This window comes from Trifolium pratense, linkage group LG5, assembly GCF_020283565.1.
Source record: "Trifolium pratense cultivar HEN17-A07 linkage group LG5, ARS_RC_1.1, whole genome shotgun sequence".
NCBI lineage: Eukaryota > Viridiplantae > Streptophyta > Magnoliopsida > Fabales > Fabaceae > Trifolium > Trifolium pratense.
In genome coordinates, this window is record NC_060063.1 from 3827868 (window position 1) to 3943895 (window position 116028).

At 34.8% G+C, this 116028-nt stretch overlaps 7 protein-coding genes across 10 annotated transcripts in view; 5 read left to right on the forward strand and 2 right to left on the reverse strand.

Moving 5' to 3' along the window:
* The window catches only part of LOC123887353 (LEAF RUST 10 DISEASE-RESISTANCE LOCUS RECEPTOR-LIKE PROTEIN KINASE-like 2.3), a 5155-nt gene extending 2364 nt beyond the window's left edge, over positions 1 to 2791 (forward strand). The window contains exons 1-3 of the mRNA XM_045936660.1: positions 1 to 365; positions 1329 to 1370; positions 1570 to 2791. The exon at positions 1 to 365 is cut by the window's left edge and continues 2364 nt beyond it. Of these exons, the coding sequence (XP_045792616.1) occupies positions 1 to 365; positions 1329 to 1370; positions 1570 to 2642 (1480 nt within the window). The 3' untranslated portion in view covers positions 2643 to 2791. The remainder of the gene's footprint in view (positions 366 to 1328; positions 1371 to 1569) is intronic.
* A 2425-nt stretch (positions 2792 to 5216) lies between these two features.
* On the reverse strand, positions 5217 to 8843 carry LOC123887355 (probable flavin-containing monooxygenase 1). Its single transcript, XM_045936662.1, has 5 exons — positions 8200 to 8843; positions 7800 to 8037; positions 7080 to 7255; positions 6309 to 6667; positions 5217 to 5770 (listed from the first exon to the last, which is right to left on the reverse strand). The coding sequence occupies exons 1-5, from the start codon at positions 8635 to 8637 to the stop codon at positions 5404 to 5406; spliced, it is 1578 nt and encodes a 525-aa protein (XP_045792618.1). The 5' UTR covers positions 8638 to 8843; the 3' UTR covers positions 5217 to 5403.
* Positions 8844 to 9514: 671 nt separating this feature from the next.
* LOC123887356 (VIN3-like protein 2) lies at positions 9515 to 20452 on the reverse strand. Of its 3 annotated transcripts, none has more exons than XM_045936663.1 (5): positions 20390 to 20452; positions 16409 to 16522; positions 12525 to 13212; positions 11493 to 11812; positions 9515 to 10970 (listed from the first exon to the last, which is right to left on the reverse strand). In XM_045936663.1, the coding sequence occupies exons 2-5, from the start codon at positions 16431 to 16433 to the stop codon at positions 9802 to 9804; spliced, it is 2202 nt and encodes a 733-aa protein (XP_045792619.1). In that variant the 5' UTR covers positions 16434 to 16522; positions 20390 to 20452; the 3' UTR covers positions 9515 to 9801. The 3 variants fall into 3 exon arrangements, with proteins under 3 accessions (XP_045792619.1, XP_045792620.1, XP_045792621.1); XM_045936664.1 differs by lacking the exon at positions 20390 to 20452 and adding an exon at positions 16604 to 16756; XM_045936665.1 differs by lacking the exons at positions 16409 to 16522; positions 20390 to 20452 and adding an exon at positions 16604 to 16726.
* Positions 20453 to 31291: 10839 nt separating this feature from the next.
* Positions 31292 to 40692, forward strand: LOC123887357 (uncharacterized protein At5g08430). The gene is made up of 8 exons (XM_045936667.1): positions 31292 to 31561; positions 32719 to 33480; positions 35661 to 35764; positions 37099 to 37158; positions 37311 to 37361; positions 37967 to 38037; positions 38471 to 39333; positions 39726 to 40692. The coding sequence occupies exons 2-8, from the start codon at positions 32799 to 32801 to the stop codon at positions 40169 to 40171; spliced, it is 2277 nt and encodes a 758-aa protein (XP_045792623.1). The 5' UTR covers positions 31292 to 31561; positions 32719 to 32798; the 3' UTR covers positions 40172 to 40692.
* A 537-nt stretch (positions 40693 to 41229) lies between these two features.
* Positions 41230 to 89379, forward strand: LOC123887358 (PR5-like receptor kinase). Of its 2 annotated transcripts, XM_045936669.1 has the most exons (8): positions 41244 to 41669; positions 42201 to 42369; positions 51633 to 51752; positions 59522 to 59525; positions 79594 to 79727; positions 80430 to 80543; positions 81533 to 81568; positions 88075 to 89379. In XM_045936669.1, exons 1-8 carry the CDS (start codon positions 41400 to 41402, stop codon positions 89151 to 89153), a joined length of 1926 nt encoding a protein of 641 aa, XP_045792625.1. In that variant the 5' UTR covers positions 41244 to 41399; the 3' UTR covers positions 89154 to 89379. The 2 variants fall into 2 exon arrangements, with proteins under 2 accessions (XP_045792624.1, XP_045792625.1); XM_045936668.1 differs by lacking the exon at positions 59522 to 59525 and having other exon boundaries at positions 41230 to 41669; positions 79587 to 79727.
* Positions 89380 to 106871: 17492 nt separating this feature from the next.
* On the forward strand, positions 106872 to 107841 carry LOC123884436 (pathogenesis-related protein PR-4-like). The gene is made up of 2 exons (XM_045933532.1): positions 106872 to 107135; positions 107602 to 107841. Exons 1-2 carry the CDS (start codon positions 106872 to 106874, stop codon positions 107839 to 107841), a joined length of 504 nt encoding a protein of 167 aa, XP_045789488.1.
* A 3841-nt stretch (positions 107842 to 111682) lies between these two features.
* Positions 111683 to 112984, forward strand: LOC123884437 (PR5-like receptor kinase). The gene is made up of 2 exons (XM_045933533.1): positions 111683 to 111740; positions 111885 to 112984. Exons 1-2 carry the CDS (start codon positions 111683 to 111685, stop codon positions 112982 to 112984), a joined length of 1158 nt encoding a protein of 385 aa, XP_045789489.1.
* The last annotated feature ends 3044 nt before the right edge of the window (positions 112985 to 116028 follow it).

The following is a 116028-nucleotide window of genomic DNA, read 5'->3' on the forward strand; positions in this document are numbered from 1 at the left end:
TGGATCTCTCAACCCTTCTTTCTGTTATACCGGCGGCGATGGTGATGAGCAAGATGGATTGTTAAGGAATTGCAAGAAACATATTCAAGTGCCAGTGGGACTAGATTTTCCTATAAAGGAAGATTATTATGGTTATTTTAAGCGTGATGTTCTTGAAAGTGGTTTGAACAAAGGATTTGAGTTGAAGTATAGTGTGAATCAGGAATGTTTAAGTTGTTTGGGAAATAGTGAAATACTAGTAGAAAATTGTACATTGAAAAACAATAATGATATAGAGAAACTTGCAGTGTCTTCTTGCTATTATGATAATTGTCTATCTGGATCCAATGTTTTTCCCACAAACTGTTCTCCTCTTCACAAAAATAGTATGTTTTCTTATCTCTTTATTGGCTTTTATCTAACATGCACCGCTTAATCAAGTGGTGCACGGTGCACAAGTCTTCGATATTTTTATAACGAATATGAATTTTACAAAATCCACCGTTGGATGGAAAGTTCATAACGTTTAGATCATCCATAAATTTTTTAATTTTTTTTTGAAAATCATTTGATATGTTATTGAGACTCATCAAAATTAACGGTTTATGAATTTTTATTGAATACCGTTAATCTTGATGGGTCTCAATAACATATCAAATGATTTTCAATTTTTTTAAAAAAAAGTATAGATGATCTGTACGATATAAACTTTCAATCCAACGGTGGATTTTGTAAAATTCGTATTTGTTATAGTGTTTTCGATGACTTGTGCGCATGGTGCACAATTCGGTAGACTTATGCACATTAGACTTTGCCCTCTTTATTTATCTAATAAATATTACTCTTGTTGACTTTAAATATAAGAAAAAATTAGATTAATAAAACATGATGTATCGATTTTCTTAGAATATGGGTTAGACTTAGACCTGATTCAACTCAACAAAACGGACTTGTAATGTGAGCATTATTCCCACTTATAAACATATTTTCAAGTTATTTTTCAATAAATGTGGGCCTCTTAAACAATTTTTCAAATCATCTTCCAACTAATGCAAGACTCATAATCCCTCACGCCCACCCAATACTATTAAGCTTGGTGGGTGGTCCGATAACGAAAATTTGATAGTAGGTGGCCTAACGAAAATTTTAGAGTATAATCGATGATATAACAGATTGCTCTATTAAACACAAAATTTTAGGACACACAATTGACACACCTTTTTACCACTGACATTCACGGAAATCAATGCATGTAAATAATATTAAAAAAATGAAAAATGTATATTTATTGTATTTTTGTTTGAAAATTGTGTTGGAATAACATTTTCCTTTGTCTATGACTATCGCAGGTAAGCCGTTAAGCTGGCAAAGGAAAATGAAAGCTATCGCAGGTGATAAGATATATCTAATTTCATATTTTATTTTGTCTTTTTAACTATATTGTGGTATATTTTTGAATGGTCGATTTATATTTTTGTGTGTGTAAATCCTGGTTCAACTTATTTAAATATAGATGTGAATATTTTTTTTCTTACATGTACAAATCAAATTATTTAAATAAAAATGTGTAAATTTACTTAATCATAACAGGAAGTGCAAGTGGAACATTTGTTGGATTATCGATATGTATCATTATCATTTATTTCATATACAAGTTCATAAAGAATAATCAAGAGATCACAAATTCTGATAAAGGCATTGAAGCATTCTTAAAAACTCATGAAGGATTTACCATAAGAAGATACAAATTCTCAGATATAAAGAAAATGACCAACAACTTTGAAGTCAAACTAGGACAAGGTGGCTATGGTACTGTATACAAAGGAAAGCTAATCAACGACCGCCTTGTGGCCGTAAAGATATTGAATGCATCCAAAGGAAATGGTGAAGATTTTATGAATGAGGTTTCTAGCATTACTAAGACCTCTCACATTAATGTTGTTGCCCTTCTTGGATTTTGTTTTGACCGTCGCAAAAAAGTTTTGATATATGAATTAATGTCCAATGGTTCGCTTGATAAATTTATTTACAACAACCAACCTGGAGCCATTCAATCTCTGAGTTGGGAGATTCTTTATCAAATTGCTAAAGGGATAGCTCGAGGTCTAGAATACTTGCATAGGGGATGTAGCACACGAATTTTACATTTTGATATCAAACCACATAACATTCTTTTAGATGAGAATTTTTGTCCAAAGATATCGGATTTTGGGCTAGCAAGACTTTGTCCCAAGAAAGAGAGCATTATTTCAATGTCGGATGCTAGAGGGACAATGGGATATGTAGCTCCTGAATTGTGGAATAGAAATTTTGGAGGTGTTTCACATAAGTCTGATGTTTATAGTTTCGGAATGATGCTGATGGAAATGGTTGGAGGGAGGAAAAATATTATTGCTGATGCAAGTCAAACAAGTGAGATTTACTTTCCTCATTGGGTATACAATAGGCTTGATCTAGGCACTGATTTGATACCGGGCGAAATGATTGCCACAGAAGATGAGATCGCAAAGAGAATGAGCATTGTAGGATTATGGTGCATTCAACCATTTCCAAATGATAGACCTACAATGAGTAAAGTAATTGAAATGTTAGAAGGCAACATGAATTCATTGGAAATACCACCAAAACCTCTCCTTTCTTCTCCTACTAGATCAGTACCATAATCTTTAGTTTCATTTTTGGGGTAAGTTTTCCACGCTGCACTATTTATGATAATTGTTGTATAGTATTTTACTATATGCTAAACTGTTGTAAATTCTAATACACTATTTATGATAATACTGTATGATAATTGTTGTATAGTATTTTACTATATTATTCTTACTAAATTAAAACATTATTAAGATGATTTTGCTGCTGCAATGGAGGTTGAAATGAATATATGTACGTATATAAAAGTGAGGATCCGTTGACATTAGGTGTAAGTCAAATAACATGCACTAAATCTCAGTTGTTACGAAACTAGTCCTACGATTTGAAATATGTCACAAACAAGAAAAAAATAAATGAAAGAGTCTCATGTGATCTTGTTTTTTTCCCCTGCTAGAATCCTAACACACCGTTCTCTCCATTGCTCCTCATCGTCATGAAACATCTTCTCAAGTGCCATCTAAATCTTTATAGGCTTATGATTAGCTATATGGCATGATCTTCTATATGCATTCCAAGTCCTTAGAAATATTATCAACTATGTTAAGATCTTTAATGTTTGTAGTGCAATAATCACACTAGTGGAAAAAAAGGGATACAAATAAGCCATATATGTTTATAAAACAAAATATAGAAAGCAAAATTATGCAGATAGTCATAGAACCATAGACGTTTCAACATGATGATGGAAACTTTGAGACAAAGAGAAGATTGTAGAAAAGAAAGAAGCTGCAGATTGTAGATTTTGCCTGGCATTATTTTAACCACATGGAGAAGATTGATGAAGAAGAAAAACAAAAGAAAAGACATGATTCACGCATTTTGACCGTCTATTGAAAAGGTAAGATTGAAGACTCAATGTGAACTTGTATTGAAAAAAAAATCTTGAACCCAAAGAAAATAAATTCATCTTTAAAGAGATACATCCGGCGTTGAGTCTTGAAATTGAGTATTTGGCCTAACTCAACCTTACAAAACCGGCTTGTAAGGTAAGGATTACCTTAGTATATAAAGACTTAGTCGGGCCATCTCTCAACCGATGTGGGACTCTTAACACACCCCCTCATGCCCAGCATTATTGGGCTTGGTGCGTGGATATAAACGGTGGGTGGCCCGATAGCGGAAACCTGATAACAGGTGGCCCAGCGGATCGTGGAGAGGCTCTGATACCATATTGGAATTGAGTATTTGGCCTAACTCAATCTTACAATACCGGCTTGTAAGGTAAGGATTGCCTCTAGTATATAAACACTTAGTCAGACCATCTCTTAACCGACGTGGGACTCTTAACACACCTCCTCACGCCCAGCACAATTGGGCTTGGTGCGTGGATATAAACGTGGGTGGCCCGATAGCGAAAACCTGATAATTACTACTCTTTAGTCTCTTTCCTATTTATTTTAATCTCTAGTATATGGTTGCTACATCATAAAAATTTTGGCAGCTACGGACCAAAGAAAACGGAATCCAAAACAAGGTCAACACATTTTATGTAGTGTATAATTTTCTTTTCTTTAGTTGATTTGTCTACTAGTTTGTAAAGAAAATAAAGAAGTGTATAATTGTATTTTCTTTGGTTGATTTGTCTACAAGTTTTTAAAGCATTGTTAAGAAATAAAATAGTGTTTTTTCTTTTTTGAAGGAAAGAAATAAAATAGTGTTGTCATGTTGCACATCATGTACTTGTATTTATTCGCCGGATGAACTATGAAGACCAGTTCTAAGATCCGATAGTTAAAAATTGAAATTCAATAAGTTATTTTTTACAGGTTACAATGTTGATTTATAGTTAAAAGTTAAAAATAGACACAGCATCAATCTCGTGAACATTGTTCAGTTGACAAATAAAAATTCTTTTGATAAGGTTTAGGGTTCACTAATCAATTACCACAAATTTACTTTTTAAACTTTTTACTATAATTAATTTTCTCTTGCTCTTCAATCAAAATTTCCACATGTTGTCTCTTAATATTATTATTATTATTATTCTCTCTTTATAGGACAATTGTAAATTTATACAAGTTTGTTTTTGTATTTTGAAATATTTTTTTCTAAAAATATTTTGAAATATTTTTTTATCATTTTAGTTATGTATTTTGTAAAAATTCATAATATATTTTCATTGGTCAAAATTCAACATACATTAACGATTGTTATATAAAAATACTTCCAGTTTTTGAAAATTTATTACTGCAACTATTTTTTTTACATGTAAATTTTGTTGCAGGTACTTATAATAAAATACGGAAGGAAAGTTTTATAGCCCCACCAAATAAAATTTATGAATTCGCCACTGACCCCAACGCCATACCTGATCGGACTTGGGTATCCCCACCAAGTTCCATATCCTCGTGAACTAGCACTTCATTTTGTATTTTTTATATTAAAAAAATAAATTAAAAAAGCTCAAAACTACGCAATTTCAACAACCAATTTTTTCTTAAACATAAAAATTGAGAAAATAGTTTGGTTAAGGCTCACTTTTTTTTTACCGGACTAAGACTCATCTTAAAAATAAAAATAAAAAAATGTGATTTAAGAGATTTTTAATTAAGAGAAATAAAAATATAATTTTGATATAAGTGAAATGGACAAAAATAAGAGCAATTTATTAATTTATTAATAAAGACAATGAGACAAGAGAAAGGTAAAATTTGAATGATGAACAAAAGTGAACTCTCCTCCCATCAATTTTGATCTCTATTTTCTTTCTATGCTAAACCAATCAAGGTGAAATGACTCTTTCTCCTCTTTTTCTCTCTCTTTTATTTCTCTCTATGCATTATTACCAAACAAACCATTAGGGACAAGACCCTGATAATCAGTGGGTCCATATGGTTCAAATAACTCAGCAAAAGGACCTTTCTTCCTTCTTGGGTTACATTTCATGTCTTTGCATAATTGATCATTATACCATATGCCACAAGTAACAATGCATGATCTCAAATTTCTAGCATTTTGCTTAATGTTATCTTCCCAAATTTTGGTATCCTTTTCCATCTCTTTAATACTTGGTAACTCAATGTTTCCATCCAAAAGATGAGCTAACCATTGACATCTCATTTCATTACAAAAAATATTTGATAAGCTCTCTGCATATCCTATTATTGCCAGTTGTGGAATTTGAGGGTGAATTATTTGCCTGAAGTTGTACAATATATACACATATATATTAACTTTGAATTATGTTTAAAATTTAGATATAAAATTAACTATATATGATAAAATGAGTCATTCTGAAAATGTCAGAGATCAATAAAAGTGTTTCGTCTTAAAATATTTGACCTACTCAATTTTAAATACAATATTTTGCAACTATACTCTCTAATAATTACTAAGTAAATCATCAATACTTTCTAAATGTGATATTACACTTTTCTTAAACTCTGTGAAATAGTCAAACATATCATTTAAAATGGGATGGGATGAAGGGAGTAAGAGATTTATAGGATTAAAAATAAAAATTTTGATACTCGGTTCTTTTTATAAGAGACACTTCACTTTTTTAGATTCACCAAATAACCAATGTATATAATCTATAATATAGACCAAATATATCAATTATTAATACATCTAAAAAGGTGAAATATTTCTTATAAAAAAAATCGGAGGAAGTATTAACACGACTAAAATCTATTTGTGTCGATAATATGAAAAAGTGACAAAATTTCCTAACTGACCTGTAAAGGGGAACTGTTGAGTCTCCTGATCCATTGATATAATTTTGGAATATAGGAGATTTGAATATGCTTCTAAGTTTTTGGTCACCTTTATATCCTGTGGCAAAAATAACTAAATCTGTTTCAAGGGGCTTAGGTTCTTCATTAACGATCAAACCTTGCTTGCAGAAGCTAAAACTTTGTGATTTCTTTATCAAGATGGATCCTTCTTTTACTTTCTCAAAAAAGAATTCAGGAAGCACTGCAGCTTGACATGAGGATATATCTTGAAGAAAGCTGTGATTAGGTACTAGTCCATACTTCTTCAGTGGAAACTTCAGCTTCAGATATGTTTCGACATATTTCGAAATTCCCCATCTCTAAAAGTTTACGAGTTAAGTGAGTTACACACGAGCAGTTCAATTTTGCATAACTGATAAGAATTTAATTTTTATACACTGACAACGTAAAACTATTTTATACATATGCATTCAATGAAATCATTTTAGGATGTCACTTTTTATGTTAGGTCCAAAAATATGACTAACAAGTATCTCTTTATCATGAGTTAATTGGACGCATGTGTAAAAATATTTTACACGTGTATAGCAATTAATCTCAAATAACAAAAGGATTATGAAACATATGTGATGAGAGAATTACTAGTAACACATTCTATCAAACTTTTTCGAACACTTTTCTATTATTGGTAAAATTGTTGAGTATTCGAAGAAATGTATCTGAGTGTGTTGCTAAAACTCCTCGTCGGAACAATACAAGGATAAACATTACCAATGGTGAAAGTAAAGTGGCAACAAGACTAAGTAGAAATGATTCACCAGGCTTGTGAACTAAAAGCTCTGCAAAACGGTTCAAATACAAAAGTCCTAGATTAATGCCCCCAATGTTGAAATCTTGGAAAATCCAGTGTGCAGTTCTTTGGATAATTGTGCAAGGATGAGTAACTCCTATTGAAGTGATAAATATAATTAGTTATTTAGAAAAGAGAAAAAAAAAATTAATAATAAATTTTTGACTAAACGGCATTTTTGTTCCTAACTTTTACAAACTTGCAATTTTGATTCCTAACTTTAATAATAGCACTTTTAACCCCTTAATTTTAGTCTTTTTTGACCAAGTTGACCAAGAAGAATCACGTTGACTTTGAAGCAGCTGCATTGTACTGGCATTTTGTAAGCGTGACAACGCACACGTGACAAGTGACTCACATGCCACATTAACATGTCTTGGCATGTCATGTGAACAATGAATCACGTGTCACATCAGCTTACATACCAATGTGGCATGTGAATCACTTGTCACGTGTACGTTGACTTGGTCAAAATCAATGGGGGACATCATTTTGCAAAATGGACAAAGGTTAGGGGGCCAAAATTGCTTTTATGAAAGTTAGGGAGACAAAATCTCAAGTTTGTGAAAGTTAAGGTGCCAAAATTGCAATTTAGACTAAATTTTTTCTTTGTATAAAATTCTGAATAAATATATACTAACCATTTGCATTTGCACATTCAGTAGCTATGTCAAGAGCAGATTTTTCTGAGCCTACCACTGCAACTCTCTTGTTTCTTATCAGTTCTGCAGCAACCTCGTTGTCCAAGGCAGAGTAATCCATAGAATGCATAACTTTACCTGTAAAAACCTCTGAGCCTTTTCCAGGAGGAAACTCAGGAATGTTTGGAAAACCACTATATTTTCCGATGCAGAGAATAACAAACTCAGCCTTATAAACCTGGTAGTATAAATATTCAATCTAGTTTATCATATTGTCTTTAAGCAATAGCAAACATTATACATGAATAAAGCATCATCACTGCCTATATTTCATTATCTACAAGAATTAAATTGATACAAAAATTGCACAAATTAATTAGAATCCATCATATGTACATACCTCAGTTGATAATTTCTTCGTATCTTCAACAGTAATATGCCATGTTCCTTTGGAGCCAAAAGGACTGCTATTACCACTCCATAATTCCCATGACTTCATTTCTTCATTAGATCCTCCAACATAATCTATATCAATGACTTTGGAATTAAATCTTATGTTAGGAATGATGGAAAAATGTTGAGCATAGGAGTTTAGATAATCTAGTAGTTGTTGACTACTTGGACAATCTTCTTTTAATGAAGAATCCCATGGAAAATCAGAAAACTGAAAGGTTTCTTTAGGGTTTTGGAGTTTGGTAGTCTCAATTGTATGTCTCCATAGTCCTCCAATGCCATCATCAGCTTCAAAGACAATTGGATTAAAACCAATCTGTAGAACATACTTGCAAGCAAGTAAGCCACTTATTCCTGCTCCAACAATTGCAACCCTTTTTTCCATTTTGGATGAGACTAATTGTTGTAGCTCTTTGATCTGATTAACTAAGGAAAGGCCAAAAATGTTTTGAAATCTTGAAAATTGAATGATAGTAGAAATCTTGAATGTTAGAATTTTTTATAATTTGTTTGTGGTCACATGGTAGATTTGTTTTGTTTAAAATATAGAAAATGATACGTATCAAACAAGCTGTCACATATTTTACAATGCATACCGTGAGAAAACAACCAAACTTAAATGAGATAACCAATCAGTGGACAAAACAACAGAACGGATAGCGTGTGGATGATATCTTTGACCTTGGAGAATAGAGATATAATGGTAAATAAGCAATATCTCTATCAACTAAAATTTCATTGAATAAGCAAAATATCAGAAGTTCGAATTCTGATTTCTGTATATAAAATACCATATCTCTGTCAACTGAATCACAGGAAAAATAAGGAATAGTTATATGGGCGGCAGGCAAATGATTTTAAATTCAATTGTTTCCAAAGCATAGACTAACGACATAGTGATGGAACATGTTCAACCTTGATTTCATTAGTCAAAAATGTTGGGTGGATCCCTCCGAGGCCACACACAAAATAAAATAAAAAAAGGAAGGTTTGTATGTATGATGTGTTTGCCCCCATTGTTTATCTCTTTAAATCTAAGCATAGATTTCAATCATCTTTAAATCTAACAATCCATACAATTGTATGTAGAGGATCCAATTTCATATCGGATTCGGATCCAATTTCCAAAGATCGCAACATTCCATGTATTAGCATATCTGCATTTTGCATAGATTTCAATCGAAGTCATACCAAAATAAAAAGTTCACGCTCGAACCATTTTTCATCAACATACAACTGAAATTCAAGATTTGAAATCGATATTTGACTTATGGAATTCTGAATTTATGGACAAATCCATTAACATTAAAAGAACATTATTGTCTACTTTGGCCAAAACTACATGTTCAGCATAAACCCTTCAATGTCATCCAATGATAATTTATCAATTTGAAATAGTAAATCTAAAAAATATGAATGACAATGTTGAAATTAATATAATTGATGACTTATCTAAATGAAGAATGTTTTAAATATAAAGAATTACTTCATCACAACCCAGGAGAGAGCTTCAAGCTTCAAGGCTAGTAGCTGGACCTACAAAATCAGGTCAATGCCAAAGCTTCAAGCAGAACCCTGCAGGAACTGATGATCTCTTGTTTGATACACAATCTGAGAAGGTGTCCACAAGTTGCTCAGCAAGAGAAGCCGGATCTTCGTGAAATGTATCTACATATATTTTCACAATCCTTCTTTCTTCAGGGGTTGCTCTTAAGCTGTACCAAGTCAGAAATTTCTGTCTGAAGTTCTTTTCAATGTGTCCTTCACACTCTAACCATCTAATCACCTTCACATAATACTCAAAACCCCGATCTGGAAAACCATTGCCCTCACAGCCCTCGTCTTGCCTTTCACCACTTCTCTTCTTGGATTTGCTTCCATCTCGAGGGCCACTCCTTTTCCCAGATCCATTTTCTACATCTTTTCCACCGACTTTGGATCTACCTTTTCTTCTGGGACCATCTTTAAGTAATTCCAACCTGCCGGGAGTATTAGGAAATCCCCTTTTTGAGCTACCTGTTAACGGAACACATTCCCTTCCCGTTGGAATTGACCCATCATCAGTGCTCGTGTCCTTGGTTACTTGTTCCTCTGCCGAATGCTTGTTTTCAAGCTTGAATGCATCAGAACTAGGTATAGTGTCAGTCATTCCTACAGCAACCTGTTTGTCTGACAAGGAATCTGCATCAGTGGGACATCCCACTCCGCCCAAATGGGAACAGTTAATAGCATCATTAGATAGATTTCTAGAAGCAAGCTGGTTGCTATCCTTGTGATAAATAGGATAATTATCTGATCGATTATCAGTTTGGTCGCTATGATTAGTTTCATCTTCCACTGATGATGGATTGGAAAGACTGCTACAGTTGGTTACTGGGCTCTGACTTCTTTCCGTTGCTGAACAATTTGGGACTTCATCCTCACCATGCTCTGTTGTGACTTGAACTTCGCACATACCCGACTTCCTCAAATCATTGGAAACAACTTTGAAACTGTATTCTGTAGCTGGAAGTAAATCCCTGATGTCGAGTCTTCTATTTGGTAGGAGATTCGTGCAAGTTGGGTTCAATGGATAGTTCACATCATCAGCTTTGTGATGCCACACGGCGTAACCAGCATTATTTTCTCCAGAAGGATCTTCCAAACACAAAATAACAGTGAGGGATGTTGCAGTGACATCTTCAAACCTCACCATATTTGGCACTAGTAAACTTGCATCTGAAAATGTAGACACAGACTGATCAATTATTTACCTTATTTGAGAGAGTAAACACAATGGCAAAAAATCAATCTGCTAACAATCTTTTGCAATATTATAATTAATATATTCAAAACAAAATCAAATATAAGTACATATACATAAATATAATCTTATAGGTCAAAAAGTTGAGTTTTCCTGTCAATCCCAGATGTCACTGTATGTCCCAAAAGTTTATTAACACTGTCACATGTGGTTAAATGTTTTTATTTTTGAACCTCCACCAATTACCAGAAGTTACATGTGAATTACTCAAAATTACTTATGGGCAAACATTCTTAAATATAAAATCCAATAATACAAAATTAATTTCTCCTTATTACACTAATAAATCTTTACCATTATATCAATTACCATAATTGAAAGAAGTGGAGTAGTTGGTTCCATAGAACACATTTGCAATGCTAGTCACATTAATTATCATCTAATTTTGAAAACCAGTGAAAAAGGCATGATATTTTGTAAAAAGAGTGAATGAACACCTTGAATAGTTGGATTGGGCGTCAGAGGCAAGATCCTTTTAGAAAGCATTGAATCAAGTGATTCAAGAGCAACACCACAAAGTTTCTGAACCTCAGGTCCTGAAGAAAGCCTGTTCACAACCCCCCTACCAATCTTCAGTGGTGAGCCAGTCAGTGGACCCACCTCCTGTTCAAGTTTCTTCACTGCTTGATCAACAATTTCATAAAGTTCTCCATACACTTCAGTCCCTTGTAAAAGTTTTTGGCTTAAGGAAACACGATAACATAGTATGTCCACTCGTCTGGCATCCTTTGCTACCATCAGTTGTTTTCTCCAGCATCTAATACATTTAAGAAACAAGGTTAGATGAGATTGTAGATACCCTACAAATTTTTCAAAAATCGTTCTAAAATGATTATAGTGCAACCCTCACATACTGAAGTAACAAATTTACAATCTTTTGATTGAATAACAGCAATCTCTTCCTCACTGTGTTGAGTAGAGTTCAGTAATCACTATAGCAAAGCAAATCAAAAGAACATTCAACAGTTTACAAATCTTTCTCTTCGACAATGCTGATCATACATGATAGTATTAATCTTGATATGGCAGTCCTATGAATGTTTAACGCAAATTATGAGTTAAAAAATGCTATGATTATATTTCCTTCTAAATAGTACCTGAAAGCCCGAGAAAAGGGGGGAAGGATTAAAAACGGGGAGATAAATTTTCAATTGGTCCATTAAGAAACTTTTGCATGAAGAAGGAGAAGACAGACTTTAGCATGTAAAGATTTCTAAGACTCTGAACTTATTTGTTTAGTCACTGTTTATTTTGAAAGTATTTTGATGTATCTTGTAAACAACAAATTACTAAATATAATCATCTTTAATCCCAATAATATCAATGATTTGCATGAACACAAAGCTTCAAATGTAGAAAAGACTCGAAGACCAAAAAAAAGATAAACAGGGAAAAAGAATAAAAGAGAAGCTTATAAATGGATAAACAATTTCATCTAAGAAAATGTAAAACATCAGTTTAGAATTTACCCAAGTAAATCATTTACTTTCCCACATGAGACACAGTAGAAGCCTCCATCAAGCTTCCGATGTTCACCGTCTTTGCCAATTCCAGAACCAGCATGTTTTAAAGCACACTCAAGGTGGCATGACAAGCCACAGGAAACACCGGGAAATGGAGCTTCAGAGCTGCATATTAACCACAGGCTAGGGTCTTTGTTGTCATCATATTGATGACAAATACAACATGAACATCTTTTGCAAAATGCATCTGCTTGATTTAGGGTAGCCTTGCATGCTGAGTTTTTGCAGTATATGGTATTATTACTCACGGTGTCACCATTATTGACTAAAACATTGTTTGCAGGAATAGCTAACTGAGATGAATTCTCAGTTTTTCTCTGCCTTTTAGCAGGTTTCTGACCGTTTGCAGGAAACGAATGTGGTTCAGAGTCGGTGGCAATATCATGTCCGCTTGAATTCTTTTCGGAAACAATTTTTAGAAGATTTTCGATAATTTTCACCTTTGTCAGCCCAGTATACTTCCTTTCTTTTCCCATCTCGGCACACAATATTTGCAAAATCTCTTGACGGCTACATGACTGCAGCATCTCGGATGCACCATCATGAGACACTTTAGATATTTCATATACAAGCTCTCTTTTTCTCTCCATACTCAATTTACTAAATTTTGAAGGATCAAGATCAAGAGCAACACCTAGGATCAAGGAAAAAGAAAACAAATATTAGTACATTATTATATATATGAGAGGATTCCAACTTAAAAACTTCCAGGTGGTGAAGGAAACAAGACTTTTTCAGCAAAGATGTCGGCTGCAACTTGTATTCATGATAGACATGTCAACATCAAGAAATTGAAAAGTTTACACACCTATAATATAAGCATAAATAATGGATTTTATACATGAAACTATAATGCATTTATCTATCTACAAGCACATTTGAAGAGTTAAGGGCCCAATTTTTATTTTTATATTTGTTTAAAATATTGGTTACATAAAATACAACCAAGAAATATTGCAAAGCTCGGTGTAATGGAGACTAATCAAGTCAACCAATTAGGCAACTGGACTTAACCTCCTTTGACTTTTATAGTCACCTCCATAGACCTCTAATTTAGTTGTTAGCACATTGCATATAAAATTATAAGCCTACATCAATCAAGACTCTTTTTTTCTTCAAAATGCATCAATAAAACATTAACTGTATGGCCCCCAAATGCAGCTTGTTAAATATGCTTGGATCTCAACCCCAAAAGCTAGCTTGAGAGTTGAGGTTTGCACTACACTTATAAAGGCTATCTTTACCATATCTCTAGCCAATGTGGGACTTCTAACACACTCTCTCACGTCCAGAACTGAATAAGCTGGAACGTGAAATAAACAACAACGGGTGGCCCAAATATGGGAGGTCTCCACAACAAACAACAAATGGATCTAGGACAGACTCTGATACCATATTAGAATTTGGGAGGCCTATACTCAACCACAAAAGCTTATATTGGGCCTAACTCATCCTCACAAAACCAGCTTGTAAGGTGAGGATTGCCTCTAGTATATAAACACTACACAGGCCATATCTCTTAGCAATGTGGGACTAAATCCACCCCTTCACACCCAACACAATGAAGGTGTTGGAGGCTGCAATGAAGGCAACCCAAATGCCGCAATTAGGCGGACGGGGGCGGACCGCAATGAAGGCGGAATATCCAACACAGCTCATACTAACAGCTCGGCAACAAAAGGATATATATATAGCACAGATTCTAAACCAAAAAAAGCCAGAATTACAAGAGATAAATAAAATTATAATTAAATCAAATAAAAAAGGGAAACACCATCTCAAGAAAGTTGTTCTTTTTCTCTAAAAATTAAAATCAAAGGTAAACCAGTAACCAACATTCAGAAGAAAAAAAAAGCGTGCAGAACAACATTTTACACCGCTGTTGTGTTGCGATCCCTGATATTGCTGACATTGCGGTTAAATACAACTTATGCAACCATAATTAAAACAATTGCAGACACGCAGACATAAAAAACCTTAGGCATCATGCCTCATAAAACCTCGGGGAAGATACCACAGCAAATAAATCAATCCACAGAAAAATCATATATGTCACAAATCAAAATTCTAAAACACCATATCATATTTATCCAAAAAAAGAATAAAATATAAGAGATTAATAATCAAAAGGTGGATCATTAAATTAGGTGGTATAACGTAAAATCACGTGAGATAATAAAGCATAACGCGGATAACGAATCCAATCCTTGTCGTGTTGCGATCCTTTTTATTGCAGAAAATTGCTTAAATACGACTGAAGCAACTTCAATTAATGCAACTGTGGACACATAGATATAAAAACCTTGCCCGTGACAGGCCACAGAAAACTTTGAGGAAGAGACCATAGTAAATAAATCAATCCATAGAGAAATTCAGATACATCACAGTATGACAATGCTAAAACATCATATTATAGAGACTAATCAACAAGCGGATCATTAAATTAGGCAGTACAAATTTAAAGCACGCGAGATAATAAAGCATAATGGAGATGAAGTATCCAATACTTGCCATGTTGCGATATTTTTTATTGCGGAAAATTGCAGTTAAATGTAATTGCTTCAACTACAAGTTAATTGCGGACACATGGGCATTAAAAAAACCTTGACATGTAAGGCCTCAGAAAACCTTGAGGAAGATACCTAAGTGAAAAAATCAATCCACAGAAGAATCAAATACGTCAAAAATCACTATGCTAAAACATCATATCATAGAGATTAATCAACACATTGATCATTAAATTAGGTGGTACAACTTTAAATCATATTAGATAATAAAGCATAACACAGAAAATGGATCCAATCCTTGTCGTGTTGCAATCCTTTTTATTATGGAAACATGCAGTTAAATACAACTTATTTGACCACAATTAAAGCAATTGCGGACATGTAGACATAAAAAACCTTGACATGTCACGCCAAAAAAACTTTGAGAAAGATGCCACAACAAAAAAAATCAATCCACAGAAAAACCAGATAAATCACAAATCACAGTGCTAGAACATCATATCATAGAGATTAATCTTCACGTTGATCATTAAATTAGGTGGTACAACTTTAAATCATGTTAGATAATAAAGCATAACGCAGACAACGGATCCAATCCTTGTTGTGTTGCAATACTTTTTATTACGGAAACATGCAATTAAATACAACTTATGCGAGCACAATTAAAGCAATTGCGGACACATAGACATCGAAAACCTTAACGTGTCACTCCAAAAACTTTGAGATAGATATCACAACAAAAAAAATCAATGCACATAAATATGGTAGTAAAAGTTAAAAATCAGATATGTCAAAAATCAGTAAGCTAAAACATCATATCAAAGAGATTAATCAACAGGTTGATCATTATATTAAGTGGTGTAACATTAAATCACACTAGATTAAGTGGATAATAAAGCATAACACAGATAACAAATCCAATATTGAGATTCTTTTTAATGCAGAAAATTACAATTAAACACAATAATTAACGCAATTATGGACATAAAAAACCATGACATGCCATGCCTCAGAAAACCTTGATGAATAAACAAAGCAAATACATGAATCCACAGAAAAATGATATACGTCAGAAACCACAATGCTAAAACATGAAATCATAGAGATTAATCAACAGCTGTATCATTAAAATTAAGTGTAAAACATTAAATCACGTAAAATAATAAAATATAACACCGATTATAAGTTCATAACGAATCGAATCCTTGAGAGAATTCAATCAGCTAGCTCAGTTTCAACATAACAAGAAAATAACATATAATCCATGAAAATTGGAAGAAATTGAGATGAACGCAGAGAATAATCAAGTGATGGAGGCGTTACCTTCAGAAGAGGAATCGGAAGCCATAACTATGCAACAAGGAGGAGAAGGAATTACTCACTCACTCAATCGTCACATCACATTATCAACAAACATCAGCGAAAAATTCATGGAACCTAAAGAAACGTTAAATTCAATCAACGTCATGATTTGGCGAAGAGAGAAAAGAGATGGAGAAAGATTGAAGTGACAATTACCGAGAAAAAGATGCTTTGAATTGTTGAAGAAAGAAAGAAGGAATCAATCATCCAGTAACTGAAAACCGGTGTGGTGACGCGCGCACACACTCTCTCTTTTGTATGTATGTGAAATCGGTCCATCTTTGCTCATTTTTTAAGCTTTCATTTATTTAGTATGTTTTTGGTAACACAAATTAAGCTAACTTGTTTCAAAAATTAGAAGTGTTTGGTAACAAATTTTTTTTAGTAGCTTATAGTTTATTTTTCAGATGTTATATCACTTTATTCTATTTTTACCCTTTAGTTTAATAACTACTCACTATCAATTTACAATCCTTCAAGGATGTATGAATACTGAATTCATCTAGAATTCATTGAAGAGAAAAAGAAGTTGTTTTATTAGTTCTTCAGGAACTATATAACACATAAAAATATTTTTGATGTGCAATCCATTAGGGATGCATGATGATAAATGGTGATATTTCGTAAGTTCTTCAGGAACAAAATTAATTTTTTCTAAGTTCTTCGGGAACTAAGATTATGAATTCTTCGGGAATTCATGTATTAAATGTCTAAGTTCTTCAGGAACTAAGAATAGGTTTTTTAGGAACCAAAATTATGAATTCTTCGGGAATTCATGTATTAACTTTCTAGGTTCTTCAGGAACCAAGATTATGAATTTTTAAATATGTTTATGTTCTTTTGGATGATCGAAGTGTCGATGTTTCACCATACTGGTGTCGGTCACGAAGCATAATGATGCTTCACCAGACTATTGTCGGTCACGAAACTCAAACAATATCAAACATTCAAGATACATATTATAAATAAATAAATAAATAAATAATTGATCAACATTTTATGTAATATTAATGATCAAAGTGTTATACTTCACCATACAAATGTCGGATATCACGAAGCGTAAACAACATTGAATCAATTAAATACATAAAGGAATGATGCTTATTTATTTATTTATTTAATTTTAATTATTATTATTTGATCTTTATAAGTATACAAGGTTCAAACGATTCATAATCATATAATAATCAAAAATAAAAACTACTTGTGATTTCATAAAAATAGAATAAGAATTGTGTACCTCAGTTGGTAAGCTCGTGCTGATAACGTGTTATGAAATATAAGTAATAGTAATAATATATAAGTATAGAGGAGAGAAGAAGAGAAGAGAGAAAGAATAGAGATTGTATTATTCTCATCAAGGTGTATCTTTACATGACAATACAAGTCCTATTTATAGGACAATATAATGGGACAGTGGAATGGGTCAATGCTTAATGGACATCCACCAAATTATTCATAACAATTTTATATTTATTAACCACTTTAAAAGTTAATTTTACCAAACACTTTAATTTCAATTAACTAGTTTTTTAGCTATCAGCTAGTTTATAGCTTATTTTTACCAAACAGACCCTTATTCTACTATTTTTTTTTTTACGTTCCGTTTTTTTTGGGAAAAAAAATTAACCTTTTTTTTAGTTAAAATTTAACCTTCTATTTTCATTAAAAAATTAATATATCTAATATTTATTTTATTTTTTCTTCAAAAAAAAATATATTCCTCTTTTAAGGGTTAGTACATGTTTTATCCGCTGCAATGTGGACAAGCTTTGATTTACACTATAATATATATTTTTTCGATCACTCATTGTAACGTGAAGATTTCGTCAGTTACCCCTCATTAAATATGTGGGCTTAAAATTCCGTCTTTTTGCCCTTTTGTAATGCTAACAAATTATTTTACTCTCAATGGTCATGCCGCATCATCAATTATAAGGAATCTTAAGTGAACATATTCCATGAAGAGGTAAACGACGTTGGAACAAAATTGAGATTTAAATGTCCCCCCCCCCCCGAGATTATTAAAGTTTTGATAATAACAAAGTATTAAATGTACAATTGGAGATACTAAAAATTTATTTTAAGTGTGCAGAATTAACTTAAAGATAAGTTCTGAAAAAGGCCAGAAGATGAACGCTCAGAGGTTCATAACAATTCAAAGGATATCAACGTCAAAAGTTATGTCTCTCAGAGGTTGAGAACCTCAGGACTTGATAACTCAGAAGTTAACAAAACTCTGAATTGATCTTGGTTTCTGTGAAGACTTGGTCATGAAGGTCAACACTTTTACCAATGAAGAAAATGACCTCTCAAGTAGATCAGAACAACATCTTACATTATTCCTAGTCTCTAGGAGAGAACGTGACTTGTCTAGTCTCTTAGCTTAAAATGGAAAGTCTTCTCTGTACCAGGTCAAAGTTGTTGAAACTCTTACTCAGTTTTGGATTTCATCCAAACTGTATCAAGACAAATGCAAGAAGACAATCCTATATTTATCAACGGTCATTTGCAACGTCTATTTCTCTTAGTGATATAAATACTAGATGGAGTGGATTGCAAATTATAATAACGCACGTACAAGCTATCATTTGAAAATCCTAGAATACAAACACTCATCCTCTGAACCGAGAATTTCATTCTTATTCAAAATACTTTGAAGTCTTTGTGTGCTCATTGTATTTTATCATTAAGGTTCTTTAAGTGTATTGTATTTATTTCAACAAACTTTATTTACATTCTTAAGTTTGAGAAGTCTTTTGTTGAGTGCTTAAGCATTGTGTAGAAGTCTCTTGCTGTGTGATTGAGCATTTTTAATCTTGTGTGATTATAGTGAAATCCCTTGGAAGTGCAAGAGGACTGGACTACTCTCGTTTTGTGAAAGGAACCGGTATAAATCTGCTGTGTACTTTCTCTCCCTCTGATCTCCTTATTGTGTTTGCTTGTTTTATCCGGTGCTAATTTATTTGAGTTGAAACTTAGAAAAAGTTTTAACTTATCTAAAACACAATTCACCCCCCCCCCCCCCTTCTTGTGTTTTCACACCTTCAATTGGTATCTAGAGCTCTGGTCTGTTACTTTTACTTAACAGTGAGACAGTAAGGATCGTGAAAATACATGTCTGGATATGGAGATCAAACACGACCACTAGCAAGTGCAAGTGGAGGAAGTGGTGGTAAAGCTGCTTTTGGCCATGATTACTTAAGTACTGAATCATATGAACACAGTTGCAATAGAAAGCCCCTGTATTCAATGGTGATGCATCTTTGTTTGAATGGTGGAAAGAAAGACTCTATAGCAACATCACTGTTATTGATCATGAGCTATGAGATCTAGTTGAGCTGTGAGTAACTTTTGAAAATCTGAATGAGCATGGAAGGTTAACTATTGAGCAAAGAAATTTACTCACACCAGCTAACTTGAAGATCTATACGAAACATCACAGGGTTAAGGATATTGTTGATGGTGCTATCAGACATGAAGACTGTGTCAGACACAGAAAACAAGATCTATACGAAACATCACAGGGTTAAGGATATTGTTGATGGTGCTATCAGACATGAAGACTGTGTCGGAATAGAGAACAAGTTTTCTGCTAAATCTATCTTTGACTCTATGTGTGCTACGTATGATGGAAATGAGAAGGTTCAAGAAGCTAAAGCAAGTCTTCTAATCAGACAGTATGAACTCTTTACCATGAAAAAAGATGAAGATGTTGAAACTATGTTCACAAGATTTCAAACTCTTGTATCTGATCTTAAGGTGTTGAAGATAAGCCATAACTAACAAGGAGAGGAATTACTCACTCACTCAATCGTCACATCACATTATCAACAAACATCAGCGAAAAATTCATGGAACCTAAAGAAACGTTAAATTCAATCAACGTCGTGATTTGGCGAAGAGAGAAAAGAGATGGAGAAAGATTGAAGTGACAATTACCGAGAAAAAAGATGCTTTGAATTGTTGAAGAAAGAAGGAATCAATCATCCAGTAACTGAAAAACCGGTGTGGTGACGCGCACACACACTCTCTCTTTTGTATGTATGTGAAATCAGTCCACCTTTGCTCATTTATTTAAGTTTTCATTTATGTAGGGTGAGTTTGGTAACACAGATTAAGCTAGCTTATAGTTTATTACATGAGTTTATAATCTTGTTTCAACAAATTAAAGGTGTTTGGTAACAATTTACTAGTCTATATTTTATTTTTCAGATGTTATTTCAAGTAGTGTCTGAACTTATAACTTTTTACACTTTATTCCATTTTTACCCATTAATTTAATAATTACTCACTCTAAAAAAGAAACTACCCACTATCAATTATGTCATTTTATATTTATTAACTACTTTAAAAGCTATTTTTACCAAACACTTTAATTTCAATTAGGTTTTTTAGCTATCAACTAGTTTATAGCTTATTTTTACCAAACATGCCCTTCTTCTACTATTTTTTTTTTTTACGTTCCATTTTTTTTTTGGTAAAAAAATTAACCTTTTTTTTTTAGTTAAAATTTAACCTTTTATTTTCATTAAAAAATTAATATATCTAATATTTATTTTATTTTTTCTTCAAAAAAAATATATTCCTTTTTTAAGGGTTAATACATGTTTATCCGCTGCAATGTGGACAAGCTTTGATTTACACTATAATATATATTTTTTCAATCACTCATTGTAACGTGAAGATTTCCTCATTTACCCCTCATTAAATATGTGGGCTTAAAATTCCGTCTTTTTGCCCTTTTGTAATGCTAACAAATTGATTTACTCTCAATGGCCATGCCGCATCATCAATTATAAGGAATCTTAAGTGAACATATTCCATGAAGAGGTAAACGATAAAATCTTCATATTATAGGGGGTGATTAAAAAAAATATTACAGGAGATAAATCAAACTCGTCCACATCTTTTATATTATAAGCTTGTATACACAAGCAAACTCTAAACCCTAATTTGTTTTCCCAGTTTTCCCTCCATTTTATCTTGCAATTTTGTCTTGACTAGGATTCGAACCCGCAACCCTTCAATGCAAGACAATATTTCCAACCATTATGGCAAGTATATATACCAATTGTGATTAAAATTATGTGCAATAATTGATAAGCACCATCAATTTTAAAAGTATATCATATCAAAATTATTGTTGACTATATTATTCATCACGAAATATTTTTATGTCTTTCCTGATCAATGATTTTTTTCTACCGGATCATAAATTTAGAGAATAATTATCATGTGAGATTTGGAAAGTTATTATCACGTGTAATTTGGAAAGTTATTATCAAACTCAATTCTACTAAATCAATTTTTTTTGCAATACAACCAAACACAACCATAGTCATGTCACTAATCACATTCATTATTTTGTTTTTAATATTGCAGATTTAATATTAACCGATGATCAATTGATATAATATGCACTAGCAGACCAATTGTGATTTAAATTATGTCCACAAAGTGTTAAACTCCATCAACTTTCATAGGAAAGATTTCATACGACAATTAAGCACCATCAATTTTCATTGCACAATTTAAACAATTAAAAACTGATAATCTCTTATATTATAAGCTTGCTAACATAAGCTAACCCTAAACCAAATTTTTTTCCCCTCATTTTCTCTTTCTTTTTATTGCAGCTTTATATTAAAAATATACAGATTTGTCATCAAACCTGCATCTCTTACTTACAATAAAACCTTTCAACCGCTAAAACATGTGCTTCAATTATGAAAGAATTTAGGAATCCTAATATGTTAACCCTGTTTTCAATAAATTTGAACGGCGGAATTAATCACAATTTTTATTTATTTATGGATGTCTACTTAAGTTTATGTTCTTGATTACGTCTTTAATTTGTTTTTTTTAACCTTTAATTATCATCAATTTTTTAACCTTTAGTTATCAGCAATTTTTTTTTAATAAGTAAACAAAACGATGGGGTTCAAAAATTATTTAAAAAATATATAAAATATAAAATAAGCACATAAACAAATATAGAATAATTAGTCCATGAAATTCCCTATACTACTCTTATTGAAAATGCTCTTAGAATTTTTGTATTTTATTTTTTATTGTTACATATTACACCTAATTAGACCCGTGCACCGCATGGGTCAAAGTTCTAGTATTGTTAATATTAAATAGCTTCTTGTATGGGCAAAAGACCAACTTAAATGGTCATGCATGAATAATGACATATATAATTGATTGAACATAATTCTGAAGTAGCAAAGTTTTTCACAAGAAATGGAGGTTTGAATTGTGAACCTTTAAAAATTGTCCTTTTAAAATTAGATATCAAAACATATGTTATAATGATCTCAGAATGAATAATATAAGTTAGGAGAATGATCTTAAAACGATCTCTGAACTGCAAACAAAACAATTAGAGGTGCTTTGGTCATTTATTTAAGCTTTCATTTATTTAGGGTGCTTTGGTAACACAGATTAAGCTAGCTTATAGTTTATTACATGAGTTTATAATCTTGTTTCAAAAAATTAGAGGTGTTTGGTAAAAATTTACTAGTTTATAATTTATTTTTCAGATGTTATTTCAAGTAGTGTCTGAACTTATAGCTTTTTACACTTTATTCCATTTTTACCCTTTAATTTAATAATTACTCACTCTAAAGAAGAAACTACCCACTATCAATTATGTCATTTTATATTTATTAACCACTTTAAAAGCTAATTTTACCAAACACTTTAATTTCAATTAGCTAGTTTTTTAGTTCAAATTTAACCTTTTATTTTCATTAAAAAATTAATATATCTAATATTTATTTTATTTTTTCTTCAAAAAAAATATATTCCTTTTTTAAGGGTTATACATGTTTTATCCGGAGCAATGTGGACAAGCTTTGATTTACACTATAATATATATTTTTTCAATCTCTCATTGTAATGTGAAGATTTCGTCATTTACCCCTCATTAAATATGTGGGCTTAAAATTCCGTCTTTTTGCCCTTTTGTAATGCTAACAAATTGTTTTACTCTCAATGGCCATGCCGCATCATCAATTATAAGGAATCTTAAGTGAACATATTCCATGAAGAGGTAAACGATAAAATCTTCATATATTATAGGGGGTGATTGAAAATATATATATATATATATATATATATATATATATATATATATATATATATATATATATATATATATATATATATATTTCTTTCCTCTCATTTTATTTTCGACACTTAATATATATATATATATATCTTTCTTTCCTCTCATTTTATTTTCGCTTTCACTCAAACTAAACAACTAAACAAGCATCTCACTTTCTGCTTACTTTCTATTCACTTTCGATCCTTCAACATTCTTTCATTTTATTTTCTCTTTCTATCAACTTTCTCTTCTCATCCAAACACAACCTAACTTTTTTGTTCTAATACATTTAGATTCAGATTTAAATATTTATCTCTTACTCCCCCGTTTGTTGTTATAAAAAAATTAAAATCAAGAGTAAGAAAAGATACTGATAAAAATAGCCATGGGTGAAATTCAAGTCAAGAGTGCAAAATATTATCAACAAAAATACAAATGTGCAAAAACAAAAGAAATTCTAGGGTATGTTCTTCAAAACTTCCAAAATGGCGTTGATGTCTGATCCCATTTCTTCCTGTTTTTCAACACACTCTGAAGTTGAATTTCCATGGCATTCTGCCTAGCAATCATATCTTCATGTTTCTTCCTCTCAACCTCTCTTTTTTCAATAGTGTTCTTTCTCATGCTCATATTTTCAAAGGTGGTTTTTTCAATATAGTGTTCTTACTTCTTTCTTATGCTCGTATTTTCAACGGTTTGCAAGTTCATTTTTGAAAATTAGAGATAGTTTTAAAGCTATATTCGGTTAGCAACAATTTGGATGATTTAAAAAGTTAGAAATAATCGAATTTTTAATCAAAAAGATTTTGATGTAATTTCCGTGAATTTTAATATACAATGCAGGTGTTGTGATGGTTTAAAGTTAAATTCAAGATATTTGATTGTAGTTTTTACAGACACAAATCCTTTAATTTATTTAGGGATACATGAAGTGCGAAGCAGATTTGCAGCTGTAATAATTTGTCAAAGTTTCACGCAGTTTTCATGTAGGACCGTTTGATCTAATACGTACGGTTGAAATCATTTATCTGATTTGATAACTTTATCAACTTTAACCGTCTGATCAGTAATTAACGGTCGAGATTAAACACTGCGTGAAAACTGTGTACTTACTGACTGCAGTAAATCTCAATCCAATGAAGTGTTTGTCTTTAGACACTGTAGCATGTGTTTTTGGAGTTTCTCTTTGCAATTTAACTTTTGTTTGACCTTTTTATTGTGCATAATGCATATATACCTTATGCCTTATGCTAATGGCTGAGTAGTTTTTATTTTAATATATTTGGCTCTTTCGTTGTTAAAAAAATAATACACTATTTTCAACACCATGTTTTAAAAATTGATAATGCTGGTCTCTAAGATAACGTGTTAGATTCCAATTGAATAAGAGAGTATCATACTTTTTTTTTTCAAAAAAAAAAGAGTATCATACTACTATATGACAATTATTTTTATTGACAAAGAGCTTTCAATGGTCTATAGGAAATGAAAGGAAAAGATAAAAGGTGCATTATAGTTGAAATGAAAACGACATTAGCCCAAACTATTAGGTAAACTACTAGGTTTGATCTAGTGATAAAAGATTCAGGTAGTACGCTATAGATCTTGGGTTCGATTCCCGACTCATTATAAAAATAAATAAAAAAACGACAATAGCCCAAAATTTGGATGGATATGATATTATGGAAGATGCTTAAAAAAAATGATATTAGTTGGAACACTTGTTTGCATGTGGTAACATTATGTAACATCTTAGGCTACGTAACATTATGTATTGATAATGGAGTTGTTGTGTTATCTACAATTTTTGTTTTATAAATAGAGATAAACTTTAGTTGGTTCTATGGTGATTGACGCTGAACTTGGTAGGAATGACCACGATTCGATCCTCCACAACTGCATTTAGGAGGAGACTGGAACCACTTGATGCAAGAATTCACCCCCGGACTCTAGACTACTAGGGCCCCCTTCCTCTACAAACCAGAAGGTTAAAACAAAAAAAAAAAGGTTCGATTTTTTTTTTCATTAGATAAAAGTTAGATATTTAGGTGCTCATTTATCACTTTTTAATTTTTATATTAAATATAAATGAATTATTATTTTGAATTTGATTTTGTATATTTTGAAGAAAGACATTTTTGCAAGAGAAAAATTATGTACTTTTTTTTTAAGCAAAAAATTATCTACTTTTTTTTTTAAGCAAAAAATTATGGATAAGGGCTTTTGTAGTTGTAAAAATTTAGATTTAAAGAAAAAGAAATAGAGGGAGAAATTAAGAAAATTGACAAACATCACATGTCAATTTACATTATTTTTTTCTTTTTTGAGTTTTCACCACCAGTATCTGGCCATTGGTTCGTTTGATCTGGTTTGAAGGTCAGTTCTAGCATCAAGTGATTTTAGTCCCCACCTCATCGCAGTTGTGAGATTGAATCGTTGTCCTCCTTACCAAGTTCAGCGCCACAATTGGACCAACTAACGATTAGTAATTTACATTCATTTTGTTCATACTTTTTTTATTAATACTATAGTTTTATAAACTGATTTTAGTTAAGTTAAACACTTAAACCGATTTTAAAGATTGAATTCTATCATAAAATAAAGATAGATCTTTTGAAATGAATTTATAAAGAATAATAAGTTAAGATCAAGCTTACCAAAAAAAAAAAACGTTAAGTTCATTTAATTTTTTTTGGAGAATGCCAGAATCACCTCATATAGTATTAGTACGTGTGATGAGATGTAATGAAAAAAAATATTGTTCCTTCTAAGTGAGCTATGCTCACGGGAACTTCTATCTACAATAAATAATTAAAGATCTTGTAAAAAAAAATTAAAAGAAAATTATATAAAAAATAATAAAGTATGCATTTAAATGCTTACCAAAAAAAAGATGCATTTAAACCACGAATAAATATGAACATAGATTAAGCCACTAGGTTTGGTCTAGTGGTGGTGAGGGGTTTGGGTAGTATGCCGTAGGTCATAGGTTCGATCCTCTCTGACTCCATTATAACCAAAAAAAAAATATGAACCTACATTTTTTTCTTCTAAAAGAATGATAAATTATTACTAATAATATTATGAGAATTTTATTTTCTTGTTTAGAAATACTGAGAATTGAATAATATATATACAGCTTCTTAAGTAACAAAATGAAAAAAAATATGTAAATTAGAATTGAAAAAAATATACAATAAAATTGAAAATTTTGAATTATCAACATGAATGTTGGTATTTCAAATGTGAGTTGAGCCTCACATTTGGTAGAAAAGTAGATGGTGAATACTTTATAAGTGAGAGGATCAATAAATCTAATGCGGTAAAATTTTGAGTTAAGATGTGGTATTTGTACTCATTTATGTAGTTGTTCAAGATTTAATGTGATGATCTTTGGACTCCGTCATTACCCAACAATAAAGTAGAATTGAAAAAAAAATATTGTTTCTCTAATTTTTGGATTTCAACTATTTAACAATACATTTGATGGCTAATGCTACGGTGGACCACCTTCCCAAGTGGTCCACCGTAGACAAGTGATCTACCGAATATGAATTTTACGAAATTCACTGTGGGGATTGAAAGTTTATATATATTGTATAGATCATCCATAAATTTTTTAAATTTTTTTGAAAATCATTTGATATGTTATTGAGACCCATCAAGATTTACGTTATTTAATAAACCGTTAATTTTGATGTGTCTCAATAACATATCAAATGATTTTCAATTTTTCTAAATTTTTCTATGGATGATCTATATGATATAAACTTTCAATCCAACGGTGAATTTTGTAAAATTCGTATTCGTTATAATGTTATTCATGACTGATCCACCATGGACCACTTGATGAAGTGGTCCATATTAGAATCTACCTACAAGATGGAATTTCTATTTTTATGTCTCTAACTTTTTTTTGTTTACTCAATTTTTCCGTTAGTTATAATTAACCTATGATTAAGTTTTTTTCTTCTTTATAAGCAGTGACTGATACTCTGATGGGTTATGTACTATTTACATTTTATATTATTATTATTATTATTATTAGAGATTTTGTACGTGCGGCAAAGAGAGTAAGGATACTTCTTCCAGCAAAGGGGAACTCATGGAAAGGGACAACAAGTACAAGAGATACATAAGCTTGCTGTACCACATCAAAACCTGAAAGCTAGATGCACGGTTAATCATAATAATTTTGTGGAGTTGCTCAACAACATATCCTAGGATTAGGATCTTTTATTTTATTTTATCCCCTTTATTGCTTGTATTTTTTTTAAATGCTATTGATCCTTGCATGATGTAAACTGTTTTGATATATTTTATAACATCATCTTTTCATCATATTTTTTTCTGTCTCTCTTTATATTTCACTATTTTTGATAATGACAAAAGAGGAAGAAGAGAAAAGTATTTAATAATGAATAAGTTTGAAGCTAATGCTAGTAATTGAACAAATCATTCCTATCTGTGACTTATGTGTGATTTCTATGCTCTTATGTTTTAAAAGAAGTTTAATTAACTTGGATAGGACTTAGAGGGGCTTACAAACGTCACCTCTTTGGAAATATAGGATTTAGAGAGAGCTTACAAACCTTTGATTGAGCTTACAAAGCTCAGAATCCTATAGTCAACTAGTTAATTAAATTAACAACAATTTTTTTTTACCACGATTATGCGATTCACTGGTCACTTAATCTGATTCGGGGTATGTTTTGACATCAAATGATTCTAACCTCTCTCAATCGACAAATATTCAATTTTCATTAGAGGTAAAATTGATTTACCTATATTACTAGGTATTATGATCTTAGTTTACTTAAATTTTTTACATTTACTAGGATTATTTTCTCTATAAATTTAGAGATCAAATTTAGATATTAAAATTTTTAGCAACCAAATAAAATAAAATAAATAATTAACATTTTGTCCTCTTCAAATCCATTATGTCCAATTTTTTTTTCACACCAATCCAAAATAAAATAAGTGGTTTAATTTTTGTCAAAAACATATGAGTAGTTTATATATTGAAAAATATTAATGAATGCCCCAAACATTAATTAAAAAATAAAATGTAGTAAAATTACATTAAAATTTGTATAGATAATATCTATAAAATATAAAAATAGTATTTTTAATAAATTTTTATTTTTTGACATAATTTTTTTTAGTCAAACAAACTTAATGCATTTTATTAATTATCAAAAGTTCAATACATGAAGGAATAATCTCAAATCTATGGAAACTAGTCAAAGCCGCCCTAGCTAAAGTTTGAGCAACGGAATTCACTTGTTTCATAATAAATTTAACATCAAAGTTCACACATGATAAAATAAGAAGAATAATTTCATTAACGATTGAAAGAAAGTCTGAATTGTCTCGCCGCTTAGGGTCTGTTTGGTTCAATCGATGGGAGGGGAGGGGAGGGATTTTAATGAATGGGAGGGGAGAGAAGGGGAGGTGAGGGGAGGGATTCTAATTCTCTTTATGTTTGGTTCAAAAGAGGAAAGGGGAGGGGAGGTGTGAGATTTTAATTACATACATGTTTGGTTCAGGAAGGGAGGGGAGAGATTTTAAAACAAAATTACCTTTTTATCCTTATAAATCAAATCATCAGTTAATATAATTTTCCGATCCAACGAATCCAGCAAAATATGAATTTATGTTATACATATCAATAGTGTAAAACTTTTTTGGCTTAAATGCAGTTTTGCCCCCCTGTTTTGATTAAATCAGAATTTTACCTCCCCTGTTTTAAAACGCGGACTTTTACCCCCTGTATTATAATTTTTTGGATTTTGCCCCCCTTAAAATTCTGCTTTCAAGTCACAACTTCAAAGCTTCGCACACAACCCAATTTGGATCAATAATTCACCAAACGGATATCGAAATGACCGTAATCGAGTTATCTTTCCACATAATCAAATACCACTAAATTTGGAGTTACAATGAGAGATTAATTACCGTTTTAGTGAAGGTATGTCCCTCAAAATTTTGCGCAAAATCTGCTTTCGAGTTAAAACTTCAAAGCTTCGCACACAACTCAATTTGGATCAATAATTCACCAAATGGATACCGAAATGACCATAATCGAGTTAGATTTCCACAGGATTAAACCCCACTAAATTTGGAGTTACAAAGAGAGATTAATTACAGTTTTAGTGAAGGTCTGTCCAATTACTAATTTTGCAGAAATCTACTTATGACCTTTAAATTCAACATCGTCTACCAAACACATCGTAACTCCAAATTTGACGAAATTTAAATGACAACAAGGCTAATTTCGTTAGCTTTCCGGAAATGTAAATACTATTGAAAAATGAGCTACAAGGTGAGAGACATGACAAAAATACCAGTAGTAGTTCCATGCATTAATTGATTTGGACAGACCTTCACTAAAATGATAATTAATCTCTTTCTGTAACTCCAAATTTTGTGGAGTTTGATTCTGTGGAAAACTAACTCGATTTCGGTCATTTTGGTACCAGTTTGGTGAATTATGGATCCAAATGGAATTCTGTGCGAAGTTTTGAAGTTGTGACTCGAAAGCAGATTTTGTGCAAAATATTTGGGGGACATACCTTCACTAAAATGGTAATTAATCTCTCTTTGTAACTCCAAATTTAGTGGGGTTTGATTCTGTGGAAAGATACCTCGATTACAGTCATTTTGATATCTGTTTGGTGAATTATTGATTCAAATTGAGTTGTGTGCGAAGCTTTAAAGTTGTGACTCGAAAGCAGATTTTGTGCAGAATTTTGGGGGACATACTTTCATTAAAACTGTAATTAATCTCTCTTTGTAACTCCAAATTTAGTGGGGTTTGATTCTGTGGAAAGATAACTCGATTACGGTCATTTCGATATCCGTTTGGTGAATTATTGATTCAAATTGAGTTGTGTGCGAAACTTTGAAGTTGTGACTCGAAAGCAGAATTTTAGGGAGGGCAAAATCCAAAAAATTATAAAACAGGGGGTAAAAGTCCGCGTTTTAAAACAGGGGGGATAAAATTCCGATTTAATCAAAACAGGGGGACAAAACTGCATTTAAGCCAACTTTTTTACATATCCATCTAATTAAATTATTTTATGATATTGATAAATATTAATTTTATTATATATGCACATAAAACTAATTTTCGTGGCAATGATATATACAAGAGAGATATGCAGATTTCTATACTACTTTATATATATGACCAACTTGAACAAGCCTTATATATATAACCAACATGAACAAGAAGAGATTGTGTAAAATAAACAGTATAAATAAGAAGATATTGTGTAAAATAAATTGAGAATGATAAGGATAATGTTGGAATTAAGGCAAATAATAGAGGATAATTATGATAATTTAATAGAATGTTAATGAGCTCCCCTCCCCTCCAAATTCCCCCAATTTGGGGGAAGCAAAAATGACTCTATATTCCCTCCTTTCCCCTTCCCTCCCCTCATAAAAAATTGAACTAAACATAAAAAAATATAAAATATCACCTCACCTCCCCTCACCTCCAAAACCCACGAACCAAACAGACTCTTAGTACGAATAGCATCAATCAACAGAAAATCACTTTCAAGAATAATTTTTTGACACAATTTTAATTAGTATTTTTTTTTGACAAAACAATTTTAATTAGTATGGAGAAACACTACCAAAAAAACTAGTTAACCAACCTAACTTATTATTTTTTGTAAAAAAAAAATAAAACATATCTTATCATTTTCTCAATTAAAAAAAAATGATCTTATTTATTTACCGAAAAAGAAAAATGAACTAAAATGAACTAAAATTGTGGTAGATAGTGTTCCGGGGTTTTCCAGTTCTACCATTAACATTTCATTTTGGCGGAAAACCTGAGAGTACCTTCTGCTCTTGTCACGCCTAGTTCTACTACACTCACTCAAATTATTACGAAACAAACTCAAAAATTTTCTGCCACCTCCTCCGGTAACCGCCGCCTCCTCCGCCGTTAACCGCCGGATATTCTCTATCAACTTCAGGTAACCTCCGTTCTTCTCTCCGATCTGGTTTCATTTTCTCCATTCGTTACCTTTTTATTCTGATTTAGGGTTTTATTTTCGGTATCTCTCTCTCTTCAAATTTCTCTATTACCGTACCCGAATTGCATGTTTTTCTTCTTCTAATTGTTCTTACTGTTAGTGTCATTGATGATGCGTGATGGTGATGACGTGTGTCCTTTATTTTTGTTTTTTTATCCAATTTGTTTATTTTATTTTATATTTTTTTTGGTTTCGATTCTGAAATTATCCTTTTATAGGTTACACATGCAATTTTGAATGCATGTCCAGATTATTTTACTGTTTTCTTCTGGCAATTTGTGTATTTTTTTTTTAATTTTAATTTGGAATTTCTCAGTGCATTTTTCTTTTGGTCAATTCTCATATTCTCATATGTTTTACTATTAAATTAAAATTCTCTGAATTTTGGTTTGACTTTTTAAATTCTGTTAATGTGTAATTTGTTTTGTATTTCTCACTGCATTTTTGTGTTGAGTTATGTTTTGGGGTTAGGAGGAAAAGAATAGTGGGGAGGGGTTTCAGAGGCGATTTTCCTACCTTTTTTGGGAAATTATTTTGGTAGATAGGAGCAGTGTTATTAAATAGCATTTGTAGTGTAGTTATAGCGCAGCGGATTTTAACCAAACTGCTATTGTTCTGCGGTCTGGGATTGACAACATTCAAAAAGGACTGATTGACAACATTGAATAGGGGCCGAGAAGACTTAATAACTAATATTTTTGTGATCAAAGTTGGCCTACTTTCAGATTTCATTTTACAACATTGAATAAGAGCCGATTGATAACACTGAAATAGGGCCGAGAAGACTTGTTTGTCCTCAAAATAGTGGATTGACAATGTAGTCAATTGCAAATAGTGGATTGTTAAAATTTGAGGGATTAAATTGCCCAATCCTTACAATTCCAGTGACCAACATGTTGATTTACTCTATTTTTCTTTGTTTTGAGAGTATTATAAAAAGAGCCCAATCCTTCAAACTCCTGTGTTTTCTTTGACTAATTTCTGTTTAGAATTCAACTGCAACACAAAATGCATTTCCAGGGTGCTTTTTATTTTCTTTTTTACCAATTTTTGCTGCTAATTGATGTCTTTCTTTTTAAAAATGAAACGTGACAAAGGTGAAAACGTGGGGATTGATTGATTAATTTGGTTGGTAGTAGAAGGGGTATCAGCGGAGGAGACGGTTGAGTTTAGGATAATGATAGAAAGGGCGGATGATGGAGCGCCATTTGGTAATTTCTGGATAGAGGAAATTAATGGGGAGGTTCAGACCTCTGCGAGGAAGAAAAGGAAATATAAACCAAAGAAAAAGGAGTACAATGGATGGGGATCAACTTCTCTTATTCAGTTTCTTGAATCCATTGGTATAGATACAACAAACAAGATAACTCAAAGTGATGTAACTCAAATTATAAATGATTATGTTAAGCAGAATAACCTTCTTCATCCTACCAAAAAGAAAAGAATTGAGTGTGATGCGAGGCTTCATTTGTTGTTCGGAAGGAAGAGCATTAGCCGGTTGAAGATTAGTGACTTGCTTGAGTCACACTTTGAGGAGAACTGCGGACAATCTGATGATGATTTTCTGTTTGACTCAGAAGATGATGAATATGTGCCAGGGACATGTGAAATCCCAAAACCGGTGTCTTCGGAGAGGAAGAATCACCCAAAGAAACATGTTGTTGAGAAACCAAGGAGCTGTTTTGCTGCCGTCATTCCATTCAACATCAAGCTTGTTTATTTAAAGAAAAGTCTAGTTGATGAACTTTTGAAGGACCCTGAAACTTTTGAGACCAAAGTAGTTGGAAGCTTCATAAGAATCAAGTGTGACCCAAATGACTACCTTCAGAAGAACTCACACCAGCTTCTGCAAATCACAGGTAACTTGTCTGCTTTAGGTTGATTATGCCATTGTATTTTAACAATGGCTTCTTTATTTTCATAACTTTAAATGTACAAGTTAGTTTGGAAGGAGGCTTTGTCTGCATCGTGCAAGATAATCTACAAGATAAATAACATGGTGCCGTCAGTATTATATTAATTAGTTTTGTTTTATTTACTCAATTTTATATCATTTAGTTAAACAATTAATTTTCGGATCTCTTTCCTCTACCACTCTTTGTTACTCCTGTACTAAAAAAAAAGTTCTTGCTATCCCCAGAGATGGAGCCACGTAGTGGCCAGGGTGTTCAAATGCACCCCCCCCAAACTTAATACCAATTTTTTTTTTTTATTCTTGAGCCCCCTCAAATTTAAGCATTGCACCTCACCATAGCAGCGCACAACACACTCATTTAACACTGGGTATGCAGTCCAAACTGTAAAGCTTGACTCAAAGTACATGATTTTATTTATAATATTAATTGGTTAAAAATCAAACCCAAAATATATCCTAATAAAATGGGTTTAGTAGGATTCGAACCTGGTTATAGTGATGTATAAAATGAAAACTTTTACCATTAAGCCAAATTGATGAACGTGAAATATGTTGTTTCATAGAAATATATATAGCATATAAAGTGTATTAGGTTATTTAGTATGATATTTACAAATTGTGATTGATAAAAAATATTTATAATTTTACTATTTCAAATATAGGACTCTTAAGAAATGTGTTTGACAATATTGATAGTGAGTTTATTATTCAACGATTTCAGAACATGAAACCGCATAGAGAATATATATTACTGAAATCGTTGAATATATATTACTACAGTTATTGATTAATGTTCAAAATTTTGAACCCCCCTGATCCAGGGTCGTGGCAACGCCACTAGCTATCCCTGTTCATCCTTATCGCTTCAGAAAATTACTTTTCACAAATTGGAAAGACATCACCCAAATTATGACAATATTGAAACAAATTATTATGTAGCTAGGAAAATACAGAAAATTATCTTTGACATATCAAAACTTTCAAATAAAACAGATAAGTCTTAAAATTATGTATCATTATTTTTGTTAATTTAAACAATTATAAATATTCTAGATCTAGAGAGATCAATTCATGGTTGTGAAAAACAGCTCAAAGGATAGTTTGAAATGGGCGCTTTTTGTCCTTCCATGAAAATTCTAGATCTTGGGTGAGGCGCTATTTGGCAGGTGAGTGAGCAAGAAACAGAGTTGGAGAAGACAATGGCAGCCATCATACAAATTGGTGAGAAGATAATGAGTTTAACCAGATGAGAGATGGGATTAATGGTCTTCTTCACCGGGGTCCGACGAGAGAGATGGGATTAATTGGAGAGAAAGATAAATACATGAGATGATATGGTGTTGAGACCGTAGGATATTATGATGGAACTGAATGCATCTATCGGATAAAATAAAGTCTTGCATAGTGCAAAGACTTGGGTAGATGTTGCATGGAAGGTATAATCATCAACTGCATAATTTTAATACCTGTGCTTGCCAAAAGGAGCAAAGACAAATAAAGTGCACTTTTTTTTTTGGGTACAAAAGTGCACTTATTTATTATGTACGCTTCTTTAGCATTCATTAGTGTAAGTCACATGCATTTTTTATGATTTGGAAAAGTAATCCAATCAACGATTTGGACCACTCTCAGTGACTGATAAAGAATACGAAACCTCATGCTGGGTGGGATTCACATAAATGAAGCAAACTTAAATGTATGTACTCTTTTTTGACATCATTAGTATAGGTGATTAGACTGAATTAGACATATGTTTCCATTGAAAATCAATAATAATGAACAAAGTAGTTGAATCCAATATACTCAAGCTCCCTGGTATTAAAAAGACTGAAGATGACCAAATTGTGTTTGGCTTGTATTATTTTCTCTTGATGTCATTAGTATATGTTATGTGGTGGGTGTGATTTCATCATAATTGAATGTAGACAATTCACATTTCACAATGAAGTCCAATGAACAAAATAATCTTGATCCATTTGATCTCCTTCCAGAATGCGCTAAGTTCAACTTAGTTACTTGTGAATTTGGTATGTCAATTGACAGTTATATGCGACAGATATAGAAAAATTAGATCACGAGATTTATCTTTAGCTGAAGTATATTTATTTCTTGGTTATATTCCAGGTATAAAGAAGAGCTCAGGAGTGGGTGGGGAAATTCGCTTGCAAGCTTCTGGTTTCATTAAAGACATCAGCATTAACATGCTTTCAGATGACAATTTCTCTGAGGTACAGCTGAATTATCTTACCACTTTAGCTTTATTTAGTAGCAATTACGGTCTCTGCCAATGAGGATTAGCTCAACTAGTAGGATCGAATTGTATCAACTATCAACTAATAGGTCTTTGGTTCAATTCATGTTAGTGATCCTTCATTGACAAGTCAATTGTAACTTAAGTACCATTTTCAATGGCTTGTGCCATGCCCCACACTTTTAATGGTGGCAACTTTTCACCTACTGAATTTTCATGTACCGCAAAATAGTTGTCAGCTCTGGTCTGAAGTGTTATGTTAACTGTGTTATAATTTCTTTTAATCAATACCTAAAAATTAGTGCTCGATTATCTTATTGGCTTTTAATAAATAAGCCCGTGCTAACTGGAAGTTGATTTTTTTGGTATTTCTGAATTCTGATTCTCTCCTCTCCAGTCCTGTCATTATTACCCTATCTAAATCATATATTTGTTTATAATGTGAAGCATTTCATGGATGTGGTGAGTTATAATATCTTGCAAGTGTAAATATCCATGCAAGATAAAGTTGTACCAAATGCTAATAAAAACATGGATGGTGGGGGAACCACATTCACCATAAGGGTTCATGTTGTCTTCTGACTATAATAATTATTATGATTTCACATGAGATGAGATAAGGCCTGAAATTGAGTTTGTTAATGGGAGCTATCCCTCTCCCTACGAGCCAGTTTTGTAAGACTTGAGCTGGGTCCAACCCAAATTTTAAGGTGATGTCAAAGTCTATCCAAATTTTAGTCATTTTCAGATGTTTAGTCACACTCCAGATGTTTAGTCTTGGGCGTGAGGGGTTTGTGTGTTAAAATAAAGTCTCAGTGAATAAGATAAAGCCTGAAAATAAGTTTATAAGTGGTAAGCATTTCTCACCTTACAAATTGGTTTTACTAAGGCTGAGTTAGGTCCATCCCAGATTTTAAGAATAATTATAGAAGAATACACAAAACCATTTTTTTATTAATCAAGTTCTAGCAAATTTTGCCAGTCTGATAACTTTTCTATGTGAATATAGAGGATCTAAAATGATAGGGTAGAGTGCTTCAAGGTTATATTCTAGTACCAATTAATGCAAGCCTAATATTTCAGAGAAGTAAAGTAGTGGTTAGGGCATGGAGTATAATAGAAGAAAAAATCCACATGAAGTTTCCTCTTAGTTTTTAATTAAGCCGGCACCTTGTCCTAAACTTTGTGGATCTGGGACTGTGCTTCTTTTTTCCGTTACAAAATCAAATCATCATTCTGACCGCAATAGGGCTTATTATGTAGCTTCCTTGTGTCATATATCAATGAGGTTTATTATGTCTTCGGTTTCAGGCAGAGTGTGAGGATTTGCATAGAAGAGTAAAAGACGGCTTACTCAAGAGACCTATGATTGTAAGTTCTTTTCAGTAATTTGAGATTGAATTATTCTGATTAATGGAATTCCTGAAGAACTAGAATAATCAGTTTTGTTGCGGTAAATCTATGTGTGGTGCTTTTATTCTAAATATTATGACAATGCCTTCTTTTTGTTTTATTCATCGTAGGTGGATTTGGAGGAAAAGGCTAGAGTATTGCATGAGGATATGACTAAGCATGTACGCAAGAACCCTTGCATTTTGATTTCTTCATTCATGTTTCATTTCAGTGATTTTCTCACAGTTTATTTCTTTGCACTTCTTATAAATGATATACAGCGGTTATTTGGCACAATAAGTATAATGATACATAAGAATAAGGGAAAAGATAAAGAAACAAATGTTCAAGAAAGGACATCCATATTAGTCACACACATTTTCATGAGAATTGTACTTTGCTAAATATTGTGTGGAGCACACCAATATTATTCTTATTAACTTGGCTGCATTATCAATGAGACAGGACACGTACACAATGAAACAATGTGAAATGTGATATTTAACTGTATAAGTAATTTTTATTTTGATAAAATATGTAGATGATAAACTGTTGTATCTTGTCTTGTGTGTCAAAAGATATATCAAGTAATATAAACATCTGTCTTCCGATTTATACTTTTAATATATACACACGTCATGTTTCTGTGTGTGTGTGTATGTAAATTAAAACTATTTATGCTGCTCATCCAGTTTCAAATGATAATTTATGTTTATTCTTTTGATATTTGGGTTTGATTCTTTACCTAACTTTTCTGCTTTCTTGTTATGTGGTGAATCTGCCATAGTGGCTTGCAAAAGAAATTGCTCTGCTAGAAAATCTTATTGACCGAGCAAATGAAAAGGGTTGGCGAAGAGAATATCCTTTTCTGATATTTATCTTACATTAGCTTTTTCTATATTGTGGTAATGTCTCCCTATTCATTTTTGCTTCAGAAGATTCATATGTGAATTTTGTTGCTGAACATTGTTAATCCATCACGCGATACATGTTACACAACTAAATTTGTTCTCTAGTAGATTTTCCATAGATTGTTAACTGGCAATGAACTGATTAAACTCAAAATTAGTAGGTAAATCTGATTACACATCACACTGATTACATTACAATCCCGTCTAATGCTTTGAATTTTATTCAACCCATACTCATGAATAATGTCAATTGAACTGATGAATATTTTGCATTAGGATTCCGTCTTTTCATCATGAGTATTTGGCTATAACCTTGTTTCGAAATTCTTTATAGTAAAAAATTTCTATAAGATAGATATTCCTTAATCTATTGGAAGCACATTGGACGGGTACCTACAAAAAAGGGCCAAGCTTAAGAGTCCGGAGGAACAGGAGCTATTATTGCGTGAAATTCCTCAAGTTATTGCAGAAGATCTAGAATCAGAGTCTACGACACTAGATGTTCCAGATAAAAAAGATGAAACAAATTTCCAAGAGTTGTCGCAGACTACCTCTACAAAAGCATCGTTACCGACTGAGGTCCCAAAGGCAGTTACAGATGATTTTGAAGATGATTTTGCAGATGAACAGGAATGGTTATTCCAAGACATTCCACAAGTTACTACAGGTTATCTAGACTTTTCAGAATCCAAAACACCAGAAGTTCCAGATAAAAAGGCAGAAAATAATATGCAAGGGTTTTGGGAAGCTACTTGTACAAAAGAATCTTTAGTGACCGAGGTGTCAAAAACGGTTGCTAATGGTTTTCTAGATTTTTCCGAATCCAAAGCACCAGAAGTTCAAGATAAAAAGGCAGAAAATAATATGCAAGGGTTTTGGGTAGCTAATTGTACAAAAGAATCTTTAGTGACCGAGGTCTCAAAAACGGTTGCTAATGGTTTTCTAGATTTTTCAGAATCCAAAGCACCAGAGGTTCAAGATAAAAAGGCAGAAAATAATATGCAAGGGTTTTGGGAACCTACTTGTGCAAAAGAATCTTTAGTGACCAAGATCTCAAAAACGGATGCTAATGGTTTTGCATGCAAGGCTACAAAACTGTATGCTGCCGATCGAACAAAACAAGAAAGTGAGTCACCAAAGTCGATTCTCAGTCTTAGCGGACCATCAGAAGTTCCTCTTTTCAATATGGCAATGAATAGCACTGCGTCGAATTGCATTTCGCGCGACACAATCACTTCTGCAGGTTTGTTATAATCGCCCCTCTTTTTCCATGATTCTATATTTTAATGTAAGCATATTGTTTGTCTGGGATTGCATTGGATGGTACTACCTTTGTTCCTTGTTAAAAGCTCCCTTTAATGTTAACATATATTAAGAAAAGTATGTAGTGTATTTAATGTGTTCATTTTGTTTTTAGATGTTTCTAAAATACTCTTTAAGTATACGAATGTGTTCAATTTTGACTTGTCATCTTCCAAGACACTTAGTAGTATTAGGGACAAAGTAGTATTGTGACTATTGGCACGTAATAGTTAATGGAAGTGTGCTACATTTATTTATTATGCCTGAGAAGCACTTAGGATAAGCCATGTCCCTGTCATTCCATTCATTGATGTTCTTTGCATGTTTTGGCAGTGCACCAATGGTCTAGTGTGCCGGTTCATCAGCAACCAGCTAAACAAACAGACTTTGCATATAAGAAGGATGGTTTATCTATACCAGGCAAATCAAATGAAGTTACGATCAGAGCTAATATTACTCAAGGACCGTCTGACAAGCAGATCCAGGTTATAGAATTGAGCGATGATGATGAGGAGGAGATTGAAAAGCCAAGCACCATAAAACCAAGCATCATAAAACCAGTTCCTGGTGAGGAGTTGCAATCCTCAATGTGGCATTACAAAGATCCTCAAGGACAGGTGCAAGGACCTTTCCCCATAATTTCTCTAAAATGTTGGAGTGATGCTCGCTACTTTTCTCCGGACTTCAAGGTTTGGAAAGCAGGGCAAAGCCAAGATCAAAGTGTACTATTGTTGGATATTCTACCCAAATATTTTCCCCTTGGATCAAATTTCGTATGAGGTGTCAACATAGCCGGGATGTTAGTCATCAGAGTATGCTTTAGCATATCAATTTTGATTTTTTAAAAATGTGATGCTTTCCAATCCTGGACAATTACTCAGTTTGATTCAAATCCAACCAACCACCTGCAACTTAAAATTGTAACTATGTTGTTTCAACCTGCGACTTTGTATTGTAACTAGGTACTCATACTCTCTATTTGATTGTTTTTTCCCTCTTTGCTTGTCTCCCTTTTTATCTTACCAAAGGGAACTGTCATTCATTTATGAATGAGAATGATGCATCATGCATCCAATTGGTTGTAGAATTCTGTGTTATGTTCCAATGTTCAGACAAAGGCTAAGGTTGTCCAAGTTAGTGATTATTGAGGCTGTCAAGAAAAGATATCAATTTGCTGTGAGGAGGTTGATGTAATAGATTTAGCTGAATCCCTAGCTTGGATTACAAATAAAATGGTTCAGTTTCAAATTGATCAAATAAATTGAAAATCAAACATAATGTTTACTGTTTCTTTTTTAGACTTCTTTTGGTGAAAATGAATTTCATTGGATTTGATTTTGAATTGACTTTTAATTTTTTTATTGATGAGACTACGGCTCTGATGTAAAGACTTGATTCTTACATTATAACAGTTTATTCATTTTCCCTCATTTCACATGATGTGTGGTAAATTATCTTGTATCCTATTGTATCGGACAATAAATTATGATGTAAATTTTAATGTATCCTGATTCAGTTATGTATACTTCTGTCGATATTCTTAACCATCAATATGGTATGTTATAATTACAGTTGACACAAATGATGAGACTTTCTCTTAAATACCCGCTACAACTTAAGTTTGAGCCTAAAATTCTCCAAATATCCTACACAAATTTCTTTATAAATCCTCCATAAAATTAGTGGTGTCCCTAATCTTTGCATGAGAGGGCATGTCTCTCCTAATCTAAATTTTATTCTTATAAAAAATAAACAATTTTTTTTTTTAAAAAAAAGGGACCGGGGTAGTAGTATATATTCTTTATAGTATCTTAGCAAATTTAATAATAGCCACTCATAAAAAATCATGAGAATATTTTATTGGCCATTTGACTTGGTCCACCTTGACTCACAAATCAAACCATTAAACATTCAAGTTCATATTTGCTTCTATTCTAGTTAAACACTACTATTGCAACACTTGGTGGTGCTTTCTTGCTTTACTTTCCTAACTAAGATAAAATTAAGATGTCAAAGCAGCTTTTCCTTTTGCATAAGGTGTTGATATTCTGTGTTCTAGCACTTGCCTCAGCTCAAAGTGCCAGCAATGTTAAGGCTACATATCAATTGTTCAATTCTGAAAAAAGTAATAATAAGTGGGACTTGAATACATCGAATGTATTCTGTGCAGCTCAAGATGGGAACAAACCGTTGTCATGGAGAAGCAAATATAATTGGGCTTCCTTCTGTGGACCTATTGGGCCTGTTGGCAAAGCTGCATGTGGCAAGTGCTTAAATGTAAGTCTTTATGTAGTGGTCTATTATTATTTATCATTGAACTAAATTTTTACCGCTATTTAGTAGTGATTAATTTGTAGATATATAAGGTGTGAGTTTTTTCTTTTCAACAGTATTTTTTTCGTTTTTAAAGAATTTGTGGGACATACAACATGTGATGTGTGCACCCTCTTTTCGATAGAAAATTTTCATACAGAAAAGTTAATTAAAGATCGAAACCATGAACACTTTATTTAAGAGTTCAAGTTCTTTGACAGTTGAACAAGTTTATTGTTGGTTAAGGAGTTTATTGTTGGATTTTTAAATAGAAGTATTAATTTATTTATTTTTGTTTATTATTTTTTAATTGTTTTTGTCCGTTTGGTTGAACTAAAGGTGTTTAATTAGTGTGATTAAAAATTTAAATTAGTCATTCACTCGGTGATGTTGGTCGATAGTGAAGATTCATATTTAACGACCCAGTTAAAATTCATCTAGTTTTTTTTTTTTTTTGGTCAGTAAAATTCATCTATTTTACAACCATAATTGCAGGTGACAAATAGAGAAAATAGAAATACGACCTCCCAAATAGTAAGAATTGTTGATAAGTGTAACAATGGAGGTCTTGATTTGGATATTACTGTATTTCAAAAGCTTGACACCTTTGGGAACGGTAAAGCTCAAGGTTACCTAATGGTGGATTATGAATTTGTGGATTGTGGTATTTATCTCTTTTACCCTGTTATAAGTTGATTATGTTTATTTCAAATGAAAAAATCCATCAATCTAATTTATGTTTAATATAATTAAGATAAGATGTTTGATTCTCATTGAGTTACCAATATTAAAATAATGAAAAAATAATGTTTAATATAATTTAGTTCTTGGATAAAAAGTGTTTTTTTATTTTTATTTTTATAAGCTTGGATAAAAAGTGCTAGTTCCACTGATAATTTATGTCTGGATTAGCCAAATGAATTCTTTTTCTTATAAGATAGGAAAACATTATAGTAAAATTTATGCAAGCTATTTTATATTGGAGGTTCTCACGTATAGTAACGGTCTAAAATGATCTCTATTATTATTATTATCGACTAAAGAGTTTAATTGTTGTGCACTGTCAGTGTAATGTTTTTTTACAGATACATTCAATGATGTGTTGTCACATCGTTTAATGAACGTGACACATTATGTAATTTTTAAAACAACTAGTTTAAAGTCTCTTGCATTCGCACGGGTCCATTGACTTTTATTCGATATTTGAGTTTGTCACTATATTAATGTAGAAAATTTATTTAAAATTAAATATTTAATTTTTTTATATAAAATATAAAATATAAGTGGAATTATTGTGTTAATTATTTCTTGTAAACTTATTTATTCAATTTGTTATGTTTCAGTGACAAATAATGGTCTCGTGTATATTTTTAATAAAAAATTAGAAATTTTATTAGGAATATTTAGGGTAATTTAGTTAATTTAATATTAATTAACTAATTTATTACTCCATCCGTTTCAAATTACTTGTCGTTTTGATAATTTAAGGTTATATTTTGTCAATTATACCCTCATGTAAATTCCAAATATTTAGGAGTAGTTGTTGAAACCGTAAAAGATTTAATATATATTTTCGAAAACTAAAGTTTTTTTTGGTACATAACATATTAATTTTTTTTGGTACATAATATTAAATTTATTGGAAAGAGAAAGTGTGTGAAAAAAAAATTATTGGTGAATTAAAATAAGGGTATAATAGGAAGATAAAGTGCAAAAATACATTTTCTTAATTTATTATTTTTTTCTAAAATGACAAGTAATTTGAAACGGAAGGAGTATATTATTATTAATGGTTAGTAGTAAACTTTGTAGTGATATTGTTTATGTTTCGTTTATAAAAAAAATTGTTTATTTATTCTTTTTTTTTTATGAAAAATATTGTATATGTTTCTTTTTTTTATAGAGTATTGTTTTTTATTTATTTTTATATTTCTATTTTTATGCGGTTTCTTTTTTCTTTTTTTTTGTATAATTTTTTTATTGACTAAATTTTCTATAATTTTTTTATTGTTTTGTTTTTCCTATTTTAATGTATAGATTGTTATGTTTTGTTCCTATCTATAATCTGTTTTGTTCTTATTTTTAAGCATATCATGTTTCAATATTATTATTTTTTTTAATATTTTTAGTGAAATTACAGTGAAGGATATAAAACTTGCAACGTGGTTAAAAAAAATAAGGATAAATTAGTAACTTTGGTGGTAATCGATTTGAATTATATGTGTTGATATATTATTGGACGCATGACAATGTATATAAATTAATATTAATTATTTTTTTTGCTTCATATTCTAGATCATATTATTTTGAGAACGAGTTTCATATAAAATGACATAACATAAATAATTTTTTATTGAATAAAATTAATATTGTTTGAGTAATTTCTTCCTAACAAATTTTATCAAAGAGCTAGTAAGAATAATAATCTATGGAACTAGAAACTTCCCTTCAATTCAACATGATGGAGGCGATGATTTTCCTTTTGATGAGCAACATATGCAAGTGGAAACAAATATAATAGTAGTAATCAGTAATTAAGTCACTAAAAATATGATTTAATTGTGACCAATTTAGAAGTATGCATTGGATTTTAAATTTGATTCTCATTGACAGCATACTTAAATAAAAATATAATAAACAGTGGTGCCCTCTATTTCCCGGATGCTTGTAAAGTTTGAAAATTGCTGGCTTTATTAGTAGTTAATTCTTGTCGACTTTTAATAAGTGCCCATTATATAATTCATCTTTTTTTAAAGAAAATTGGTACTTGTAGACAAACATTGAGCCGGACAATGATGACAAATACAAACTAACAACAGGAATATTATCAGAAATAACTAGTAAGTCATCCTATCGTACGGGTCGTAACGTTACGCCAATATTTTTTTAAGTTACAATTTGCTAACTAAAATTAAGAAAATAAAATATTACATTAAGACAGTCATTTGAAAAGAAAAAAAAAGACTTTCATTAGTATTTAATGATTTATTTAGTATATATAATAGCAATTTTGATATTTTTCTAAGTTATAATTTATCCGATATGTGAAAACATATTTTTTTACCAATGTAAATATTTTATACTTATAAAATAATTTTTTTTATTTGAATCAGTATCGTATTTTGTCCCGCGTATGATTTAATTAGTATATACGTTAATTATTTTGAATTTTTTTATCAATTATAATTAATTTGTCTCGTACCTCATAGCATATTTTATCCAGTTATTGATTTTTTTTGGTACAATAGTGTTTGATTTATTTAGTACATTAAATATTTAAGTATAGATTAATGTAAATTTCGATATTAAAGTTATCCCGTATATGGTAGTTAAATTTATGTCAGTTATAACTTATCCTGTGTAAAATATTTTTTTTTTGAAAAAAAAATAGTTAAAATTTGTCTCACATATAATTTGTTTGAAATTTTTATCAGTGATAATTTATCCCGTATATAATGGTTATATGGAAATTTATGTCAGTTATAAGTTATGCCGTGTAAAATAGTTTTTTTTTTGAAATTTTCATTAGTTATGACTTATCTCATATATGATAATTATTTTGAAATTTTTATCAGTGATAGTTTATACCGCATATGATAGTTAAAATTTATATCAGATATAACTTACCCCGTGTAAAAATTATATCAGTAAAATTTTTATCAGTGATAGTTTATATTGTACATGACTTAAAATTTTTTATCAGTGAAAAGTTATAAAGAATATAATTCATGAGATTTCTTATTCAAATTTCAAATTGTTTGGAAGGAAAATAAATAGTTGAATATGAGTATTACGCCTTGGATAAGAGTATTACCCATTGGATAAGTGTATGACAAAGTTGAAAAGATGACAATAACATGTGACAATTACATTTAATATTTGGCATGCAAAATGGTTTGGTTGGTTAGGTTTAGATTTGTTACCATGTAACCTGACTTGCCAAAATGCTACTTTTTCTCTCACAAGTTTACAAAATGGCTTGGTTGGCTCACAATATGGCTCGGTTTGCAGCAATGTTAGTTTAGTTACACAAATTTTGCACACCAAATACCCTTACTTTAGACACATGACAACATTTGAAGCAATATTATTTGTGAGTTTTCTAGAGCAATCAACTTTCTTATATAGATTAGATGGTTATATAAATTTGTAATGAGTCCCATATATACAATGATACATGTTTTTTTATTATTGAACGAAATTTAAGTATTTTTTTTTAAAGTTAATATTTACTCAAGAGTGTAAATTGGGTGAGAGTGTGTATACTTTGAGGATAGATGCATGGCAACATGTGTGCATATATGGTGGAAATGATGTGCATAACCATTTGGTGGATCCGCAATGTGATTGAAATGAGTCACAAATATATCTTGAGAGGGGTCACTTATCAATTGCTGATGTGGCTCTATTGAGGACGATGTGCCTTAGCGACTTGTTGGACTTTAAATAATCGGGCATTTGGCCAGTTCGAAACAAAAGGTGAAAAAAATGAAGAAAAGAAGTGTCCAACCAGACCAAAAAGATGTTGGCGCAGCTGAAGCTTTTGGCTTCGATCACTTTGGCCTGCACAGGCCTAGCAAGCAAGCAAGGATACACGCGCGCGCTGCACTGCACTCTGGCCACGCCAATGAGCACAGTTTCTGCAGGATCTACTATCCTTGTTGCTGCAACAATGGTGAATGAATGGGAAGAATGAAAAGCACTTGATTAACAGAGGAAGAAGAAGAAGATTAGAGAAAAATAGAATCAGTTTTATTCATCCTCAATGGGGAAAAGTAGTTGGATTACAATCACTAATCATGAGCCATTTATTTATACTACTAGATCATCACATTAGTTGATGATTCTCTTAGGCCCTAACCAACTAACAACTTCCTAACTGACTCTAACACACTCTAACAACCTAGGTGAATCAAACCCAACTGATTCTAACAAACTACACTTAACAAACTAACTAACTTGCTTCTCAAGCAATTAGTTACACTTTCACTTTTGCTTAACTTGCACACCAAGTCAGCTTGCACAATATGAATTAATCATTCTAGAAACTTCTTAGAATCAACACACCCCCTTAATTCATGTTGTCCACTGTCTCAATTCCCATTTCACTTCTCAACTTTTCAAATACCTGTACTGTCACAGCCTTGGTTAACAAGTCTGCAACTTGCTCATCACTTCTGCAGTGCATTAGGGCCAAGTTACCATTGCTTACCTGCTCTCTTAAGTAATGGAACCTTAGCTCTATATGCTTGCTTCTTCCATGAGCAATAGGGTTCTTTGCAAGATTGATAGCAGACACATTATCAATCTTCAAAGTAACTGTCTCACACTTGTCTTGACTGATCTCTTCGATTAGGTTTTTCAACCAAATAGCTTGACAAGTGCTGAGTGATGCTGCTATGTATTCAGCCTCACATGAGGATAAGGCCACTACAGGTTCCTTCTTTGAACACCATGATATTAGTGATCCACCATAGAAAAACATATAACCAGCAGTTGATTTTCTATCTTCATGATCACCACACCAATTTGAATCTGTATAGCCCACTAGCTTGCATTCTCTGTCTCTGTCACTTGCAGGGAACATAATACCATAGTTTATAGTCCCTTTCACATATCTAAGTATCCTTTTTACTGCAATCATGTGTGAACCTTTAGGCCTTTCCATAAACCTGCTAGCAATCCCTACACTGTAAGCCAAGTCTGGTCTTGTATTGCACAAATACCTCAGAGAACCAATCATCTTTCTATAGAATGTAGGGTCTACATCCTCTTCTTCTGCACACTTTGTTAGCTGTGACCTTGGCTCAGCAGGTGACAATGCAACATTGCATTTGTCCATCTCAAACTTCTTCAAAATCTCTGATGCATATCTAGTCTGGTGCATTAAGATTCCTTGCTCATTCCTCAGAAACTCAATGCCTAGAAAATATGTCATGAGGCCTAGATCTGTCATTTCAAACTCTTCCTTCAAGTCACCCTTGAACTCACTAATATAAGATTCATTGCTTCCTGTGATAAGCAAGTCATCTACATATAGACAGATTATAATGACTCCCTTTGCAGCATCTTTCTTGACATACACTCCATGTTCTGTGACACATTTCTTAAACCCTATTTCATTTAAGAACTTGTCAATCCTTTTGTTCCAAGCTCTTGGAGCTTGTTTCAGACCATAGAGTGCCTTCTTAAGCTTATACACCTTAAGCTCTTGACCTTTCACTTCATAACCAGGTGGCTGGGCAACATACACTTCCTCTTCTATAGGACCATTCAGAAAAGCTGACTTCACATCCATTTGATACATTGGCCAATCATTTAGGTTAGCAAGAGCAGTTACTAACCTAATTGTTTCCATTCTAGTAACAGGTGCAAACACTTCATCATAGTCAATACCTTCTTTCTGAAGAAATCCCTTTGCCACTAGCCTTGCTTTGTATCTGGTTATCTCACCCTTTGAGTTCACTTTCAGCTTGTAAACCCACTTCACATCTATTGCTTTCTTTCTCTGTGGAAGATCCACCAGCTCCCATGTTTGATTGCTTTCAATCGAATCCAATTCTTCTTTCATAGCACCTCTCCACTTTTCACTTTGTAGAGCACTATGCACATCAATTGGTTCAGATTCAGCCATGAATGCTAAATGGATCAACTCACCATCATTGTTCACTTGACCATCTGAGTTCATTTCACATTCTTGTAATCTTGCTGGTAGAGTTCTAGGCCTATTTGATCTTCTCACCTCAGGCACTGGCTGATTTACTTGTTCTTCACTAACTTCTTCAATCATCACACTAGTTGACTTCTTTCTGTCATTAGTGTTCCAGTCCCACTCCTTGAGTTCATCAATTATTACATCTCTATTGATCACCACATTGTTATTGATTGGATCATAGAGTTTGTAACCTCCAGTTGAGTGATAACCAACCAATATCATCATTGTTGACTTATCATCCAACTTCTTCCTCAATTGATCTGGTGTGTGTTTGAAAACTAGTGAACCAAACACTCTCATATGATTCACATTTGGCTTGTGTCCTGACCAACATTCTTCTGGTGTGATACCCTTCAATCTCTTTGTAGGGCACCTGTTCAATGTATAAGTAGCAGTAGAAACTACTTCACCCCATAACTCCTTAGGTAAATGCTTTCCCTTCAACATACACCTCACCATATCCATTATTATTCTATTTTTTCTTTCAGCAGTCCCATTTTGCTGTGGAGTATATGGTGGGACTATGTCATGCACAATGCCTTCATTGTCACAGAATTTTGCAAATTCATGTGATACATACTCTCCACCCCCATCTGTTCTTAGGGTTTTGAGCCTCTTACCACTTTGTCTTTCGACTGTAGCTTTAAATTTCTTAAAAATTTCAAACACATCACTTTTCTTACTTATCGAGTAAGTCCATAGTTTTCTGCTAAAGTCATCTATGAAACTTACAAAGTACCTGTTACCTCCAATTGAGTTCACTTGCATTGGACCACATACATCTGAATACACCACTTCGAGTACACTATTGGTTTTACTTGCTGCATGCTTGCTGAAGCTCCCTCTGTGCTGCTTCGACTGCACACACTCTTCACAAATCTCTTCAGGCACTTGCAGGCTTGGCAAACCTGTCACCATCTTTGATTTTTGCAGCAGGCTGAGGTCCTTGAAATTCAAGTGCCCCATTCTATAGTGCCATCTCCACTCTTCTCTGCTTGACGCAGTCATCAAGCACTTGTGATTCAGAACATTGAGCCCAATCTTGAATGTCCTATTCTTTGACATTTCAGTTTTCAACATCAAGTTACCTTTAGTGTTGTACACTTTCAGCAACCTATTCTCCATTACAATTCTGTAATCTTTCTCTAGCAATTGGCCTATACTGAGTAGATTACATTTCATACCTGGTATGTACAATACACCAGAGATCACTGAACACTTGCCATCCTTTCTTTTGATTGTTACATCACCAATGGCTTGTACTGCAAGACTGCTATTGTCTGCAAACTTGACATTGTGATTCTGAGTAGCCTTTAGGCTTGTGAACCAATCTTTCCTCCCTGTCATGTGTGTTGTACATCCAGTGTCAAGATACCATTTCTCTTGAAGATCACTTTCATCTTTTGTAGTTACAAGAAACATAACTGAGCCTTCATCATCATCATCATCATTTCTAGCAATTTTGGCCTCAGCATCACTTGATTCCTCTCTGAATTTACATTCATCTGCAAAATGTCCATAATTTTGGCAATTATAGCATTGTATGTGTTTCTTATCAAACTTGCCTCTTCCACCTCTGCCACCTCTTCCACCTCTTCCACCTCCATTGTAACCACCTCTACCACCATTGAACTGTTTCTTCTGATTTCCACCTCCTTTGGTATCTTGATTCTCTTTTCCATTTCCATTCTGATAACTATCTTTTCCCTTATTGCCTTGCCATTTTCCCTTTCCTTTCTTATTCTTGTTACCCTGCTGAACTTGTAATGCTACCTCACCATTGGATTTATCAGAATTTCTCTGATTCATCCTTTGCTCATGTGCTTCTGAAGACCCTTGCAGTTCCTCAACCTTGATAGTGTCAAGATCTTTAGACTCTTCTATTGCAGCTACCACATAGTCAAACTTAGGAGTTAAAGATCTCAGTATCTTTTCAACTCTCATTGTACCAGACACAATTTCACCACATGCTTTCATTTCATTAACTAATTTTGAAATCTTTGTAAAGAACTCACTTACAGTTTCTTTTTCTTCCATTTGTAGCTGTGCAAACTTGCTTCTTAGGGTTTGTAGCTTCACTTTCTTCACCTTCTGATCTCCAGCATAAGCTGTAGCCAAGATATCCCAAGCTTGCTTAGCTGATTCACAATCTCCAACCTTTTCAAAGATATCAGGGCTTACACTTTGATGAATTATGAACAATGCCTTGTAATCTTTCTTCTTCAATTCTTTGTGTTGTGTTCTTTGAACCTCTGTTGCACCTTCTGAAAGTGGTTCCACACCACTAATCACTTGTTCCATCACATCTTGATAATTGAACAGAACTTTCATCTGTTTGCTCCAATTATCATAATTCTTTCCATCCAAAACTGGAAGATTCGCAGGGAATTGACCATTGTTAAAGGTTGCCATGGTTAAAGCACGAACCAGGCTCTTGATGCCAGATGTTGGCGCAGCTGAAGCTTTTGGCTTCGATCACTTTGGCCTGCACAGGCCTAGCAAGCAAGCAAGGATACACGCGCGCGCTGCATTGCACTCTGGCCACGCCAATGAGCACAGTTTCTGCAGGATCTACTATCCTTGTTGCTGCAACAATGGTGAATGAATGAGAAGAATGAAAAGCACTTGATTAACAGAGGAAGAAGAAGAAGATTAGAGAAAAATAGAATTAGTTTTATTCATCCTCAATGGGGAAAAGTAGTTGGATTACAATCACTAATCATGAGCCATTTATTTATACTACTAGATCATCACATTAGTTGATGATTCTCTTAGGCCCTAACCAACTAACAACTTCCTAACTGACTCTAACACACTCTAACAACCTAGGTGAATCAAACCCAACTGATTCTAACAAACTACACTTAACAAACTAACTAACTTGCTTCTCAAGCAATTAGTTACACTTTCACTTTTGCTTAACTTGCACCCCAAGTCAGCTTGCACAATATGAATTAATCATTCTAGAAACTTCTTAGAATCAACAAAAGAAACAACAAAAATCCCGCCTAAAAGAGCATGAGCACACAAAACCATAAGAAACGCTTAACCGGTTATACAAAAGACAATAATTTGCTTTTTTTTTTTTTTTTTTATATTCAAGAACCACCTATGATGAAACTTTGATTTTTCCTCTACAATTTCCTTATGATAAAACTTTAATTTTTTTCATTCTGGCTGTTATAATTACTTAACAAATGTTTATTTTGTAGGTATTAAAAATTGCAATAATTGTGGTCCTTTTCTGAACGTGTCAACTCCGAAACATGCACCAAAGCCAACAACACTCTTAGACTCGGTGTCGGTGGTTCCAAGCGTCTCGGTCTCACCAAGTATGTATTCACCAATCTCTACATATTTAGTTTTATATATTGTGTTTATGTGATCATCCTGCACGTTTTTCATTTGAAAAAGAAAATTAGAAATATCCTTGAGACACTCGCAAATGGACGAGTATGTCAATGTAATAAAAAAAAGTATTGAATTTCTATCATGTGAAAACCTATCTTTTTAAAAGCAAGTAAAAAATATTTTAGCATTGTGAAACAACTTTCCTTGTCATTGCGGTTGTCAAGCATGCCAGTCCGTCGTAGCCAAACACCTTAGCACTCTAACGCCTCCATGCTCGCAAAACATATATCCTTGTCACCACATCAGAAGAGCCCAAGTGAGCTAGACACTCACCCTCCGAAACTTTATTGAATTATGCAAAGCTTGTTTTATATATATGTTTACAACATAAGTGCACATAAGTTCCATTAAGAGAAGAAAAACCAAAAGCCAAAACTCAAAAATCCCTCAACAAAGCCTGTCACGGCCGTGAGTTGTGACAAGCCATACCACACTAAAATCTCATATGCTAGAGCTGTCACGGTCGTGAGGAGCTCTTGTGTTTGATTTCTCACTCTTAAAGGATTGTGTAACGGCCAAAATTGCCTTAAAGCACGAAATTGTTACTTCGGCCTTCAAATTCCATCATCCCTTCATAAAGGAAGTCTCCTTTTAAAGCACTTATGATGACTTGATCAAATATCCATCGAAATGTGCCTAGAAAGCACACATTTCCACTTGTTCATGTGTTTGAACCTAAAAAGTACAAAACAAAGGAAATGTAGTGAGACAATTTCAATAACTTGACAAACAAGCAAGATTTATTAAGTAAAAATCCTACTAAAATCATGCATATTTTAGAGGTGTCAATCCTATATTTATGTGGGGTTATTTTGCATCCCTACAAAATTAGCAAATTTTGTTTTTTGTGCTTATAAAAAAATTGACATATTTTAGTCTTACAAAATTTTTATGGATTCAGTTTCCCTACTATAATTTTTCAAATAGTATTCTTTGAAAATCATATTTCCACAATCTAAAATGTTCTCCATCACTGTTCTGGACCGAGCATCGAGCTCGAGTACCAGAGGGTGTTGAACAAACACGATCCGAGCAACCCTCCAACGGTCTGATACTCTTACGTATTGTAACGGCCGTAAACCGGAATGATGAGCATTTACTGCACATCAAGGCTTCCAAGCCGTTTTCCGGCAGCCACTTGATGGCCATTAATGCCATCAAGGGTCTTGGCCCAGCGCTGGGGGCTATATATATGTGACTCCACTTCATTTGCAAGGTACGCATTATTTTAGCCAAGAAAACCTTCAAAACACAAACTGACTTGAGCGTCGGAGTGCCTGCAGGTACACAACCCCCCTCTGCTTCAACAGGGGTCTCACGTCCTCAACCACCGTAAACGCCGGCGGATTCGCAACTCTTCTGGTCTACACGATCAGTGGCGCCGTCTGTGGGAATCTAGTTTCCCAGTTTATCCAAACCAAAAACTAAAAAACTTCCTTCAACAACCACTTTGCGATCAATGGCTGGCGGAAACAACCACCAAATCCCGGAGCACGTGGCGGAGAACAACGGAACACCAGTGAACTACGCGCTGTACCACCCGCAGGACGGCCAGTTCGTCTCCGTAACGGAAGATGGCCAGGCAGGGCATGACATGCATGATGAGCCCTACAATCCAGAAGAACCGCAGATCCCTGTGGCTACCCCGCCACAGGCGACTCCGGCAATGGCCATTCCCCCGGGTGCTGCCGTACAGGACATCATGGCCGCGCTGGTGAACGCAATCAATCGCCAGTCAGACCTTATCCTACAGCAAAACCAAAGATTCGAGCAACAGAACCAAAGGCTCGAATCCCAAAGCCGTCGATTCGACGCAATTGCTGAATCAAGGGTGACGGTGCAGCCCGCCGAGCTCACCGTTCACCCACACCTGCGAGGAGCAGAACCTTCTCCAGGTCACGCTCACCACCTCGCAGAAGAAGCGAAAGGAGGGTGAGTCCGAGGAGAAACGAGGACATATCTCGAAACTCCACCCCACCGAGGAGGCATTCCCCGAGAAGGGACAATCCTCCTCGCCACCAAAGGCACCGATCCCCGGAAGAAAGGGACTGCCACCAAGGCCCCCTCTCCCGAAGGATCCGGGAACTCCCTCTACCGGTCGGTCTCGAAAAAACCACCGGCAATGGATACCTACGATGGCTCGACAGATCCAGACGAGCACATCGAGAATCTGGAAGCTCTCCTCGAGTACAGAAATGTACGAGGCTCTATCAAGTGTAAGCTCTTTCCCACGACTCTGAGGAAAGGCGCTATGGCTTGGTATAAGAGCTTGGCGCTAGGATCCGTAGATTCCTGGTCGGACCTATGCGCCCGCTTCCGGGCCCACTTCACGTCTTCGAAGCGTCATCCAAAAACGGAAGCAACCCTCGAAGCCATTATTCAAGGCGAAACGGAGCCCCTCAGGTCCTATCTGGAGCGCTTCAACAAAGCGGCTGTCGAGGTGAAGGTCGAAGAAAGTATGAAGCTGTACCTACTCGACAGGGGACTCCGTCGGGACAGCGACTTTGCCAAAGCTGTCGGGATCGAAGAGCCGAAGACATTGGATGCATTCTTCGAAAAGGCAAAAAAATATATCGCCTACGAAGAGAAACAGAAGGCCATAGATTTAAGGAGGCCTAAAAGTCAGGAAAAACCCAGGAACCATGAGAAAGATGAAGCTGGAACCTCGCAGAGAGGTAACGAAAAAGGAAGGGAGGAAAGGATCAAGGAATCCAAACCTCCACGGGGAAAGTTCACAACTTACACTCCACTGAATGCGTCAAGAGATAGCATTTTTGCTGAAGTCTCCGCTGCGAACTTCAAGAAGGTTGGGATCCACTTCCCAAGACAGCAGCCCATGAAGGCAAATATTGATAGGACGAAATTTTGTCGCTATCATAAAAGCAATGGACACGTCACTGAGGACTGTGTCCACCTAAAAGACGCCATCGAGATTCTGATACAGAAGGACTATGCCCGAAGATACGTTCAGAATGGCGAGCAAGTACAACAACAACAACAACAACAGCGGGAGCCTCAAGAGGTCGCAATGGCCATTGATGTCCCCGAGCAAGAAAACAACAGAGGCATCGTCCCTCAGACTCTTGCCATTTCGGCACCAGAAATCTCACTCCCATCCCCAGGGTCGGATGAGGGAGCGCTCATGAGGCATTTCAACGCCCACCTGAATGGCTCATGGGAAAATTTCCCCAAAGCACTGGTGATAACAGGAGGTGGACTCAACAAAATCACCCTCGGCTCGGTAAAAAGAAAATTCGAGGAGCTGGAAAACATTTGTTCAGTGACTCCCGTCACCGTCTCCAAACCTGAGGAAGGCTCCGACCCGCTGGCCTTCTACAAATCTGAAGTTCCTGGGGGCTCGCCAAACTACCAAATACCGCTGTTGGTGAGGGCTCGCATGGCGAACTTCGACGTCCACCGCATCCTCGTAGATCAGAGGAGCTCCTGCGACGTAATGTACTCAGGGCTCTTCAAAACTTTACAGCTGTCAGAGAAGAACTTGGTCCCTTACGTAGGACCCGACCTTTAAGGGTTCAACGGGTCGACTACCAAACCCTGGGGATATGTAGACCTCACCGTCACCTTTGGCGAGGGAAGGGCAATGAAATCTGTGAGGACACAATTCATGGTCGTCGACTGTCCCTCGCTGTACAATTGCATCATCGGCAGGACTACCTTGGCCGAGTTGTACGCCGTGTCGTCGACCGTTCATCTGAAGCTGAAATACTACACACCAGATGATCAGGTCGCTACCATCAACGGCGACATAGCCGCTGCGAGGAGATGCTTTGAGGCCGCGGCAAAAAATCTGAGCACCGTGGTAACCCCAAGAAATCTGAAAAGAAAAATCCGGGGGTAAACACTATTGGAGGTTCCGTCGACATCGATGCTCGACTCACAAAAAAGGAGCATCAGGAAGAGAAGCAGAAAGACCTCCCCGATGCTGAAAAGAAAATCTACCGCCCAATTCCGGACGGAGAGTTCGAGCTGGTACCCCTGGGCGAAGACCCCCTCAAAGGGATCAAGATTGGAACTGGGCTCCCCGACTTGGTCAAAAAACAGCTGATCGCCTGCCTCAATGACAATGCTGAACTGTTCGCCTGGAGCACTGCAGAAATGCCCGGTATCGACCCTGAGGTCGCTTGTCATCAATTGACTTTAGATCCTAGGGCTAGTGCCGTTGTTCAGCGGCGTAGGAAGCAGTCTCCCGAGAAAGCGGAGGCTGCTGAAAAAGCTGTAAAAGACCTCCTCGAGGCAAATTTCATTTCGGAAGCCAGGTACACCACCTGGCTGTCCAATGTTGTACTTGTTAAGAAATCGAATGGAAAATGGCGCATGTGTGTTGATTATACCGATCTTAATAGGGCTTGCCCTAAAGACGCTTACCCTTTACCTAACATAGACAAATTAGTAGATAATTCTTCAGGATTTAAATTACTATCGTTTATGGACGCGTACTCGGGTTATAATCAAATAAAAATGGCTGAAATCGATAAAAAGAAAACAACGTTTATGACCGAATCCGGTAATTATTATTACAACGTAATGCCTTTCGGGCTTAAAAACGCAGGTGCCACATACCAAAGGATGATGAACAAAGTCTTCAATAATGAAATCGGGGACATGCTCGAAGTCTACATGGATGATATGATCGTCAAATCCGAAGAGGAAGTCGATCATACAACCCATCTGAAAAGAGTGTTCGACCAAGCGAGAAAGTATAATATTAGATTTAATCCCGAAAAATGCACATTCGGCGTAAAAGCTGGGAAATTCCTCAGATTCTACTTAACCGAAAGAGGAATCGAAGCTAACCCGGATAAATGCAGAGCATTTTTTGAATTTCCTACTCCGGACTCAAAGAAATCAATCCAATCGCTAAATGGGATGCTCACAGCCTTATCTCGTTTTGTCGCAAAATCCGCTCAACACGCGCTACCTTTATTCAAATTACTTCGAAAAGAATCCGCATTCGAATTCATGAAGGAATGCGAGGATGCGCTACAACACTTAAAACGAGCATTATCTGAACCCCCAGTCCTAACGCGACCTAACGAAGGGGAAACGCTTTACCTTTACCTCGCCGTAGCATCGGAGGCCATCAGCGCCGTTCTCATAAGAGAAACCGACCAAGGGCAAAAACCCGTCTATTTTGTGAGTAAGGCTTTGCAAGGACCAGAACTCCGATATTTACAGATTGAAAAAACGGCCTTAGCAGTGGTCATGGCCGCAAGGAAGCTAAGACACTATTTCTTAGCTCACTCCATCGTTGTTCGAACCGACCAACCGATTAAGCAACTCCTTGCGAGGCCGGATATGACGGGACGAATGCTAAAATGGTCGCTCGAGTTATCCGAATTTGAAATCTTTTTCGAGAGCAGAAAGGCTTTAAAAGCCCAAGTGCTAGCAGACTTCGTAGCCGAGATGACCACACCATCTACCCCCGATAAAAACAAATGGACCATCTTCGTGGATGGATCCTCGAATCCACAAGGGAGTGGCGCAGGTATAATACTCGAAAACAGTGAAGGAGCGCTCATAGAAGTTTCACTCGAACTCGCCTTTCCAACCACAAACAACCAAGCCGAATACGAAGCCTTCTTGGCAGGAATACGGTTGGCCCAGGATATGGAAGCCGAGGAGATTAAGATATTCACGGATTCATAACTCGTCGCATCACAAATAACCGGAGAATACCAAACAAAAGACGAGCGGCTCACAGAATACTTAAACTTGATCAAAGAAAAATTAACTAAATTCAAACAAACCGAAGTCAAACATGTTCCACGCGAGCATAATGCAAGAGCAGATATCTTATCAAAGCTCGCAAGCACTAAGAGAAAGAAGGGCGGAAATCAATCGCTTATTCAGGAAACGCTATCCAAACCAAGCATAGCGAAACCCACCGAGGTATTCCTGATATGAGAAATCAACGCTGACAGTTGGATGACACCCGTGTTCGAATTTTTGAACACAGGAAACCTCCCAATTGACAAGAAAGAGGCAGCTAAGGTTAAAAGAAGAGTCTGCGCATACGTAATCCTAAATGGAAAGATGTACCGCCGAGGATTTTCCATCCCTCTGCTGAGATGCGTCGAGGAAAGCGAGGTAACCTCGATCCTCAGCGAAATCCACGAAGGAATAAGCGGTCAACACATCGGTGGACGCTCCTTGGCCAGGAAGGCCTTGCGAGCAGGATTCTACTGGCCTACCATGCAAGCAGACGCAAAAGAGCATGTCAAAAAATGCGACAAATGCCAACGTCACGGGGATATGTACTTGGCCCCTCCAAACGAGCTAAAAACGCTATCGTCCCCGTGGCCGTTTTCTTGGTGGGGGATGGACCTCCTAGGACCGTTTCCAACGGCAGCAGGACAAAATAAATTGTTGGGTTTTTGTATATTGGCTACATTTTGCAAAAACATATCTTAGCCAAGTGTTGAGACGAATGTGCTGATCCCAAGTGTTGTGACAAATGTTGGGACACTTTGGAACAACACCTGACCCTGTATCGTGCGCGCCAGCTAGCGGGTTTTTATTTTCTACTCAATCTTTTGAAGATCTGTTTGAAGAATTGTTTCAAGGTTTCTTACAGAGGAAGGCGCACGCGTTTAATGTGTTTCATGAGGCAGCTAAACCCTAGTTTTATTTTCCAAAGGAATTATATTTTTGGAAAATATATTTTTGCGGTTCAAAATACAACTATTGTTTTCAAAAATATATCACTGCTGCCGCAATTCTAGAAGCCCTAATTTTGTCTTGAAGCCCAAGTCATTCTACTACTATAAATACGAAGGCAAGCATATGGTTTCAAGCATCTAAAATCGTGTTCTTACAAAGCGTGTGTTTTAGGGATTTTAGAGTGTTAATTGTGAGCCTATCTTGTGTCTCATTGATGCAAGCTTAGGACCTGAGTGTTATTGAGTTGTAAGTGTGAACTTCTCCTAAGCTTTGAAGTACGGAGATTGTTCTATTGTGTTGTGTGGTTTACTCGCAAGCTTTTAAGCAAGAGTGAATCCTAGTTTCTTAGGAGTGTGTCTCCACCTGTTGTGTTTGTGGAATTGAATAGCAGCGCTGTCTGTGTTGCTAAGGTGGGAATTGGGACGGGGTCTCATATCTAGGAGTTCCTAGGTAGAAGGGTCATTGGGTAGTGATTAAGTGAGAAGTTGTAAACGAGTGAGTTTAGCTTCGAAGTAATACTGCTGATAGTGGACTTCATTCCTGGATTGGTATCCCCCAGAGTAGGCTTTAGGCTGAACTGGGTTAACAACTCTCGTGTGTTATTTACTTTACTGTTTGTGTTGTTTTATGTTATTTGCTCTGTTTATAGACAAGTGTTGGCGCACCAGTTACAACATCTGTCTACAACAGAGTGTTGCTACACCTTGAGCAACACCTGTCCACTGTGTGCCAGGAATTTCAATTGGTATCAGAGCAGGCACCCTGTTCTGAATTTTAGGGTGAGCTCCAGGGAAATCGTTTCTGGCAAGGATGGACAAAGAAGGTGGTTTTGTTACCAGACCACCTCTCTTGGTTGGCGCTTCAAACTATGACTATTGGAAGTCCCGCATGATGGCCTTCCTAAAACAAATTGATAGCAAGACATGGAAGGCAATTCTGAGAGGATGGACTCCACCTGTGAAGATGGACAAAGATGGTAAACCAACTCTTGAGTTGAAATCTGCTGAAGAATGGTCCAAAGAAGAAGATGAGCTTGTTCTTGCAAACTCAAAAGCATTATATGCGCTATATAATGGTGTTGACAAGCACATATTCAGACTCATCAAAAAGTGTGTATGTGCTAAGGAAGCTTGGACAATTCTTGAGACTGTTCATGAAGGTACCTCTAAAGTGAAGCTGTCTAAGCTACAACTCCTAACAACTAAGTTTGAGAATCTAAGAATGAATGATGATGAAACCATTCAGGATTTTCACATGACCATACTTGATTTTGACAATCAATTTGATGCCTTGGGTGAAAAAATACCTGAAGAAAAGCTGGTAAGAAAAATGCTCAGGTCTCTACCTAAGAAGTTTGATATGAAAGTCACAGCTATAGAAGAAGCAAAGGATATCACAGATATGAAGCTAGATGAACTGGTTGGTTCAGTACAAACCTATGAGGTAGCCACAAATGAAAAGATGGATAAGAAAAACAAAAGTATTGCTTTTGTTTCAAATGCTGAGGAAGAAGATCAACTGAGTGACACAGAATCTGAACAAAGCATCTCTGATGCAATGGTTCTTTTGGGAAAACAATTTAATAAGGTGCTAAAGAGAATGGACAAACGCTCTAAGACAGGTGCAGCTGACATTGGTCGCAACACTTACAGGAATTTCAGAAAACCTGTAACAGATGAGAAATCAGCTCCAAATAAAGGTGTTCAATGCCATGAATGTGAGGGGTTTGGTCACATTAGAAGTGAATGTGGAACCTTTCTGAAGAAACAAAAGAAGGGGTTAACTGTAACTTGGTCAGATGAAGATTCTGAAGGAGAAGCCGATACTGCAAAAGCTATACATGTATTGACAAGTGTTTGCACATCTGACACTGAATCATGTGAAGAAGAACTAACCTTTGATGAACTTGCTGAATCATATAAAAAGCTGTGTCTGAAGAGTGCAGAAGTCTGCAGAGTCTCTGAAGAGCAAAAAGAGACAATCACTAAGTTGCAAACTGAGAAAGCTGCTAATTTGTCAAGAATCTCTGAATTTAGTACTAAATGGGAAGATAGTTTAAAGATCATTGAGGAACAGAAGGCAACTATCATCAACTTAGAAGCTGACAAGATCAAACAACTGACTGAGATAGCCCATCTGAATGAAGAGGTAACTGAATTAAACTCTCATCTTGAGAATTTAAAGAAGCATGTTCTTAGGCTATTCAAAGGAAGTGATCTAGATGAAATCCTGGAAACTTTGCCTGCTCCTAGTAGATCCAAAACAGGCATTGGGTATGAATACAAAAATGTTAATAGGATTATGGATTACAACAAAGAAGGGAAATATATGCCTGAGATAAGTAAACAACCGTCTCCAAAAATGCATGACAGGATGTCGTCACACCTGTCTCCTAGACAGCAGAGACAAGTGTTGCCACATGTGGCACCACATCAGCAAAGATGGCAGAGACCTAGGTTTATACCTAGACCAAGAAGCAGGTACCATTCATGGAGATGTCATCACTGTGGAAGAAAGGGGCACATAAGGCCTTATTGCTACAAACTGTATGGTTATCCAAGTGAAATTTCACAAGAATCTGATCAATCCATCACTAAAACAAAGATGGAATGGAAGCAAAAAGATGATGCAACCAATACCAAGGAGTATACAGCTGAAAGCAGTGGGAAAAGTTTGATTGCCCATACATCTCTCAGAGCATCATCAAAAGAAGATTGGTACTTTGATAGTGGTTGTTCCAGACACATGACTGGTGTTGAAAAATATTTAAAGGAAGTAAAATCTTATGCCACAAGTTTTGTGACATTTGGAGATGGAGCAAAGGGGGAAATCAAAGGTATTGGAAGACTTATTGACCATGGTCTACCAAAACTTGAAAATGTTCTCCTTGTAAAAGGACTAACTGCCAATTTAATCAGTATAAGCCAACTATGTGATCAAGGCATGAAAGTCAACTTTACAAAAAATGAATGTCTGGTCAGCAATAATGAAGGATACATCCTTATGAGGGGTGTTAGATCAAAAGACAACTGCTACTTGTGGATCCCTCTTGAAGAAGGTAATGTATCTACATGTCTCTTAACTAAAAATGAAGAGGTTAAGCTGTGGCATCAAAAATTAGGACACCTTAACCTGAAGAGCATGAAGAGAGTCATATCAGAAGAAGCTGTCAGAGGACTACCAATCTTACAGATACAGGAAGGCAATATATGTGGTGAATGTCAGATTGGGAAGCAAACCAAAGTGTCGCACCAAAAGTTGCAACACTTGTCCACCTCTAGAGTTCTTGAGTTACTACATATGGATCTGATGGGGCCCATACAAGTCGAGAGTCTTGGAGGTAAGAAATATGTTCTTGTTATTGTTGATGACTTCTCTAGGTATACTTGGGTAAATTTCATTAGGGAAAAATCTGAGACTTTTGAAGAATTCAAAAATCTTTGTGTTCAACTTCAAAAAGAGAAAGATTGTGGTATTGTAAGAATCAGAAGTGACCATGGTAAGGAATTTGAAAACTCTAAATTTGCTGATTTTTGTGCTGCTGAAGGAATAATTCATGAATTTTCTTCACCAATTACACCTCAACAAAATGGTGTGGTTGAAAGAAAGAATAGAACCTTACAGGAATCTGCTAGAGTAATGTTGCATGCCAAAAATGTTCCTTACAAGTTCTGGGCTGAAGCCATGAATACAGCATGTTACATTCACAATAGAGTAACATTAAGAAAAGGTACTGCTACAACATTGTATGAACTATGGAAGAATAGGAAGCCTACTGTGAAGTACTTCCATGTGTTTGGGTCAAAATGTTATATTTTGGCAGATAGAGAACCTAGGAGAAAATTGGATCCCAAAAGTGATGAGGGGATATTTTTAGGTTACTCAACCAACAGCAGAGCGTACAAAGTTTTTAACTCCAGAACAAGAACCATGATGGAATCAATTAATGTTGTTGTTGATGATAGTGATACAACAAGTGCAGATCCAGCTGAAGAGACAGATGTCATAACACCTGTCCCAACACCTGATGATGATCAAACTGAACCTGAACCTGATCAACATTCTGAATCTACTACAGAGGTTCCTAGACCAAACAAAGGACCATCCACCAGAACACAGAAGAATCATCCTCTGGAACTTGTTATTGGAAATCCAAATCAAGGAATTGCAACAAGAAGATCAAAAGAAGCAATCTCCAATTCATGTTTCATATCAAAGATTGAACCAAAGAATGTTAAAGAAGCCTTGACTGATGAATACTGGATCAATGCTATGCAGGATGAACTAACTCAGTTCAAAAGAAGTGAGGTATGGGATCTAGTACCTAGACCAGATGGTATAAATTTTATTGGTACAAAGTGGGTGTACAAGAACAAAACTGATGAAAATGGTGATATTACTAGAAATAAAGCCAGACTTGTAGCACAAGGATACACCCAGATAGAAGGAGTAGATTTTGATGAAACCTTTGCTCCAGTTGCTCGCTTGGAGTCCATAAGATTACTCTTGGCTGTGGCATGCATTTTAAAATTCAAGCTATATCAAATGGATGTAAAAAGTGCATTCCTAAATGGCTATCTAAACGAAGAGGTATATGTTGAGCAACCAAAAGGGTTTGTAGATCCAAGCTTTCCTAACCATGTTTACAAACTAAAGAAAGCACTCTATGGATTGAAACAAGCACCTAGAGCATGGTATGAAAGACTGACTGAATTCCTTGTCAGCCATGGATACAAGAAGGGTGGTAATGATAAAACCCTGTTTGTAAGAGAAGAGAAAGGGAAGCTAATGATAGCTCAGATATATGTGGATGATATTGTATTTGGTGGAATGTCGCGACAAATGGTGGAACATTTTGTGCATCAAATGCAATCTGAATTTGAAATGAGTCTTGTAGGTGAGCTAACTTATTTTTTAGGTCTTCAGGTCAAACAAATGGAAGACACCATATTTATCTCTCAAGAAAAATATGCAAGAAACATTGTAAAGAAATTTGGAATGGAAGGTGGTAGTCACAAAAGGACACCTGCACCTACACACTTGAAGCTTACCAAAGATGAGAAAGGGGTTGATGTGGATCAAAGTCTCTATAGAAGTATGATTGGGAGCTTACTATATCTCACAGCTAGCAGGCCTGATATCATGTTTGCAGTTGGAGTTTGTGCTAGATACCAATCTGAACCCAAGATGAGTCATCTGACTCAAGTAAAGAGGATCTTCAAATATGTCAATGGCACATGTGGCTATGGAATTCTATACTCTAATGGTAATGATTCTACCTCAATTGGATATTGTGATGCAGATTGGGCTGGAAGTGCTGATGATAGAAAGAGCACCTCTGGTGCATGTTTCTTCTTGGGAAACAATCTAGTATCTTGGTTTAGTAAGAAGCAAAATAGCGTATCTCTATCAACAGCTGAGGCAGAATATATAGCAGCTGGGAGTAGTTGCTCTCAATTGTTATGGATGAGGCAAATGTTGAAAGAGTATAGTGTGGAGCAAGATGTCATGACACTCTACTGTGACAATCTTAGTGCTATAAACATTTCTAAAAATCCTATTCAACATAGTAGGACTAAGCACATTGACATACGTCATCATTTTATAAGAGAGCTTGTAGAAGAAAAAATTGTTACACTTGAGCACATTGCATCGGAAGAACAATTAGCAGACATTTTTACTAAAGCGTTGGATGCAAGTCAATTTGAAAATTTAAGAGGCAAACTTGGAATTTGCCTTTTTGAAGACAAATAGCAGTTACAGCATGCAATGCGTGTAACTACCTCTCATCACTTTAAGTTACACGCTAATCAAGGAAGTTCTCATTCAACTTCCCACAACCTCCATCAACCACAATCATTACTTTTCATCTATTCTCTCTCTCACGCTCAAAAACTCTCTATCTTCCTCATCAACATTTTTCTGACTTCTCCTCTTCTCAGAAAACTTCAATTCCAAACCATGTCTAACTCTGCCAAATCTTCACCAACAAAGACAGATGCTACTCCATCACTACAAAAGGTGGTAATCGATGCTGTTCCTCTCACCACCATACCTTCCATAAGTCCAACTATGAGGAGAAAATCAGTTGCGAAGAAGGAAAAATCATCACGAACAAGCACAAATCCTTCATCTCCCTCCTCTTCAATTAAGAAAACGAAGAAGAAGAGCAAGAAATCGCGAACTGAACCGAGAAGGGCCTATACAATTTCTGAACTGTATAATGATCCACTGCCATCGAGTGATGCTCCTACACCTGTCATTAATCCTGCAGAAGAGAATGTTGACACATCTGGTAAGACTTCTGTTAATTTAGGTCTTAATGTTGAAAATCCTGCTGAAACCCTAGGTTTAAAGGACCCTGCTATGTCTGAAAAATTGGGGAAAACTGTTCCTAACCCCCCTACTGTTGTTGATGCTAATATTGGTGCTTCCACTGAGACCAATGAGGCTGTTGCTGACGAGTCTCTCAAGAAAACTGCTCCTGAGACTCATGTTGCGCCGAATGTTGCAACACATGGCGCTGCGCCAAATGTGGTGCCAGATGTTCTCACATCTTTGGCACAAGAAAATCTGGTGGACTATTCTGAGTCTGATGAGAGTCCTCTACCTAAGGCTACTGATAAAGAAGCTGTTCCTGATAAAGTTGTGAATGAAACTCCTGAGGTGATAATTGTTAATGAAAATGAAACTACTGTTAGTGATAAGGCTATTCCTGCACATTCTGAAGCTAGTGTGGCTAGGAGGACTAGAAGTAGGGCTGGTAAAGCTGTAGAGGCTACTAACACACCTGTCCAAACACCCAAACCATCTAGGGCTGAACAAGTTACTGGTAAAAAGCCCCTATATGGACCTGCAAAACCTGTAAGTAAGGTGGTTCCTAGAACTGAGACTAGGAAAAGGAAGGCTCCACCAACTAGTGATTCTGATTTTGAACCTGAGACAGATGTTGCTGCATCTGGCAGCACATCTAGGAAGAGTATAGGAAGGAAGAAGGTCCCTCAAACAGTTCCCTATGCTCCTTTAGACAATATATCATTTCATCTGGAGAATGGTTCTGCAAGATGGAAATTTGTATATCACAGGAGGCTGGCTCTAGAAAGGAATTTGAAAGATGATATTCTTGAATGTCCTCCAGTTGTTGAAGCTCTTGAGTATGCAGGTTTGATGAAAACTGTGGTTGGTTTGGACAAGTGCTATGACAGGCTTGTCAAGGAATTTTTGATTAATGTGGCTGCAGACTGTAATGATCCAGCAAGTCCTGAATACAGGCAAGTGTTTGTTCGTGGAAAGTGTGTTCAATTCTCCCCTATTGTGATAAACCAATATCTCCAAAGAAGTTCTGATGAAGTGGCTCCTCTAAAAGCCACAAATAATGAAATCTGCAAGGTCCTCACTGGTGGAAAAATTAAAGTGTGGCCAAGCAAGGCAAAGCTGTCTGCAACTTCCCTCTCACCATTCTATACTGTTTTAAATAGGATTGCTGCCCATAATTGGGTACCAACCACTCACTCAGGTGATATTGCAAGAGGATTGGGTAAGTTCATTTATGCTGTGGGCACAAAAGCCAAATTTGACTATGGTGCATATTTCTTTCAAGAGACTCTGAGCCATGCTTTAACATATGCTGTTGAGAAACCAGTTGCTCTTCCCACTCTGCTATGCAATATTATACTTGAACAACACCCAGATATACTAAGAAGTTCTGATGTTCCTTGCAAAAGAAAAGGGGTGTTGATGATTGAGCAGAGGCTGCTGGATGGGACAAATGCTGCAGCAGGTGTTGGCACATCTGTCCAGGCTGGTGTACTTTCAAGGAAGCAGATGATTGCTGATCTTACTGAGACTAGCAGAGCCCTTGAGGCTAGAAAATTGAAAATTGATCGTGTGATTGAGGCACTAAATGCTGAGGAGGCTGCTGAGACTGTTGAGGGTGAGCCCAATGGACAAGAAGGAGAAGGAACTAGTGGTTCTGAGGATGGCTCTGAGGATGTGATGGAGGACTCTGATGAAAGTTCTTCAATATGATTTCTGATGTTTTCTTATATGTTTCTGATGTACTTTTGGTGTTTCTTTTGTTGTTTCTTTTATGGGCAAGGCCCTGGATTTCTAGCACCTGTGTGTGCTATATGGTCTGTAATAATTGCACCCTGACACTTCTATTTCCTATGCATGATGTTTGTCTAAATTGTGGCTAAAAAGGGGGAGTAGTGTGTGATGTTCCCACATCTGGTGATAGTGTGTGTGTGTGACAAGTGTGTGGACAGATGTTCCCACATCTGGTGACTATTTTTGTGCTAGTGTTCGTATGCTCGTATTGAGGGGGAGTGTGAGTAATATGCATGTACTGAGGGGGAGTAGTGAATATTCTTTCTCTATCTGGTGTGTGTATGTATGAATTCAGGGGGAGTGTGAGTGATATTATCTCTTGATCGCCTGAATATGTTTGATGACAAATGTTGTGCCAAGTGTTATGGCACCTGACTATTGAGTCCACTATCCACTACGACTGAGAATTTATTTTTCTCAGATGTTTATGGGAATTTATTTTTCCTGATGTTCTTATGATGAATGGATGCGCGTTAAACTATTAGGAGTTTATTTCTCCTACTTCTTAGCATCTACTATGGGAGTTTATTTCTCCCTTGTGTTGTTCCATGAGGCTAGTTGATTTATTCCGCTGTTGCATTGCCTCTGATACTACTTAAATCTCTCGGAAGTAGTTTTTATTATGTGTTACTTTCTTTCCTAGCTGTGTGATCATGTTGACTCGAAGGAAAGGTAATACTGCATCTCTCTATATACTGGTCTAATATTGTTTTAGCCAAAATTTGCCAAAGGGGGAGATTGTTGGGTTTTTGTATATTGGCTACATTTTGCAAAAACATATCTTAGCCAAGTGTTGAGACGAATGTGCTGATCCCAAGTGTTGTGACAAATGTTGGGACACTTTGGAACAACACCTGACCCTGTATCGTGCGCGCCAGCTAGCGGGTTTTTATTTTCTACTCAATCTTTTGAAGATCTGTTTGAAGAATTGTTTCAAGGTTTCTTACAGAGGAAGGCGCACGTGTTTAATGTGTTTCATGAGGCAGCTAAAACCTAGTTTTATTTTCCAAAGGAATTATATTTTTGGAAAATATATTTTTGCGGTTCAAAATACAACTATTGTTTTCAAAAATATATCACTGCTGCCGCAATTCTAGAAGCCCTAATTTTGTCTTGAAGCCCAAGTCATTCTACTACTATAAATACGAAGGCAAGCATATGGTTTCAAGCATCTAAAATCGTGTTCTTACAAAGCGTGTGTTTTAGGGATTTTAGAGTGTTAATTGTGAGCCTATCTTGTGTCTCATTGATGCAAGCTTAGGACCTGAGTGTTATTGAGTTGTAAGTGTGAACTTCTCCTAAGCTTTGAAGTACGGAGATTGTTCTATTGTGTTGTGTGGTTTACTCGCAAGCTTTTAAGCAAGAGTGAATCCTAGTTTCTTAGGAGTGTGTCTCCACCTGTTGTGTTTGTGGAATTGAATAGCAGCGCTGTCTGTGTTGCTAAGGTGGGAATTGGGACGGGGTCTCATATCTAGGAGTTCCTAGGTAGAAGGGTCATTGGGTAGTGATTAAGTGAGAAGTTGTAAACGGGTGAGTTTAGCTTCGAAGTAATACTGCTGATAGTGGACTTCATTCCTGGATTGGTATCCCCCAGAGTAGGCTTTAGGCTGAACTGGGTTAACAACTCTCGTGTGTTATTTACTTTACTATTTGTGTTGTTTTATGTTATTTGCTCTGTTTATAGACAAGTGTTGGCGCACCAGTTACAACATCTGTCTACAACAGACAAGTGTTGCTACACCTTGAGCAACACCTGTCCACTGTGTGCCAGGAATTTCATAAATACTTAATAGTAGCTGTCGACTACTTCACAAAATGGATCGAAGCCGAACCTCTCGCCAACATCACAACATTCAATGTGTTGCGATTCTTCAAACGCAATATACTTGCGAGGTTTGGGATCCCTCAAGTTGTCGTTACAGATAACGGGACTCAATTCACGGACAAGAAAGTGCGAGAGTTTATGGCAAAGATAGGTACAACCCAACACTTCACTTCTGTCGAACACCCTCAAACGAACGGCCAAGCCGAAGCTGTGAACAGGGTTATATTACGAGGACTCAAAAGGAGATTGGATGAAGCAAAGGGAAAATGGACAGAAGAACTACACAGCGTACTCTGGTCCTACCGAACCACTCCACATTCTACAACGGGAGAAACGCCTTTCCGACTGACGTACGGAACAGAGGCCGTAATTCCAGCAGAAACCGGAGCATCCTCCTTCCGAACGGAAGTACCCCTCGAGGGGGAAGATAACCACGAAATGCTCAGAGAGGAGCTCGACCTCTAGGAAGAACTCCGAGACGGCGCAGCCCTCCGAGAAGCCACTTTGAAACAAAAAATAGCAAAACGGCATGATAAAAAGGTCATCAAGCAAGAGTTCGACGTTGGGACATTAGTACTACGACGCAACCAAAAAGACTCCCGCGAGGGTAAACTCGCGGCAAATTGGGAAGGACCTTATCGAGTCCGAGCCAAAACCGAAAACGGTGCTTATTATTTAGAAGACCTTTGCGGAAAAGAAATTCCCCGACCTTGGAATGCCGAAAAGCTCAAACAATACTACAGTTGAGGAAAGCTCAAAGCCATCCTCAACGAAGGCTGTGTCTTCGCCCATGAGAAGCGCGCCTATACAACGGAGGAGTGCTTAGGTACGGGCATGAATCTTAAAATATAAAACAAAGTCGAGACATTAGGAACTCGATGATGTTGGCGAGGAAAGTTCTAGACCACGGAACACCATCGTCGTAGTACACGACCGGTAGAACCCCAGCTCGCGATGGGATGTTCACACCCCGAGGAGGAAAGCTTAACAACAGCCCCTCTCCTCGTTACTAGTTTGGATAACATCTCCAAACACTTAGAATGGTTCCCCGCACCTTCTAAGCCCGGCATCAATGGTACCAGCTATCATAACGATGACCACCGTCCAAACACACACTAGCGCGAAGAAATGGACAGCTCGGCGTATAGAATGTTTGGAAAATTACGTAAGTTAAACACCTCAAACTTCGTCGAGCGCAAACAAAAAGCATCAAGCACACAGGTCGAAGCACGATCGAAAAAGTGTCGCACATGTAAAACGTTCGATTCAACATTCAGAGGAAATTAACACATCGCCGCAATAAACCTAAATCTAGATACGAGGATAAAGGTGAAAAGGCAAGCGAATAAATAAAAAACCACTGAAATATAAGACCACAAAGGGCCATGATTGTCGGTTACATCAAAAGGGCAACAAAACGCCCGAATAAAACAAATAAAAGAAAAACATAAATTACACTTCATCATCAGAAGGGGTGACTATAGCTCCATCGCGCACCTCTTTCTCCTCATCTAAACCCTCCTCGATCAAACTAGGGTTGAGTATCCTGAGCTGGGCCACTGCGTTGTTGAAACTGAGAGTAGCAGCAGCAACCATGTTGGACTCAAGCTCCTGGATCTTCGCGATCAAAGCAGCACGAGAGGAGGAGGCATACACCCCCTGAGGGTCGAGCTCCTTCTCCCCATCCTCAACAACCCCAGTGACTTGGAGCCTCTCCAATTTCCCTTCCAGCTCGCCAATCAGAACCTTCTGCTCATCAGCTTTCTGCACAGCACTGTCCCTCTCCTCCGACACCGTCTTGAGCCTGTCCTCCGCCTCCTTAAGGTTGGCCGAGAGGGTCTTGCGCTCCTTCCTGTAAACCTCGCAGGAGGCCTCGGATTCTGCCAGCCTTCGCTTCAACAGAGGCAACTCCTTGCGAGCTTCATCCCTCTCCTCCAAGTACTTGCACTCCCGGCCATTCAGAAAAGTTGCCACCTCGACCAATTTGAGCAAGGCCATGGACTGGGTAGCAATTTCAGAGCGAAGAGCCTCAGGATCCATGACCGCGAGGATGGCCTCATCTGCTGGGTTAATCTTCACTTTGGTTTCTCCAGTCAGCAACACGCCATGGGCATAGATGGGAGGAAGGACGAAGTCGTCTGCGGGAACACCAGCGGACAACCTATGGAAACCAGGGTTCGGAGGATCATCCTGGCCAGAGAGGTCCACCACCTCATGCTCCTGTCGAGAAGAGGATTCTTCCTCCAACCGCATCCTTTTCGAGCGATCCGCGGCAGAGGCCGTCGGAGACTGAGGAGCAGAGGAAGTTGTAGCAGCACTGCTCGCCTCCCTCTTGTTCTTAGCAGCGCGAGCCTTGCGGAGAGCAGCAGAAGCACTGGTCATTGTACCTACACAAATCAGATCAACAGTTAGCCAAGCATAGACAAGCAAATAAAAGAAGCAAAACAGTTGGTAAAAATAAAAGAAAGCTGCGAGCATACTCCAAAAAGTAGTCAATTTCTCCGGAGAGTCGCAAGCGATCAACTCCTTCGTAGTGATCACTTTCGCGCAGGTTAACCTCCGACCATCTATCCCAAACAAGGGCTCGCCCCCAGGATCGCTCAGAAGGTAAGGAGGCAAGCCCTCCACGAACTCTAGCAATTTTTTATAATCAGCCCTCTCCTCAGCAGACAACTCTCCCAGCTTAAAAACAAATTCCTTGGTCGACATGGAGTAATGATCTCTGCGCCAATAGAATGGAAATCTGGCGAAATCCTCAGCTATGGGGAGCCCCTGTTCATCGAGCACTTCCTGCCCCAGCTCGTCTATACGGTGCCCCCTACGGACGAAGTTATTCCAGCCTTTCGTCGTTATGGGCCTGACTCCATAAAAAACGGACTTAAACCCCCGCACCGATTCGTCGTACATATCAAAGAGGCGCTTCCTTTGCCTCAAAGAAACCCACCCATGTTTGGTGTCCGGTAGTGGGGCTCCTTTCGCGAGCTTACCTTTCGCCTGTTCCCCCGAGGACAGCTTCGCTGAAGGCCAAAATGATAAAAGAATAAAGGCAAGGTGGGACCCAGACCCAAGTACTCGGCGGTCCTTTCAAAAGCCTTGATAAAGGCCAACGAGTTCGGATGAAGTTGAGAAGGGGCCAAGCGAAGATGACGAAAGATGGACACCTCTAGATCCGTAAAGGGCAACCTAATTCCCAGATGCTTAAAAGCAATCTCGTACATGGGAATCGTCCCCCAGGCCCAATTGCTGCAGATCCTGTGGCGAGCAGTAGGAATCCGCACCTCGAAATCTTCGGTAGGAGGAGTCTGTATATCCGTGCACATTGTCTCCGGGATATCACTCTCGCAGTTTTGATAAATTGACTCTGTCTCTCGAGGTTCGTCCGCCACCCATGAAAGGTCGGCTCGAACACGAATCGACGAGGACGGTTGCTGATCTATAAACGAAACTTGACTTTGAGATCCCTCAGCCATCTAAAGGAAAACCTGAAAAAGCAGAGGAAGGAAAAATGAATTCGACATTCAAATCCACCCTTCCACCGCCAAATCAAGTGAAAGGGCGAGGATCTCGACAACACTTAAAGGACTACGCGAAAACTGAAAGGGACAAAATAATCTCACCGGGCGCTAAGTTCATAAAACAACCGAGCACGAAACGCATGTGGTGCTCGACACTGTTCTAAGGTTAAAACCCAACCGTCAACGGGTAAAAACAGCGATTTCTCGCCTAAAACCGCAAGAAACCCCTTATTTTGGGGGGAAAAGGGTGCTAATCACCACCTACAACCCTCAAAAAGACTACCCAAGTTATATAAGAAACACACCACAAACCCCTACCGTGTGAACTAACTATACAATCAAAGTAAAATCCAAAGCAAAATCTTCAAAGATTAAAAGGGATAAAACACTTACTTGTTGGTTAAAAGGAGATGAGAGAAGGAGTTTGTGGTATAGCAGCAAACGGAATCACCAAAGAAGAATGGAAGCAAGAAAGCAATAAGGGAAGTGAGAAACTGTAAAGTTTCAAACAAAAACATCTCCCTCCTATATATAGGCCAACGCGCCTGCACGAGCAAATTTGCGCCATTCCCCATCTGAACCGTCAGATCAATCCAGCGGACCGGATCGATGGCAGACAAGCGGCTCAGATTTAATCTCCAGAGAAACGAAAAGGCGCGAAAATCCGACGGCTGTCGACAACCTCGAGATTCAAATCTCAATTAAATTGCCACTCGAGTGCTATTCGGATAGTCTCAACACGTGGCAAAAGGAAGCGAAGCGACTCGTCCTTTCAAGTCACATCCCTATGCTCGCGCAAATCTCGCAGAATCCAAGACACCGCATCCCGAGAAAATCGCAACCCAAAAGGGAAACGCAAGATCCTCGGGATTTAACCCCCTTATTTTCACTACAAATACGGGAAAGGCCACAAATTCCAAATGGAAACACCACGTTCCTCGAAAACATGCTCGAAAGGGGTATGGCTTCGACCGAAAAGTTCGCTCGGAATCATTCGAAAAGTCCACGACATTATTAAATTGAGAGCGTACATAAAGCATGAATGCAAATAAACTGTGCTCGAAACATTTAAAGTAAAAACGTTCTTTATTAATAGGAAGCCAATACAAGGGAAAGAAAAATTACAAAGGACCCGAGCATCTAATTCTCGTGCTCGGAATCCGAATCAATCGCGGAATCCGAATCGGTCTCCAGTACCTCCGATGGCCTCATCTTGGACTCCACCTCCTCCTAGGACCTCCCTTCACCGAAAGCGGGGCAAGGAGGGTAGAGGTGAGGAAACTTGTGAGCCCTCAGGAACTCTTCAATAAAATCCTCCGATTCATCGGAGCTTGAAGTGTCAGAAGTTTCTGAAGAGAGGATAATCACCTTGGCCTCCTTTCCCTTCTGAGAGCGAGCCACCGCAGCCTTGGGAACTTCCACTCTCTTCTTTCCCCTTTGAGACTTGAAGTTCTCAGCAACAACCTTCTTGGAATCCTTCCTATCCATCGCTGACACTCAAAGCACAAGATATGGGAGGCAAAAGAAAAAGCAGCAAGTATTTATAAAGAAACTTGCCGCCCAACAGGCCTGTCGTCATGCCTAACGCCCCATAAATGCAAGAGGCGGCTACAGATACCTAGGATTGACCACTTGGAAAAAACGCTTCCCCTTTTTCCAAAGCTTGACTTTGACCAAAGGGAACTGCAAAAATTCGACGACCCAGCTCGAAATAGTTATGTTCGACAAATCGAAGTGAATCGATAAAGCTTCAAGTTATTATCCTCGCCTATGAGCATAACAACTTGGGGGGCTCCTGTTCTGGACCGAGCATCGAGCTCGAGTACCAGAGGGTGTCGAACAAACACGATCCGAGCAACCCTCCAACGGTCTGATACTCTTACGTATTGTAACGGCCGTAAACTGGAATGATGAGCATTTACTGCACATCAAGGCTTCCAAGCCGTTTTCCGGCAGCCACTTGATGGCCATTAATGCCATCAAGGGTCTTGGCCCAGCGCTGGGGGCTATATATATGTGACTCCACTTCATTTGCAAGGTACGCATTATTTTAGCCAAGAAAACCTTCAAAACACAAACTGACTTGAGCGTCGGAGTGCCTGCAGGTACACAACCCCCCTCCGCTTCAACAGGGGTCTCACGTCCTCAACCACCGTAAACGCCGGCGGATTCGCAACTCTTCTGGTCTACACGATCAATCACCATTCTCCGATTCAGATAGTATTCTTTGATCCTCATATTTTCGCGGATCCCATAGTTCTCGTGAAAATCCATCAACCTTAAAAAAATTACCATATTTTCAATCAAATTACTTGTAAAAAAATCAAAATATTATTGTGAGTCTTGTGACAATAATAAACATCATATATAAACAAATGTATATATTGTGTGAAAGAATAATTAATTTTTTTAATTTTTTTTTGAAGGAATTAAAAATAATTTATAAAGTACTTAAATATATATTTATAAATGTTATATTTTAATAAAACTTTCGGGGACGGAGTCTTCGCGGGACGGGCAATAAAATCTCATCACATCCTCAAATCTCTTTCGGGGAGGGACTTTCTCCTCCATCCCCATAAGGAAAAATTTTCTTAGTGTTTCTTTTTGTTTTTCCTATTTTTTTATTTTATTTTGTTTCTTGAGAGTTAGGTTTGGTTCCCTCTTGTACTGTTTTTGTTTTCCTTATATATATTTGTAAGTTCGCTAGCGATATACCTGTATACATTTAAATTGGATGTGCCCACATGTTAGTTAAAAACACATGTTCTATTAAAATAGACACAATTATTATTAAAAAAAAAATAGACATAATTATAATTAGGAAACCAACAAACTAACTGCAAATAATATTTTGTGAATTTTTTAGGTAATTGATATGTATATTATGTTAGAGAAATAGTTTGTATTGGGATTGAATTGAGATAGAAGAGTTTAGAGTAAAAGAGAAGTAATTGGCATTTATGAAAAATGGTTACGTACAATGCTTTTATACTAGCTTCACTAGCAAGTAACCATAGTTCTAACTAACTAACTATAGTAGAGTAGTTATTAACAAACTCTTAACTAACTTTACAAACAAGCTAACAAACTAACAAACTAACATTTGAATTACTAACTCAATACACCTCCATAATTCAAATGTTCCAAACTCTTTACACCAAGCTTGTTCCTTAGTCCAATGAACCTGTCATGCTTCAATCCCTTTGTTAAGATATCAGCCTGTTGTTCATCAGTAGGGCAATGAGATAGCACAATCTTTCCCTTGTTGACTTGATCTCTGATGAAGTGAAATCTTGTTTCAATATGTTTGCTTCTTCCATGAGAGATGGGATTTCTGGCCAAGTTGATAGCTGACTTGTTATCTACTAGTAGCTGCATTGGTTCAGTCAGCTCAATTTTGATGTCTTTTAGCAGAGATTCAAGCCAAATGCCTTGACAAGCAGCAAAGGCACATGCTATGTATTCAGCCTCACAGGATGAGAGAGCAATGACTGGCTGTTTCTTAGAGCACCATGAGATTGGAGCATCTAAGAATTTGAAAATGTAACCTGTTGTGCTTCTTCTATCAACATGATCACCACACCGGTCAGAGTATGAGAATCCTTCCAATCTATTCACTGCATTGCTGAGAGTATTTGGAAGTAATATGCCATAGTTCATTGTTCCTTTGACATATCTCATGATTTTCTTTACTGCTATCATGTGAGATTTCTTTGGAGAGTTTACAAATCTACTCACAGCTCCAACTGCAAAAGCTAGATCTGGTCTGCTATTGCATAAGTATCTGAGTGATCCAACCATCTGCTTATAGAGAGTTTCATTCACAGTTTCACCATTATCATCCAAATCCAATTTTGAATTTACTTCTATTGGTGTTACTGCAGGATTGCATTCAAGCATGTTGAATTTTAGCAGTAGTTCTTTCATATACTTCTTCTGATGCATCAAGATACCTTTACTAGTTGCTTCAAATTGCAATCCTAGGAAGTAGTTCAGTTTTCCCATATCTGTCATTTCAAACTCAGAGTGCATTAGTTCTTTGAATGTAGCTATGTCACTAGTATCATTACCAGTAACAAGGAGATCATCAACATAAAGACAGATGATTAAGATTTTTGCTGTGCTTGAGTTATGCTTCACATATACTCCATGTTCAACTACACTTTTCTTGAAACCAGATTGTATTAAGAATCCATCAATCCTTTTATTCCATGCTCTTGGAGCCTGTTTTAATCCATATAGAGCCTTATTCAGTTTATACACCATTCCTTCCTTTCCTTCTTTTATAAAACCTGGTGGTTGAGATACATATACCTCCTCATCAAGGGGTCCATTGAGGAATGCTGATTTTATATCCATTTGAGACAATGACCAATTCTTCACACTTGCAATTGCTACTACTAGTCTAATTGTCTCAATTCTAGCAACTGGTGCATAAACTTCATGATAGTCCAAGCCAGCTTTCTGCAAAAATCCTTTTGCTACTAACCTGGCTTTATGCTTTGCAACTGAACCATTAGAGTCTAGTTTGACTTTAAACACCCATTTCACTGCTATTTGTTGCTTATTTGTTGGTAAGTCAGTCAAGCACCATGTGTTGTTTCTTTCAATTGCTTTAATTTCATCAATCATGGCTTGCTTCCAGACATTACTTACTATTGCTTCTTCAAAGCTAACTGGTTCAGTATCTACAAATAATGCAAAATGTACTAAATCTCCTTCTGTATCAATCACATCATCTCTGTAGGTTTCAAAACCTTGCAGTCTTGTTGATGGAACTCTGGTTCTCTTTGAACCATCTGCAACACTATTTGAGCTTGTGCTTGCTTCAGTGTTTGCAGTGATGTTCTCTACATCATATTCTTCTTGACTAGTGATGAGTGGAATGGTGTTGGCACTTTTGTCAACACATTTGCCCTTCCAGTCCCAGTTTTCAAGTTCACACACTTTCACATCCCTTCCAAGTTCAACTTTCTCTCTAATTGGATCATATAGTTTATATGCTCCACTGGGATGGTAGCCAACAAGTATCATTTGTCTGCTCTTGTCTTGCAGCTTTGTTCTTTTCTGGTCAGGAGTGTGGCTGTAGCATATTGAGCCAAAAACTCTTAAATGACTCACTTTTGGTTTCTTTCCACTCCATTTTTCCTCAGGCACAATGTTGTTTAGCTTCTTTGTTGGACATTTATTCAAAATGTACACAGCAGTGTTGACTGCTTCACCCCAAAGATTGCTTGGCAGATATTTTTCTTTCAACATACTTCTAACCATATTCATCACTGTTCTGTTTCTTCTTTCAGCTAGACCATTATGTTGAGGGGTATATGGTGCAGTCACTTCATGCTCAATTCCTTGATCAGCAAGAAATTGTTTGAATTCATTTGATGTGTACTCTCCTCCACCATCAGTCCTTAGGATCTTAATGGATTTTTCACTCTCTTTTTCAACTTTCTTCTTAAATCTTTTGAATACATCAAATGACTCATTCTTTGCTTTGATTAAGTAAATCCACATCATTCTACTGAATTCATCAATAAAAGAAATGAAATACTTGTTACCTCCAAGTGATGGTACTTCAAATGGTCCACATATATCAGAATATATCACTTCTAACTGTTGCCTTGCTCTTGAAGCAACTTCTGATTTGAATGAGTTCCTGGTTTGCTTACCCATCATACACACTTTGCACACATTATCAGGGACTTTGATAATTGGTAAGCCAGTAACCATGTGATTTGTGCCTAATTCCCTCAAGCTCTTGAAGTTCAAGTGACCATATCTAGCATGCCATATCCAGTTTTTGTCATCTGCTTCTACTGCACTTAGGCACACGACTTTTGCAGTTGTCATGTTGATTTGAAAAGTTCTGTTCTTTGACAGAGGTGTTTTCAATATCAGATTTTTCTTTGCATCAAACAAGGCTAATGAATTGTTCTTCATTGTTACTGCAAAGCCTTTCTGGATTAACTGGCCTAGGCTTAAGAGATTGCTTTTCATACCTGGCACATAGAGCACATCTTCCATGATTACATGCTTTCCATCATCTCTGTTGATCACTAATTTCCCTATTCCTTCTGCTTGCAATTTTCTATCATCTGCAAACCTCACTTTGCTCTTTCTTGAGGCATCAATTTCAATTAGCCAATCTTTGTGACTGGTCATGTGATTTGAGCAATCAGTGTCAAGAAACCAGTAATCAGTGTTTGATGTGTTGTTACTAATCTCATTCAATGTAGCCATCATGAGCTTTACATCATCTTCTTCATCTGAAGATGATTTTTCCTCCTCTTCTACTGCATTGGCTGCATCATTGTATTTCTTCTTGCCCTTTCCTTTGTTGCCTTTAGCAAACCAGCACTCATCTGCATAATGACCATGTTTTCCACAGTTATAGCATTCAACATCTTTCTTACTATATTTCTTTGAATTTTTTGAATTGCCAGAACCTCCTCCTCCTTTGTGTGAGGATTCAGTTTTGTCACTTCCTTTGGAATTTTCAAAGCCTTCTTTCTTTTTATTCTTCTGCCAATTGTTCTTACCAGCATCATGCTTCTTTTTTGAATTTGCAAATAAGGCTTGATCTGTACCTTTCTCTTCATTTCTTGTACTGAGTCTCAATTCTCTTACTTGTAGAGTGCTCATTAATTCTGCTGGAGTCATTGTTGCTAGATCTTTGGTTTCTTCTACTGTACAGACTATGTAATCAAACCTTGAGGGCAAAGATCTGAGGATCTTTTCACAGAATTGTTGATCAGTAATTACTTCTCCATTAAGGGACATTGAGTTTGTGATATTTCTTACTCTGTTGAAGAAATCTTCAATCTTTTCTGTTTCTTCCATCTCCACATGTTCATACTGCTTTCTCAATGCTTGAAGTTTCACTTTCTTCACTTTTGCATCACCTGTATGGCATCTTTCCAATGTATCCCAGGCTTGTTTTGCAGTTGTGCAGGTTGAAATCTTGTCAAAGTTCACCTCATCAACACTTTGATGGATCAGATAGATTGCTTTGCAATCTTTCTTCTTGTTGGCTGCATATGCTGTTCTCTGAGCTGCAGTCCCTTCATCACCAACCACTGCATAACCTTGTTGAATGATTTCAAGCACTTCTTGAAATCCAAAGATTGCTTGCATCTGAATATTCCACCGATCCCAATTGTCTCCTTTCAATTTTGGTAATTGCGATGGAACATTGTTAGGATTCATCATGATTCAATTTTGATTTTTGCAGCAAGATTGAATCTTTAGGGCTCTAGATACCAATTTGTTAGAGAAATAGTTTGTATTGGGATTGAATTGAGATAGAAGAGTTTAGAGTAAAAGAGAAGTAATTGGCATTTATGAAAAATGATTATGTACAATGCTTTTATACTAGCTTCACTAGCAAGTAACCATAGTTCTAACTAACTAACTATAGTAGAGTAGTTATTAACAAACTCTTAACTAACTTTACAAACAAGCTAACAAACTAACAAACTAACATTTGAATTACTAACTCAATATATTATATCTTTAAAATTCATATGAAGATGAATTTATTCTTTTTTCTTTTACAACAAGATGAATTTATTCTGTCAGCGATTATTTGTTTCTAATGGCGAAAAAAAATTGGTTACATATAGATTGCAGCAGGAAAAACCAGTTTGCAAGAAATTGTAGTGGCAATATCAGTAAAAATAGCTCAATTCGATTATCTCCGACACCGGCGCCGGCACCAACACCAACATTCTTACCTATTCCTTCATCACAAGGTCCTGATGTTGGTATGTATGTTCACCCTTCTACGACTTCTATTGATTCAGATTTCGGATGCGTTTGTTTGGGATGAATTTAAAATAAAGATCTTTTTTTTTTTTAAAAAAAAAAAAATCACTTTTATCATATTAATAGTATTTGTAGATTTTTTAGAAAATTATTGTTAAGAAAAAAGAATTTTTTTTAGCCTTAAAATGTAAAGCTAATCCTAATAACAATTCTAAGATCTATACTTTTAAAGATAAGGAACCTATGTAAAAATGTAGGAGTTTCAAAATGTATTTCTTTTTTATCTAAAATAATTACACATTAATGAAAGGTAAATGGACAACAAGCTGCGCCGCTAGTCCTTTTTGAATGGCTAACTCAATCCTTTTGAAAACCACATCCATAGACTTAAGAGAGACAACATTGTTATTCATGACCCTTTGAATTCTTTTCAAAAGATCAACAACATCTAGTGCTAAGAAGCCAAAAATGTCAAACGCGAAAGGTATAAACAAGCTTTAAACACTTTTTTAAAAAATCTATAAAAGAAAATCTCTAAATTTTTCAAAATAAACTCATATTTTTTGAAACTTAAACAAACGCAGTTAGTTGTTCTACTCATAGATAGATTGATAACAGTGCCAAAATTGGCTGTAAAATTCACATACAGATGTTCTACTCATATAGTTTTTATTAATAGTGAACAATTTTTCTATATATAGTTTGCAATAGCACACATTGTAGCGTCGACAATAGGTCAGTTACACTTCCGCCAACATCCTTACCGCCTAGTCCTTCGTCAAATTTTCCTCTACAATTTCATCGTACTACAAACGGTATGTACTTTCAACCTTCTATTGATTTAGATTTTTTTTATATCTACTCATAGATTAATAAGAGGCGTCTAAAGGGTGAATATACAATTTAATTTTTTTTTTAATTTCAATTTTGGATAATCTTGAATAAATTTTTAATTTAAAAGAATTATTTTTATCTTAAATAAATTTTTTATTTCTATTAACTGCAACACCACTAAAACGCTAGGATAAATTTTTTTTTTGGTGGAATGATCATAGGGCATGTTTGTTTCGGCTTTTAAAAAATGAATCTTTTCTTTGTATTTTTTAAAATAGATTTTGTAAAACCATTTTTTAAAATATTTCAAGTTTTTTTTTTTATATATTCATTTTTTCAAAATTAAAACACTATTTTTGACATCATATAAAACGAATATATAAAAAACTTGTAATATTTTAAAAAACGGTTTTACAAAATCTATTTTAAAAAATACAAAAAAAAAATCATTTTTTTAAGCTGAAACAAATGCGCCTTATGATCATTCTACCAATTTTTTTTTATCCTCTTTGAGCGTTTTAGTGGTGTGGCAGTTAATAAGGAAATCTGGAGAGGATTTAGATTGGTTTGGTATACCACATTGTGGGTATTGTGGAAGACACGGAGTGACTCGAGTTTTAATAGTAAATTGATCGCCCCAATTATGAAGGGGTGGTTTATGTGGTTAATTTTTATTGGTTGTTGAAAATTATCCACAATTTTTAAGAGATAATGCATATCCCATCTAAAAAAGAAGTTTTTCTTTACGCATCTAAAAAAAAAGTTAAGAGAGTGTTTATATAGTGTTACGGAAGGAGTAAAAAAAGAAAAAAGTTAAGGTGTTTTCGAAAATAATATAATGAACAAATGTGAGTATAATTCATAGTTATTGGCTTATTGCAAGAACGTTTATTTTATATTTTCTTATTTATAAAGTTTATGAAGACTCAACAACAATTGTTTCTCTTGTACTCAATTCTTATGCTTGCAGGTGGTCACTCTAGTTGGAGAACAAAAGTCGTTATAGGTAATATATCAAAAATATATCAAAATCGTGTTTATATTTCGTTTCAAAGTTTTTTTTTTTTTTTAACAATAGATCTAATAAAAATTGAACCTAAAATCTCATACATACTACCTAAATTCCTCAATGAATACACTTACAAAGAAAGAGCAACTATATAGTAAATGTGTCTTCGGTCAATGTTATTTTTGTTGAAGTGTAATTCAAATGTGCTAACTGATGTTGGAGCATCTACAGAGTACAAATGTTCACAGCTTTAATACTTTGGAAGTTAGTTGTAGTTTGTTAATAAGTTGGTTACAATAACATGTGAATTAGTTACAACCAATTGTGAAGTTAGTTGCTTTATGTGTAAGTGACTTAGTTCACAAGTCATTAGTGTAGCTAGTATAAATAAAGGTCAAGTGTATACTTTGAAAAATAGATTTCATTGGCCCTGTGTGGATGAATAATTTTTTTTACGTTGCTTTCAATCATTTTCTTCATTCTTTCACCATTCATCATAGTTTTCTGGTTTTTGCTTATCTTCCCTATTTTCTGTGTTCTTGCTCATAAGCTTGGAACGCATCTATGAGCACCAAGCCCGCAACATTGCAAAGTTTGCGTAGATTGTGTGCTGCGATTAACAATTGGCATCGAGAGCCTGGTTTGATCAAAGGGAAACATGAGTGATTTGTGAGGGGAAATCAATCTTAGGGAAACACTAAGTGAGGCGTGTGATTCGAATTCTTTCTTGATAAGCAAAGATGAATGGTAATGGCGGTTTTTCAACCAATATTCTGGTTCTTGATAACAAGAATTGGGACAGATTGTAACGCCCGGGTCTGACGAGGGCGGAGAGTGGTTGTCGGTGCATGAGGCATGACAATTAGCGGCTCCTGGCAGCTTCTAGGCAAAAATGAATCACATCGGAATGAGAGGGATCCTGAGACCGTGCAGGTATGGAACTGCATGGTTGAAGGAAGACATATAAGAATTGTTTGGTACTACCTATATCAACAAGATGCATCTTCTTTTCGGTAGCTCATTCGATAAGAACTCCACAATTAAGTGTGCCTGACTTTGAGTAGTCTTTGGATGGGTGACCTTCTGGGAAGTTTCTCGGAAAGCGTGCGAGTGATGACAAGATACGCTGAAAAGACTCGTGTTGGTTTGTAGGGTCAGTCGACAATACGTAAAGTCTTCTGGGATGTTACACAGATGGAGTGCATTGATGAAATCTCGGTTTGGGGCTCAAGAAGTGAGTGAAATTATGCAAAAAAGTTATGACGAATTGGGTGATAATCCAACCGAAGCACAAAGAACAACGTATAGAGATTCTCAACACTTTGAGAAGATTACAAAAGCTACGAAATCCAAAGAAGCATGGGATATTCTTGAAAGGTATCATACTGGTGGTGATAAAGTGAAGAGTGTGAAGCTGCAAGCATATCAAAGGCAATATGAATCAATGGAAATGGAGGAAGATCAAAAGGTAGTATTTCTCAAAACTTCTTGCACTTGTGAATCAAATGCAAAATTGTGGAGAGAATATCACTGATAATATGGTATTAGAAAAGATGTTAAGATCTTTAAATCCAAAATTTGATTACATAGTAGTGGCCATAGAAGAAGCAAAAGATAGAACTACCATGAAAATTGAAGAATTGCAGTGTTCATTAGAGACACATGAGATTAAAGTGAATAACAGAGGTTTAGAAAGATTGAATCAACAAGCATTGCAAGCTCAAACTAGTAAGAAGGAGGGTAACAACAAGAATTTCAAGAAGAAAGGAAAGGGAAAAGGTAGTTGGGCAAATGGTGACAAGTCCAAGATAGATGATAAACCTGAATCCTCTAAAGGAGGAGGGTTTATCAAGAACCAAAACAAGAAGAAGAGGGACTTTGATAAGAGTAAGGTAAAGTGCTATAATTGTGAAAAATATGGTCACTTTGTTGATGAATGTTGCTATAATTGAGTAAAGGTATTAGAAATGTTGTGTTAATGATGGCTACTACCTGTGATGATAATGTGAAAAGTGAAGAGTGGTATCTTGACTCAGGATGTTCTAACTATATGACTGCACACCGTGAATGGTTAACCAATTTTAATGCAAGCAAGAAGACAAGCATAAGGTTAGCTGATAGCAGCAAACTTGCAGCACAAGGTACTGGTAACATTGTCATCAGAAGCAAGAATGGTAGAAAAGTGATAATTGAAGAGGTGCTATATGTGCCAAAGATGAGTTGTAATTTGATGAGTTTGGGTCAATTAGTGGAGAAAAGGTTCTTAGTAACCATTGATGGTAATTCAATGAAGTTGTTTGATGCATAGAAGGATTTAGTGCTAAAATCTAATTTGTCAAAGAACAGGACCTATAAATGCAACATTACAATTGATGCTATGATGTGTTTGTCTACAACAATGAGTGAAGATGTTGAAGCATTATGGCACAAAATGTATGGTCACTTGAATTTTAGGAGCCTCAGTGATTTGTATTCCAAGGAATTGGTGATTGGCTTGCCTAAAATTAATATCATAAATGAAATCTGTGAAGTATGTGTGAAGAGTAAGCACAACAGAAATTCATTTGTGTCTGATATGCCTAAGAAAGCTAGTGTAGCCTTACAAGTGATTCATTCTGACATATGTGGTCCATTTGAGGTTCCATCACTGGTGCAAGCAAGTATTTCATCACTTTTGTTGATGAATATACAAGAATGTTGTGGCCGTATACAATAAAGCTTAAAAGTGAAGATTTAGATGTGTTCAAAAGGTTTAAAGTCATAATTGAAAAGGAAAGTGATAAATCAAATAAGATTTTAAGGACATATGGTGGTGGTGAGTACACATCAAGGGACTTTGAAACTTTCTGCATAAGTCAAGGAATTGTGCATGAAGTTACTGCTCCATACACACCACAAGATAATGGACTGGCTGAGAGAAGAAATAGAACTTTGTTGGATATGGCTAGAAGCATGCTAAAGCAGAAAAATCTACCACACAAGTTCTGGGGTGAAGCAGTAACTACAGCTGCTTACATCTTGAATAAGTGTCTTACAAAGAAGTTGAAAACAGTGCCAGAAGAAGCTTGGAGTGGAAGAAAACCAAGTGTGAAGCATTTCAAGATTATTGGTTCATTGTGTTATAAGCATGTGCCAGATGCTAAGAGAACCAAACTTGAAGACAAAAGTGAAATTATGATACTCATAGGGTATCATCCAACAGGTGCATATAAGTTGTACAATCAATGACTCTTAAAGTACACATCAGTAGAGATGTGATAGTGAATGAGGATGAGAAATGGAAGTGGGAGACAGAACCTGTGTACAGAGATGAGGTTCAATATAGTCATGTCTATCTAGAGTCAAGTGATGAATTAGATGGAGAAGAGGGTTATGAAGAAGTTGAACCAGACAATGGTTTTGATCAAAATCAAGGTACCAACCATGAACAAGATATTCACACTTCAAGTGATGATGATGATGATAGAATTCATATGTCAACAAGGCCTCAAAGAACAAAGCATGTACCATCTAGATTAAATGACTGTGAAGTCACTACTGACAGTGCAGTTAATGATGAAGGTGAGCTAATTCATTTTGCACTACTAGCTGATTCTGAACTAGTGAATTTCAGAGATGTTTTGAAAAGTAATGTGTCGAAGAAGAGCTTAAGTCAATTGAGAAAAATCAGACTTGGAAGCTAGTTGCCTTGCCAGAGAAGAAGAAGGAAATATATGTGAAATGGGTGTTCAAAGTGAAACTGAACCCTGATGAAACAATTTCAAAACACAAAGCAAGGTTGGTTGCTAGAGGTTTCTTGCAAAAGCATGGTATTGATTACAATGAGTGAAGGTGTGAAAACACAAGAAGGGGGGGGGGGGGGGTTGAATTGTGTTTTAGATAAATTAAAACTTTTTCGAAGTTTTAACTTAAGCAAAGATTGTAGCGAATAAAACAAAGTAAACACAATAAAAGAGATCAGAGGATGAGAAAAGACACAACAGATTTATACTGGTTCCTCTCACAAAATGAGAGTAATCCAGTCCTCTTGCATTTCCAAGGGATTTCAGTGTAATCACACAAGATTACAAATGTTCAAGCACACAACAAGAAACTTCTACACAATGCTCAAGCACACAACAAGAGACTTCTCAAACTTAAGAATGAAATAAAGTGTGTTGAGTTAATATAATACACTAATAGAACCTTAAGATTAAAATACAATGAGTACAAACAGACTTCAAAATATTTTGAATGTGAATGAAATTCAAGGTTCAGAGGATGAGTGCTTGTATTATCAGAGAGAGTGTGCAATGGATAGTGTGCGGTGTGATTACACTTCTTCAAAGATGAAGTGTTGAATATATAGATCAAGAGTACGCTCCATGTGAATTATGACCGTTCTGCAAGGATCAGGTAGCCAGTTAACATTATCTTCGCAATCTGATATGAAAGCAACGTTTGCAGACCAAAGTGGTAGTGAGGTTTCTCTACTTTGTCACTGCAGAAGGTGTTTATACCAAACAGAGAAACTTCACAGTTTGACTTCTAACCTTTCCCAGCATTGGAATAAGGTTGATAAGCTTGATTATCCATTTGAAATGCTTATACCAATCTTGAGTAAGGTCTTTGTAACTTGGCTCCAACGTTCTCTGATTTTGGCTGACATGAAAATGACTTTTCATTGCATAGAGAACATGATCATCTTCTAAGGTCTTTTTGCTTCTGAATGACTGTAGCTTTAGAGTCAAAATGCTTCAGAACCAAAAATCTTTCAGAACGTCCTTGATTCTGAGTCCTTATCAGAACACACCTTTTCAGAACATGTTTGTTTACTTCAAAACTTAAGGTCATCAAAATTTGCTTATAAAGGTCCTGCACACTAGATCAAAAATTATAGTACTACTAATTGTTCATTTAATACTTATTGTTATTATCAAAACTTTATAGATTTAAAACTTGGGGCTTTAGAACCAATTTTATTCCAATAATGAGGTGTTTGCACCAGTAGCTAGACTTGAAACTGTGAGGCTTGTAGTAGCTTTAGCTTGCAAGAACAAATGGGTAATGTACCATTTAGATGTTAAATCAGCATTTTGAAATGGTCCACTTGAAGAGGAAGTGTTTGTGTCACAGCCCCAGGTTTTGAAATTAAAGGGAAGGAGAATATGGTGTACAAACTGCATGGTTTGAAACAGGCACCTAGAGCATGAAATAAGATAATTGATGAGTTTCTTATCCAAATTGGATTTAAGAAATGTATAGTGGAGTTTGGAGTTTATGTGCAAAGCTTCAAAATTGGTGAAATAATTATAATTTGTCTGTATGTGGATGACCTGCTTCTAACTGGCAGTAGAATTGCAAGAATTGAAGATGTGAAGGAAAAGTTAAAATCAGAATTTGAAATGTCTGATCTTGGTGAACTTTCATTCTTTTTAGGAATGGAATTCTCAAAATTGAAGGATGGTATAGTAACGCATCAACAAAAGTACATTGGTGAGTTACTAGATAAATTTGAAATGAATAGCTGCAAATCAATTTCAAATCCATCGGAGACAAATTCAAAACTAGATGAGTACATCAAGGAAGAGAAAGTGGATTCAACCATGTTTAGACAGATGGTTGACACATTGAGGTATGTTTGCAATAGGAGGCCTGATATTTGCTATTCAGTAAGTGTGATAAGCAGATTTATGCATGATCCTAGAAAATCTTATTTGATAGCTGCAAAGAGGATCTTTTGGTATTTTAAAGGCACTTTGGATTATGAATGGAGACCAGGTTCCATTTCATTGGAGAGAAAGCAATGAATGAAGTCATTGAAGTGGTGTATTGTCCAACAGAGGAACAACTAGCAGATGGTTTTACAAAAGCTGTGAAACTTGACAGATTTGAATATTTGAGAAAGCAACTTAGTATCAGAACATTTGAATTAAAGGGAAGTGTTGAAGTGTAATTCAAATGTGCTGACTGATGTTGGAGCATCTGCAGAGTACAGATGTTCACAACTTTGATACTTTGTTAGTTTGGAAGTTAGTTGTAGTTTGTTAATAAGTTGGTTACAACAACCTGTGAGTTAGTTACAACCAATTGTGAAGTTAGTTGCTTTATGTGTAAGTGACTTAGTTCGCAAATCATTAGTGTAGCTAGTATAAATAAAGGTCAAATGTATACTTTGAAAAATAGATTTCATTGGCCCTGTGTGGATGAATAAATTTTTTTACCTTGTTTTCAATCATCTTCTTCATTGTTTCATCATTCATCATAGTTTTCTGGTTTTTGCTTATCTTCCCTATTTTTTGTGTTCTTGCTCATAAGCTTGGAACACGTCTATGAACACCAAACCTGCAACTTTGCAAAGCTTGCCTAAATTGTGTGTTCGCTAACAATTTTAACCTAAAATAAATAATTAATATTTTAAAATTGTGACACCCTAAATTCAAAACCATTTAGTGTCTTACGTTTATTTAGTTTTGTTTCTTTTGTCAGCACATAATAAGCTACTTCTCATCTTTTAACAACAGGTGTTGGAAGTGTAGTAATGGCAGCATTGTTGATGTGTATCACAATTTGTTGTTTTCGAGGAAAATTTCGGTATAGGACAAAGAATGATATAAATATTACAGCATTTTTAAAAGATCATGGAGCTCTAATGCAAAAACGATATAAATTTTCAGAAATAAAGAAATTGACAAATTCATTCAAGGTTAAACTTGGTCAAGGGGGTTTTGGTGTTGTGTATAAAGGAAAGTTACTCAATGGTTCACATGTGGCCGTAAAGATATTGAATGCATCAAAAGGAAATGGTGAAGAATTTATTAATGAGGTTGCTAGTATTACTAGAACCTCTCATGTTAATATTGTCACCCTTCTTGGATTTTGTTTTGAAGGTAACAAAAAAGCTCTCGTATATGAATTTATGCCTAATGGTTCTCTTGACAAATTTATTTACAATAAGGGACTGGAAACCATTGCATCTTTGAGTTGGGATAAACTGTATGAAATTGCCAAAGGGATAGCTCGTGGATTAGAGTACTTGCATAGAGGATGTACCACTCGAATTTTACATTTTGATATAAAACCACATAACATTCTTTTAGATGAGAATTTTTGCCCAAAGATTTCAGATTTTGGTCTTGCAAAGCTATGCCCAAAGAAAGAGAGCATTATTTCGATGTCAGATGCTAGAGGGACAATGGGATATGCAGCTCCAGAATTGTGGAATAGACATTTTGGAGGAGTTTCACACAAGTCTGATGTTTATAGTTATGGAATGATGTTGTTGGAAATGGTTGGAGGGAGAAAAAACATTAATGCTGATGCAAGTCATACGAGTGAGATATACTTTCCTCATTGGGTATACAATAGGCTTGATCTTGGTAGTAATTTAAGACCTGATGGGATATTGGATACAGATGACGACGAGATTGCAAGGAGAATGATCATTGTGGGTTTATGGTGCATTCAAACATTTCCTAGTGATAGGCCTACAATGAGTAAAGTGATTGAAATGTTAGAAGTTAACATGAACTCGTTACAAATACCACCAAAACCACTGCTTTCTTCGCCTACTAGATCAATATCGGAGTCTTCCAAGACTTAAAATTTGAGGGTATTATAGAGATTGATCATATTATATATATCCTGTAGAAGCTGGTATAACTGCATATTCTTATTAAGGGACAAATTTAAATTGTATTTATATGCAAAATATAAGTAAACCACAAGGTGTCCCAAGGAGTGTGTTGTCATGGAAATGTAACAGAGGGGTTTCTTAATTTATTTCATAAATCACATCTATAAAAAGATAATTGGAAATTACAAAATTACCTTTGGTATTTTAATGAAATTAAATGTATATAGCCTAGCTAGTGGCTAGAGACTCTCATGGCGTAGAAGGCTGTAGGATCAACACCTACAGCCATCCCAAGTTTTTGCATTTTGTCTGTTTTTTTTTAAAAAAAATATTAATTTTAACAAACACTATGATCTATGGGGGTTTCGAACACGTGATCTAGAGGGGCAAAATAGTATATTAGACCACTACACCAACAATATATCTCTAAAAAAATTATTTTTCATTTTTTTTCTTCATATATATATATATATATATATATATATATACCTTTAAATTACTGCGCTTGAAAATTTAAATGATTGATAACAGTCAATTATATGATGTTTTTAGTAGTAATTTAAGGTAGTTTTAATAGCAATTGAAGCCCAAAAGTAAGCAAATACCTGGAAAAGTGAAGTTACTTGGGTCAAAAGCAAGAAAAGTGGAAAAAACATAAAAAAAGGGCAAAAACGACAAAAATAGCGCAAGCCATCGTAGCCACGATGAGAACCAGCGTGGTATGATGGAGGCGGTGAAGAAAAACAGAAAATCCTGATCAAATCTTTCATCGTGCCACGATATGACCCATCGTAGCCACGATTAGGCAAATTTCAACGCCATCGTGGCCACGATGGATACGATGGGTGCACAATAAAAGCCCAAATCCAACTGAAAACTATAAATAGAGCCTTCCTCATTCACTGTTATTCATTCAGAAATTTCTCAACAATAGTGATACTCAAGAGAGAGTTAGAGAACTCTAAGGAGGAGGCAAGGAGGCCAAGGAACTCCGAGGCAATAAGGTTGCTCTCTTTTATTGTCTTTGTAATTTATTTTTCCTAGGTTAGGTCGAGTAGTTGAACTCTCTTATGAATGCTCGAGACATGTAACCCTGGTTCGATAAAGTTTATGCTCAATTGTTATTAAGTTATTTTCTATATTTGTCTTTGCTTTAATTATTCATTCTTAATATTGATCACATTAAGTGAATGAACTTAGAGGGAATTAGCTGATCCCGTGACAACATAATTAATAGACCAGACCAAAAAGACATTTCATCCTACCAATATGAGACCATTAAATTTAGTATCTGACGGTACGGAGGCAGAATTAAGAATATCACGTAGTTAAATTCTGCACTGATATTAGGAAACCGAGCTGACGTAGAGAACTTGTTAAACTCTTTAGAGGTTAGGATGCACTCTTTAGAGGTTGAACCCGTTAAAGGTAATGATTTGAAATAACGAAGGCTAAACTTAACTACGCTTAATTGGTTCGACCTAAACAGATTGCAAGAGAAATAAGTATAGTAACACTAGGCTTATTTTAATAGAATTTAATTCGGTAGCTTATAACTAATAATAAGGTATAGTATAACGCAACTTACCAAGCAAGAGTAAGGGAGGGATTCGAAACGCTTAACCGCAAACCCCGTGTGGCCACACAGACACCTAGTTTATTTATTGCTCTTTAATTTCTCGTCCTTTACTTTATTGTTATTTACTTTTATTAAACGCAAAACCCTTTCAAACAATCAAAGCGAATGCAAAGCTTATTTACTTTCTAAATTCCTAAGCGAAACTAGTAATTTTGGCACAATCCCTGTGAAGAGCGATAACTTATCACTTTATTACTTGGTTGCGATTTTGTGCTGATGACAGTCAATTATATGATGTTTTTAGAAGTAATTTAGGGTAGTTTTAATAGCAATTGAAGCCCAAAAGCAAGCAAATACCTGGAAAAGTGAAGTTACTTGGCCCAGAAGCAAGAAAAGTGGAAAAAGCAGCAAAAAAGGCAAAAACGTAATAAACAGCGAAAGTCATCTTACCCACGATGAGATCCAGCGTGGCGCGATGAGAAGGCTGTTTAAATTGAAGAAAATCTGCAACAAATATTTTCCATCCTACCACGATGACTTGTCATCGTGGCACGATGAAGGCGGTTGAAGAAAGCAGAAAATCTGGAGAAGTTCTTCCATCGTTCCACGATATGATCCATCGTGGCCACGATGAGGCAAAATTACATGCATCGTGGCCACGATGGGTGCGATGGACGCGCAGAAAAGCCCAAAACCCAGCTGAAAAACTATAAATAGAGCCTTCCTCCTTCACTATTATTCATTCAGAAATATTGGAACATATTCAATATTCACTCTAGAGTTAGGAGAACTCTAAGGAGGAGGCAAGGAGGGTCAAGGAGCTCCATGGCCTATAAGGTTCAGCTTATTAAAAAAAAAAGGCCAATAAGGTTCTTTTCTTTATTCTCTTTGTAATATATTTTTCCTAGGTTAGGTGGAATCGATGAACTCCCTTACGAATGCTTGGTATTGTATAATTTGGTGTTAAATTCAATTGTTCTTAAATAAACTCTTTTATTTTCCGGTTTTTATTCTTTATTTTAATACCGATCACATTAGAATAAACTCTAAGGAAATTAGCGGGTATCGGATAGGAAACAAAACTAATTGTCCCGACCGAAGGACGTACACTAGGATTCTCCATGAGACCATTAAATTCAGTATTTGAGGTTTTAGTGTAGGATTAAAGCTAAGTCAAGAACGATAAATTCTACCTGAAGTTAGGGTGAGGACTAGTTTAGGCACACGTGACAATTTGCGACACCATTGAGCCTTAAGGGTAAGGATACCTAAGTATAAGTAACTACGAAAAAGTGAAACCGACTGGGACGAGGATACATATAACCAGTAAAGGCAACCTAAACTAGGCTCTAACCAGTTTGTAATAGAAATAGGCAAAGAGTGCTCGTGAACCTATTTTATAAAGACTAATCCTAATATAGTGGATCAAAGGAAATTAACCACCAAGCAATAGTAAGGGAGGGATTCGAAAACACTTAATCACCCCGCGTGGACACACACGCACCATTTTACTTTTATAGTCATTTACTTTCCTGCTATTTACTTTTACCCACACAACTATCTCTAACCAAAAAAAGTGAATGCAAACTATCTAAATTCCTAAGCGAAACTAGTAATTTTAGCACAATCCCTGTGAAGAATGATAACTTATCACTTTATTACTTGGTTGCGATTCTGTGCACTTGCAGAGCCACCATCAATGATTCAATACACTTGATCTTTAAATTAATAAACATTTTCTTCTACTACTATTAATATATTAACTGTTAATATATTAAAATTGATTACTATCAAATTTACTAATTTATCCTTAGTAGGATTAACCATATTCCAAGTTTTTTGAATATATTAAAACTGATTACTATCAAATTTACTAATTTATCCTTAGTAAGATTAAACAAATTCCAAGTTTTTTATCCTTCATTGTAATTTCACTAAAAAAAACAAAATATTGAAAGAATATAAGATGAATACAAAATATATAGAAATAATATACGATAAATACAATAATAAGATGATATATTTAAAAATAGGAATAAAACAGATTATAGATATGTTAAAAAAACAGATTATAGATAGGAACAAAACAGAAAAACCTATACACATAAAAATTTAAATTTCACTAATTTTTTTTTTATCAAACTAAAAAAAAATAAAAATTGATATGCTTAGAAATATGAATAAAACATACTATTGATTTAATAAGTTTTACAAGAAAGAAAATAATAGTTTCACTTATATTTTAACAATATTTTAATGATTTTATTCTAAATAATATTTTTAACTTAATATAAATACAATTATAAATTTAAATATCAATAAAATTCGATGGACCCGTGCGATGCGAACTATTTTTTATGAATAAAAATGTTATATGCGAACTATTTTATTTAAGAAAAAATAATTTAATAATAGAAAACACAATTTAATATATTGTTTATAAACATTCACTATTATGAGTGATAAAATATTTAAGACAAATCAAAATTTATTGTGTTGGTAGTTTTGGTAAATAATAGTTAGTTATTATAATTTTTTAAACTATAGAAAAATAATTCTTTTAAAAAATACTCATTTACTCATGAATTTAAAGATCTACTATAAAGATAAATTTTAAAACTCATTTTTTGTGTGAATAAAACACATTTTATTTCAATAAAAAATTAACAGTTTCTATTTTTTCCAAAGAAAATCACAACTGTTTTCAATTAAGAACAATCATTCTCCTTTTAGTATATATGTAATATAATAAAACATATATTTTCTTTTCATCAACTTTATGCAAATATTATAACTTAAACTTTTGTATAAGTGATATTTAATTTATATATTATAATTTTTTAGTAGTCCACCCAAATATTTTTTTCCGACTCCAACACTACTGTCGATGCTTTACTTTCAAGTTCAAACTCTTTTCATGTTCATGCAAATTTCACTTTATGCAGTTTTGAGATTTCTGTCAATTTTTTTTGTTTTATATTCAATTACTTTTCAAACACTTTTTTGTTTTAAACAATTTGTATTTTCTGCATTAAAATTCGTGATATAATCAAGTCTATGTACAAACATATTTGATATTTTCCTCTTATCCATTCATACATTAGAACATCTGTTAGCTAAAGCGTCTATCTTCTTTTCATTCTTGTGAGTTAGTCAAAAAAGTTCACATCTTTTTCTTTATATTCCTAATCATGAAATGCATGTTTTATATATATATATATAGGAGGGATCAAATTACACCGGTGTAACATTTGAGTAATGTTACACCGCTCAATAACGTTTTAACGGATACAAATTTTACAAAATCCACCATTTGATAGAAAATTTATATCATATAGATCATCTATGTTAAATTTTACAAAAATCTAAAATCGTTTGATATCTTTTGAGACCAATCAAGATTAACGGTTTATGTGTCTTTTAACCAATAGAAAAGAGTGTGTTAGAGTGTGTTTGTTAAAGAGTGTGTTGCTAGCACTCCTCATATATATATATATATGGAGGGATCAAATTACACCGGTGTAACATTTGAGTAATGTTACACCGCTCAATAACACTTTAACGGATACAAAATTTTACAAAATCCACCGTTAGATAGAAAGTTTTTTTGAGACCAATCAAGATTAACGGTTTATGTGTTTTTATTGAATACCGTTAATATTGATCTATCTCAATGACATATCAAACGATATTAGATTTTTATAAAACTTAACAAAGATGATCTGTATGATATAAACTTTGAATCCATCGGGGAATTTTGTAAAATTTGTATTCGTTAAAGCATTATTGAGCGGTGTAATATTACTCAAATGTTACACCAGTGTAATTTGATCCCTCCATATATATATATATATATATATATATATATATTCAAGATCCGTTAACACCGGATATCAATTTAAAGTTTGACATCCTATCCATTTAAAGTTTAAATCTAACGGCTAAGATTTATCTAACACGATAATTTGTGTGGACTTCCCTTACACTCATGTATTCTACATTTTTATTTTATTGGTTGCTGTGATTAGTTTCAGCAATCTTTTAATTTCAATCTTAACAAAATCTTATAAGGGCGGATTCTAGGGTGGAAAAGATATGTTTCCCTTTACCTCCTTTAAATACTAGTAAAACACAATTAATAATAATGAAAAACCCAAACTAGTCATTCTCTTTCTCCATTTCAATGTCTATTGAAGCTTTCTCCATCTTCATCAAATTTTGGTGTCTATCTTACTCTACCACCCTAAAATCCGCCCCTTATAAGAATGATCAATGGTGTGTCTTTATCCTTTTTTATATCAATTTGCATTACAATTATAAACATTAAGGTCTAAAGGGGGGAATTTTAAAAAGTGAAATGTACATATAAAAATTGCCGAAATATTGATTAAAAATAGGGATCAAAAGTTGTGATAGAAAATTTTTTCGGAATCTAAAAGTGTGAAAAAAATCTCTAAGGACGAAAAAGAAAATTCTGAAAAACTATAGAGACCATTTACTTATTTAACCCTTTTTTTTAAGGTAAAAGGTATTTTTTTTTACAAAAGGTAAAAAGTAGGCAAAATTACACTGCAGGTCCTTTATTTTATTTTTTTATAACATTTTGGTCCTTTATCTTTTTTTTTTTGTAACATTTTGGTCATTTATCTTTTATTTGTAACACTTGGTCCTTTATCTTTTTTATTTGTAACACTTTAGTCCTTTTTTTTGTAACACTTTGGTCGTTATCTTATTTATTTATAGAAAATAAAGTACCTAAATGTTACAAATAAAAAATAATAAAGGACCATAGTGTTACAAAAAAAAAATAAAGGACCAAAGTGTTACAAATAAATAAGATAAATGACCTGCAATGTAAGGTATTTTTAGTCCCGTAAAAATTAAGGAATTTGAGTTTTAGTCCATGTAAAAAAAATAATTTTTACATTAAACTTGTCAATAATATATCTTCTCTTTACAAAATTACCCGTCAATTATTAAGAGAAATAATGATCTTTTACTTTTTTTTCATTTAATTAAAAATATTTTTGTGAAAATTGAATTAATGCACTTGAACTTTAAAAAAATTCTTATAAAATGGGACAACAAATTTTTTAAAAAAGTTTTATATATTATGACGGATGGAGTATAGTGCATATCATAGTATGACCCTTACTTTAATTAATACTAACAACTTTTGACTAAACATACCATTTTAATACTAAGACAGGGAAAGTTGAACTTTAATTACGCTAGAGGCATTTAATTTCAACAATTATGCCTCATCTTTCAAAGACGTACACACTGGGTTAGATTGACTTGATTAAGCTTTATATTTTTATTTTCTCCTAAGATTTTATTTTCTCTTAAGAAAAATCTTAGGGGATTTGGATTAGGATTTTGAAAGATTATTTTAACAAAAAAATATTTTTTGAAAATTTTAAAAGATTTTTTAAGATCAAGATTCTTAACTTAGGATTTTAATCGATTTTTAAAACAGATTTTTAAGATTTCACAATACTTTATGGACTTCTATATTTGAACATATATTCAATAAATTAACATTCATCAATAAGTTTATCATCATTGTGTTCGTAATTTTTTTTTTTGATACAAAAAAGGGCCTGAACCCAAGCAGAGAAACTAAATAGAAATAACTCTAGGGGTAGCAATCTTCATTGCATCCGCATGCAATAAACTACTTAAAGCAACAGGACAATGATCATATACGCGCAGTCCCGGACCATGTTCACATCCCATGTTAGCAAGAGCATTCATAATTTGATAACACTTGAGATGAAGAGTCATCAATGGTGGTCCGTAGGTTTAAATCACAACCACATTCTTTGTGAAAAAAAAAAAAAAACCAAAATATTATTAATAATAATAACACAATAAAATAGTAATCTATATCTATCTATTATCTATATCTATACAATATATATACTATATATAAAGAGAATACACGAGTTTTGGTGTGGACTCTTCATAATACCAACAATAATCTTGATTTTTTTTTATTAGCAACAAAAATTTTTTATTAACAAACTCACCATAACATAAGGCACATCTTTTTTTTTAGTAGCAAAAATCTTTTATTAACTGACCATAACATAAGGTTTTTTTTTTTTTTTGACATAAGTTACACACAGGCAGACGCAGAACGCTTCTGCCTGACCCGCTAGTTATAATAATAACAATTATAAAACTATTAATAACAATTGAAAGAAACAGTACATGAAAAAAAGACATTAATAACAATTAAAAGAAACAACATATGAAAAAAAAAAAAAACAATATATGAAAACAAAATATAACAATACCTTTTTGAAGAAATAGGAGAAAAAAAAAAACAAATATATGAATCGATCATATATAAAAACATAGCAAGGTATCAGTTTAAAACCATTGAGTGATGAAACTTCATGGACTAAAAAGTGTGAAAACAAATTTCAGGGACTAAAACGAAAATTTTGTAAAACAATAGGGACTAAAAACATATTTAATCTTTTTTTTATGGGTTTCTTTATATTTTTATTTGTTTCAAATTAGAGTTAGATTGTTTGATGAGTGAAATCATGTTAAGACTTAAATAACCAATTTGAAACAAATAAAAATATAAATGAAATTCCTGGCACACATTAGACATGTATTGATTAAAGTGTGTCAACACTTGTCCATCACGCAGTTGACAGATGCTGACCAAGGTGTGTCAATACTTGTCTTTACACAGAGCACAAATAATAAAGACAGTAAAATAAATAACACATGAGAGTTGTTAACCCAGTTCAGTGCAACGTCACCTACTTTGGGGGATACAATTCTTTGACCCTCGAGCAAACTTCTCAAGTTTCTCCATCGTCATCCTTTGTTTGGCTTTGTTTCCCGTCATCACGAGCAATTACAATTATTTAAAATAAATAAATAAAGTAAATAAATTGTCACGACAAGCAGGTCGTATTTAAAAAATAATAACCACGACACGCAGGTTGTATTTAAACCAAACAAAATAAAATCAAACACGCTATGGCCATAACTATACACCTCTAATAACTAATTAAAATTAAATAATTAATTAGCGCATCACAAAATTATTTAACAATAATTATTAAATAACCCTTTAATTATTTGAATTAAGTATTAATTCAAAGAAATTACTATAATTAATCATAATTGGTTTCGAAGACCAAAATAGGATTCCGGTCATTAAAAACAATGAAACCAATTAATTTTGAATTTGATTTGCTGTTTCAAAACATGCCTAATATAATTTATTGATATATATGGCAGTTCCAAATTTTTCAAAAAGGAAAGAAAAAACGGCAGTTCCAAATTTGAACTATTCTTTCTTGGAAAGTTAATATATTATCAATCAGTTATATTTAATCAAAATACTTTTGAAATAAATAATTATTTTAAAATTGAATCAAATTCTTTGACTCATGATTGCTTTAGAAGTACCAAATTAACTCTTAACCATTAAAAGCCTGTCGTAACAAATTACGAGCGATTGGTTTCAAATTTACGTAATCGATATTACCTTTGAATCATATTCAAAATTGTAACCAATTAAATTAAGGTACTGGCCATTCTCAAAATTATTATATGACCTTTTAAAACACTTTTAAATTCACTCTTAGTGATATAGTTATTATAAATCATGTCAAATTAAACAAGAACATGCAATAGATTATTCTGGCAAAACCCCCCCTTTTGACCACATATATGTATACGGATTAACTCTAGACATATACACATATACTTCTTCATTTAAATACCCATTTAGGAAGGCACTTTTCACATCCATTTGAAACAACTTGAACTTAAGAATGCACGCAATCCCTAATAGCAGTCTTATTGATTCAAGACGAGCAACATGAGCAAATGTCTCATCAAAGTCTATTCCTTCAATCTGAGCATATCCTTGAGCAACAAGTCTGGCCTTGTTTTTGGTAACAGTGCCCTTTTCATCAGACCTGTTCCTGAACACCCACTTTGTTCCAATCACATTAACATTCTCTGGTCTGGGGACTAAGTCACATACTTCATTTCTTTTGAACTGACCCAATTCTTCTTGCATTGCATTTATCCAATATTCATATGTTAGAGCTTCCTTCACATTCTTGGGTTCAATATTTGAGACAAAACATGAATTGGATATAACATCATTTGTCCTTCTTGTGGCTATTCCTTGATCATGATTACCAATGATTAGATCAATAGGATGATTCTTCTGGATTCTGATGGAAGGACCTTTCTTTGGTGTTTTAGTTTGTTCTGGAATGGGAGCTTCTTGAAGGGATTTAAGAGGAGTTTTTCAAAAATTTAATCCTCTTAGCGGAACAATCCCGATGAACGGATCTTGATTAAACCATTAATCACAAATCAAAGAACACAAAACCACAAGTTTATGTGTTTACCTCTTGAAGTGCAGAACCTTTGAAGTAGAAACTGTTTCTGATCACGAGCAAAGCAAAGTAGCGATGCATCTACTCAGTCCACACGAACAGACCTTCTCCGATGACCGGTGCTAGCCAATTCCACCAGAGATTCAGAGAGAACCGGGTTTAGAGAGCGGCGGCTAGGTTTCACTTTGTAAATTAGGTTAAGCTTACAAAACTTCATCACAAGGGTTCTATTTATAGAACCACTTGTGTGGTCATCAAGCCAAGCACTGCACCATACCTTACGGTGGACCGCATTTCTCTATTTTTCATAAATTAAATAATAAGTCATACTTAATTATTTAATTACTAATAAGTCCTGCTTATTATTTTATAAATAAGTCTTACTTATTTATTTCTCTCATCTATCTGTTCTTTGTGTGTGACCCTATAGGTTCTCGTAACGTTGGCAATAATATTAAATCACATATTTAATATTATAAACAGTGAGCGGTATCTAGCAACACATCACTACTACCCAAGTGACGAGAATGTCATGTGATCTGACGAAACCTTTATGTGATAACGATCGTGTGTATAATTACCCATTTGCCCTTATATCTATATTGAACATAAGGCATAGATCGTGTCACCCTTATATGGTTCAATATCTTATTTCTTGATCCCAGAATATACTGAGCAACGAATAAGCTCAATATCTCATATTGACTTAGTTCGGCGTGGCCACGCATTTTATCAGTCATATTCCATCAAGAGGCCTACAGATATTGCTCCTGTTACGTAGGAGGGGCAAATTCCATCTAGGTCACTCATGTCCCTCAGCATGTTTTATGGAGCACCCATCAACCGACTTTATAGTCATCCTGTTACGGACAATGTTTGAACGACAACTAAGTACTCTACTCCACATCTAGGGTCCATAGTGGTTTCAGGTCGAAGGGTGGTATACACCATTATCACTATGAGAATAACTTATGACACTTTTCATAACATACTATGTAGCATTCTAATGGCGGGTCAATCCAATATAAATATTACTCCTAATATTTATATCTATGTGAAGACTTGATATCTCATATCCATGACTCGTGAGATGAAGTCATCAGTCTACTCACATAATAGTCTCTATGTTTTACTGTTATCCCACATCACAGTAAAACTTGACTATGGATACTTTAAGAATAATGTCATTATGTTTAATGGAGTCTCATTATTAAGTCACACTTAATGTTCCATTAATTAGACTAGCTATTCTAGGGACTTTATTAGTTTGAAACAAACATAATAAAGAAATGCCTTATTATATATATATATTAAATATATAAATCAAAGTCATCATACAAAAGACGATTCTATCAAAATAGATTGGCTTTTAGGGCTTACTCCAACACTTCTGTATCAAATTCTGACTGTTTCACTTCAACAGCTTCATCACTTGGAAGGTCAGATGCTATAGCATCTTCTGCCACACCTGTCGTCCGTTCACTTGTTGTATCTTCTATTACCACATTAATGGATTCCATCATAGTTTTAGTTCTTGGATTGTACACTCTATAGGCTATGTTGTTTGTTGCATAACCTAAAAAGATTCCTTCCTCACTTTTTGGATCCATCTTCCTTCTTGGTTCTCTATCTGCCAGAATATAGCATTTCCTTCCAAACACATTAAAGTATTTCACAGTAGGTTTCCTGCCTTTCCATAATTCATACAAAGTGGTGGTTGTACCTGTTCTCAATGTAACTCTGTTATGAATATAACAGACAGTATTAATAGCTTCTGCCCAAAATATATAAGGGAGTTTCTTAGCATGTAGCATCACCCTAGCTGATTCTTGCAAGGTTCTGTTTTGCCTTTCAACTACACCATGAACAATTCCTTCATATGCACAGAATTCAGAGAATTTTGAATTTTCAAATTCTTTTCAATGATCACTCCTTATCCTCAAAACAACACTATCCTTTTCTCTTTGTAGTTGAATACATAGTTCTTTGAATACATCAAAGGTTTCAGATTTTTCTCTAATGAAGCTTATCCAAGTGTATCTGGAGAAATCATCAACCATAACGTATGCGTACCTCTTTCCTCCCAAACTTTCAACCTGCATTGGGCCCATGAGATCCATATGTAGAAGTTCTAGAACTCTGGTTGTAGTCAGATGTTGCAGCTTCTGGTGTGGTACTTTGGTCTGTTTTCCTATCTGACACTCTCCACAGATGTTATCTTCTTCAATTTTGAGTTTTGGTATACCTCTAATAGCTTCTTCTGACATGGCCTTTTTCATGCTTCTTAGATTTAGATGTCCCAGCTTTTGGTGCCATAACTTCACTTCATCTTCCTTAGTAATTAGACAAGTGGATAGATTGGTTTCTTCTTGTGGAACCCAAAGGTAACAGTTATCCTTTGATCTTGTTCCTCTCATCAACATATCACCATTGTTATCAGTTACTAAACATTCAGTTTTTGTGAAGTTAACTTTCATACCTTGATCACATAATTGACTAATACTTATGAGATTAGCAGTTAATCCTTTTACAAGCAAAACATTGTCAAGTTTAGGTAAGTCATTATTGATTAACTTTCCTACACCAACAATTTCTCCTTTTGCACCATCACCAAAAGTAACATGGCCAGTTGAATAAGACTTCATATTCACTAGGATTTTGTCAGCCCCAGTCCTGTGCCTTGAACACCCACTATCAAAATACCAATCATCTCTTGATGACACTCTGAATGAGGTATGAGCTATTAGACAGGTTTCATCAGTTTTTGATACTACTTCAGCCTCATTGCACTTAGGTTTCCACTCCTTTTTGTTGAAATTCTGCATAGGTTCTAGTATTGGTTGATGCCTTCTTTCAGGATATCCATGCAACTTATAGCAAAATGGTCTGATGTGACCCCTTCTACCACAGTAATGACACACCCAATGATGAGTTTTTCCTTTAAATCTGGTTCCTTGATGCTGCTTGAAATGAGGGAACCTCTGTTTAGTGACTCTTCCAGTCTGTGTATCTTTTGGTTGTGTGTACATGAGATTTGGATCATATCCTTTGAATTTGTTGACATTCTCATAGCTTAATCCAATGTGTCTGGGTTTCAACACATTTTTCTCTAGAATTTCTTCTAGTTTGCCATCAGCTTTATGCAGACCTTCAATGTGATCATCATCTTTATACAGCATATTAGAGAATTTTCTTAACCTCCAAATGTCAACATTCAATTTCTCTATTACATTCTTGGCTTCATCAAGATCAAAAGTAAGATGATTTACCTTATTCTGAAGTGCATCTATTTTTGACAAGTTATTAATTCTTTCTGTATGCAATTGTGAGATGATCTCCTTTTGTTTTTCAGAGTTCCTGCACACTTCTTCACTTCTAAGACATACCTCTCTGTAGGAGTTGGCCAATTCATCATAGGATAGTTCTTCATCACATGAATCTGTCTCAAATGCACATATACCAGTTAAGGCAGTAATCTGTTTTGCATCTTCTTCATTGTCAGATACATCATCATCAGACCAAGAGACAGTCAAGCTCTTCTTCTGTTTCTTCAGATAGTTAGGACATTCTGCTCTAATGTGCCTTCACATTCATGACACTGAATACCTTTGTTTTGACTGGTTTTTTCATCAGGTTTTGCCCTTCTTTGAAATCCAGCACTTCTATTTGCATCTAGTGTGAAGTTTTTGCCATTTGTCTTGGGCTTTCTATCCATTCTCTTCAGCACTTTGTTGAATTGCCTTCCTAGTAACACAATAGCTTCAGAGATGCTATCACTAGAATCCACATCAAATTCTCCTTCCTCTTCATCAGTGTTTAACATAAAAGCAATGCTTTTATTCTTCTTTTCAATCTTTTCATTCTGTGCAGATTCATAGGTTTGTAATGATCCTATTAGTTCATCAACCTTACCAACTTTTCATCATCTATCTTTTCTCCTAGAATATCAAAGTTGTTGGCATATTCTATCACAGTCATGTAAAAATCATGAATACTCTCATCTTCTTTCATTGAGAGATTTTCAAACTTTCTAGTCAGCATCTGAAGTCCTGGGATCTTTACTTTGCTTGTTCCTTCATGAGTAGTTTTCAAGATTTCCCAAGCATCTTTAACAACAGTACACTTCTTGATCAGTTGGAACATGTGTTGATCAACTCCATTGAATAAAGCATTCAATGCTTTAGAATTTCCAAGTGCTTCTGTATCTTCTGCAGTGTTCTAGTCTTCCTCTGGTTTTAGCTCTTCTGTATCAACTCCTTTATCATCTTTTATTCTGGATGTTTCCAGCCTTTAAGTACAGCTTTCCAAGTCCTGTTATCAATTGATTTTAGGAAAGCTACCATGCGTGACTTCCAATAGTCATAGTTGGAGCCATCCAGTAGAGGTGGTCTGCTCACAAATCCTCCTTCCTTGTCCATATTGCCAGAAAATATCTTCCTTGGTGCTCACCCAAACAGAACAGGGTGCCTGCTCTGATGCTAATTGAAATTCCTTGCACGCTGTGGACAAGTGCTGTGACAGAAGCTACAACAGTTGTCTTAATTATATAACGCAACATACATAACACAATAATAAAGTGCAGAATGATAAAGAACACAGTAGGTTTGTTAACTCAGTTCAGTGTAAACACACCTACTTTGGGGGATACCAATCCAGGAGGAATCCACTATAATAGCCCTAGTTCTAAGCCCTCAACAAACGACCCGTTTACGACTTATCACCTAGCGACTACCCGTGCTATACTCTACCTCGGAACTCCTACATATGAGATCCCGTCTCACTCCCTTTCACTACCACACAACCTGTGATAGTTTACAAACAATAACGATGGTGAAGTCACCCTTCAAGAAACAATCGAACTATACCCGTGCTTAAAAGCTTAAGGTATCGATTACAAAAACTACCTAACCTCCTTGCTTAAAAGCTTCGGAGTTAGTGCACAACTTACAACACAAACCTTAGTCCTAAGCTTGCATCAACGTGATACAAGAAAGACTCACAATTAAAACACTCTAAACCCTAAAACTCACGCTTTGTAGACTCGGTTTAGATTACATAAGTAAAACAACGTTTAGGCCTTTGTATTTATAGACTTGAATAATCTTGGTCTTCAAGTTAGGTCTTCAGAATATCTTGATTAAATCTTCAATGACAGCTCGCAAGATTTGCTGGAAAAATAAATCTTCAACAAACTCTTCAGTCCCAAAAATATTTCTTTGGGAAAAGATTTACTCCAAAAAAAATATTTCTTCAATTAAAAGATTTGATACAAAAATATTGAAACATATTTTTGTAACAAATAAAACAAACCGCCTTTTATTTTACTTGCAGTGGAAGACGTGTTTTGGCCAGCTGGATGATCACGAACTTTATTTGTAAATCAAATCTTCCAAAGATTCAAAACAGAGTATAACGCGCTTAAGCTTCAGGAGTCACATGTTGTACGGACATGCTACAACATCTTTGGTCCAGCAATTGGCTATTGTGTTTTTGCAAAATTGTAGCCAACATTCAAAACCCAGAACACTTTATCTTACTCTTATCAAAGTCCATCTTCTTGTTTTAATTCTTAACAAACCCTTCTCTCTTAGAAGATTTAGGTTTATAATCTACCTTGGACATGTCACTATTTGCCCAGTTTCCTTTTCCCTTGCCTTTCTTCTTGAAATTCTTGCTATTACCATCTTTCTTACTGGTTTAGTCTTGCAATGCTTGTTGATTGGATATTTCTGAACCTCTATTGACCACCATAATCTCATGTGCCTCTAATGAACATTGCAATTCTTCAATTTTCATTGTGGTTATATCTTTTGCTCCTTATATAGCTACCACTATGAAATCAAATTTTGGATTCAAAGACCTTAACACTTTCTCTACCACCATTTGATCAGTGATATTCTCTCCATAGGAATGAATTTGGTTCACAATTGCAAGAAGTTTTGAGAAATAATCACTTACTTTTTTATCTTCATCCATTTGCAAAGTTTCATATTGTCTTCTGTATGATTAATTGCAGCTTCACCCTCTTCACTTTATCTCCAATAGTGTGATAGCTTTCAAGAATATCCCAAGCTTCTTTGGATTTCATAGCTTTTGCAATCTTTTCAAAGTGTTGAGAATCTAGATTTTATGTAGAACAAGGCTTTGCAATCTTTCTTCTTGGATTCTCTATATGTTGTTCTTTGTGCTTCTGTTGCATTAGCACCCAATTCCTCATAACCGTTTTGCACAATTTCACTGATCACTTCTTGTGCACCAAACAGAGATTTCATCAAAGCACTCCATCTATCCCAATTCTTGCCTTCATGAACCAGAATATTGGTTGAAAAACCATTACCATTCATCTTGCTATAGAAAGAAATCGAATCAAACCTCATGACTCAGTGTTTCCCAATTGATTTCCCCTCACAATTTCACTCGTGTTTCCCTTAGATTGAACCAGACTTTCGATGCCAATTGTTAGCATGGCACACAATGTTAGGCAAGATGTAAGCTCGGAAGTGTTGCAGGCCTCATATGAGGCTCGGTAGCTCGTGCGGGCTTGGCTTTAGCAAACAAGCAAGATGAACACAGAACTCAGAAAATTGATGAAAGAATAAGAAAATGTAAAACTGAACAACAAGAAGATTTTTCAATTGTAATGTGTATATATTAATTAGAATTACACAATTACAAGTTTATTTATAGTAGCTACATATACTTGCTTGTGAGACAAGAAACACCTCAAGTAACTAACTCACTTTACAAGTTGTTGTAACTAACTAACTTCTAAAACATGTAAAATCAGTTATGAATTATTAAATCTCAACATTTCTAACACCATTAAATATGTTGATGTGTAGTGCTAATTGTGGCGTGAACATCACATAATTTAAGTGACACAAAGTCAACTATCAATTTAAATCAGTGACTATTTAAAATTGGGAAACACTAAGTGAGGTGTGATTCGATTTAGTGAAATAGGGAGATAAAACTGCATTTAAGCCTTAATAAAATAAACAGTAAAGACAAAGATAAATTTGATGATAAATTGAAATTGTCAGGGACTATTTTGATAGAAAATTGATGAAAAGGAGAATTACTTGCTTGCAAATACTGCAAATAAAACAAATATTCACGGAAGAGTCAAATTAAAAAGGTGAGGCATACTCTACCCCTTCATAATATGGAGGTATATTTATCCATCAACCAATAAGAATAATAAGCCACATAAGTAGATTTGCATGTGGTACCAACAACTAATTTGTAACCGACTTTTACTCACATGACATGCCTGCATATATGACTTGTTTTCATTGATTGATAAGTAAATAATTTATGAATGGATAATTTTATAAAAAAAAAAAAAAAATAATAATTATAAAAGACAAAGACTAGAGACATTGAAATAGTCATAAAGTTATTTAAAAAGAAGTTACAAAATCAGAATCCAAAATTTGATAGCTTACTAATGAAAAGTGGAGAGAAAAGGGCATTAATAAAGCAAAGGATAATTTTTGACCCAACTTTCTCCTTTCTTCGTATTTCAGGCCAATTGAATCTCTCTATACTCTATTTCTGCGTTGTTCCAATTAATTACAGTGTAAGAGACTCATATGGGGCCAATACCTAAACTTCTATGTTGCTTCTTGTATGTAGAAGTCATGCCATGCAAGCCATGTCTATATAACAGCAGTACTTGGTGGTTTCTCTTATTACTTAATTTCCAAGATAAAGATAATGTCAAAACATCTCTTTTTATTGGATACTGTGTTGATATTTTGTTTACTATCATTGGCCTCTGCCGAACAAAACACCGCCGTCGTGAGGGCTACATATCATTCGTACGAACCACAGAAACATAATTGGAAGTTGAACTCTTCTGCAGTTTGTGCAGAACAGTTTAACAATTCACCATTGTCATGGCGCAAGGAATATGGTTGGGCTGCCTTCTGTGGACCTGTTGGACCTGTTCACAAAGAGGCCTGTGGCAAGTGTTTAAATGTATGTGTGTGTATAGTACTCTTTCTGAATATAATTAGTTTAAAGACCCGTGCATTCGCACAAGTTTATTGATTTTTATTAGATATTTAAATTTGTTGTTATATTAATTAAGGGAGAATTTTTTTTCAAAAATTAAGGTAGAAAATTTATTAAATAAATAGATTTGATTCTGCAAAATGGTGAAAATATGGGGATCAAAACTGTAATTAAGTCTAAAATTTATTAAATAAATAAATAAATTTGATTATTATCGATGACAAATATTTATCCAATTTTTTATGTATTAGTGATAAATAATGGTCTCGTGTATATTTTTTAATAAAAAATTAGAAATTTGATTAGGAATATTTTTTAGTCAAAAGTACAATTTATTTATTTTTTTAGTTTCACACAGATTTGAGTTAATAGCTTATAATTGCAAATGACTAGCTAGATTAGTTAATCCCTCAATGTTGGTTGATTGCAGTTGTACATGGGAAGTGTGGAATCTGGGGATGTCTCCTTCACACAACCAACAATGGCTATTGATTCCCAAATAGTAAGAATTGTTGATGAGTGCAGCTACGAAGGGCTTGACTTAGATATTGATGTGTTTCAAAAGCTAGACAGATCCGGAACCGGGAAAGCTCAAGGTTACCTTATGGTGTATTATTACTTTGTGAATTGTGGTGAGTATTTACTTAACTCTTTTACTACGTTAATTTAAAATTAAAAAAAAAATATAAAAAAAAAGTCTTTCACACCTCAGAAGATCTTTTTTAAGGCAAATTTTTATCTACCCATTCTTACAAAATGGGTAGAGTAGCCCATCTATGTTGGCATCATCATAACCATCCATTCATTTTTCATCATTTATGTTATAAACAATATTTAATTTACAATTCTAGTAACTCAAAATACTTTAATTGCAAAAATACCCACTAAATTTTAACACTAAATTTTCATTCCTCCTTCTTCTTCATGTTTTGCAGTAATCAACTTCTTCATTTTTTCAACTAAACTAAACAATTCTTCTTTTTTTCTTAACTCATGGGTAATTTTCGTTTTTCTTGTTTCTCAAATTTTTGAATCTTGATATGTCATAAACTGAAGGGAAAATAATAGGGATTTTGTAGAGCATGATTTTACGAATCTAAAGGTACAAATTTCGTGTTTTCTCGACAATTCTAGAGGGAGAAATCTAAAAAATACATTTTCTTTTATGGGGTTTAAAGATTTCCGAATTTGTGTGTAAATCTCACTTTTTTATGTTTAAGACTTGGTTAATTTGTGTTAACATCGTTAGAAATTGCATTTCGATCGAAACCCACAAAAAATCATGCGAAACGGTGCTGAAAAACGGAATTTTCATGTGTTGGAGCTTGACCCGCGTTTTGACCCGTTTCTGGTCATGGGTCGACCCGTCAGAGGTTGAAGATGACACTGTTCATGCGTGTGCAAAGCCCACTCACATATTAGAGAGAGTGCGAGAGAGTGTGATCGCTACAAACGTCCGTTTTTTATGCCGTTTTTTGCGTTGCGCTCTATTTAACGATATTTGTTTTAGTAATATTTTTCTGAAATTTTTTCAGGCGTGAACCATTTTTTGATTTCATGTCACCAAAAAAATCCACACAAGTAAAATCCACACATGCATGCCATGTCACCAAAAAAATTAAGATTTCATGTCCAGATGGCACCCAGGGGTAAACGATGGAATCTTCATATTACAGGGGGGTGATCACAATTTTTTTTTTGCAGGGGGTAAGACAAAACTCTCATATTTTGCAGGGGGTAAAATCCTATTTACCCTTAAATAAACTAAAATTACACCATTAAATTACAACTTACTCTGCCTGTCCTTAAATATAAGACCTAATTTGACCACTGCACTTATGCCAATGCACAGTTTTGATCACTGATATCTTTAATTGTCTATTAGTAAACAATATACAAACTTAATATTTTGAAAATACTCATCAAAACAAATTAAATAAGATCTTTTTTTTTTTTTTGAAGAAGAAATTAAACAAGATCTTATATGCTAATATTTACATCTATATATTATTAAAAAAATACGGTCAAAACAAGATAAATAAATAGTACATTTTAGTCAAAGTAGCTCTTATAAAAATCGACGAAGCGATCGAGTATAAAAAAATTACAATTGCACTATTGGTACATAAATTAAACTAGTTCTAATTTTGATCTTGTGTTTGAAAGATTTGATTGAATAATTAATCCACGCCTTTTTACTTGTGCGTCATGTAGCGCCTTTCCTGATGTTCTAGAAGGCGGCCATGACCTAGTTTTGTTTCTAAACAAATCAACTATTTTAGGAAACAAAACATTTGATTCAAGAACATTCCTTGCTGGAACTTTTGAACTAGCTGTGATCTAAAGCCCAAATTCAAGACCTGGTCGTGCTAGCTCAGGTTATATAAAGGAAGACTAAACCCTTGTGCAAATCACTGAAGCCGGAATTGAGTTTTACAAAGCGTGTGTTTAGGGTTTTAATATTGTTAATTGTGTTCTTTTTCTTGTATTACCTTGATGCAAGATTAAGAACTATGTGTTACTGTGTTGTAATATCTCTAGAGCTTCTAAGCAAGGTGATAGTGTGTGTGAACCATTCCTAAGCTTTGAAGTACGAAATTGGTGAATGTTTTAAGAAGAGTGTTTTCATTATAAACTGTAAAGTGTACGATCACAGTGGTTGTGATTGAGAGGAGTTGAGCGAGGTTCTCATACCTAGATGTGTCTTAGGTAGAATATAGCACGGGTGGTGATTAGGTGAGAAGTCATAAACAGGGCGTTTATTGAGGGCTTTGAACTAATACCATCATAGTGGATTCACTCCTGGATTGTTATCCCCCAGAGTAGGCTGTTATGCTGAACTGGGCTAACAAATAACTGTGTTATTTCGTTTATTGTGTTTTACGTTTCCTTATTGTTCATCTAGTACTGTGTTGACGTGGTGTTGGATCATCGGATCAAACATCATATATATCGCCTTATAGTGTTGGAGCATCGCGTTCAACATCGTGATACTAGTGTGCCAGAATTTCAATAATATTAATAAACCCCTAAAAAAATTATTTTGGGCCCCTAAATTTTAGGGACATAGGACGGTCTCCCTCTTTTCCCTCCCTCAAATACACCCATTTGAATTTGGCTTATTTTTGAGTTTATGCAAATAAATAAACTTTTATGTTAGTTCATAAGTTTACACTAAAAATAATTGTACCTTTATAAATTGTTTTCTCTTAAAAACTACATTGAAAACCTTATAATAACACATAAACGTTTATTTATTTGCATAAACTCACTTGGGTTGGTATGGTGGTATTGACTTGGGACCTGGTAGCAGGGGCGGCTTGCACACATGTGCAAGGTGTGCGACGGCATCGGGCCTCAAAATTTTGAGGGCCTATAATATTACTTATATATTATTTATACCTATAAAATATCATATATTTATTAATAGATTAATTTTTAGGCCCTAAACTAATAGTTATATATTGTTAATGTTTATATAATATCATATGAGTATCAATAGATTAATTATCTATACTCGTATATATAGTTTTAGTCCATTTTAATCTTTCCATAAAATTTAAACTTAGATTATGAGGTTCCTTTTTGACGTTATATACAAAGATAATTATTTTGTATTTCTTATCCCATTTGATTTGATGCAATTGGTTTAATAGTGATAATCTATATGTTTACAAGAATAAAAATGATTTTTTTTTTAAATCGTGGATTTGAGCGAGTACAATTTGAAAGTGATTCAAAGCTGTTGATTGACGCTATCAATTCGAGAAGACAGGGTAATTCAGAATTTAGTTTAATTGTTAACGACATTCTTCTTCTTATGTCATATTCTTATGTAAACTTTGAGATTAAGTTTGTTAGGAGACAAGCAAATTTGGTTGCTCATACTCTTGTTAGGGCGGCCAATGTTTGGGCTAGTTTCCATAGATTTGAGAATATTTCCTTATGTATTGAACATTTGTTAGTTAATGATATGAATTAAGTTTGTTTGGTTCAAAAAAAAAATGATTTTTTTTATATTATTCGAAATTTAAATCGACAGTTTTTTTTTTTTAAAAAAAATTAAATTATGTTAAGAGGCCACTTTTATATTTTGCACATGGCCTCCTAAAACCCGGAGACGCCCCTGCCTGGTAGTGTACTCCTCCTTAAGGTTTTAGGTTCGATTTTCCCTTGTGTCAATTTGGATGGACTTATTTAGCTTCTTAAAAAAAACCACTATTTTTAAATAAAACAAAAAAGAAGTGCATACTCTTTTTTTTTTTATGTAGTTTCGTAAGTAGAAGAAACTTTCTCTAATCATATATTCGTTACTAATAGTGAACAAAAATTTGCTATATAGGTTGCGGTAATGGAACACATTGTCACAATACCAGCAGCTCAACATTATCGACTAGCAATGTGCCAAGTTTCTCTCCACACGTCCATAGTCACGGTATGTATTTCAATTATTATTTTTTGAAATGCGAAACATTTGTTAAGAATTTAACAACTTCTCTTGTTCTCAATGCATGCATATGATTGTAGCTAGTCACTCTAGCTGGAACTGGAAAAGGAAAGTCATTATAGGTAACATATTAAACTTCCTTTATATTTTAATTTGTAATTTTATTGTCAATTTATTAATAGAAAAAGACACCACATGACTTTTATTTATTTAGTTTTGTTTCTTCAATCATCACATATTAAGGTAATTCTCCTTCTGTACAACAGATGTTGGAATTGTAGCAACGATAGCATTGTTGATGTGGTTCATAATTTGTAGTTTCAGAGGCAAGTTATTAATACCACAAGTCAAATTTTGGTTTAGGACAGATAAATATGATAAAAATATTGAAGCATTTTTAAAAGATCATGAAGCTCTACAACAGAAAAGATTTAGATTTTCAGAAATTAAAAAAATGACCAATTCATTCAAGGATAAACTTGGTCAAGGGGGTTTTGGTGTTGTGTACAAAGGAAAGTTAAATGATTGTCCTGTGGCTGTAAAGATATTGAGTAGATCCAAAGGAAATGGTGAAGAATTTATTAATGAGGTTGCTAGTATTACTAGAACCTCCCATGTCAATGTTGTCACCCTTCTTGGATTTTGTTTTGAAGGCGGCGAAAAAGCTCTCATATATGAATTTATGTCCAATGGTTCACTTGACAAATTCATTTACGATAAAGGATCCGAAACTAATGTATATTTAAGTTGGGATAATTTACATCAAATTGCAAAAGGAATAGCTTGTGGGCTAGAGTACTTGCATAAGGGATGCACCACACGAATTTTACATTTTGACATAAAACCACATAACATTCTTCTGGATGATAATTTTTGCCCAAAGATTTCAGACTTTGGACTTGCAAAGCTTTGCCTCAGAAAAGAGAGCATTATTTCAATGTCCGATGCAAGAGGAACAATGGGGTATGCAGCTCCAGAATTATGGAATAGAAATTTCGGAGGTGTTTCGTACAAGTCTGATGTTTATAGTTATGGAATGATGTTGTTGGAAATGGTTGGAGGGAGGAAAAACATTAATCCAGATGCAAGTCGCACAAGTGAGCTATACTTTCCTCATTGGGTATATAGTAGGCTTGAGCTTGGTAGTGATTTGAGACCTGATGGAATAATGGATACAGAAGAAGATGAGATTGCAAGGAGAATGATCATTGTAGGTTTGTGGTGTATTCAAACATTTCCTAATGATAGGCCTACAATGAGTAAAGTTATTGAAATGCTAGAAGTTAGCATGAATTCGTTGAAAATACCACCAAAACCATTGCTTTCATCTCCTATTAGATCAGTACCAGAGTCTCCCAAATCTTAAAATTGTTATATTTTTTCAATTAGAGTAGAGATTGTCTCCAAATGAAGAGGATATCAACCCTTTTAAGTTTATGATATTATATCATTTAGAATTAAGTTGGTGACTGCATATTCTTGGACAAATATAAATTGTATTTATAGTAACCCAATTTTCTATTGAAGTTTACATGTTCTTTACTGACGCCATTTTCGTTTTAGCAATTTACTGACGCATTGCACTTTATGTTTTTGTAAACTTTGCAATTCATCGCATTTTACTTTTATGTCAATGCTTTATTTTCAAGTTCAAACTCTTTTCATGATTCATGTCAAATATTTAAAATCAATGCTAATCAAACTCTAAATTAAATATAAATTTACATTTCCTACAAAAAAATTTAGTGATATTAAGCACAAAATTGGTCATCAATTTTTTTTAATTATTTTACCTTTAAATAATATAATTTTCGGATAAAAGATAGAATTTTTTTTTTGTAATGATAAACCTATATATTTTTTTGAGAAAAATAGAAATTATTTTTCATTTGAATTGATATATGCACCCTGTCATGGTGGAATTTAGCCATGGGTATTGAAATTCTGGTATCACTGGAATGATGTTTGCCCAGATGTTCCAACAATTACTTTAAGAATAATGTTGTACTTAATGTTGGCACATCTTACGAAACATAAATAAAATGACAACAATTAAATAAACTACGCAGGAAATTGTTAACCCAGTTCAGCAAACAGCTTACTCTGGGGATACTAATCCAGGAAGGAAATCCACTAATAGTTCTAGTTACTAAAACCTCAACAAACCCTCAGTTTACGTCTTATAACCTAGACACCACTCATGCAACTTTTATCTAGGAACTCCTAGACATGAGATCTCATCTCACTTCCACTCAACCAACACAAACAATGTGGTTTGTACATTGTTCAATATAATGTGGCGACAATCTTCTATACAATACTTTACTCTTACTTAAAAGCTTCGAGTAAATCATACACAGTTAACTCCGTACTTCAAAGCTTAGAATTAAGTTGGTGACTCCATATTCTTAGCAAACAACTTAATTTAAGGACCATTTATATATGCATTATCTTTTCATATGCTCTTATCAAGTTTTATATATATATATATATATATATATATATATATATATATATATATATATATATATATATATATTACCTTCATTCATGCAACTTTTATGCTTCTTTTCATTTGTCCAAATTATGTGATTATTTGTTACCATTGTTTTGTAATATTTTCTTTTATGCTTCTTCTTCATAATTTTTGTTTTAATCTCTTTCTTTTAGTGGTTTTGGTATTTTTGTGATGAATACACCCATGGATTTTTTTTCAAAACTAAATACTTCACATTATGATTCATCCTCTTTTACGAGTCCGCGAGTTTTTTGTGATGAGTAATTCAAATTAGCATTCCTATGGTAATTCTAAAGCGACATAATTATCTATTATCTATGTATCATTTAAATGTGGCATTTTCATTTTCATTTTTTTTTTGTCAATTAAGAGATCTTCTATACTAACTCCAAATAATTCAAGGTATGAGTCAGATTACCAATCCCATTGTTGTTCCGTTAGCTGATGATTTAATGCAAACACAAAGAATGACTATTGAGGAGTTCATCAAATCCCCTATTTATAGATTTATAAAATAAGATGCTCTAATTAATTATACATTTCATATTTTTATTTGTGGACTAATTAAGCGAAAACACTTCAACGATGCTATGATTGGAATTTGAATCTCGAATTCTATATTTTATTATTTTAATAATATTTATTGTTTTAATTTCTCCAATTATAATATAAAACAACACATCATACTCGTGCATCGCACGAGCAAGCGTCTAGTTAATATGAAAGAAAGAAAGGCAGTATATGAAGAAACCCTATTTTGCTAAAAAGATTGCAGAAACGGCGCATCCCTCACAATATCATTTATTATTATAAAAAAAATTCACTTTCTCCTCTCAAACCTTCTCCACCTCCTTTGTTCTCTCAAACCCAAATCTAGTAATCTACTTCTCTCTCATTTTTGCAGCACATCCTCCCATTAAATTTCTATTGTTCCGCTCAAAATTTTGCATCTTTGTGTTTGTGCTTATTGTCGCCCAATCTTGTCTGATGTATCATAGATTCATAGTTTACATTTGGGAAGGAAGATAAAGCAGTCTTCAGATCTCGTTTTCATCCTTTCCAGATCTCGTTTTCATTCATTCTTTTTTTCATTTTTCATGCTTTTCAGATAAAGCAGTAAGAGGCAAAAAAAAAAGTAAAATGACGTCGTTTTGGACTTGGCAGCTATAAAAAAAACATGTAATCAAACCGGCGGTTCGGGAAAACTGTCGGTTCACCGGTTTTTTTCCGGTTCCCACCGGTTTAACAGCATGACCGATCCAACGTCTGGACCAGACCAGCCAACCTCCGGTTCGCGGTCCGACCGGTCCAACCGGCCGGTCCAGTCCGATTTTTAAAACACTGGTTCCAAATACTCTCTGTTGTGACTAAAGTTTGAATAAATGTTGTGTGTTTTGTATTCAAACAGGAGCTATATAAGAAGAAATTATTTATAGTATAACCTATGTGCAAGGACTTCGTAAATTAAAATTTCAAATATAGGCAGCTGAATTTTCTACTTGTAAAATAAAATCCTTCACAAACTTTTTTTTTCGCATGCAAAATTTAACAGAGTTATAAGTACTAGAGATTATTCACCCGCGCTGTAAGAAATATCAATTGTCCATCTTCTGGTGGCTTTTAGGAACCTGAAACTGGAGCCTGTAGGTAGACATTATGTTTGGATTCATTTTAAAATAGTTAATTGAAACTCAGCCACCACACCCTTAGCAACCCTAATTACTATTTTGCTTTTTCTTGTTTCATCCATTAGAGTGGGGTGATTTCACCATCCATAACTCGTGTCAACTTCAAATCACCATAAGACGAGTCTTGAAAAAACATAAGATGCTTTGTTGAAGTTGCACACACAACCAGCAGAGTTGGCCAAATATAGGCAATACCTAGCTCAC

What these genes read in the sequence shown, in the direction of transcription:
- LOC123887355 (XM_045936662.1), bottom strand. Translation starts at nt 8,637, where the DNA reads ATGGAAAAAAGGGTTGCAATTGTTGGAGCAGGAATAAGTGGCTTACTT. An exon ending in CCACTTTACTTTCACCATTG is followed by an intron (nt 6,668 to 7,079) that starts GTAATGTTTATC and finishes GTAAACTTTTAG; the next exon opens with AGATGGGGAATTTCGAAATA. An exon ending in TCAACAGTTCCCCTTTACAG is followed by an intron (nt 5,771 to 6,308) that starts GTCAGTTAGGAA and finishes GTACAACTTCAG; the next exon opens with GCAAATAATTCACCCTCAAA.
- LOC123887356 (XM_045936663.1), bottom strand. Translation starts at nt 16,433, where the DNA reads ATGGCTTCCGATTCCTCTTCTGAAG. An exon ending in TTCCGATTCCTCTTCTGAAG is followed by an intron (nt 13,213 to 16,408) that starts GTAACGCCTCCA and finishes CCTTGATCCTAG; the next exon opens with GTGTTGCTCTTGATCTTGAT. An exon ending in GCCCAATCCAACTATTCAAG is followed by an intron (nt 10,971 to 11,492) that starts GTGTTCATTCAC and finishes CTACATTTTCAG; the next exon opens with ATGCAAGTTTACTAGTGCCA.
- LOC123887357 (XM_045936667.1), top strand. Translation starts at nt 32,799, where the DNA reads ATGATAGAAAGGGCGGATGATGGAGCGCCATTTGGTAATTTCTGGATA. An exon ending in CCAGCTTCTGCAAATCACAG is followed by an intron (nt 33,481 to 35,660) that starts GTAACTTGTCTG and finishes GTTATATTCCAG; the next exon opens with GTATAAAGAAGAGCTCAGGA. An exon ending in CGACACAATCACTTCTGCAG is followed by an intron (nt 39,334 to 39,725) that starts GTTTGTTATAAT and finishes ATGTTTTGGCAG; the next exon opens with TGCACCAATGGTCTAGTGTG.
- LOC123887358 (XM_045936668.1), top strand. Translation starts at nt 41,400, where the DNA reads ATGTCAAAGCAGCTTTTCCTTTTGCATAAGGTGTTGATATTCTGTGTT. An exon ending in CATGTGGCAAGTGCTTAAAT is followed by an intron (nt 41,670 to 42,200) that starts GTAAGTCTTTAT and finishes CCATAATTGCAG; the next exon opens with GTGACAAATAGAGAAAATAG. An exon ending in ATTTCATCGTACTACAAACG is followed by an intron (nt 80,544 to 81,532) that starts GTATGTACTTTC and finishes TTATGCTTGCAG; the next exon opens with GTGGTCACTCTAGTTGGAGA.
- LOC123884436 (XM_045933532.1), top strand. Translation starts at nt 106,872, where the DNA reads ATGTCAAAACATCTCTTTTTATTGGATACTGTGTTGATATTTTGTTTA. An exon ending in CCTGTGGCAAGTGTTTAAAT is followed by an intron (nt 107,136 to 107,601) that starts GTATGTGTGTGT and finishes GGTTGATTGCAG; the next exon opens with TTGTACATGGGAAGTGTGGA.
- LOC123884437 (XM_045933533.1), top strand. Translation starts at nt 111,683, where the DNA reads ATGCATATGATTGTAGCTAGTCACTCTAGCTGGAACTGGAAAAGGAAA. An exon ending in GAAAAGGAAAGTCATTATAG is followed by an intron (nt 111,741 to 111,884) that starts GTAACATATTAA and finishes TCTGTACAACAG; the next exon opens with ATGTTGGAATTGTAGCAACG.